General features: G+C 42.3%; 1 protein-coding gene and 3 long non-coding RNA genes across 5 annotated transcripts; all 4 read left to right on the top strand.

The window, feature by feature from the left end:
• The first annotated feature begins 1,586 nt into the window (after positions 1-1,586).
• On the top strand, positions 1,587-9,226 carry LOC116220689 (ribonuclease inhibitor-like). Its single transcript, XM_031568635.2, has 4 exons — positions 1,587-1,606; positions 4,032-4,205; positions 4,498-4,544; positions 8,393-9,226. Exons 1-4 carry the CDS (start codon positions 1,587-1,589, stop codon positions 8,455-8,457), a joined length of 306 nt encoding a protein of 101 aa, XP_031424495.1. The 3' UTR covers positions 8,458-9,226.
• A 15,902-nt stretch (positions 9,227-25,128) lies between these two features.
• LOC122132966 lies at positions 25,129-28,835 on the top strand. The gene is made up of 4 exons (XR_006152464.1): positions 25,129-27,753; positions 27,902-28,050; positions 28,489-28,581; positions 28,676-28,835. It is a non-coding gene; the product is annotated as an uncharacterized LOC122132966 (long non-coding RNA).
• A 103-nt stretch (positions 28,836-28,938) lies between these two features.
• On the top strand, positions 28,939-31,985 carry LOC116220724. 2 transcript variants are annotated; one of them, XR_004163817.2, is made up of 4 exons: positions 28,939-29,576; positions 29,696-29,851; positions 30,166-30,280; positions 31,080-31,985. It is a non-coding gene; the product is annotated as an uncharacterized LOC116220724 (long non-coding RNA). The 2 variants fall into 2 exon arrangements; XR_006152449.1 differs by having other exon boundaries at positions 29,696-30,280.
• A 21,553-nt stretch (positions 31,986-53,538) lies between these two features.
• Positions 53,539-141,733, top strand: LOC116220820. The gene is made up of 2 exons (XR_004163898.2): positions 53,539-53,754; positions 140,857-141,733. It is a non-coding gene; the product is annotated as an uncharacterized LOC116220820 (long non-coding RNA).
• Positions 141,734-144,179: the final 2,446 nt, after the last annotated feature.

Raw genomic sequence — 144,179 nt, 5'->3', positions numbered from 1 at the left:
ACACAGGGGGGCGGCCACAGGCGGGACTACACACGCACTGGACACTTCCTTGAAAAAATAAGGCTTTGGCAACAGAGGTTTAAAATCAGAAAAATCAACAGCAGAGATAATGGGAATCAGAAAACCCTGCCTGAATTGTAGCTTCTACAATTTGCATTAAGAATCGAATTGTTTTACAACTTCCACTCATAGACAAGGCCTTGCGGGTGCAGTTACATCAAAACTATTTTCTGTCTTATTGAAAGAACTGGTGTATTCGTACATGTTTCTTTATCCAGTGCACTCTTTTGTCCTATCCTTCCTCCTGCTTTGTTTCCACTCATCATCCAGTGTCCTAACAGGCTGGTCTGTTAAAAAAAATGGCGTTTACATGACCACGTTTTGAGCACTATGAATAAAATAAAATAAATCACAAAATAAAGTGAATCAAGTGGTCTTTTACTAAATCTCACCTGGCCATTGAGATGCCAACTGGACATTGCACGCTTCCTCAAAACAGTTCAAGACAATGAGCATGAAACACGAACCATTTCATATTATACTTTTCTCAATTCATCCTCTAGAGTTAATATGCTTACAACGGCACATAACTATGCTCACCCACATTCAAACCACTTAAGCCATGTATGGCTAGTATTCGTATCGCCATGCTATGCATAGTCCTTTATCGCCACCTTTTGGCTGTGGGTCATAAAGATAATAGGACAGATATGTCGATGACTGAGGGCAGCAAGTCTATTACAGCCCGGATATCTCTTATGTCACCCTCTTTTGAAAGTTTTAAAAAGGTAAGTAAAAACGTCCAGCAAAATAAGTAAATGAAACGTCTTGTCTTGTTTAGCATAAGAACGTGTCTGAGACGGGGCACCACTTCACAAACGTTCAACACGTGCAAATGTTGCTCACTGTGACGATAGTCAGTGTCCACATGTAACGTTCAGTCAGCGTCTGTTTAACATAATATTCCTGTGGAATAGGCCGTTTTCAAAAATTGTTTATTTTCTTTTTCTGCAACTCAAGGCATCCTTTTCATCTGGAAAAAAGATCAACTCCTCAGGCAGAATAGGTCAAGCGCTTTTTTTGACAGCTGACCAATCATAACCGGAGAAAGGAGACCTGTCGTTCTCCATAATAACCACCAAAATTGGAGAAGATAGGGATCTTTCGTTAGTTTATCTGCGTTAACACGGTTTCAAACTCACATGTTGCGGAAGAGTTAACGTGGCTTCTTGAGACCCATTGATGTCATAAGCACCTGTGGTTTAACCTATAGCTCAGGTTTCGGTTGATTTCAGTTGCTGTGCCATCACGAAATCTCACAACTGCCACTATGAGGTCGCTTTTTGTGCTTTAGCCTATTTGTGTTTTATCTTTAATCTGGTGCGATCAAGGGTTGATTGTTTTCCTTACCCTTTGTTTTCCCTTGTTATTCCTACCTTTAGAAGTTGTTCTTCCTAGTTCCACTGACAAATACGTCCTTTATGAGGCTGGCAAAATCCAATTCGATTTTCCACTCAGTATGTCCTTATATTCTCATGAATGTTATCCCAGCATGCAGGGTCCGAGCTATAGGTAATGTTAGCGCGATGTGCCGCTGCAACAACAGGTGAGGTTTTCGTGGTGGCTGGGACATGGCTACCGTTAATCCCGTTACAGTCGTTTCAGCCGCGCCAAACTCTGGGTCTTTGTTAAATAGATGAATTTTTTCGGCAGCCTTGAAAATACCCCTCAGTTTAGTATTTTTTTTGAATTGGTCTTCAGACGTTGTTTTTCTTTTTAGTGCTCCACTATTTTGCACGATGCTGTCCCAAAAAAAAAAAAAAAAAACTTATGAACTTGGCCATATCTACCCTATCAGATGACTCATTTGTTTAACCTTTCTTATGTGCCATTGGGGTCAAGATTATTATTATTATATATATATATATTAAATAGGAATGCCGTGGTCTGAAAGACAAAAAGCAAAGCAGCAGCCAGCTTGAAATACCTGTGACAAGGATGTTCAGGTCAATCCTATGTGGGGGCAATGTCAGTCATGAGTCACTGTATGTTTGTTGCACAACTGTCAATGTTCTTACAATGGTGTTGCCCCATCATTCATTCCCTGTATTTTTTTCTGTTAAACGGGAAATGGAACATCCATTGAAAGACTTCTTGTGGATGGAGGACTCCTGTTTTACACCAGTAGTAGTCCTGACATGGACAGGACAGTCAGCACTGTTGAATTGGTCTGATGAAGGCATGTCTGCTACAGCTATTGTAGTTTCTGTAGTGGGCTGCTTAGGTAAACAGAACATAATGTTATATTCTGAGAGGTGGGGGAGTTTGTCCACCACTGAATCAGTTGAATAAAGACGACACGTTGCCTTTGCCCATGTACTGAATGAATAATGTGGCAATATGCAGAGTGAAATTTTCTGTAAGTCCACAATACACCATAATTACATATTCTACACTGGTCATACAGATGTTTTTGGCTTACAGTATAAAAAAAAGTCCAAGGAAATAAGAGAAACTGAGATCATTCCTTAGGAATAGTTGATAGGTCAATATGTAACTTCCAGCATAATTGTTGCATCACTGTACTCAAACTTAGACAATGAAAATCACATACCGGTACCTTGCCTTTTGCCACTACAAAGCAACATGCGCTCCTGAGGTACTGTTCCAAGACCATATGTAATGCCTATATTCGCACGCACGCACGCACGCTAGTTTTAATAGCAAAAAAAACACCTTTTATACCAGGTGGGCTAATTAATTCCCAACTGAAACATGCCATTGATTATCAAAAGCATGGGGGGATTTTACATAAACATCGAGCCTACATTGACAAAAAAAAAACATTGCATTTGCAATAAGGACAATAACAAATCCAGTCTTCTAGGATATAATATGTACAAGCTACCTCTGACAAAACCCAAATCAGTTTGTAGCTAGAAAGTGGGGGAAACCAAGACTCCATAGAACCATAGAAGCGCCCTTGGATGTGGGCATGCTTCTCGACAAGCTCCACAATGGCAAAATGGCAGCAGATGAAAAAGTTTGTTATCTTGATTTGATGTCTTTGAATTTTGATTAACGAATTAAAAAATTGTTTAAATAACAATGGTCATGGTTTAAATGGTTAGATTTTTTCTTTTCTTGCATTCAAATTAACAATGACTTCTGACAGAATATTGCACTTGTCTTTGTAATTCATAGAAAGGAGATGACCAACAGCCTGCTTTAAACTATTCAGGCACCATGGGATGTCAGCACACTTTCCCAAGTAGGTGGCTTTCCTGCAAGCTCCAAGATGGTGGATACAAATGTTTGTTCCATTCTTTTGGAAACTTTCATGGTTTATATATGTCTTTTTCTATAATCATTTGTCTTTAGTATGCAAATAGCCAATTACCACTAAAATGATTGTACGGATTCCCGTAATCTAAAGTACTGGAGACCAATACCTCCTCCAGCAAGCTTAGCAGGCTTCCCTTCAAAGTGCAAGATGCCAAGATGGCATTGGGTTAAAATGTTTGTTAACTATTCTTTGGAATTTTATGATTCAATTATGTAGTGTCTTATGGTGTGTTATGCGTATAAATGACCAATATGCTGACTCAGCAAGCATATTATAATATAGAACTTCTTTTAGGTCAGATTTAGGCCTTTAAGTAGCCTACATTGAATTGTGTTTGGGGAAAAATGCCAGCCAAACATGGATTACACTGTATACCACTTGTTTTCTGAAGCGTTTGAATGGATTGAGTGTAATGATTTCCCTATTTCTGATTAAAGAACCCACGAAAATGGCGAACACAGAGTTTTGTTCAGTTTGGGAGCATTGTTAAATTAGTTATTTGGAATCTGGCCTGCCTGAAAGCAGTTTCTAGTTAATGTCTTACCAATCATCCCCTCTTGTTTATGCCCGGCTGGTGACTGGCCAGGATGCAGGTCATTCAGCATGAACTTGAGCAGGCCCTGCACACACACACACATAGATATAGAGATAGTGTGGGAGAATGACAGCTCCTCTCCTCCTGCAGGTTGTCGTTCTGTGGTGTGACTGAGAAAGGCTGTGAGAATCTGGCTTCTGCCCTGAGTGCTAACCCCTCCTACCTGAGAGAGCTGGACGTGAGCTACAATCACCAAGGAGAGACAGGAGTCAGACTCCTGACTGAGAAAAAGGATGACCCAGACTGCAAACTGGAGACACTCAAGTGAGTAGTGCTGGATCAGAATGGTGGGAAGGAGGGAAGGAAAGAAAGAGAGACACAGAAAGAGTGAGAGAGGGAGAGAGAATTATGAATAGTGTAGTGAATAGTGAATAGTTTATCTTTGAATTGCTGTGTTTGACCATTACAGTCAATACACCAATATCTACTATCTTTAATAAAGGTAACTGCTGAAATGCACTTTTGAATTGAATCTACATAAACATTCAGATTATTACACACACACACACACACACACACACACACACACAAACACACACTATTTTTTCCCCTATAGTGTGGACAACAATGCAGAGTGCTGGATGAAGTCAGGACTCAGGAAATGTAAGTTATTAATCATCAGAATATATATACACAAATTTACTTTCCCTAATGTTGTACTATACATTACAACATATGGCATTTGGTCTGTGCTCTCTGAGTGCTCTTCTGGTAATCATCCTGTTCCTAACTGTGTGTAGAGACCGTCCCAAACCATCTAGCCTTATCCCTTCTATTAGGCCGCAACATGAACCACGAAAAGTCCTTTAGAAAACGAATCCCGCTCCACAGGCGCGCATCTACACAATCTTTAGCTCATAAAAAAGAACGAGTCGTGCTTAGCTACCAAAAAAAAGTTCGTCGCTGACTTTCCAGTCAATTTTTGGTGCGTCTATGTTTTATGCCGAACTAGTTTCTTCAGAGCGCACAAGGATCTTGGTCGCGAGTGCTGGCACTTTTCGACACGTGATCATGCTACACCAATAAGGTAGCTGCTTTTTGTCAACAGAGTTGCAAGATGGCGTCCACCATGCCTTCGTCGAGCAGTACGGAAGACGAAGAAAATACACCGGAATGTCTTAATAAATCAAAAAACTAACATTGTTTTATGCATATTACTTCAGTCAAGCACGAGGAGGTACATTATTTCACCACTACACGATGGAATACATACAGGACAAGCCTACAAACGTGGCTCGGGTTGGAGGGTGAGTCTCGACACATGGCTGAGAACTTCAAACACTGTGTTGATGTGGAGTTTGAAAATATACCCGAGGATGCTGGTTTCCATCACACATGCTACCGTAGATTTACGGACAAAAAATCCATCGCAGAGGTGGAAAGACGTCTCGCACGTGAGAGACAAGAAGCGACGGAAGACCACGAGGCCATTCCATCGACTTCTAGGGCCACGAGTCCAACAAAGAAACTGCGATCCAGGTCAGGGCTGCCAATCGCAGGCTCTGGCCCCGTTCTTCCTGCCCTGTGCATAATTTGCCAAAAAAGGAGAAGTTCATCAACCGAGCAGGCAAACGACAAAGGGATCCTCAGTCAAAGGCTGAAACATGAACAGCAGGTAAACACACACACACACACTGTGGTTGAGTGACTGAAAGGTACAATTATGTGTGAGAACTCATTGAGTTATCCTTTTTGTTTTGTTAAGGCCAATTGCAGAAAGCTGCAGAGTTGAAGGATGACCAAAGTATTCTTTTGCATATAAAAGACAAAGACTGTGTGGCTCTGGAGGTGCAGTACCACAAAGGCTGTTATAATCAGTACACCAGGTTTTTGACGAGGCCTGAAAAACCAGAGAAAGAACAGTAAGTTATTTATTATATTGCATTTCAAGGAGCTACTAACTTAACATTATATAAGTAAACATTCAATCTGCATTCTGTTGTATGTGCACACAATCACAACACTTATTCATTTCTTTCCTTCTCATTCATATGTGTTCTAGGAATGAGCCCACGTTTGATGTCGGCTATAAGATATTCTGTGAGAGGATCATTCGCCAAAGGCTGCTTGTCAACCAAGAGGTGCTGAGAATGGGCCAGCTGAGGAAGGCCCTCATTGAACTGGTGAAAGCAAATGAAGGTCTTGATGCTTCAAACTACAGGTAACTGCAATGCATTTTTCTCTCAAGTCTTATTATTTGTCATGTGCAAGTCCAGCTTTACACAACATTTGTGTGACAGGCCTGAGAAACTGTTTTTAAGTCTTGCTGTTTGCACAGACATGTACCAGTTGGCAACAAGGAGAATAGCTGATGTGTGTGTGTGTGTGTGTGTGTGTGCGCGTGTGTGCGTGTGGTGTGGTTAGTGATGTTGTGTGCCTTTCTTGGGCATCTTTGGTGTTAAATGTGCTGTATGGCAGATAGGTTCTAGCCTGTAATGTCTTGTACCACCTCCACCACTCTCTGCTTTTCATGATACTCCTGTGACTCTTAATTGTCACTGTTTTGTTGTGTTGCAGACAGGATATGTTGAAGAAGAGGCTGACTCGTGATTTCCCCCATCAGTATCAAAAACCTAGAACGGTCACGTAGAGCTGATGCAGGGTCACAACGCATACAAATCTTTGACCCGGATCAGAGGACCCCAACCCAATGGAAAAAGTTTCTCTCAGAAGGAACAAATAAGGAAGCACTTGCCGAATTCCTGTATGTTGCATGGAAAAATGCAGACCTTACAATAGTGGGCAAAAACCTCTGCTTGTACATCGCACATACAAATCAATGTCACTGTGTGACTGTTAAGGAGGGTGTACAGTCTGTTCGTGTTGTTGAAGACCTGTTGTTGTTTTTACATGCACAACATGCTGCACGGGAGCATAAAGCTGTCATTATAAGAGCTCTGACACTGATGTGGCAGTCATTGCTGTAAGTGTGCAGACAGATTTGCCATGCAGTTTATATGTTTTCACAGGGACTGGCAACAGGACACGTATCATTGACATTACCAAGGTGTCATCAGCAAACAAAATATAAGTGCTCCATCACCTGCTGAATGTGGTTGGCAAATAGAGGATGGGACCTTGCACCTGGATGACCAGAAATCCGGCCCCTGACAGTGTTTTGCATGTGATACACTGCGGCTGCAAAGGTGCCTGTGAGACAGGAAGATGTTCCTGTTTTTCTGCAGGACTGTGTTACACAGACTTATGTCGTTGCTGTAATTGTGCCAACACAAAAGAAACTGAGGAACTGGAAGATAACTCTCCTGACACTGACAGTGAGGACTGAGTGTCCTTAATCTGTTATTTCTTATTTAGTTTTGTACAGTTTTATATATCATATTTCATATTTTTCATAAAGATTGTTTTTATGGTTCATCAGTGTTGTTTTCATTTGTGGAAGAATTAATGAATGAATGAATGAATGAATGAATGAACGAACGAACAAATGGTCATTGGTATAAGTACAATTACTGCCTTTTATTGATACAAGGAAGGAGGTTTATTTGTCACATACATAGAAATACTAACGTAAAGCATGTAGTCATTGTGTGTTCAGGATACGGAATGCTTGAGGAAAGAAGCTCCTCCTCAGTCTCTCTGTTCTGGTCTTGTAGCAGCAGAGAGGTTTGCCTGACCTCAGTGTTTTGAAAAGTCCATGGTCAGGATGTTAGGAGTCCTTTACAATACGTTGGGCCCTGGTACGTAGTCTTCTCTTGTAGGTCTCCTGCAGAATAGGGAGAGGTGCTCTGATGATGCGGCACTGCAGTCACAGGCTGTACAGTTCCCATACCAAGTGATGATGCTGTCAGGACACACAGCTGATGGGTGCTGATGCTATGAACTTCCTCAGCTGACGTAGGAAGTACAGTCTTTGCCTTGATTTCTTTAGTGTGTGCTGGGTGTTCACAGTCCATGTTAGATCGTCAGTAAGGTGTATTCCCAGGTATGTCAAACTTGATCTAAATGACTTAACATAAGCATAACATTATCGTATATTTGCCTCATTGTTCTTATGGGACGCGGCTATGTATACAGCACTATTTAGAATCCATTTAGCCCACTTTTGAGGATGTTCGGGTGTTTTCCTCTTTATCGGTAACGTTGAATCTAACCACGGGAGCCGCCATCTTGCCATTCTGTTGACAAAAAGCAGCTACCTCATTGGTGTAGAACGATCACGTGTCGAAAAGTGCCAGCACTCGCGACCAAGATCCTTGTGCGCTCTGAAGAAACTAGTTCGGCATAAAACATAGACGCACCAAAAATTGACTGGAAAGTCAGCGACGAACTTTTTTTTGGTAGCTAAGCACGACCCGTTCTTTTTTATGAGCTAAAGATTGTGTAGATGCGCGCCTGTGGAGCGGGTTGAAACGAAAACAGTGTTCATGTTACGGCCTATATGTTGAAATGTTCAATATGCCTCCCTGTCCAACCTCTTTCCCCATCGGCAGATGCCTGTGAGCTCACACTGGACACCAACACCATGGACAAGCAGCTCTACTCGTCCGAAGGGTGAAGTTGTGGGTTTGAGGAATACGACTACCCGTCCCATTCAGGGAGGTTTGCGACGGTCGAGCATGTTCTGTCCACAGATGGTTTCTAAGGCCGCTGCTCCAGGGAAGCTGAGTGTCGTGGCTTCTGTGTTTATCTAGGCATGACTTACAAAGACATTGAAAGGCAAGGGGGAGGGGGACGCCTCGGACACAACGAGAAGCACTGGGCGCTGCGGAGCGACTTCGTCGCCTAGTTGATATTTTCGCCTATGACTGCTTACCACAATAATGACATGATCATGATTGAATCGCCTGGGTGCACCTCTACACGAGTAGGAGTATCTGGACTGGCCGACCAGCAAACTGTCCTTCTACAGTGTCTGCTCTGACACACTTATCCACCTGCACACATTTCATTGTAGATTCACAGAGCCCCTCTATACAGGAATCGGGTTTATCTACGATTTTCACAGTGATAATAGTGTGTCCCTGTGTGAGATTGAATAGGCCTCCTTAAAGTAACAAAGTTAGTATAAGACTGATTAAAGTATACTAGCTTTAAAATCAGAGAAATTTGTATTTTTTGTGTGTAAATCCAACTAGAATTACACACAAATACCACTATATGTTGCTAGCACAAACTATATCTTTGGTGGTGTTGGCACATCCAAAGTTTGTAAAAAATGTAACCAAACACTTGAGACGCAGAAGCGAAGTTAACAACGAATTGCCATCACTAGATATTCTTAGCAATAAAAAAGAATAGAGTATCATCAAAAAGTGAAACACAAAGGAAACATTTGGGTGAGAATCACCATCCATCTAAAAGATAAGTAAAAAGCATTTGGTGCAGAAATGTTTTCAGCCAAAATATTTCCTAGCAACTATGCAGCCCATACTGTAACAGCTAGTACTTTAATCTCATCTTGGTTACATCAGGGACCGAATCACGATTCACCACTGAAAAAGAACTAAGCAGGTAAACGGAGTTTTTTTTTCCCCATACCCTCAATTACACTTGAGGAGTAATAAGACTGTTTAGCCATACATTATAGTACACATCTACAGCGCGTTATTCTTATTATTTCAATTATATTTTCCTTCTCCTAGACAACATCTCAGTTGAAAGTGTGATTTCACAAAGCCGAAAATCAAACAATCTGATAAAATACGTACCCAGCAGAGGGCTACGGGTTAAGGAGCCTCCGAGTTAATCATCTTTACGCAGTTTGACAGAATGAAGAATATGGACAACTTCTGTATGAAGTCTGTATGTTGCCCTGAAGGGAAATGGGCATGAGCGCCGTGTGGTTGTGGTTTTTTTTCTGTGTGCATGTCAGCCAGCGCTGAACTCTGCTCCTGCCACGCCCCCTTCGACTTCAACTCACGCAACTCTGTCTCATTCACAATCACCGCAGTACTAATCACGCACACCTGTCACCTCTTTACTTAAACCCTTCACTCCGTGTCTGACTTCGCATCATCATAAGATGGCTTTCACTCAAGCGTATTCTCTAAGTCAACAGCACACTGTAACCTTAGAAAAGAAAATGAGGAAACCAAGTTTCAAGAATTAAACCTGCCCTCTGCTCAGTGTTTTTTAAAGACAAATCTGCTTGCCATTATGAAAATTCAGCCTACAGACCTACATTGAAAGTGCACAACACCACAGTTTACAAAGCATAGGCTAGTAAAAAATAAAATCTGCACAGATTTAGAACATCCACAGTATTTTTAATGAATCAAATGTCCACTTTCTGAACTGTCAAAGGGAAGAAATTCTTAAAGTAAATACTGACAGTAGGCCTACGGGTTCCAAGTGAAAATATAGGGCGGACCTACAGAGTAGTATAGTAGGCCTATAGTAGCATAGTTTAAATATGCTGTTTGAATGTTGTTTAAGTGATAGTCGCGGTAAAGGTGCGCATTTAACGTACATGTAGCCAAACTTGCTTTGTTAATAAACAGATGTTACTCAGTCACACATCACGCTGAAACTTCAATTAACTGCCCGAACATATTTCGGTCAGGGGTTTGTGTTTTATAACACGATCATTCCAGTTATCACAGTCCCCCTTTTTCATTACGTTAGTAGGCAAGCAATACTAACAGGTTAGCTAACCAACTTTAACCTTAGCTAACTGGATGTCTGTGTTGGTCTTGCCTGTGAATGCTTCATGAAATTTGACGCAGAGTCCCTGGACAACGATAGTATTTTCACCGCGGGGAGCCATAAGATGCACTGCACTGTTATGTTCTTCCCACTTTCAGCTTCGAGGACAAAATAGTGTCGATATTTTTACAACCAGAGAAAGCATTTTTTGAACTCGAGGTCATAGACTTGTAGTTTTCTCTGTTGTCTTCTCGTGACGTGTTGTAAAGTGCGCATGTGGATGGTAGTATAATGTTCTGCATTTTTAAATCTATTTGTAATCCTGTTAATAATCCCATTTTTGCTAAAAGTATCTGTAATCTAATGACGTCTTTATTTTGTAACTGTACCGGAATACAGTTACCCTTTTTTGTATCCTAATTACATAACGCCTTTCCATGTATTCCGTTACTCCCCAAGCCTGGTTAAGCATCGTTACGCAGTTCGACAGAATGAAGAATATGAACAACTTCTGTATGAAAACACCTGTCAAAATTGACAACACTTTGAGTCAAATACCCTACATGTTGCCAGTACAAACTATATCTTTGGTGGTGTTGGCACGTCCAAAGTTTGTAAGAAATTTAAACAACAAATTGCCATCACTAGATATTCCCAGCAATAATAAAGTATCATCAAAAAGTGAAAAATAAAGGAAACATTTGGGTAAGAATCATCATCATCAAGACGTAGGTTAATTGATACGTCATTTCCTGTTTGTTATAATTGCTGGAACCTGCCTATTACTCGATTACTTGTCTGCCTCGCGATTTGATACCGTCTTTTTAAATACTCTGCTGGATTATCATTTAAATTTCCGACTCTCGTTCTTGATCAACACATTCATCATCAGGATTTGATACCGTTTTCAAAATCTTCTAAAAAAAACTCTGCTGGATTAAACCTCCAACTCTGGTTCTTGATCAACGCATTCATCATCCGAAACTACTCAACTGGACTATCATTTAAACCTCCAACTCTCATTCTCGATAAAGGTAAAAAAAACAAACACTCTTGTCAAAACCTTTAGCGTTGGAAGGACCGCCTACAATAACTACAACTGCCAACTGAACTCACAAGTAAGCCGAAGGCGCTGTCGTTCTTTTAAACAGAAGGCAGAAGAAGAATTGTATGTTTATGCTTCTTCCTGTGAGCTCGGAGTTTGTACAAGCCATCCCTACATGAACACAACCTGTCCTAATTCTGACTCTGACCAGCTAGCATTTCAGCGAGCCTACGCAAGCCTAGCAAGCCAACACCAGCTAAAGCTTAACGTTTGACTACTTCACCACGACATCGTAGGTAACAAAAATCCATAAATTCAACGGATGCGAATGCCTCCCATCCCCGGCCCTCCACACAGCCTCCACTCTCGACGACATCTCCCGCTTGACTCATCAACCTCCCCCTGGTCATTGGCAGCTCCATGGTCAGAGATGTCTACATCCCCCCCCCCCCTTCACCAGGCGGTCCCTGCAAGGTTCACTGCTTCCCTGGAGCCAGGGTCCGTGAGTAGTAAATGTCATTTACTAAATATCCAATATGATTGATGATGTCCAATATGATTGATGTACACTGTATTATTTGATTTGAATTTGACCCTTGTCATTTTTGACTGAAATATAACTTACATAGGTTCTCTGCCTTCCCTGTCACCATCTGATGGTTCACAGACACAGTTAAGGATTGATTAGTCTTGGCAGGGGGTGAAAGGTGTCGGAAACAATTTGGTTAAACACATGAGTACCCACAGCACACAAACCCCATTGATGTAGGGGTCTGTAGGTGATCAGACCATTTGGGCCAATCTAAAGGTGCCAGCATGCTTCTGCAACTGCGGCTGCGGCTTTTCACACAGTTGTGTCGACGGATGTACTCGTTTCAATTCATGGTTCCTAAAGGGTTGCGTGTGTTGCAAAGCATGTCACCGCCAGAATGGTGTTGGCAGCAAGTTAACTCCACTTCACGTTAATGTAAGCTTTTGTATATGAGCGGACCGGGCTCCATTCTATCAAACCACCCTGTCAATTCCCCCCTACGACAGCGTTTCTCAAAGTGAACAATGAACAGGAGATTTTCCCGTAACAATCATATACCCCCATTGCACTAAACAACCACACTCAAACAAAGAAATATTGTATTGTTAGCCTATTAAGTATTGTATTAATAAGCCTGATGTCGGCGTATTAATTGCAGCGGGACAATGGAAAAAAACGTTGTTTTCAGGCACCTGCTATCGTGAATTATACAGTAAATAAATTGCAAAATGAAACAAAAACGCATCACAGTTTAAGTTTTATTAGTATTGATTGATTCACATCGATATGAATGGATGACATGACTAACAAGTGGTGGAAAATGAATATGAAAGTATTTGTTCGGTGAATTAGCGCGTTCTCTCCAGACAGTCGCAGTCAAGTGTTTTTTTTTGTTTTTTTTTTTAATATAGGTGTGAGACATGAATTGATGCGAGTAGTCACAGGCACAATTGAACCTGGATGGCCTGATAACGACCTCATGAACTGACCATGACGATCAGGCATGTGAATAAAAAATCCAACTGTTTCAATACTTATTTGGTGTTTTATTAAGTTAAGTTTTAAGTTGCAAAATAAGTAATAAAAGAAGAAAAGTACAAGTAATGTGCAAAAGAAGAAAAGGGCAAGGTGCAAAATAAGTGAAAAAACAAATAATGTGCAAAATAAGTAACAGTGCAAAAGTACAAGAACAGTACAGTACAAGAACAGTGCAAAATACAAACCAACTATTAATAATAAAATACAATGTGCAAAATACAAATTAACTATTAATAACAAAAAACTATTTGTAAAGTGCCTAAGTCTTCTACGCCCTGCATCATAACCATAATGTTCAACACCTTGACCATCCCAGTACGCCGCATCTCTGGCAACGCTGACCTCGCCAGGTCCCCCACAGTCTGGCCAAATCTGGCATATTCATCTGGCGCCGTCATGCTCTCGATTGATAACACAGCCCGTCTGCGCTCCTCCAAATCCAATATCCTTTCACGGTTGAAGATGTCATCCTGCTCCCCCTTTCTTTTCCTGAGCGGGACAGAGGAGATGGTGGCATCATGGAGGCTGGAGGGGTGGACGGGGTGAACGAAGCCGGTAAACTGGGCCGGGGCGAAGCTGAAGAGCTTGAGAGAGCTGCACCCACAGCCCCTGTCTCCAGGCCGACTTTTCTGTGCATCGAACTGTAAAGTTTTTAAACTAAAGTGCTTAAGTGCGCTTTTTTTGTATCCTAATTACTAGGGATGCACCGATACTGGTATCGGTATCGGTGCCGATACTTCGTTAAAATACTCGTACTCGTTTTTGAATTGCCGATACCAAGCACCGATACCACTCATCAGTATTTCACTGCATCAAACTGGCCGGGCTATGCTGACACAAAATGTGATTTATTGTCCTACCACTCTCTGCCAGACTAGTAAGTAGCTTTTTTGCCGTCTTGTGTTGCATTTGCTTGATGTTTGACTGTGTTAGGAAAGTTTGTCATAGTGTCAAAGTATTTCAGTATACAGGTTTCGCTAAATTTAGCTGCTAGCATCTCGTTAGCGATTAGCAATTCCGTTGTGCTGCCTTAACGGCGATTTGGGCTCATTTTAAGATAAATGACGACGACAGGAGTAAGGCACAGTGTAGGCAGTTGCTCTGTTATCAATATGAAAATTGCATCTGCATTTACATTTAGTCATTTAGCAGATGCTTTTGTCCAAAGCGACGTACAAGGGAGAGAAGTCAAGCTTAAGAGCAATAAAAACCTGTGCTCTCTGAAGCTTTTGGCTTACTAGCTGCGTTCATTTTGGTCTTTTAGCGATTGCATAACATCTACAATGCAGTCTCATTCACCAGTTTATCCTGTATTCCGTTTTGCAAAATGTTGAAGCATACAACGACAATTTCTATCTGCAGTGTGGCTCCCTCACTCTGATTACACTGCTACCGCGAGCACAAAGAGGCTGTTCAGAAACCGAGAAATATTTACCTTATGGTCGTAGTTAGAGGACGTCTCCCGATGTTTGATGAACGGGTCCAACCACGACAGAAACGTTAGGATGGCAGGCATCTTCTTCCCTCCTGCATCGCCACTTCTGCTTTTAAAAGTCCTCTTGGCCCTCACGAACTTGTCCCGCAACCTCCTCCATCGCGTTGCGCAGTCTTTAGGGTCCAGCTCTACCGCTGCAGATATTGATCGCCACGAATTTGCCGTCATTCGCGCATCTTTATAGTCTTTTATCGATGTGTTGAAGAGGTGAGGATATTTGCGTACCTCTTCAGCAATGCGCTCTTCGGTGTTGGTGATCTCCATCTTCTTAAGTTTTTTTTGTGGATTTTAAACATGGCGGTATTGTGATATAGGGAATGAAACAGGAAACGCGAGGTACAGAAATGTGAGATTCCGGAAATTATGTCGTTTGGAAATGATGTCGTAGCGGACCAATCACGGCCAAGGGGTATCCGTCGCTGTACAGCACGGCATGACGGATCGACAGGAATTTCAACGGTGCACGGGAGAGCTCTCCGAGGGCCCCGGAGACGACAGAGAGGGCGTTCCAGGGCGTTCCATCTATGTGTAGGCCCTTCCCATGTGTCCGTAAACCTGAAGTACGGAGTACCATATAACAGCCCTAAGATCTGCACTGCTACGGTGTCGAGGGGCGGAAAGGAAAGTACTTTGTTTAACACAAGCAATTTGATTAAACATCTGAAGACGCACCATAGTGCTAAGGACACAGAGTTCACTGATGCTAGTGGCGCATAACCGAAGCAACCAATCTTAACTGACGTCTTGCAAAAGAAAAAAACGCGCACGCACACACAGAGAGAGAGAGGTAGAGAGAAAGACTGTGCCACATAGGTTAAGTGATTGTTTGTGTACTTGAGTAGGAGATTCTTCTGATCCTTTTGTAACTGAAATGTGCTCTTGTGCTAATCCAGTAATAGTTCTGTTCACTTTTTGTTAAGCAGACTGTGTTGTTAACTATGCAGCAAATTGAATTGCCTTTATCTGGTTATATTTGCATTTTGTCTAATGTGGTGATATTGTCTGTTTGAAGGCTTTTTTTGTGTGTTAAAACCAGAAAGCTCTGTTTATTTTTGGCTTGGGATAGCCTTCTGTTCATTTTGTACTATAGGCTTGACATAATCTGCAGAGGATAAAATAAAATCTGCCTCCAAATTAATTGCACTTTCATGGAGACCAAATCTAAGAAGTATCGGTATCGGTACTCGGTATCGGCAAGTACACAAATAAAAATACTCGTATCGGTTTGTAAAAAAGTGGTATCGGTGCATCCCTACTAATTACATAACGCCTTTCCATGTACTACAAAGTCCCTATTTATTTAATTATATCCCGAAGTTGCCTGCCAGTTCCAGGGTGTCAGCCCGTCTTCCCAGGCCGATTTTAGTGCACCTTTCTGGGCATGGAAGTGTGAGTCAACCCGTGAGTGGATTGTGAGTGGATGTGATGAAATCCTAGAATTACTGTTTAAAAATAGAAAAAAAGCATCTGGGTCCCTAAGTTCTTCCCAGAGAGTTAACTTGCCGACATTAATGTTATTTTTCCATTTTTCAAAAAAAGAAATCCCTCTTCAGCACATGTGATGACAAGGTTAAGGCTGTGAACAGTGTGTATGCAAATGTATTAAATTGATAGGAGCGTCACAAAAAACAACAGAAATCATTAGCCTGAGTTCCACACAACCCTCTTGAGCATTACCTCACATAATATTATGATATTATTACATTTCAATGGGTGGAAAAAAATATGCTAGACTCAAGTTGACTTATTCTGGGAATGTCAACACATCAGCTGAGGTTTCCAGGATGAACCAGGGCTGACTGCATTACCTGATCTGACCACACAATTGATACACTCAGTTACATGCCGTCTCTTTGACCCAGGCTGACCTTTCACATCAGACAGGCAGTATCTAGTGTCTAATAGATTGTACAATAATGGAAAAAAAAATCTTAAAATAAGGACCTAAAATACAGTTGGAACAGTGTTTTTATTCCTGAAAATTAAACAAATAAGCAGGACCGTGATCTGAACACTCAGGTGTCTGCAACAATGCCCCCCACACTCTGAATGCTTAAAACGAGTTGAAAAGTCTGGAAATATTATAAGAAGATGATTACAGCAAATTACTTGTATTAGCATCAAAAGACTTTACTAATATAATTGTATTTTAAAAGTACAGGGACAATATTTGCTAGCCGTCGAGCCATTCACAACTTGCACCCTCTCTGTTAAAAGAGTTTTTGTTGACTCCATAGTCAAACAGAATTTCCTCATTCTCAATTAAAGTCCTGTTTGCGACGAAATGGATAACATCCTTTTCTTCTCCATCCATTTCCACAGCAAAATGCATGGGCTTAATGTTGGACTTCTTTTTTGAGTGATTGATCAGCCTGCCAACAGGGTGGCAATGACAAGTCTCTGAGTGGGCATCAATGCACATTGACTGTCCTTTGCTGTTCTTGAAAAAGAAGATATACCCACTCTCCTTTTCGTTGGTGAATTTCCTCGCTGTCATTCTTACTAACCACAGGTCCATGGTAATCACAGATAACCTCACCAGCCTTAAATATTCGGGTCGTAACGATCCCTCTGCCCCCTCCTGTAACTTCCCTAATGTGAAGTCCTTTCCACTGCTGCGTTTTCACCATTGTCTGGATCTGTTTGCTGTCCATATACAGTCATCAGATCCAGATGGTTCCCAGTTCTGGATAGCTTCAATGCCTATGTTGGCAGTCATCCCTGCTTTCTTACCCATGCGTCGACCCGATCTTTTGTTGGCATACGCCGACTGAATTGTTCTGTCAAAATAAATAACAAGTTTTGTTAGTCATGAATACAATAATTGAAATCTTTGATTTGTGCAATCAGTCTTACTTGAAAGTAATGTTACAAATACAAAAATAAATATAGCTGCAGGCAGCAATGGCGGGTTCCTCCTCAACATTCCAATCATTACAAAATAGACATGACACTGACATGTATTTCATACATGTACACAACATTGGACAGATAATTGGATCAATGGCTGATTTGAAGTCATTTTTTTTAATTATTCACAAATTGTCACTGTCGAGAAATATCCATGCTGCCGACATTATGGGTTCTTGAGACTTGTTTTGTTCCCCATGAGCAATAAGGCAGGGGTACCAACTTTTAGACATTTTGGACTGACAGGGTTAAAATGCCACCCTTTTGAAAGTGACAACTTTGAAGCGTGTTCTGTCAGGCCACCTGTGCTCTGGTCAGGCCCTTCATGCAGAGATCCATTCTTTAAAAGCTTTGATTACAACAATAACTTTATGAAAGTGAGGATACATTTCATTAAAGGACGTGTGTAGGTTATGTACTACTACTGCTTGCTCTGCCCACACACTTTCCCCATCCATGCTGTTTCCCTCTTTCCCAGTACAGGTCACGCCAAGGCATAAATGCGGCGGCCGCATGAGGATTAGAAGTAGCCCAAAAAAACATACTCCCACACAGTAACACTGTTTTAAAAATTCCCCAAAACTGGTTAAAAATCCATGGTTATAGGAACTCTCCCTGAATTGACATCTCTCTAGTCTCAGTCATACACAACTGACAAGAGGCATGCAGGGAACTGGACCAAGGTAGAGCTAATGTTCAGCTGTTTGCAAGTGTACCTTGTGATGGTACAGCAGCTTGACAATACTTTATCATGGTCAGACTCTCTGATCCCATTTAACTACACAACATGCACAATCAGGGTGATCAACAGTATTATTAACATGAAAGCTTGTCTCGGGGGATCATGCATCTCACTACAAGGTATCAACATCAGTGAGGATCTGAGCTGGACCACCATATTGGTGTGGTTACAAGGACAGTGAAACAGAGGCTCTTTTTTCAGCGGCGACTGTGGAAATTTGGACTGCACTATAACATGGACTGCACTATATTGACCAATTTTTACCGGTGCACTATTGAGAGCATACTGACTGGTGGCATTACAACATGGTTTGGCAACAGCACTGCCCAGGACAGGAAGACACTACAAAGAGTGGTCAAATCTGCACAGCGTATTACAAGGACTGCATTACCATCCATTCAGGACCTTTACAGCCAGCGGTGCAGGAGAAAGGCCAAGTGGATCAGTTCTGACCCTAGTCATCCCTGCCACAGTCTTTTCTCCCTCCTGCCTTCTGGAAGGCGATACAAGAGCATAAGGTCCTGTACCAGCAGATACAGGGATAGTTTTTTCCCCACATGCCATAAGGATGCTGAACTGTCCTTGAAATATCTGTTTGCACTACAATTTTTCTTATTTTTTCTACCCTTTTTTTCCATTCTTTAGTATTTAATTTTTGTATTCTCTAAGTTGAACAGACATTGAGCACAAAGAATTTCATTACTTATAAATGCTGTTTATGAGTATATGATAATAAACTTGAACTTGAAACTTTTATCAGAGCATTAAATTGTCTGTGCTTCGCTTGCTGTTAGGTTGTCGACTGTCTCACTCATTAGCGTCCCAAAAAGCCTTCAAAATAAAGCCACGTAATAATTCTGAATACAATTATATAATTCAAAATTAAGACATTGCGTGAAAAAAAATTATACATTATTATAATGCAATTGCTACAATTGCATTCAGGCCTATAGATATAGTTATACATATTGTATACAATATGGCGAGGTAGCTGACTTAACCATTCCTGAATGTGCTTTTAATCAACACCAAGTTTGCGTGCTATAGATCTGTTGCTGGTGGTGAGTGCTTTCTGCACAGGTTTCTGTTTGATTGCTAAAGTGTAAGAATGTTATGGTATGCTGCGTCAGATTTGTACACACAGTAGAGAGACGCGCGGCATACATTTTACATTGGGCTTTTGTTTGACTTCCTTGTCTATTCTGTGTTTGGCTGCACTGCAGCTACAATTCACTGAATCTCTCTTACCAATTAAACGTTGCCCTTGAATGAACGCCACCCTTGAATAAACGCTGTACCACAAATGAGCATTGTGTAATAAACACTGCAGCGTTTAATCAAAGGAATATGGTATATGACAGCAATACTGTTTAATGTAACTGGCCTTTCTAACTGTACAAGTGGCCCCAGCTTGCCCCTTATGGTCTAGGTGCATTGCAAATAAAGACAAGAGCCTTTTCATTTGGCCCAGTGGCAGACTGTCTGAGGTTGTCGAATGTCACCGCTCATGGAATGCTTCTTGTCCAATAAAAGTAAACCTACTTGATTGGAACAAATTGTTTTGCATACTATTATATTCTAATTATAAACAAACATAAAGAAAAATTGTATATGTACAAAGTTGCTTCCTAATTGCATTCAGTCTTATTTTCATAGCTATTGTGGTGTCAAAGTAGAATAACTACATATGTGTCTTACATAAGTACTGAATTTTAAATCAATTGGAGTCAGTGTAGTTACATGTGGTGATATGTCCATGTCATTGTTGTGTTGGAAATGTATGTGAATGCTGGGTGGTTGACTATTTGTTATTGTATGATCTGTGTGAGATGTAAGCAAGGTAAATATTCTGTGAGGTGCTAAGATAGACAGCAGTTTTAGAATAAACAAATACTTCATTAGCAATGAACAAAATATACAAGTTAAGACAAATGTAAGTGTAAAATGAACATGAGTAAAATAAGAACGTATGTTTAAAAATAGGTGGTTTTTAACCTTTTGTAATTTTTTTTACAATAAGCAAAGAATTTACTAGAAATGAACAAAAATACAAGTTAAAGACAAATGTATAAGTAAAATGAAGATAAGTAAAAGAACGTATGTTGAAGAATAAGTGTTTTTACACATTGTAAGTTTTACATTGAAAACACATTTAAAGCGAGAGTAAAATGAATGTGTTTGACAAAAGTAAGAAGGCAAAATATTTACATCATGTGTAGGGGTTGTGCAATTGAGGGGTGCTGTTAGAAACATGTACAAGGCAAAAATCAAATAAAAACATTTACAATTATAACAATTATGAAGATTATTAAGATAACAACTTTGACACAATAGGATTATCAAATGTTAAGGGTATGTTTATGACAAGTGTTGTATGTGAAGATGTATGTTTTGGTGAGTGTAATGTAATACGTTGTCAGAACTATGTGGTGTGTTGATTTACACGTCACTGGTAGAAGGTGTTTCATCCAAAAAAGTCAAGAGGGTCTCATCAGCGATGTCTGTATCTTCTTGAACAGATGCAAAAGCTGTGCAGGGGTGTAGTGTAGAAACAGCATCATCTTTGACACGCACAGTTACTAAGCCTATGGACAGGAAATGTGCAGTGACTGTGATTGGGTCTGTGTCCAGGTAGATGTGCTTCGGTGCGGTGTTTAGGACGACTGTATGATCCATCTTCAATTCTCTTGTAGTGGTGTCATTTATCTCCAATGTGAGGGTAACATTCCATTGGTGGCGGAGCTTTGGTGTAATATAATGTTGGTTACATGTAGGGCACATGTGGAAAGGTGCACCAGGAGGACAGTTGGGAAGAGGGTGCCTTTTGGGACAGGTGATGGGTTGATGTAGTCATGGCTCCAATGATGAGTCCAGTGACTTCTTCTGAGTTGTCTGTTACTGGTGCAGCTACACCATGTCTGGGGGGTCGATTGATGGTCTCTGCTGTGGTGGATGGTGATGTGCTGACAGTGATGGTGTTGTTATAGTCCTTAACAGTGACAGGTGAGAGGGTGTACCAGCTGTTTATACTGAGGTCCATGTAGTTAGCAGGATACTGGCAGTGCTGTCGGCGACGGAGTAGGTAGACCTCTGTATTTCCCGGCATTCGTGTTGAAGCCAACGGGTGGTGTTTTCTCGGATGTCTTGAATTTTGACTTTGATGGCTCGTGTGGCTCAGCTCACTAAAAAGAGCCGGCTCTTTTGGCTCCCGAACGGCTCTGTACATGTTTTAACTATGAATTTGACTATGATAGGTGTGAAAACAATTTGAATTAAATTATGAAATGAAATCATACTCGACCTTAACCACATATCTTTAAAAATGCATTGATTTGTCATGGCTCTCTTCCGAGTTTTGACTACTCGTCTGACTGTGTGAGTTGGCTCGGCCCTCCATCATGCAGGATTGACAGGAACAAGGAGGCCTTAAAGCCTACAAGTGTGTGTGTTTTTTTTTTTTTTGTTCTTTGAATTAGTCAATAATTTTAAAATTCATTATTTCATAATCATTTAGTTTTTATAGGCTGTATTAATCTATTAAAAATAGTCTGTTCTTCAGATATGCGAGCCAGCTCCCGACGTTCACCTTCAAGAGCCGGCTCTTAGAGTCGGATCGTTCGCGAACGACCCATCACTACTAGAAATTAGCCAAGCATGCATATTTTAAATATTCACAATAAATCTACTTTTCATCTTACATTCAACTTTTTTTCAGATTTGTGTACTAAACATTCTCAAGAGTCTTCATATGAACTTGTGATTGTATCAGAGTATCAGTTTTGCACCGGCGAATGTGTAAAGCATTATTTTAGCGTTATTTCAATCATTTTTGAAGATATGAAGTTGCCTTAGCACATGGTAACATGTTGTAGTGTTTTCCACGTGACATACCAAGTTTGGTCTTTATCTCAAAGATTTGCTGAGATTTGACCCAACTTCCTGTTTGGTTTCTTTGTTGCTGATTTTGATTGGCTGTACTGGACAAACGTAGCCTGGATACCAGACCGAACTTAGCCCCGCCCACACATTTTTTTGGTTGGGAAGTTCGGTCTGGCATTACTCCATTGAGGAGAAATTATCTGCGGACAGACATTGCCGTACCAATCAAATTGTCAAGGCGGGCTTTATACGATGATTGACAGATGATCAACAGTAACGTAACCAACCACGTCATAAAAAGGCGCTTGGTTTGAATTCGTTTACAACAAACATGGCTGCCGCTGGAGAGCTGAAATGTATAGATTCGAGTCCATTTAGACATTGACAGTGCATTCATTTTGAAAGAGGAACAAAGAAACGCGATCAAGGCATTTGTCAATCGAAAAGATGTTTTTGCCTTCCTTCCTACGGGATCCGGTAAAAGTTTAATTTATCAGCTGGCCCTGGTCACATACTACATTGTTCTGATTGGTTGTAGGTAACCAATTGAGCGAAGAGGCATTTTTTTTCTCCTGGTTCGGTTGAAACACGCCCCATAATCACAGCCCAATGGAGCGATATCAGACTCATATTCTGACTAGAATTATGAGTATGACATCGTCAGGCTAGGACAAACGGTTTTGAAAAGCAAATCTGTTGAAGAATTGAGTGAGGGTTGCACTGACGATGATGTGTGCCAATCCTGGGGAAGATTGGAAAAAAATTGAAGGAGGAGTAGCGAAAAAACGTGTTTCCTCAATCTTTATTGTACAGAAAAATCCAATATGGCGGCCGTTATAGGTTCTATAGGCTTTTTTGTTCCTCATGAGAAATAAGGCACATGTAATGAATTTCAGAATTTTGGGACTTATGGCCTGCAAATGGCATCACTTTGAAAATTGACATATTGGGGCGTGGCCTGTAGCGCCACCTTTTGTCTCACATGGCCCATGTTTGGTATGGTAGTTACTAATGGTCTGCAGTTTCAACATGCCAAATTTCACAACTTTTTACCATTGTGGTCTAGGGGCTGCCATTGACTCCCATGGAACCAGCATTGAATTAATAATACCACCAATAACAATAGGGTTTCCTCCTACCGGAGGAACCCTAATAATAAATACTCACCACGGGTATGGTTTACACGCATTTGAAATTGCGCAGCCCCCCAGTGTGTGTAGAGCTTCCGCTGCTTGTCGAGAGACATCCCTGCGCTCATTCACTTCCGGCTGTTTCCCACTCAGTGTAACAGGGTGGTTTTCCAAGAGGGTATTGAATGCCTCATGGAACCTGACCTTTTAATTTTCCTCTGGGAGCTTGCGCAAATGCATCAATGGCTGTTTCGAGGAAAGAACAGCACAATGGTCACCATGGCTGGAAGACTGTTCGGACTGATGAATATTCCTTTCTCCAGACAGCTCACGACTGGCCCCTTCTCCAGAAGGCCTAGCACTACATAAAAATAATGAGATTATAAGAAAAACGAATGTGTTCGATATAGATAATGGTGTGCTTGACTATGTTGGCCTTGTCTTGACAAATATAAAATATGCTCACCTTGACATCTGACCCATCTTGGTCAATAAATCAGCGGCCATCACAACTGCCCCACGATTTTTCATGCGGTAATGTTTTACCGCTGTGCTGCCAGAATGGGCACAGGTAGTCAGACACCAATGCCTTCTGAGGCTCATCCAAGAAGCGGTTAGCTTCCGTCTCAAATATTCTCCGCACAGTCTGGCTGTTCACATGGGGGAGGTTGTGCTTGTCATGCAGGCGGTCCAGGTCAGAGGTTGGGTTGTTGATTTTCTTCCCCGTGGAGGAGACAAAGAAAAATTAATCAGCATCCTTGTCATTCCGTTCATCCCGCTTGCGTTTCCCTTTGGCAACAAGGTGCTGTGGTCGCACTCTTGTGTAGTATTTTTCGAACCACTCCTCCTCCTGCCTCGACAAGGCAATTCCGACCACAAACTGTGCTGCCGTCTTGTGGTCCTTTACAAAAATGATTGCATGTTCTGTTTCTTGTCTCCACCCAAGCCATTCGCCGACCTGTAGAAAATGAGGATATGCCATTGATTAGTAAATGTAATGGCTAAACTGTCGAGGGAAATCTATCAATAGAGGACAGTAACACTCACCTTGATGTTCTCCACCACACATGGCCTTTGGAAGTGCTTCAGTATGACGATTGCCTCCAGATAGTAGAGCACAAATATGCACTGAGAAGCCGCCAGCGGAGGAGTAGATGTGTCATCAAGTTGATCCATGATTTTCAAAAATCCTCTCAGCTTTCTCAAAAATAGCCCAGCAGTCATGAGGTCTAAGAACATGTTTATCCATGAACATGGCATGCCTCTTGGATACAATTTCTTTGCTCACTTGCTTAGAGAGGATACTCTGCACAGAGCCAATGTAATCCACAAAATCACTGCACTCATTATAGAGCGCCTTGTCATCCTTTTTCAAATTGGTCAATGCAATGTTGTAATCCAAGAATCTGTAAGGAGGAAGGAGATGGATTAGGTGGATTAGACATTTGGATCAGGTGATCAAGGACCCAACCATTATGGGGGGAGGAGTCCAAGAGTCTTAAAAGGGCACCATCCCCTTTTGCCACGGTGAGGAGGGGGAGAATTCACCTTCTCACATTGCCTCGGACTGTTTTCTTGTGTAGTTTAAGAGCTTCTCTCAGTCCCTGACAAACTTCAAGGATGGTTCGACAGGGTCGGCATAATAGAGGTACCGAGAAACACTCTCAACCTCCTGTTTGTACTTCGTATTTAGCAAATTGACCCGGAGGCATTCAGCAAAACCCTTGAGCAGTGGATGATCTAGAGAATGCTTTCCCAGAATCCCCTTTTCGTTCGCTTTCTTCAATGAGGTTCTGGCCTTGTAAGCTTTTTCTCTATTACATTGAAAGAGTTCACCGCTGCTGGCAGATTCCACGTCAGATGACTCTGCCTCTCCGGATGGCTCACCAGTTTCTGCGACCAACCCTGAATTGCCATTGGGCAAAGGTGTAGGCTCTCCGGTCACAAACAAGTGATGACGTCTCAGCTCCCCAATCATACCTTCGAGTGGATTTGAAGATGAGATAATGCGGCTAAGCACTGAATAGCTAAAAGCCCGTCCAGTCTTCAGGAGGTCTAACACACCATTCTTGGCCTTTTCAAGCACCTCTTGTCTGTCTGATTCTGGCTTATCCTTCATGCATGATCTGCGCAGGTGACAGCTTAGCGATTCTTGGGTCTTCATACAAACTGGACAGAGGAGATGGTGTCTGTTTGATTTCCTGGAAAAAGAAAATAATAAGTCATTACAACAAAAGTTGTAACACATGGTAATACATGGGCATAGGTAGGTAGGTGATGATAGATATACATAGACAAATTACTTTAGAAATTAAGTTTGTTTTAGGTCATGATTAGCTTTTTTTAGTTTAACTCTACAGCCTATAAAAATTCCAAACATGTATTTTTGAAAATGAGTGAGTAGGTGGATGGAGATGGCCCATTGATGGCCATGCTGGCAGTTGAGGGCTGTTCATGATGATAAAAGAAAACTGCATTCCTTACATCAACAATGTGGGCACTTTAAGAACAGACAGTTGCTCTTTGTCCATGAATTTAGAGTCTATGACCAGGAGTCTTTTACGGAATGGATTACTAACGACAATGACGAGATAGAAAACGTGTGTAGGTAATACTCGCCCACCGTTCTTTAGCTATATGAAAACAGCCTGTAGCTACAATGGCAAAGGTTACAGGAAATTGCATTACATCTACAATTCTACATCTCTTTACCACCATTTATCCCATTTGCAATATGTTGAAAGCATACTCCAACTGAACTCTCCCACTCTGATTACACTGCTAGCGTACTAGCTCAACACACAGAGGCTTTATATTTACCTTGTCGTAGTGTGAGGAACCGGACTAACCCCAACAGTGCCCTCAAAATAAACAAACAAAAACATTCAGGCCGTACCGCCCGGAACTCAAGTGCGTGGCACCCTGGGCACCTGCTCGGCCGATTAGGCCCAAGTACCGGCACCAGGCCCAGGCACTAAGCCCGAAGCTATGTCCCTTTTTGGCCACGGTGAGGAGGGGGAGAATTCACCTTCTCACACTTAGTTTGACGACGTTGCATGGTGTTTCTGTACGCCCAACCACGATAGGATACATAAAAAGGAGACCTTTTTGCCCCCAGCATCGCCACTTCTGCTTTGCATCCCTTTTTTCTCGCGGACATATTTGTCCCGTAATTTCCTCCACATTTTTAAACACCCGTCGACCGGCAAACCCACGTTGGAGGAGATCTCCCTCCATGAATTGGAGGCCATCTGAGCGTCCTTATAGCTCGCCAACGACGGGTTGTATAAGTGCTCATACTTACGGACTTCTTCAGACAAAAGCTCTTCAATAGTATTCATCGGTAAATAAATCGGTCGACGCACGCAAGGGGTGAAAAAGCTTGGAAGGGGCTTGCAAGGTGCTCTTGCGCTTGCGTGTCCCTGCGTTTCTCTGAACGCGTAACCATGAATCAAGCTTTAACTGTAGCTGGGGGACTAAATACATTTTCTCTGCATACTCCATCACTTTTTAACTCTGTCTTGAAGCAATTAGACTACTTTTTAAAGGTATGGCCACGCTTAGTAGCGGTAGAAGAAAACCACCTTGCTGGTTAATAGCACGCCTCTTCTTACGCACACCGATTATCTTATCGTCTATAAACTTGATTACAGTCTTTTTTTTCCAATATTTTTTATATTGAGCTTCTTTTAGGGGTATAGTACCACAGAGAATGTTCAATGCCACTTCACAATTATGTCGTTACCGGACCAATCACAGCCAAGGGGGCTGTTAGAAAATTCAGGAGGTCGGTGTCCGTCCAGCTCTCGGAGGGGCGTTCCACCTCGGGGAAGGTGTTGCCAAGGCGTGGACTTGTGTCCGTCTCTGTGAAAACGGAGAAGTATAAATTACGCATTACAGATCCTACATCATGGTCTCGTGTGCTTTGGGTACTCATGTGTTTTAACAAAGGGCTTTCCGACACTTCTCTCACCCCCTGCCAAGCCAAGACTAATCAATCCTTAAATGTGTCTGTGAATCGTCAGCTGGGGACAGGGTAGGAAGAGAGAGATTCTAGTTAAGTTATATGTCAATCAAAATGACACGGGTCATAATTCAATCAAATAATACAGTGCACATCAAGCATGTTGGACATCATCAATCAAATTGGACATGAAGCAAATTTCATATACTACTAACACGGCAGAATCCAGAAAAAAAACCAAGAGGAGCGAGACAAACTTCCTGCCCAATGTTCCACTGGGTCAGGATGCATCCGCATTGGAAAACAACAGAAAGTTGCTTGAAAATGAAATGAAGAAGAGGACCAAATGCAGCACTTGTGAATCACCCGATGAACCAGACCTTCTCAATGAGACGCAAGGAAATTGTAGAAGAGCAGCCTCCGGTGAAATGCATGTTTGAACGCTGGCCAGCGCTTTTCAGAAAACAGCAGGTATATTAATAAATATATTACATTTCGGTAAAATAAAACATACAGATCACATAAGCATAAGCATGTTGTCTCTCAAAATATTGTGGTCATCTCAATGTATTACAAAACAAATAATGGCTGTGTTTTGTTTTGTGTTCTCCTCTTAAAGGTTTTTGCAGGGTTAACTAGGGTGGCAAGTAAACAAGACTTTTTTGAGTCCGTGGACCGTCACATCTCTCGATTCCTTGATCTTGAAATCCAAAGAAGGGTGTTATTGGCAGGACACTTGCAGAGCTCCTTACTCAAGCTGAAATGAACGTAAGCAATTCTATGAATGATGAAAGTCTTTACTTTTTATGATGGCGTTCCAGTTCCCTCTTTATCAGAAGTCTTTCTGAAGAAACTTTTCCGTTAAGGTTTGTTGTGTTTTCTATAGTTTTGTCATCAACCAATTCCAAACATGAACTTTTAAACTATTGAAATCATGTTAATTAGTTGTTGTGCTGTGTAATATGTTTCCTCTTTGGAAAACAAATGGCCAAATGGCAAAGACAAGCAAGCTAAACAAGACAGTAAAACCCCAACTATTTAGCACATCAAATAACTTTTAGACCTTTTATTTTTAAATGTTTTTTTTGGGGATTTTTTTTAAAAAAATTTTTATATAACAAAGCTATATATTATCACTGCCCATGTTTTTTCCCCTAATAATTGTTTTCAGTTTCTTTTCTTGATTGGTTTTCCCCTCATTTGCAGACCCATGATGTCTTGGCGAGGCGGACAGCTGTCCTACGTTGTCTTGTAGTTTCTCTTGGGGATGAGGGCAGTGATTTCTTCAAAGTTTGTTTTGTAAGTATTACATAAAATCATATAAGGTTTTTACACCGTTAAGTCATGAAGGCCTTTTCAACAGCAAGGATAAACTTATATTTATAACCTGCAGGATTCAGATGCCATCACAGATTTCATCCAGATTCCTAATGGGATATTAACTGTTTTACCTAAACACAGCCCACAACCAAGTCCAAATGCCCTGCACCTTGAGCCATCCAGCATTGGTATAATACTGGAAGGTAACATCGTTATGGATGACCTTGAAAACCATGCTCAAGCTTTTTGCTTGACTTTTGGACTAATATATAACCTTCATTTGGACTAATATATAACCTTTATTTGGACTATCTCAGAACAATTAAAAACACCTTTGACTTTATTCAGAGGGTCATGCTGAATCTGGGAGTAGGTAACCTTAGCCCAAAACTTCAGAGCTTGAAAAATGCCCTTTTGCAGTAAATCCTCTTCAGTCCAAGTCCAAAAATGAAGTCAGACATTCTTGAAAGTTTGGTATCCCAGAATATCAAATATGAAGCTTATCCGTCCAGTGCTGAATTTGATGCAGTAGCTGAAGCACTTTTGAAGAAACACCCATGTATAAAGGAGCAAGGTTCTGTTTCTGGCTTTTATGGGTGGAAAATAAGCTTGAAATATAAAATGGCAAACTACCGCACAAAGCTGCGCAATAACGGATGCTCCGAATGTGAACGCTGAATGTGAATTCCTTCAAGCGTAAACAAGGTGATCTACGCACATCCCCAAATCAAGTGAAGAAAGCTAGAAGAGCAGAGTTGAACTTTTGTCCAGATTATCCAACAGGGCAATCCCAAGAGAGCCTTGACGAAGAAAGGTTGGCACGTTTGTCTGAAGTGAGAAAGAGCAACAACCATCAGGTGGTTAAGGAGAAAATGGAAAAGACATTTGCTTACAGGCGGCATGAGGTGATTGAAGAAGAGCCTTTCTTTGCTGAGTTCAAAAGAAGGTGGCCAGCTCTTTTCTCTGAGCATGAGGTCAGTCATAACTACGTTTTTTTTTTTAAAGTTTTTTTATTTCATTGGTCCAATAATTTGATTCTTGTTTTCAATTACCTGTATCGTGTTTTTATACTATGTTTGTTAAATGTCTGTAGGTGGAAGCAGAGTTTACTCGCATCACCACTGTCCCACAGATATCTAAATTCATGCAACAGCTGGATCATCACTCTACACAGCTGATGACAATCTTCAAAAGGAAAGGAGGAGCAGCAGGACATAAAATACGAAATATAATGGCAGACTTGGATACGGTATTTTTAATTTTATTAATTTTTGATGATGAAGATGAACCAGCTGGTCACCATAGCACATTCCACCATACCAAAAAAGTACCTAAAGTTGCCATTTTTCTTTTAAATGCATTGTAAAAATTATTAGCCTGACCCTGACTACTGCCTGTCTACTGAAAGCACTAATGGTTTACCTCAATGAGGACCCTGTGAATCTCATAAGAGAGTACATGGTAAGTATTTTGGCCTTTGGTTTCTACTGTACTTTGTCTTCAGAAACGAAAAATGTGATGTATGTATGTTGTAACCGAAGATTTAATTGTTCTGTTTTTGAGGATGTTGAAGACAACCAGGAGGCTATGAACCAGACAGTCTTTTAAATCTTTGCCATAAAGATGGAAGGTGCAGAGTCTGCAGATGGCCTGGCAGATGTTGGAATAATCATTTAAGGTGTGGAAGTGCTCCATGATCTTGATAACATTGCAAATGCACTCGCCATTTTGTTTGGCCTCATGTACTCACTGGACTTAAGCTATCCGACAAACCTGAAGTACACATTTGAGGTTCTGCAAAAACTTGTGATTGAACTAGATGGCAACAAATGCTCAACAAAGGCCCAAGTGCCAAAGAACAAACTATTTGAAGGAACATTTTAGACAAGTGTGCTCCTGAGCAGCACACAGGGAACTTGGAGGACAGATTCCATCCCAAATCATCTGGCAGAAAACTGATTTTTGTATCTGCATGTTGAACTGTTATTGAAGAGTGGATCAGATGCACTAAATGTTTTACAGAGTTTAAAATGTATGTCAGTGGCAGAAGGGGAGATCAACAGTGTGAAATGGAGAGGTGAATATTGAGTTGTAGAAAGGAGGATGAGGGAAACAAATTAGCAACATTTTGGTCACAGCACCATAAACACGATTTCTAAGACTCGTGTTTTTTTTTTTTTTCTGTGTGTATTAATTTTAGAAAACTCTTTTTTTTTTACCCCTATAATGCTGAAGTGGCAGGGAGGATAATATTATTTTTAAGTATTTTTACTTAACATTTGTTCACCCTATTTATGTTGTAGGTGTAGTCCCACCATAGACTACATTACCCAGAGTTCCCTTATCACCTTAATTCCTTATCTACATTTCAGTGACCCAGCATTGGTCGCAGCAAGGTGATAAAAAAGGTGATGCATTTTGCCCTTTAAAACAGCGGCAAACCCGAATTTCTTTCTCTCTCGTGTTGGTTTTTGCAGCAATGAACTCCATTCACAAAGAGATACCCGACTCTACAGAAGAATCTTCATCAGGACAAAGGACGACGCAACAACGACACGTATAGAACTTCTGATCAAAGTTCCAATCTACTTGAAATCGTTTAGTTGCAACCTGAGTTTTACATCGATAGTATAGTATCGATTCTATACTGCAGTTTATTGAATAAGAGAAGGCGACCGGATCCCTCATTTATTCACGTTGACGAAAATAACTTTCATTCCCTTCGAGACTCATCAGACGACCACCAGGCCGTCCCGAGTTTCAGCTGACGAGCTGAGAAGGCCACCGGCAACTTCCACGAACCTGCGTTCCACGATGCTCATCAGAAGCCCGCAGAAAACATTGTTTGTCGCCATGCAAGAGCGATCCAAGTAAGGCTAATATCTGGGCAGAACTTAGTTTTATATGTGTGTTTTAATCTATGTGAGAAGTGGTGTTACTTTATTTCATTAAGATCTAAATGCAATCTGAAATTCACAGTCTACACGGTCCTTGACCGCTGATAATATTGCTTTGTTCTTTTGCTATTGTTAGATAGGTTGTGCATTTATTTATTTTATTTTTATTTTTTCTCTCTTTTTTTCTCTTTACATCACCATCTGAACATATACGTCCACATCGCAATTTCAGTGTTGTTAAATATCTTGTATCGAGTTAAGGCCTAGCTTGGATTTAGTCCTTAAGGCAAGAATCCTTTGTTTAGGCATTCATTACATTCTGTGGACCTCCCCCAACTAAATTGGCGCCTAAGAACACAGAGTTCAGGTCTCGGACCCACAGCCGCATCCGGTGACCATCCATCGCCTGTGCGCTTGCGCATAGCCTCCCTCTCACTTCCCCCATCTCTCCATTGAGCGCAAGCGCGTTTATTTGCAACTGCGCATACCCACACACGCACACACCCACGCACGCACCCACGCACGCAACCACACACACACACACACACACAGGCACCCCCCCACACACACACACAAACACACACACAGAGACGAGGAAGCTAACGCATCCTCCTCTGCATTTCTGAAACAGACTACCTCACTACCCAACTTCCCAATTCCACTTTGTGCCTTGTTCAATTGTTTTACTCCAGTGTTTATGTGATTATACCTGATTTAATATTAGCCATTAATTACTGTTTGTTACTTTTAATTAATTGTTTATTTTAGACTTAAACAATTGTCTTGCCTGTTATTGTTCCAATATTAACTGAAAGCCATTTTCCGCCAACCAAGTACTCGGATTGCCTTCACTTGTCTAGTTGTTTTCATGAAGTGTTATAGACTTGTAATGAGATTGTAATAAGTTAGTATTGTAATACCATACTAAGACTCAGTGTTGTGCACGTTCACACCTCTCATGAACTAGTTCAAAGTTCAGTTCATACAAGTAAACATGAATCGTTCACGTTCATAGTTCACCATTTACATTCTGAACTAGTTCATAGTTCAGTTCATTTTCATTTTTTTTTTCAGGAGGACATAATTTGCACAGAAAGGTGAGATTTTTACTGTCGGAAACTTTATCAGACAGTGTGTCAAAATCCCGCACATAATAATAAGGTGGATCGGATGTACTCGCTGAGTCTGCGTCTCTGTTTTCGCTTTCACTTGCCATTTTTTATATTGAGACCGAGAGCTGTTGCCTTGGAATACGTTGCTTGTTTGGTATACATATGTGCGATGATTCATGGGTAATGTAGGGCGAAGTTGAGTTAGTTGGTTTAGGTATCGCAGACATACATTAATACACAGCCCTGTAGTACCATTTAAATAATGAATTATACAGGGAACTAAAGGTAATAATTTAACCTCTTCAGCAATGACATGCTACTGGCTTAATCTCAGATCAACAAGGGCATGTACACTAAATGAAAGACCGCTCAAAAGTTAGCATAGGTAAACCCTGTAACACTCGTATTTGTACATTAGCAGCTTATGCTAAGCGAGTTCACAAACAGTACATCATGCTAGATCAATTAACTCGTAACAATTATGAGAAAGCTAAACTATAACAAACACATAATGACAAGGTAGGCTACAAAGTCAAACTCACGTATACATGGACGCACACAACTTCAACAAAGTGCAACGTTCAATTATGTGAAAATATGCCCGAAGTTAACTGCTACTCCATCTAAATATGTCGTGAAGCAATATCAACACATTGCACCGTGAGAAGTGGAGTCACATGACCAACGCAATTACCAAATATGGTCATTTACCGAAACATGGTCTGTCTGGGCAATAATCAAATAACAAATAATTAGGTACTGAGCAACGACACGGTACAAGCATTCGATTTAGACAGCTTCTTTCCTCAGTAGAAGGAAAACATTACGCAATGTTTTAGCTAGACCTTAGTGGACCTCAGATAATATGAACGTGTTCACCGTTGAACTTCATTATTTGTCATGATGTTGCGTTCAGTTCATCGTTCTCATTAAAATGAACGTGTTCAATGAACGCGTTCTTTTGAACGCGTTCATGCACAACACTGCTAAGACTGTAGCATAGTGGTACATTTTATGAGACTGATTTAATTAAACTAATGTAACAAGCACGGTTTCACCTACAATGTACATGGATCATCTAAAAGAAAAATCTGTATGGTTTGTACAGTGTTCAGTAATTGTAAGGGGGAAAAAGTAGGTCCTGTAAGAGATTTTTGTTTTCATTGGGGAAAGTTGAGCATTAAGGGAAACATTTGAATGTTTAAAAATGGTTGATTTGATATGCAGGAGTGATTTTAAGGTGTTACTCACGTTTGTAGTACTAGCCATGTTACCATTGGTGTTTTCATGTCAAACAAGTTCAAAGTTAAGTTGGAATTACAAGGAGTTGTTCAGTTGGTGTTAGTAAATGCAGTTGAGATAGAATTACATTAGTTGGGTCAGTGTAATGAATGTCTGTTTAGTTAGATGGACACTGCCTGATCAATTAAGGCTAACTTGACCAGATAATATTGAAATGACTTAATACAGTCTTGTTGGTTTCACATAAGTTAGTTATTTCCTCTGTAATAATAGTATTAAATTAGTTTGAACTCAAGTTATGTGGACATTGTTGACATAACTATATTAAGTACATTGAACAACTTATTTTTTTGCAGTAGGTGTGTGCAGGCATGTTAAAACAGCAAATTAAGGTACTTGATTGGACAGTTCATTGTGTTACATTATGTACTACTTTCAGCCACAATGTTATTCTTACTGAAATTGACTGCCAGTTACAGATTTTGACTATATTGACTAACTTTTACCTGTATCCAAATTTGGTTGCATGTTTTAGGCCATCTAAATTACCTTGCTAAGTTTAAGTAAAAACCTGATTACCGATTGTAATTAGTTGTATCAGTCTTCTGGAAATGGAGCAGCACAGAGTAGTTTTGAGATGCTTTTTTTTTTTTTTGGAGGGTTGAGTCTAATCATGTTTCAGTTGCTTGTGTTTGTGGAACACACTACCACTGAATTGTTAAATTTTGTGATGCAGAAAAGTAGAAAAGTTGTTGAAGTAGGTGGATTTCTATTTCTTTTGTTTTTATTTTTAGATAATGGAAAGTGTACTTTCACGTCATAGATTAAGCCAGAATGGCCAGTTATGTTACAAAATGACTGTGTGAATGTTTTGTTTGTAAAATTGTATGTGCTTCCACAAATTCTGATGTTAGGCTGAGGTGCTCAAAATGTTACTTTGAGAATAAAAAGTATGACTGATTATTCTCTGTTGTAATTACTTAATGCAATCGGTTTCCTTAATTCCTCTAAGTAAACAGGACTCTTTAGTGGAGTCACATTAACTTGGGTTGTATACAGTGCCTTGCATAAGTATTCACCCCCTTGGATGTTTTACCCTTTTATTGCTTTTATAAATCAATCATGGTCAATAAAAGTTGGCTTTTTTTACCAAAAAAAAATCACAAAAAAGCCCTCTTTAATGTCAAAGTGAAAACAGATTTCTACACAGTAATGTCAATTAAATAAAAATATGTAATGATAAATAAGTGATTGCAGAGGTATTCACCCCCTTTAAAGTGACTGACCTAATTCAACAGAGGTCCAGCCAATTGGTGCTAGTAGTCTCACAATTAGTGAAATGGGGATCAGTGTGCAGTAAATATGTCTCAAGTGATTGTAGTATAACATCCCCTGTGTCTGGAAGGTCCATTCACTGGTCAGTAATCAGTATTCCTGGCTACCGTTACACCATGAAGACAAAAGAACACTCCGAGCAACTCAGAGAAAAGGTTATTGAAAAGTATGTCAGGGGAAGGATACAAAAAAATGTCCAAGGCACTAAACATCCCCTGGAATTCTGTTAAATCCATCATCAAGAAATGGAAGGAATATGGCACATGTGTAAATCTGCCTAGAGCAGGCCGTCCTCACAATCTGAGTGACCGTGCAAGAAGAAGAAGGCTTTATGGAAGAGAGCCACTGTTAACTTATCAAATTTAACAGTGTAGTGCACGTTTGCAGCGTGTAGTTCTTAATCAGTCACGACTAAAGTTAGTAAGGATTATAACAAAACGCCAATGATGCAGAAGCTAAAACATGATCCTGCAAATTATGCTTAACAATTATAAAGCATCACGAAAAAAGGAGGTACGAAAACCCATTGATCAAATAGCAGCGAAAATAAGCCTTCTGAACACAACGCAGATAGATAGATAGAAGTAATGAGGGGGGGACGTCATTGTATTGTACATTCTATTTCTGGTTTATTTGTTTTCATGTAGTAGGAAAATAAAAAAGGAAATAAATACCCATAGACTTTCCTGGGGTAGTCCAAATGAAAATCTACAGTTGCTCATTAGCTAGCAGGTGAGAATCAACTTACATGTCCATATCTATGTAGCTGAGTTTGTAAATACTCAGTTAGTTTCTGCTTTACTTCGGCAGTCTAAATGAAAATATATAGATATTATGTTATGCAAGTGAAAATCAGCTTCATGTGGTTGGAATTCTGGGGTAAACCTAAGGTTTATGAATGCACTACATGAAGAAGACAATGTGAATATTAGCATGTCTTAAATTAGAAAGTTTAGACACTTATCTCGACTACTTCTTGTGAGAATATGTAGCTATTCAAATGAAACAAGGAGAAGTTTTCCTTACCAATTGTTGGAATATGCATTTGAAATCTCAGCAATGATAAAATTGATCAACTAAATAATGTATAGACATGGTAAAACATTTGTCTATGTATTGTTTAACATATGGTAAATTGTGATTCTTTCGTTATTTTACTTTACATTGTAGTGAGGGTGAGAGTGATTCTCAGTTTTATGAAGCTTTCTGCCTATTAGTGCAGGCTAAACTGGCATTGTCATTTTTCAGCCAAGCATGTATGCTTTACATGTGCTTACTTTGTCCTTGGTTTTTAAGTAAGCTATTACAAATTGTTACTACCGTCGTTGCAACCATTTTTCCTCAAGCTAAAATAGTTTATTTCCGACTGCGCATGCCAATGCTCCAAATCCACATCTTATTCATCTAGTTTTCTTTAACTTATTTACAGGGACATGCATTCTTGGCACCACTGTGCAAGTTGCATCAACTGAAACAGTAACCTATGCAGAGCTAAATTAACATGCGTCTCTGTGCCTTTCTAAACGTTCAATTTTGATTGTCTGTATGGACGTCTGCTGTGGGGACGCCCTAAAGTAGCAGCTTTACAAATGTAAATGTCCTCTCAGCCTGTGACATGGTGATTTATCTCTGCATATTCATTTAAAAAAGTGGTCTGTACAACATAACTGTATCTATACCTTCTAAAATTATGTGATCACTCACTGAAACATGAACATAGGGTGCCTGTGTGACGTTCATCCCCATATTCCCATGTACCCCTTTTTATAATCGCTGTATGGAACTGATCATAATTTAAAGCAGTGGTCATACCCATAGCCAGTGGACAGGTGAGGTCTCTTGGTAGTCAATGGCTTGATGTTTTTGAAGAACTAAACATAGCACAAAAAGTAAGGACATTTGTGTTTGGTAGATTATTTCTTTGTTGTAACAATGCTTCTTGGCAATAAATCTTATACCGTTGGAAAGCCTGTTTATTTCCCTCCCTAAACAAATAGAAAGAAAAAGAAGAAAGAATCACAGTTTGTTTGATAGCTAGCATGCTACAAACGGAGGGCTATAGCAAATCATGAACACTGCAACGCAGTGGCTAGTAGTAGTAAAAACGTATGTATTAACATGAAACAGTTTACATACCGATGCCACAGCATGGAGTTGCGACCAAGAAACCCAGCGTGCTCCTATCCTTAGCACCAGTACTGCCAGTGACGGCAACTTGTGTGCCACAACCTAACAGAGCACCCCTATATCTCCCGGAAGAAATGACGTGCCCATTTACCCCAAGCCGTGCCCACGGGTGGGCACAATTAATGGGAGCCTAATGAGCAAACATGCTCACATGTATTTGCATTGCTTGTGGCAACAGTGGTTAAGAAAAGTATTTTTTTACCAGGCCAGCCTGGCAGGGAGGCAAAGTGATAAGTTGGATCTCAGCAAGAGAGGGAGAAAGAAGTGCACTGTAAAGAGAACAAGGCATGTGTAAATACTGCATGGTCACCAGTCCTTTGTCACCAATACAGCAAGTTGTCTCTAAGCTACTGCACCTGCAAGTCTGAATACTTTGGCAGTATGAGTGGAAGTTATGCATGAAAAAGCTGGTTTACCGATCCCACCGGGCAAGTTATCATAGGCTCCCTTTATAATTCTGCACTATTTAACAGTTTCTCCTGTGTGTGTGTGTGTTCGTGTGAGAGTGAGAGTGAGAGTGATTTGTGAGTATGTAGAGGCCATGCTGAGGAGCATCTGATGCTTTGCAGTTGGTGATTTGGACCAGCTGTTTGGATTCAGTCAGATCCTCTCAGTCCCTGACACTGCACCGGTCTCGTCTAGTTTTAAGGTCCTGCTCAAGCTCATGCTGAATGACCTGCATCCTGCGCATCCTGGCCAGTCACCACCCGGGCCTAAAACAAGAGAGGATAATTGGTAAGACATTAACTAGCAACCGTTCTCACGTCAGATTCCAAAGAACTAATTTAGCAGTGCTCCCCAACTGAACCAATGGTCATGTTTACTGAAAATTACTTTTGCACATCTGGACAGACAGGTGTTTCTAGTGTCCCCTTCCTCCAGTTCCCCTGACCTACACATAACGAGAGGAACAAATCATCCTGACTCATCTGACACCATTCTCAGAGACTTTGCCTGACAGCAGACCAGCTAAACACTTATTTAACATATTATTTCTGGCCTGTCTCTGCCAGCACACGACACTGGGAGTCCTCATCCTCTGCAGGTGACACACGCCAAGCTCACCTCTCCGTGCAGGTAGTTCGCCTCTGACAAATCAGAAGACACGTAGGAAGAGTTTACTAAGAATGAACTGACAAAACGCACTAATATAACGAGCTAGTTTGAGAAGACGTGAGAAATGTTACTTGCCCGTAGTTGACCGCACTCTCCCAGCGTAGATCAAACGTGGTTTGGACACGGTCAAGACAGACCTCAATAACCACATTAACAGTGAATAGTTTAGCCTACTGGACTGGATGCGTTCTACAGTCGCTGAAAGTTCATACCGTGCACGCAAACCTTCGTGTATTAGCTACTGGCAAGGTCGCTGGCCTGTGCTAGGCATAGCCCGCTCTTCCATCACCGTCACCGAAAGTCACCGTATTGTCGACAGTGTTCTGTTTAGATTGTGCACCAGCTGCCTTTTTTATTGAGCTGTTCCACGGCAGACAAATGCAGTAGCGCAAATTTCTTTGGTGAGTCCAGCATGACTAAAGTTCCACTGATCCTGTCCTACGCGCGGCGTATGTTGAGATTTGATTGGCTATTACCACATTTGCTTGACAACAGTTGCTACTGCAGAAAATGCTGTCAATTTTGACGCTGTATTCGATTGACGTGTCTGTACTATTACGTTCCAGGACTATATAAACCGTGCGCACACATGGGAGCTGTTCATTCAGGCCACAGTCGATGGATGGAGCGCAACGTTGCCGTCATCTCGGAAACATTTGGTGAACTCTTGCTAATTGGATATGGCAGCGAGGAGGATAATTATTGCAGCAAGAGTAGGCACCCTCTCCATTGTCGAGCAGCGGGAGTAAGCTCCATGCGAGTGATGACCGTTACTGCTTTGGAATGGCACTATAAAGTAACTAACCGGATGCGCCCTGTGAAACTGCATGAATATGCGTAACCAGGAGCTTCCTTAGCCATCTGCCTGGTAAGTACTTCAAAACACGTGGGCTTACTGGGCTCACACGTTCACTTGAGACGTTGTCTAGAAGAGGGAAAGACCTTTACGAATTAAGAATTACGCTCTACATATGTCTATTGCCATTTCAGCTTAACTGGAGCTATTGAATCTAGCTCAGTTCATCCACATATTCTCTTTCAAAAGTGAAAAGAAATTTGAAAGGCTACTTGATACAGCCTAGATGAGATTAAAATACTCCTTGTTAAAGTATGACCTGCACTACTACCAGGACATGTTTGTGTTGACGCTCCAAAACTCGATGCTCGTTTGGTGTTGTAAATATAATTGTGAAAGTTGTTGCTGGCTGGTTAGTTTTTATTATGCAATATCTCGGTTTCAGTTAGTCATGGACATATCTGACTTTAAATAAATTCTATAGCATATTTTTTCACCCAGCATTCTGTTTTTCTAGGTGGATAATGATACTCACATGTTGTGTTTGTACACTTTAACAATATACATATTTCATAAGACACTGAAATAAAAGTTGACGCTGACTTGATTGCGTCTCTTTCAGTCATCCACATAACATTGTTCATGCGCTACTTGCCCTGTACCCTGTCATGTCAATGAGCAGCTCAATATTACATATAAAATGGATCATAATACAACATAAAGTAGTTCCTTCGATATAACTGAAAGTAGTTCCAATTTCTTTCACGAACATTACATTTTATCCTTTCCTGCATTGATATGAATTACTTTCAAAAGAAAAGTCTATGAAAATCTTCCATGGCAAGTAGAAGCCACTGTTATGGCATAAACATCTTAATATAAGTGGTGAACACTTCAAACACAAAACACACACACAATCTGCATGGAACAATAACCCACCGTTTGACATTGTATTCATGGACTGCTTCAATTCTGCAAGCCGGTTTGTGGCAGGATGGTAAGGTACAGCAGTGGGATGCTTGATGCCATTTTTCCAGATGAAAGATTGGAATTCCTCGGATGTAAATGTAGTCCCATTATCACTGACCAGTCGTTCAGGTGATCCTGTTCTTGCAAACAGAGTGTAGTGAACTTGATGTGGGTTGATGTGGCATTTTTCACTATGAAGACCTCTGGCCATATTAAATGCACATCAATCACGACAAGGAACTCTTGATTCAGAAAAGGCGTTGCATAGTCCAAATGGACTCTTTACCATGTAGTGGTTAGCCACACCTAGTTGTGGACGGGAGTTAGTGGAGGTTGCTTTTGTGTCAGTTGACATCTAGAGGATGACTTTTCTAAATCCTCTATCTGGTGATCAATGCCTGCCCACCATATGTAGCTTCTAGCAAGTCTCTTCATCTTCACGACACCCATGTGCCCCTCATGAAGTGCTTCTAGTACTTAAGAGTGCAGCTTGGGTGGAACTACAACCCCTATGGCCGACATGATGCACCCATGGCACACAGATAGTTGCTCACGACGACTGAAGTACTCAGGCAAGCCCACTGTGTTTTTAGCAGCCCACTCCTTTCCCGTTAGCTCCAAAAGTTCTCCATCTGGGACAGGTGGAACATCTCAGCCAGATCTGCAGATGTAGAATGGTCCTCTGGCTCACATGACAGCCGTGAGAGTCTATCAGCATTTCCATGCTGTATTGTTCCCTTGTACTCTGTCATGTAGTCGTGTGCGCTTAAGAATAATGCTTATCTCTGTAAGCGTTCTGCAGTCATAGCTGGGATAGATTTTCTTGGGTTTAAAATGGCCCCTAGGGGTTGGTGATCTGTAATTAATGTGAAATGTTTGCCGTTTAACTACTGAATAATTTCGTTACACCCAAACAACGCTCAGCCCCTCTCTATGAATTTATGGCAAGGCATCACAAGCCAAGCAAAGAGGTAAGTATGGATTGTAGTGTGTCAACTTGTCTTGAATGCCAGGTCACAGCTTTAGGTCCACTTCCAGGTCATCTTTGCTTGCAGCAGGTTGTTCAATAGATAAAGCAGAGTTGTTATATTTTGTCAGGAATTTGTGGTAGTATTTGACCAAGCCCAGGAATGAGCGAAGCTGGGTAACATTGTAGGCCTTCGGTTATTTCAGGACAGTGTCAATGTTGCCTCGGCATTTGTGGATGCCCTCTCTGTCTATTCTGTGCCCACAGCACTCTATGGAGTTATTTGTCTTTATTTACTATTAGTCCACACTCTGCTAGTCTAGTTAGTACTGCTTCAACATAAGCTAGATGGGAGCGGGCGGACACAACACTAAAAACTAGCCTATTACACTGAAAAGGGCCTTGATTGACTGTGGGTATTGATTGTCAGATACTTTTTGGATGTGACATCCATTTCCTTTTGTAAATATTCTTGGGCCAATTTCTGAGTGCATCGTACAAGCCCGTGCCAAACTGGCAAGTCTCCTAACCTCGACCATGTAGTTTAATATCGACTTGTTATTTAGGTGATTTCGATTATGAAATCTGAATCTCCCCACAATGACAAGTGGTTTTGGGTTATATCATTGAACAATCTCTGGGCCGGTTTTTGTTGTGCTGTTAGACTGTGTAGCAGATTGTACATTTTTTCGACCATTACTCTTAGCAACACTGCAACTTTCCAGTCGTTTTCAGTGTGGTTAGCTGAGCACTACTGCTCTAGTCATTCTATGTAAGTGTCCCATTCCTCCACACAAAAGGTTCCATATGCCCAACCGTACCAGTCATGTATTTTCTGAGTCATTCCTTCACTTTTGTCTATCCACGGTACCACCGTTCCTTTCCTCCCACAGTACCACCATTCCTTTAGGCGTGCCAGAATGACCAAAGATCCTGTTTTTACATACAACATGTATTGATATTTGATTAGCTATTACCACTAATGCTTCATGATGTTTGGCTAGGCGAGTGTTCTTAGTTTTGTCTTTCAGTAGGATTGTTGCCCAGCCTATGCTGTAGTAACCCCTCTTCTGAAACTCATCTCACTCTGCCTGCCCTAGACATCTGTTTCACACTGGGTTAACTCCAATCCCATTAAACCCATTTCTCTCACTTACTTAATAGACTCTACAAAACTCCGACCTGCTCGCTCAATATCCTTCCCTCTCAACTTGTGTTTTGGACTCTGTAGGTCCCTGTATTCTCCTTATTATTAACAACTCTCTGTTCTCAGGCAGTGTTGTCATCGAGTTCACTAAACCGAGTCAGAGTCATCAATAAACTATTAGATGGATTAATCAGGAATAAAGAAAATGTGCTCTTTATTAAATACAAGTCACTGAAGTATCTGTTTGCCATTAATATGTGGTGATGTGTTGGTATACACGGTATTGTCTCATGCTATATCTCGTTTGAAAAATATGTCAGTGTACCAGAGAAAGATGGCTTCTCACTGAGAGTACCTTATATACCGATATATCTGTTGAAGCCATTTCTGTGGAAATAATAGTTTTGTAATAATTGTAGATAGAGAATTTAAGATTGAATGATATTTATGAGAACTAAGAAGAAATTGTGTTGCATGTGTAATGTAGAAATGTAAATATTGATAGTTGACCAGTGACGCTAAGAAAAACGTAATTTGATTGGATTGGACAAACACCAGATTGGATTTGATTGTTTGATTCGATATGAAAGAACAAGAAACACCACGAAACAGTCAGAAGCTTTTGGACCTTGGAGCAACACAGTCCTTTTACCTACACTAATGCCAGTTAACTTGTTAGAAAAGTATTATCCTGAATTTGTATGCTGTATTATTTAAATCATTTTTAAGTAAACTTTCAAACGAAGAATTTCGGATCACAGACTTTTGTTTCTGAACTTTGGTGTCGAGTAAAGAACTTTGAGGTCCTAAGCTAATGGGCTAAGCTAGGCTGCACCCATAATATCCATAGACATATACAGTGCCCTCCGCAATTATTGGCACCCCTAGTGAATATGAGCAAAACAGGCTTATAAAAAAATATGTCTTTGCTGTTTATCCTCTTGGTCTTTCACTCAAATTATTCACAAAAATCTTACCTTTTCATTGAAGTAAAACTATTGAAAGAAAAAAAAAACTGTTGACATTAAATAAATATTTTTCCCCAAAACATGTGTGCCACAATTATTGGCACCCCTTAATTTAATGTTTTGTGCAGCCTCCCTTTGCCAAGATAACAGCTCTGAGTCTTCTCCTATAATGCGTGATAAGGTTGGTGAACAGATGGCACAGGATCTGAGACCATTCCTACATGCAGTATCTCTCCAGATCCTTCAGATTCTGAGGTCAACGTTTGTAGACTCGGCTTCAGCTCATCCCACAGATTTTCTATGGGGTTTAGGTCGGGGGACTGTGATGGCCATGGCAAAACCTTTTTTATTCTGCGGTCAGTGAACCATTTTTGTGTTGATCTTGAGGTGTGCTTCGGATCATTGACCTGCTGGAAGGTCCAACCACAGCCCATTTTAAGCTTACTGGAGGGGGCTGTTAGGTTTTCATTTAATATCTGCTGGTTTTTGATGGAGTCCATGATACCATGTATCCTAACAAGATGTCCAGGGCCTTTGGAAGAAAAACAGCCCCACAACATCAAAGATCCGCCACCATACTTCACATTGGGTATGGGGGTCTTTTCTGTATGGCTATGTTTCTGTCTACGCCAAAACCACCTTTGATGTTTGTTGCCAAAAAGCTTTATTTTGGTCTCATCTGACCATATAACTCGGCCCCATTGAAAGTCTGACTTACATTTGGCAAACTGTAGGCGCGTTAGTTTGTAGTTGATTGACAGCAGAGGCTTTTTTCTGGCAACCCTCCAAAACAACTTGTGGTGATGTAGCGGAGCTGCGTCAATTACCGGCATGCGTCAATTATAGGACACATTCGGCGTTGTCATGTTTACATTCACTCTCGTGATCAACTTCGGGTGACTATGGCAAGAAACGTAAGCTCCCACAAAAATAGGGCATTTAAGCTTTACTTGTGAAAAAAATTAACTCTGTAGATCTAATTTAAGCTTGTGAAATAGTGTTGTACTTTTGCGTGTACATTATAGTGTGGAACACTTAGCGGCGCGACGAATATTTTATTTGGTCTTAAAGTTGTACTGTCAGATTTATTCTCTCCAGATGAAGTTTGACTGTGATTTTAAACTGTCATTTCAAATGCTAAAAACAGCTAGCATGATGTAATGTAAGTACGGATGCTTACAGAGATCCGATTACTCTGGTCGTTTAGACCTATGTCAATATGAAAGGCACTTGTTGAGAAATTGGGCGGGAGAATAACGCGATTTGGTGAGGAAGGTCGCCTTCCGTAGTTGCGTTTACAGTTTAACTTAAACAAAGTTGAATTAGATTAAAATGTTGTATTTCCACGAACAAAAGTACAATTACAATACCGTTATAATAAATGTCTTCATTTTTAATACATAACATACATAATCATGCCATGTTTGTTTTGTGCATGTTTAAGTGAATAGACTGCACCTACAACTGAATCAGGTCAAAGAAAGCCCACAAATAACCCAAATTAAACAAAAATAACACTAGTTAGATTAACATTTGCTTGTCAAAACATATTGTGACAAAGTCATTTGTACAGAAATTAGACTGGTATATGTCAAAGGAGGAGGAAAGCATATTATTATCTCGAAAACCAACGCGGTAAGTGGAACAAAGTGGGAGTGTCCTATAATTGACGCAGGCAAAAACGTACTCATGTAACGTGTCACCCTAAACAGTAATAGACATTTTTAGAAATACGTTTTCTTGCGGTGTTAAACGAGTCTTACAAGTTAAAAAGGACAAATATCTCTCTCGAAAACCGTAAGTTTGGCTAACCTTATACATAACGTTAATCTATAAATAGACTTAGCATATCGATTTTTCAACAAACTGTCCGATAACTGACGCATCTACATCTGTTCAACTGTGTGCCTCTCCCAGAGGCCTGGAGAACTTCTGTTGTGGGAACTGGATATTGATAGAGTTAATTTCAAAACACTGTTCATGACTTAAGAATATATGAATCAAGTGCCTTGTATTAATAATTACCTTGTATGAATCATGTGCTTATGTAAGCAGGAACATGGCTTTTCTGTGTTTCTGTGTGTGTGTAACTTAGATTATTAGGTGCTGACGCCACTTAGTCTGCATATGTGTAAGACATACACGCGTAAGTGAGGGAACCTCTTGTCTATGTTTGGGTGAGCTCAGAGGTGATAAGAAGGGTCTCAGAGTGTTTGCATCTCAGAAAGTGCAGTTGGGATGACACAAAGGGACTTTTTAGTCGAGCGTGGCTATTCTTGCTGACTTTAGAAAGATGTATGGCGTCAGAGTTAGATAAAGAGTTAGATCAATTAGATAAATCTTTCTAAAACGTTTTTTGGGTGTTGTGAAAAGGAATGGCAACATTACAAAGTGATTAATGCTTTACTGTCCCAACTTTTTTTTTAAATATGTTACAAGAATCAAAATTGAATTAAGTGTTTGTTTTGAAAAAACAATAAAATTCATGAGGTAAAACATCAAGTAATGTGCTGTTGTATTGTTTTCAATGTAATAAAGGTCAATGAGGATTTACAAATCTCTATTACTTTTTCTGATTTGGGGTTGTACATCGAATCACAGAAAACAATCAAGATTGACCTCGCAAACTGCGTTATTTGATGGACCACCTCAAAAGTACATGTTTAGAGTTGTTCCAGCCAAATTGGCACCTTAGCATAGATGAACTTTAAACAATGTATGAAAGGGAAACCAATTAGGTGGGGTTTCAAATTGTGGGTGATGGCAACATTGGATTCAGGTGTGACAGCACCCATGTTGCCCACTGGGTGGTGCTGTTTCAGTGTGTTGTTCAAGGAGATGATTTCATTTTTTTCTTAGTTTTTTTTTTACATTGGCTGTTGTAATTCACTGAAGGAGAACTTAGTCTTTAGATTGGTGGTTAAATAAAGATTTTGAAGAATTTTGTTTGAGATGTTGTTAAACTTCTAGAAGCTCTGATAAGCTACACTTGCAGCGCTTCATCATCATTGGTTATGCTGCCTTAACACCCTCAAGAGTGTTGTTCAGGAGAACAGGCCCTAGCACATTTTATTATTCTGATTATCTGAATGAGTTAAACTTTCCCTCCCATTGGAAACATCTTATATTTGTTAAATATTTATTCAAAAGACATTATGACACTAAATCCTCAAAGTACTTTTTTTTAACAAAGTAGGTGGCCTGAGGTTTCAGTTATGTTATTTAAAGAAATATGGTAGATGAAATAAATGAAGTAATTCTTTTAAACCTGATCAGAAACTCATGGGCAGCTTGTTACTTGATTTATAGGCTTTTGCAGAAATTTCAAGTTGAAAAAAATGACAAAAATGCTTTTTATTACCCTAATTTTTGCAGAAAAGTCAACCTCATTCTAAATAGTTGTTTGTAAACTCATGTAATAAGTATTATCGTAGAACATCTACCTTGGAGAGAAGTATCCTAATTATTCCTAATGTACTGAATCAACATAATAGAAGTTATGTTAGTCATTTTAATTGAACTAAAAATGTGATGACACAATGAAAATCATTCAAAATAATTGAGTGAAGGAGAGGTACTACTAATGACCCTTTTCTATCTCCCTCTCTGATGTTGAGCATTTCTTGACTTCCTTGAAGATAAGCCTACATGAAATATTGGCTCAAGAGGTTTTAATAATGAGAGGGTATATTTATCTATGTATCTGTCTTCTTTATTTGGCGTATTTTATTTGCCTCTATTTGCTTTTTTACAGTTATGACTTCAAAGGCCTCAAACGTCTCATTTTTCTGAACATGTTGTTTTTTTGTGCATTCTGTGTCCCGTAGATGGCAGTGTTCTCTAACTGATCATAGTACGAAAGCCTGTACCTTGTGTCAAACACATGTTTTGATTGATTGCGTTATTTTTTCTGATAAGCTTGACAAATGAAAGATAAATAATGGTTAAATATGAACTGTTGTGGCAGTCTACAGATAGCACTGAGAGACGGAAATACCAGACACAGACCATCTATTGATAACTGTGCGCCTCACACCCACATCGTGAACATATTCTCCTGACTCTCTTTCTGTAGTATCTGCAATACCGCTGGCCTACACGGCAAGTCACGTTGTTTTGGCTTGGTTTCTCCCTATCTCTAAGGGAGTGCCTTGACTTGAGGGACCCCCCACACACCCGAACACAGATAAGATCAGTGTACATAGAAAGCCAGCACTAGCCCTTGCAAGACTCGTGTAACTTCTTTATCTATTCACACCGCCATGAATCAGCTATTCAAACAGATGCGAAACAGGGAATGCCGCCAGCAAGTCGATCATTAACTTGGACTGTCTGTGTCATTGTCTTCGGGGCTCTGGAGTGATCTTTGTAATGCCATTCCTGCCGATTAATTCACTTTACTGGATGTGTTTGTGTAATGTTTCATAACAATTTGGTCAGCCTTTGGTAAGGCAATATGAAGAGTAAAAGTAATGATCTCTGAAGAAATGGCGAACATTTTAGGATTTTATTTGACAGTCTCCATACATAGTTATAGTTGCCTATATGATACATTGTAAAAATTAAATACAGATTTAATTTGGAATACAACAAGTAACGATCGCACAGAAAACAGTTTGCATCACTGCCACTAGATGGAGACACAATTACACAGTTTACACAATTGCAGGCTGCTCTGTAGGACATAATATATATCTAATATAATAACGGCATTAGAGTAATCACGTATCGTTCACAGATCTTAGGTTTGAAACAACAGACTTAAAATAGATTAAATGGTTTTTCAAGATATATTATTTCTGCAAAATGCATAATATTGTGAGTCTTAAATGAGAGCTGTTTTAAAAAGAACCAGCCTAATAAATGATTTATGCAATAATGATACAATTAAACTACACAATTTTGTATACATTCACAATCAGTGTTGTACCTTAATTTATATAGCATAGACTGTTCATTAAATGCATTCACTGAAGATTCCCATTTTAAACTTTGTGAGGAGTCGGTCAGTTTTTTGTGGTTAATGAGATATTTTACTGCATTAATTGTAGGCGTAATACCCACTTGTGTCTGTTAATATAGGCTGAGGGGCTATGCTTTATTCCATGTGTGCTAGAGGCGGCTTCCTCACAGCATGGAGGGGAGTCAGGATACCGCAGCCAGGGAAGGCTAAGGTGCTGTCCAAGAGCCTGAGTGGTGAGTTGGGAGTCTGTCCCGAGTGCGTAAGACCAAGGACCAGGACCAGCTGGCTGACAGGTGGGCCCAGAAAGGGGAACTCCCTCTGCCAAGACGCTCCCCACCTCCCCACCTCCCCCCGCCCACACATACACACTTGGAGAAATGCAGGTACAAGATGAACTTGGGGTAGTTTATTAAAGGAAATCGCACCATGTCACACACGATCAAAAGGCCAAGCGAAGAGAGGGGGAAAGGTTGCCACTCAAAGATTTGGTGTGGAGTCAGGCTGCGCGCAGTCCTTTGTGTGGCACAGCGGGAGGTGGGGGAATAAGATCATCCATGCAGAACCGAGCAGCTGGGGCAGAGTCTCCACACAGGAGGACGAACACAGAGAGATGGGCAGGAAAAAAAAGCATACTCCAGAATTGACATCCTGGCTGTGCCACGCGCTATTAATATGCAGATGAGCCACAAATTCCATCCGTTGCACATAATCCGGACTCACTATAGGCAGTGATGAGTCTTGAGGCACCACTCTGGTTTAGACTTCCGAATAGAGTGATACTGAGGAAACTGCCAGATATGGCAGGCTTTAGCTTCCTTCTTGTGCCATATCCTCTTAGATTATAGGGTGGCGGTACTTGCTATAACTATGGCTCATCTAGGTTAGAAAGCCACAATGTGAACGTATGACTTGTCTTCAATTGTTTTTGGCATGTGGCACATATTTGCCATTGTTCTCTAGCGACAGAGCACATGCCCATCTGTTGACTGGCAGACCAAACAGGCTCTGTCATGGCAGGTGGACATCATGCCGGACATTTACACTGTGATGTTATCATGTTATGTGACCATGGATTCATTTATGAAATCCAAAAAAGCAGTCTTTTGAGAAGTTACAGATGTTTAATCCATTCCTGAATCATGAAGTGTCTGCTGTCTTTAATACAGGGTCGTGACCCCAGGAAGTCTGGTTACACATGTGATGCATTGTTCATGTTCAAAATATAAGGTAAACATTTTTTTGGTTTGGTTCCTCATTTAGACTTCATATTTCCAAACTAAACATTCTTTCTTTAGGGTTTAGATCAATATTACTTAAACGTGTTTTATAATGATGTAGCAAATTGCGTATTATATTATTCTTTTTCTTCTTCTTCCTCCCAACCTACCTTGGTAAGACACACGGGTCTAGTAGTCTATTAGGACAGTCAGTAAAGGTGTCAACCCTAAATGTTACACAAGGTCACTGTGATCCTAAAAAAGGATAGTCTGTAAAAGAACATATCTGGCCGCCCCATCATCAGTTGCTCTATTTGACAGACATCCCTGGTCACTGTGGCACACTGTGTACTTTTAACTTATCTCTCTCACACACACACACACACACACACACACACATACACACACATATGTTTGTGACTTGTTCAGCGAAACATCTTTACCTTGAAAGCACACTATTCAGACTATTCAAATAATTTATTGATTTTCTGTGGCCATACGAAAGTATCCATATCTGTATGAATGCCATGTAATGTTTATGAGCAAGTCATTACATTAGACATATATTTAGAAATAACACACACTTAACAACACTTTTAGTCCAATGATGGTAAAGGATGATAGAGCACTGTCTATGATTGTCAAATGAACGAATAGTACTCCGTATGCAACTCATCGTCTGTGGCTGGAGCCGATTACAAATGCAAAACGGAATAATTAGATGCCGTTTGTCTGGCCCATTAAATGTGGCTCTCAGCTGGCATGAGAGGGCCACTAGGGGACTTGTTGATACATGGTTATTACCTCCTGTGGCTTATCTGTCTGGTCCTGTCCCTGCCATGGAAATGTTAATATGATAAGGATTAATTGAAACGGCCCTATTACGTGTGAAGTAGGCCTGAGTGTTCACTGGCTACTGTGTGCGCAGCATGTTTAAGGATCATTTGCTAAAACAGCACGGCTTAGCCACTTGTTTACAGAGATTTCCTATCAGTGCCATACCTGAGAGCCAGCTGTTAATGTATGGAGCTCAAGTCACATAGGCGTGTTTATGAGCCCTGAGGCGGATTTTCCACCCCATTCGAATACTCTGAGAATATCCTTTGGTTTGGTGCAGGTTTATGGTGGGAGGTTTCCCATTCGAAAGCTATACAGAATTATACAATAGATAACCAAATTTAAAAGAGAGAAACTGATGGTTTAGCTAAATCCACCCAGGCTGCTGATAACCCCACAGACGTAGTCAGGGATTTATATGATGTTTGTGAAATAGCTGTCTTTGCAGAACAAACAGACAGATTGTCTTTGTCAAAGACAAAGAGAAGAAACTGTAGAGACTTTTACTACATTTGTCGTCTGAATTGATCCTTTCCTCCTCCTGCTACTGAATTGTCGAGTGAGAGCACCAAAGGGAGAGAAATGTTTGCCTTGACAAATTGATGATGGTCATATAGTAATCTCTAAGTCTTTTAATTGCTGAGTAATCGCTAATGGTCACATTCTAGCTATTTGCTGTGTGCAATATCTTTAGCCAACCAAATACTTTAATCAGATTTATATCAAACATTCGCCAGTTAAAACATGACGTTTACAACAGCATGCCATAAAGCTGTGTAGGCTAATCAATAGGGCCATATGATTTAATGTCAACTCTTCACCATCACGCTCAACCGGGAGGTGGGCACTTTCTGCAGGAAAGTCAATTGTTTGGTGTCTGATTATATGTGTGTGGCTTTGTGTGTCTGTGTTGCAGATGACTGGACTGTGTGGGTCTAGTTTCTTGTTTGTATTTTCCACATGAGATGCATCATTAACAGAAATCATTAGCATGTAGATGTTTGTTTGTACGACATGTACTGGAGTATTACTGTTGAACAAGAGGCAGTACAGGTTTCATCTTCAGCATGGATAAGTTGTATATGGAATTTAACATGTCATTGGGTGGAATTCATTTAAATGAATGAAACATAGGCCTCTGTGATCATTTCATTGAAGTGAATATTTGTGTAAGGTATCACCAGGACATGATTTACACTCAAATGTTGTTATGTCACTTAAAAAGAGCAAGTTAGTCGATTTTTCTTGGACTCTGGCAAAAACATCTCTCTTTAAACGCTGCATCAGTCGCATCAGTTTTTTTTCTCAGCAGTTTCTCGTTACATTGAGCTACATATTGGAAGAGTCTTATGTCACCGGCGGGGTGTTTGTACTTTAGAAGCATTTCCATACACATGGCTAATACCTGCACGTTTAGAAGATGTCCCAGCCCTTACGAAATAGCCCTGACGTGGAGCAGTCTTTTTCTGCCTGCACATGTGTGATTTAGTGTGCATGCTTGCTTCTGTCCTGGTCATCGGTGAGAGTGCTGCTGCCGTGCTGATAAACCCCCCTGGCCCATGTTTGTATGTGCCTCAGGCCACACCACAGCCAGGGTCAAGGTCACAGGATCACCAGGCCCTCCATATGCATCCTGATCGCTTCTGTTTGGCAAGGCAACGGGAAGTCTAATCTATTCTTCTATTCTTATTCTGTTTTTTTTTTTATTTATTTTTTTACGTATATTATGTCATCCCACATATCTTTATCAATTCTAAAACGCCATATAACACCATTTGTAACCACCATATAACATACGTTTCTGAATTATTATGCCCTGTTGGAAAATGAGTAACTATTAATTCACAAAATAAAATTATGTTTTGTCATACATGAATGAGGTAGAGCAGAGCAGCAGAGCAGCATATTTGGCCCATATGAGCAGAGGTGGTGGTCCTCTCTCTCTCTCTCTCTCTCTCTCTCTCTCTCTTTGTCTCTCTCTCTCTCTCGTCTCTGTGTGTGAGCGGCGCATCTCTCCCGCTATGCTGGTCAATATTGGCTGCAGGGGTTAAAGCTGATGGTGCATGCAGCAAGGCACTGGAGGTCAACCTTGGCCTTATTGTTTGGCTGCTCCTCCTCCTCCTCCTCCTCTTCCTCCTCCCCCTCCTCCTCCTGCTGCCTCTGCAGTGCATTGAGCTGCAGGCTCGTCGGCTGCTGATGAATGATAGCCGTGCAATCGAGCCAGGCCAGTGGTCCCTCTGACGGACTGATTGACTCGTGCGTGACCTTGTGTACGCTTCTGTTCTTACCATGGGTTTTCGTTTTGAAGCTTTTGTTGTACATTGTCTTTTTCCCTCTGTCAGTTATGACGTGGTGTCAACAGAGAAGTGCATGAGTGATCATAATATTCAGTGTCTGTAGTGAAGCATAAGTTGTGTGGTGTATCATAATGTCATCCACACAGGGGTTGGCATCAAACAAGCTAGGAATCATATTTTCCACTGCTTGACACACACTTGCTGCACACACATATAAAACCTAGGGTCAGATGAAAGATGCTTCCAAAGGAAATAGTTGTAGTAAGTGTGGACCTTATTAGGTGTTGATATTTGTTTTATCTGCTTATCACTGCTATGCTCTCGCAGACCAACCTCAGACATAAATCCTGAAAATACCATAAGTGTCCAGAGTGGATTGCTATTGATCTCATTTACAATCAATCAGTGGCTTGGAGTGGGGATGAAAACAATAAATAGAAAAAAAAATGAAAAGCACCAAGGATAATGGAGACCTGGTAACACAGCAGTGGTGCAGCAGAAAATTGTGTGTGAGAGTGAGCAAGCCACCATTTTGCCCAGGACAGCTCGTCTTGGTCCCCATGGAATGTATACATCCATAGGGGCTTGTCACACAGTGGCTGACTATGGATTTTAACAGCACTCCATAATAAATAAATAAAAATGAATTATTATTAAAACAATAAACATAGCGCACTCAATCGGTTCCGTGTTTCCATCAGAAATGTTTTTTTTTTTCATGTTCCAGTCCTCTGTTCATCAGAGCTGATTCAGTAGAATAACTCTTTACAGTTTAAAACATTAATATGTGTGTACTCTCATATATACTGCATGTGAGCATTAATATGTGTGTACTCACATGTATATGGGAGCATTTTTGCATTTGTTTTGTTTGGATTGTGTGTGTGTGGGTGTGCTGGTGCAGAAGAGGTGGCCAAACTGAGGCCATGCTCTTGTGATCAATCACAGGGAGGGCTAATTGATCGGCAGCTCTGGGTGGCTGTGTGGAGGAGAGCAGAGGAGAGAGCCTGGCCTGGTCATCTGCATGGGAAGCGTCCTGAGGAAGGCAGCTCAGTACAGGGACCTCTGCAGCCTAAAGCCCCCCAACCTGTCGGCCTACCAGGTAGGAGCTTTGTCTCTCTCTTTCTCTGCTCTGGCTTTCAAAGCTCCCTTAGAGATGGGAGGTCTTGATGCTGTAAGATAATACAGTCTTTCCTAGGATGACATATGTTTTTATATATGTGTGTGTGTATATACAACCACTCTCTCGTACGTGTATTCAGCCGGAGGAGCCTTTGCCAATGATGCACAGAACACTGGCTCAGCGGCATGACTTGGCTGTTTGAATTCATGTGTTGTAATCAAATAATCATGTAGCTAACATATGGTGATGCCGTGAGAGAGAGAGAGGTGGGGAGAGAATGTGTCAGAGAGGACGAAGGAGGGAGGGAGGGAGGGAGGGAGGGAGGGGAGAGGAAAATAGAGGAGAGGCAGGCTCAGTCTCTGCAGATCAATGAAGGCCCTGCTGTCTGTGCTCAGAGGCAGACTCACTGCAGCACACAGTGCAGCGCTGGGCTCCAGTCAATGCCATGGTCGATGCCGCTCACTATTGTGAGCCCTGAATGAGAGAGATTGTGTGGAATCATTACGAAGTCATACACTGGTAAATATGCAGTTGGCATCGGCTCTATGCCCAACTGAAGAAATATAGCACTATGCAAAATGGTAGCGGCATTTAAAAATGCACTGCATAGACACTTCTGAATAATGAAACATATTTTTTGTAGTCCGTGTTGCAGTGTGTTTGCTGGTGATAAATAGGAGGCAATTGATCTAATTTTGTCTTCATTAAGTATAGAAGGGATGTTACGGAAATTGAATTTAAGTGATATTTATAGCTCTAATTCTGGATGTAAAATTAAATAAATCTTTAAAGCAGCTTAATGAGAGAGATTTCTGGCAATCCACCCCACATCCAGCCAGAGGAAGAGCACCAGCACCTTATGATAAAGTTGCATGATAACTGATAACGCATCATATATTTAGACCTATAGCAGTAGCATTTTGTTTCATTCAAATATTAAATGCGATTGAATTAGTAAAATTCTGTTCAGCGTTTCAGTGTTTTTTATTTTTTGTATTTTCATTAATTCAATTCAAATGAAATCTGTACAAGCAGACATTACAATAGAAGTAGAGCATATAAGTTACCATGCAGGGGTGTGATGGCCTGGGTGACTGGGCACATATACGGGGCATTATGTTGTTGTATATGATTTATGATTGATTTCAGTGGTTTTGTAAAAAGAGATCCTACACACACCGGATCTGGATCATAAACACACTCGCCAGGTGCTGAGGGTCAGGAGAAGTTAAATACACACAGAAATGACTTTAACAATCACAATTCAAGGAAATATTAGTTTTATTCCTTTTTTTGTTGTTGTCATTGTTGCTCTAGAGTTTATTCCAAGGTGGGAAAACATTATCAATCAATCCAATCATTTTGGAGCCCCATAACCTTTTAATTTGGATGCTCACATTGAAGATATTATTTTATATACAAAATACAATATTGTGGTGATTGTAAAAAATAAACTATACATGTAGAATATAAAATCATTTAATGCAAAACAAACACAGTACTGTTTTGTACCACTTAGAATGTTTTTAAAACGTTTAATATTGAGGTATTGAGTGTGTGGCTATAATGGTCTCCTACTGTAAGTGTAGTAAACCCGTGGGTTTTCAATAGTGGCTTTCTGGACAGATGGTGATCTGACATAGCCTCTAAGCCAGTTAGTTTCTGCTGTATTGGTGTCCATCTGAATTTCCATCACTCCATTTCCGTAACCTTTTTTTTCTGTGTGCCAATGCAGTGTGACAATGCAAAATCTTCTGAAGGATGGAATATTGATATTTTTCAGTTTGGGAATTAATAATTTGTCTCTGCTTCTACATAGTGAATATACATTGAATTTAACAAATATCGTATCACAAATTTAACTTTTTAAATGTAATTCAATTTTGTTTGTAGATTCATTATATGTGTAGGCTTTTGTGTATGTAAAAAAAACTGTTCAATTTGATCTTCAAGAATATATTGCTAGATATAATAAATGCTTCAGAATTTGTTTTATTCGGTTTAAAGTAAATATAAAAGATAAAGTTCAAGGTTAAGTTTATAGCTTTGACACTGATGTTTTGATAACTTATAAAGCTATTATGACATCAGTTAAGATTCATTAATAGGGGAACTGATCTGAATAATTTCATTTGCCTATTAATGTATTGTTGTATGTGTGTGGGAGTGGACTTATTAAGGAAATTATCTGCAACTTTGGGCTTTAGGGCTTGTCCCCTCTTTACGGCTTACCCTTTTTTGGGGGGCGGATTGTATTGGAATAAATCAGGGAGACAATAAAAGAATGCTTTGATTTCATGGGTCTATGCAGCCTGCATGTGTCTCATTGTATGTGCACGTGTCGGGGTGGGGAGTCATGACAGGGCCTCTCTCCTCTGACCAGCATGACAAATGCACTTGTCACTGCACACACTCTCATTGTACAAAGTTTTGGAGCTTTAAAAAAACACTTTGTGACTTTAAAAAAGTGTGGGTGCTTTACTGTATAATGATAGCTGAAGTGGCTATTTGGTTGATGGAGGCAAGAAAAGAACTTTGGACTTGGGCTTTTGTTGCAGCCCTAAGTTTTCTGTCAAATACGCCCAATTGTGTTCCAGGATGCCATTTGAATAGAGTATTGTGAGTTCCTGCAGTCCTCTCAACAAGAGCTCTTGCTGTAAATACGGCAATTTGACTCCAGCTGGTTGAAAGTAGCTTTGACAGCAGCTAAATAGCATTGCACCACAAAGAGGAATCAATACAGGGTTCTTGTTCATGGCAGGCTGTTCCTCTGTGTCCCTCGGATTTATACACAAAAACACCTGGTTTATCTTTACGAGAAGTCTTGAGACGGTATTATTGTTATACAGCGTGCATTTGTTTAGTGCTTTCATAGATAGATTTATATCTCATTGTTCAGTCAACGATTCTTCATTTTTGCAGTAGGAGACAAATGTGCTCATTTGGAATCATTATGAGAAGCTGATGAGTTCATCCTTAATTTGGTGGGGAAAACGACCATGACTAGACCTGGGTGTGCCATTGCTGACATCACCTTTTGGATCTTGTACATTTATGGACTTCAAAGGATTTTTCAACATCAAATTAAAACGAACATTTTCTTTCATGCATCCTTTGTGGTTACTTCAGACAATAGCTCAAAGAAATACTATATGAAGAACATTTTCCTCAGGTTCAGGTTTATGCTGAATTAAAGAATTGATTTTTTTTTATACTTATAATATATAAAGCAGGAAAGAGAAGGTTTTGGGGCCAAGAGCGAACAAAGAACCAATCACCATCATTCTTTTTTATTTTATGGCATGAGAGAGTAAAAATCATGGCATTCTGCTTTTGTTGATGGGGGGAGATCAGTGGAACAATAATACTATGGTTGCAAGTTATTAAACGAATAAAGAGACAGAGAGTGGGAAAAATATTGATTTCTTTCTCCTGAGAATCCCAAAGGCTTTGGACTGGCTATCAGGCAAGGGGCCGGTCCACACTGAGGGGGTTTAAAGTGAAAGGATAATGACCACAGCAGTTAAATTGTCACTTAAACTATATTTTTGTTTCAGGCCATCACACACTGACCAGTGATAAAGCAGAAAGAGTTCAGTCTATACCTTATATAATTTGTTTCTCTCCATTTTACACCTTTTTTTACTATCTTTGATTGATCCGATAGAGATAGGTACACTGTATATCATATGGAATGAAATGAAAAGACACATAAGGAATACTACAGGAAATCTGAATGAGATGTTAAGAAAAGATTGAATTGAAATTGAAAGACAATTTTTCTAAATGTATGAAATGCCTTTGAGCGTGTACTCACACAACAACTGACCATCAGATAAGAAATAAAAGCTAGATAGAAGAAATGTACAACCCAGAACCCGTTGACTTAGAAGGAAGCAGTTGGTTGTTCTAAGCCGTGCCCTCCCTCCTCTGAGTGAGAGATAAAGATGCAGCCATTTAGAGTACATTAATCTTCGTCTTCGTCAATTAGATGGGCCACTAATCACTTTCATTAATTGGTGAACATCTTAGTCCACATTTCCCTGAGCAAATTATTTTAGCTGTACTGCAACTCACACGATTCTTAATGTGCTGCGTGTGCATGGATCCAAATATCTTAATTAGACGTTTTAATTAAATTAATTCCCCTTTAAAATGTAGTTCATTACTATATCCCCAAGGAGTTAATCTACAGTATAGTGTAATGAAGAGCAAGGCATTTCCCATAACTTATTTGGACACAGAAGATTATTATACCAGTAAACCATTGCCTTGACTAGTATTTAGATTTGATCCCTTTAAATTAGGAAACACTGAAGGTATAATCCCTACAAAATTAAGATTTAGCCCATTTGAAAGAGAGACTTTTATATATCAGAAAGTAATTGTCAGAAAAAAGAGTTGCTAATTGGATGTGCTGCGTGTTAGAATTTCCAAAGTGCAGTATTTCTGATAAAATAATTAAATAAGCTTTTTGCTTAGTTACACACTAAGTTAATATGTTTGTTATGTGTGAAATAGTGGGCATGAATTGTTTATGTATATTCCATCGTGTGTGTGTGTGTGTGTGTGTGTGTGTGTGTGTGTGTGTGTGTGTGTGTGTGTGTGAGTTAATTTGTATTCTTACTTTGTGTGCTTATGTTACATTCTGAATCACATTCAAGATTTCATCTTAACTTGTTCAAGGTCATTGAACGTGCAATATATACATATCCATAATTGAGGTTTGAAGCTTGAAGCTGTCACGTCTTGTTGTTTGGGTGCCAGGCCAGTGCAGTGATTGGTCATGTGTGCATAGACTGTTGTGCAGAGCAAGATGACTTTGCTGGATATTCCTGATCTAGTATGTCTTTGAAGACAGGGTGCCAGCTTCATTCATCTTGATATTAGCAGAGCACCAAAAGAAGGGGGGGGGCTCTGTCCATCTGCTCCCCTATAGATGGCCCTGAAGCAGGGATGGGGTCGACTGCCCTAACGGACAAAGGTCACTGTGACCCCCTGACCTCATGACCGCTCTTTGCGATGCTCCAAATGCTGCCGAGGGTGGACATCTGGGCCCAGCCTGCCACACTTGGACTGTTGGTAATGGCCATCACGGTTGCTAGCACGTAAAAATGATCAATGTGCTAATCTCTTCAGGACTGCTGATATGGGTGGGTTCAGCAGGGCTGAGGGGTTTACTGGTCTTGCGTTAGAGGTGTTTGTTTTGAAATAATAATGTTGAGAATGTTTCAACAGTAAAGTGGAGATTTTAGAAGTCATATTGCACCTCTGATTTACTTTACCCATATTAAAATAATAAAGATATGAAAATGATGAGAGATGAACTGCAGATTTTGTCCTTTCTCTGCTATATTGTTAGGAATGAACTCTGAGTTTATGCAAAGGACAGTCAGGTTCTGAGTGCGTTGTGCATCAGGCTCCTGCTCCTCACCCATGCTACTGATTCATAAACAGGCCTCATGTTCCTAAAGCCACCCCCATACCTTGACAAAAGGGGAAATTCCTCCATGGATTAAATTTCCATTCTGGGATATTTGTTGGTGCAGAAAATCTGTTTTGAAACATTTCTTAATGACAACCTTTAACATTAATCATCTGGATTCCAAACATACAGTAGGCTTAATTTATGCATGATTATTACGACACCATATATAACACATTTCAAACAGTGCTCTGAAAACATTGACTTCTAGGCTGCCCAAGTGTCATTCTTTGCGTTGTACTGCACAGCATTATGACCCTTTGTCCCGCATCCCGCATATTGAGATAAGGTGCCACATTTTCATTGGTCATCCGTTTTTTTATTGTCAGAAAGAAGGACAAATGGCTGCCCGCCCGGCACATGAGCTACTTCTGCCAGTGTGGCACACTTTCTACTCTATTCAATAGCGCTACGTCAAAAGCAGCAACCTGGCTCATACAAATTCAACATAGCCAAGCTTTTCTAAAAGCCTGGCTTTCATCCAATGGATGAGCAGTGAAGGTGGTCATCAAGAGGCTGTGACAGCCGTCAATCAAACTGTGCAGATGTGGGGTCGGTGAACTCCTCTGCTACGTCACAAAAAACTAATTAACACAAACTTTGCAGATAAGGTAAAGGCCACCAGGCGACATCATGGCTCATCATATCTTTCATATAGCAAAAGCTGTAGCCTGTATCTTGTATGTCCTAACTGGTGTGCTGTGGATTCAACTAGAGGACAAAGTATAGGGGTTTACAAACCGAAAGGCAGAATACAAATGTTTCTTCTGCAGTTAGATAGACATCATATCAAAGCTTTAGATTTACTCTCAGCATTGGTCCCACACAAACGTACTACTTGTCCCACATTTGATCTGTTTGCATCACTGAAATACAAACTCATGAACACCGGATCTTTTGTTATTATTTCAAAATGATCAAACAATCAACACAAAAAAATTTATTTCAATTTTTTAATTGGGCATTTATTGAACAATCAAGCCATTTGAGCTGCTCAGTAATAATCTTGTGAATGCGGCTAAGCACAATTGCCAGACACATCACGCAGATACCCAAGTGTTTACATTTCATTTGCTCATACGGCTCTTGTTCTGACCTTCTGCAGCTTCTGAATTTTTACATTAACACTTTATATATGTAGAAAATGACTTCAACTGGATGATAATTGTGACAAACCTTGTGTAATTATGACTGTTACACATTCCCTTTACCAAATACATTTTTTAGTAATATTTTTTTGACATGATTGTCATTGTCATATCTCAGCAGTGAAGTGAATATTGACCCAAAGTTAATTATTCTCTTAATGGGACAGCCCGGCCCAGGGCAATGAACCCTGTATGTGTAATTATTTAGTCTTCAGTCTGCATACTGCTTCAGCACACTTTATAGGTATAGGAGTCACTGTGTGCAGCACCTGTTGTCAGACCTTCTCTTGGATGTGGCAACATATTTAAATGTTCTAGCCCGAGCTTGCACATTTAAACTTGTCTGCCATAGGATGTCCGCACGCGGTTAGAGCAGACCTCCTCAGGTGCTCCCCGGCACGCTGGAGCTTATTAGTCACGCTCTGCAGAGCCCTAGGAGAGAGGCTTGGCTCATAGCCAGGGGCAGCCTCCAAGCACCTGGTTTTATCTGTCATAATGAACCTCCATATTGAATAATGACAAGACAGAAGCACCTTTTCAATCCGCCGTGTCAATTAGGCAACCGGGAGGCTCAAGGGGCCATCCGCTTTGTTGCCACCCACACCTTGTTGAGTGGGAGGATGAGGAGAACACTCTGGGCTTCCTCTGCAGGGCCATTGGAAAATGTCATGGTGACTTCATCTCAAGCAAAGTGGCCTGATATTAAGTGTCAACACTATTCCATTCTAGACGGTAGTAATGTGAATGGAGGACGCACGTACAGTGCTCCACGTCTCGTTGGTGCCTCTGTTTGTGAAAAACAAGTCATGATAAAAAAATGTCTAACCTTGAAAAAGTGCCTGAGTGGTTGGTGTTTGTGTTGAATGCATCTCCATGGAAAAAGCTTAGCTTGTTTACTGCGCTCACACATCTGAAGGGGACACTCTTGTATCTCCCAGAGACTGAGGTGAGGTCATCTTACCTACAGCTTTTTTGGGTCGGACTGTTTTCACCTTCCTCAAAGTCCATGACCCTTGACCCAGACTCCGAGACAACCAGCTTTTTAGACGACGGAGACAGATTCATGTAAGGGTATAGCCGCCCCAGTTATCCAAGGACGGAGTGAGATGAAAAGGATCAAACCACGGAGAGAGAGAAAAGTAAAAGCACTAATGGAGCCCTTCAGATGAGACACATGTGTGAAGCACAAGAGCTTGTTGAAATTACTTAAAAGGCAGTGCCTTGTTAAAAAATGCGTTCATATGCGGCGGCTTCTTGTTAATGGACATGCTCCACTCTCTCACACCTCTTTGAAGCTGCCAAAGAGTAGAAGTACTTTCTTAATCCGTCCATGACTGAACGTTTGGTATGTGCGAGCTACCGATGCACTTTCCTGGACCAATATGCATTTCAAATGTCTGAAATATGTATTTTTTGATTTCATCAGGATCAGTAAAGCTCTAGTATGTAAGGTTTGCAGAACAAACAGGGGCTATTGTAGGAGCTCCTTCTTTATTGTGACCTCTCTTCTTTTAAAAAGAAAATGCTGCACATTGAAGTCTGAATGGAATATTGGCCACACCATCTGCAGAAAAAGTCCCCAATCTTAAAAACCTGTTTTTGATAATATTTCAAAACGTTCAAAACATTGCCAACTCAGATAATTGCACGACACATTTGCAGTGCCCACACTTCTCTGTTAAAACAAACCTGATGCACAAAGTGTGGCCATGATTATTTTTGAACACCATTGGCACCACACCACTCCCCTTAATATTTGTATGAAAATCTCATAATTGTGTGGATACAGTATGAACGAGGACCGAGCCATTGGGTCTGCCATACACACACACGAAATGAGCTTCTAACCAGCCTGAGCCAATGACATGATGAGCCTCAAGCAGGTTAAGTGAAATATTTTGCATGTCTCTTTTCTAACAGGCAAAAACAAGTTTTGTTTTGGTTGTTATTGTTATTGTTTTGAGTTTTGTGCCCAGCCCTCTATTCTGAGTATCAGCCCTCAGTGAGCCCTCAGTGCGTCTGTGCAGCATATCTCAAAGCCCAAGATCTTGAGTTGGAATGTCTAATGGTTATCAATAAAGGCTGCCATCCATTTCATGTTGTACATTTTGCTTTCCAGCGTTATTCCTCAATCAGACTGTAATGCAACATCACCTAATGGGCAGGATGAAGTTGTGAGGGGAGACTAAAATGATTGAATACACTCCTCCGGGCTGTTTTAACACAGGATCCTTTAATGCAGGCCAAATGAGATTTAGGGTGTATTTTTAACTGAAATTAAATTGCACAGGCGCCACCTCAGTCTACCTCAGACGGTTGGCCAGGATACTGATCCCCCTCCGCCGGGCTGCAGAGAGAGGCCGAAGGAATTCAAGCAGCTCTTCATTGTGAGAGGGAGAAAGAGAGGAGAGAAGGGGGGAGTCACTGTCACAACATATACACAATTCATTGTTTTCCTTTAGATTAAATTGATCATTTTTAAATGATTATTCATGTAAAACACATTAGACATTTTGTGGTCAAGGTCTCCGTGCATCTGTACCATTTTTGTGTTGGCAAAAGCTTAAGAGTGATGTCTGCTCCAGAAACTATTAATTGGTTGTTTGTGCTCAAAGTCATGATTTTGAAATGTAAAGGAAGGTGAGAAGAAAGATATTTTTTTTTCTCTTTCTTGTTAGGTGGAAAGCGCAGCATGCATATTTAATGTGGTTCAGCAGAAGGGTAAATCATTATGGAGAAGATGTCTTTCATGTCAGTGGGTTTTGATTTGACCAGTCCCAGTAGACCGGTCCACCCAAAGAGCCTTGTTCACCTAGTCAGGCCGCCTTTGAACATTAAAGGGTTCAGCCCTATCAATTATGCATTCTGGTCAAAATGCATTGAAATACATGAGTGCATCAAGTACAAATATACCTGAAATTAGGAGATAATGTGCAAAAATGTTAGTCTCTTGGGTAGAGTACTATTACTGGCATCATCAGTCACTGAAACCATGACAAATACTATTAACATACACTTTCCCTCCTTGAAAATCTGAATTGTGTATGTCGTGTCATCTTCCTTCCTTGATGTTTAAATACAGGAGTGAAGAATCAAGGATCCTACGTGAACCACTGGTGAAGTTTGTTCTGCTCTCCCTAGCTTATGTGTGCTGTGGTATTGGCATCTCTTTGTTGTGCAAGCTGATTAGGCTCATTCCACACAAGCGCACACACACACACACACACACACACACACACACACACACACACACACACACACACACACACACTGCTCTCTCTGGCCTTATTCTTGTCCCACTCACTCTTCCGCTCAAGGGACCTTTCTGTGGCAGCACGGCACACGCCAGCTCACTAATTAGGCCCTTCCAGGCGGGAGCAGCAGCAGTGTGTGTCTGTCCACACAAGGGGGTGGTCTGGAGCCACGGCTCTGCGCAGACCCGTGTCACCCCTCTCCCCTCTCCCCTCTCCCCTCTCCCCCCACCCACACCCAGCCCAACACTCCAAGGCAGCTCAGGTCAGAGCCAGGTCTGCTCTGCAATCAACTGCTGTCTTGGAAAGCCTTGTAGTTTACAGTAGTTTACTTAAACTAAGGTCAGCATCTATTGCCCTCACACACACACACACACACACACACACACACAGCAACTGCACACCCCTCCCACCTTAGGGGCAGATGCTGAGTTGCTTTCTGAGAAAGTGACGCATTCTCTTGCCTCTTCACTGCTTTGATCTGTTTTGTCAAGAAGGACTGACGTGAATTTATATATATATTTATATATATATATATTTCTTTTTTCCTTCTTTTTTTTCCTCTTTCTTTTCTTTAATAATCCAGAAGTGAAAAGGGATTAACCAAACTTCCGTTGAGGCTTTTGTGAGGGCATATGCTCTCTTATTGTCCCCCCTCGTGCTGGATGGGCTAGTGGCTAATGAACGGAGATTAAGACACAGCGATTTAGCGCCCAGGCGGACGCCAGCCATTATGGCCCATTGTGCGGAAGCAGCACGAGCCGAGGGCCGTGGCCCCCAAAGAAAAGATTAACTGCTTGTCTATGTTAAAGCCAGGGCCCCTCCCCATTCAACAGTTGCTATTGACTCTGACATGATTTACAGAAGTGCAGCTGCCAATAACTTCCATTGTGTCCAGCCAAGGATTAGAGGCCTCACAGCGGTGGCTTGACCCACGACCACTTTGTAACATTGTTTATGAAATGGGCCCAAGGAACGTCCAGGCTCTGTTTATTATGTTGGGGAAGATGTGGAGAGGTGACAGCTCACCATGGATACCATGGTCTAGGTCACGACTGCCAAAGTTATGTTCTTGTGTGAATCCTAGTAAGAATGTTTACACTGTATTTTCAGTAAGTTATTGTCACAGAAAAGCACGTCCTTTCAATTTAATAACCTAGGTGTGTGTGTCAGGTTTTTTCTGCATTAGTGGGTCAAGTGTATATATACCCAGTTGTGTCGTGAGAGAGAGTGAGAGAAAGGACCTCCAGTCACCGCGGCTCCACAGTGGAAAGGTCAAATAGAAACCAGGTGCATGCTGAGGCGAGGCTTTCAGAGTGACAGAGCGTACAAGGAAGTGTTGTGTCCTAACTGTGCTTTTATATGAGCCACCCCCAGCAGCACAGCCTTCCCTGAGGCAGTGTTTGTCCACAACTTCACTCACTACACGCTTTCACCTGTATGTACACAACCATACACGTCCGTTACACTTTACCATTAGACACTGAAAGGGTTTGTTTGAATATGGCTCATGCATAGAATTGTAGCAATAAACAACAAATAGATTTCTAGGACCATCCCTAAAGGATCACCTGGGAAAAATTCCTCTTTGTCACCTCTGAACATGCTTGGTGCATCCAAGGTCCCCCCCCCCCCCACCCCACCCCCAAGTATATTAATCCATTATACTCCCCACCCATCATGGAATTAGGTCTGGGCTATCAGGAGATAGCTGCTTCGCTCTTTCTAAAAGGGGCAACATGCAGGTCAAGCATTTAGTAATAAGCTGCAGCCGTCCTAGTGACATGTTACCAAGGTCTCACTGTCCATTTTGGTGCTGGGACTTGTAGCCATAAACCAATGACAGTCAAGCTGAATGAAATATGTCCTCGCCCTGGACAGAGGTTCCATCTGGCCATTCTTCTCTCAGGCCACCACAGCAGCATCATTACTCTTTGGAGTTTTTTTAAACCATGATTTAATGAGGACAGCTTAGGGTAATGTTAAGTCACCTCTTCCATAAATATTCAGACGATTGAATGATACATAACTATTCTTTGCTATATGTTTAAAAAAAATCTAATGTATAGATATTAAAATGAAAGGCTGTTGAATTAAACATATTAAAGGTACTCTTTCAACTGTCGCGTTCATCGAACAACTGAGAGGGTGGAGGCATCTGCCCAGCATATATTTGAAGTGTACATATCATGTGTCTTGGCTGTGTGAATAGGACAGTATAGGAACATAGTATTTTCTACTTCATATCATAACCAGGGTATGCTGGCATACTAGCTACAGTAGGGTAGACTCTCTCAATAGTCTGAATTCAGAGGACAGGGGAAATTTCTTAGCACAGCCTTTACTATCATTTAGGTGGGTCTGAGATTGCTGATGCACCGTATGTTTCTGGCTGGGGGATGATGGATGGTATTTGCTGATGCCCAGCCTTAAGTGATTGGGGAAGATTGAAGACACACAATTCACTTAAGCTAGCTCACCACTGCATCAAGCAATCAGTGCAATGGGCAAGCGTATGCACTTTGAGTCAAACTGCTCGTGTCCCCTCGTGGGCACCAACGGCAGCAGACGGTACACAGGCACAGACACGTATCAGATGACATCACTGGAGATTCACCCATTTGTGTGGAAATCTCTCAGATCTGTCATTTTTTGAAGCATGATTTAAAGATACAGTCTGGGATATGGTTTCAGTTTCACTAAAGGTTGTTGACAAAATGACACCCCTCCCTCCCATGCTCGAGAAGCACCATGTTGATTGGCTTGGATTGTTTATGGCCCGGTCCGAGCCACTATGTATGTTTTCCGTGTACAGAGCCAGGGCTGTGTTCGAACACTAGAGGGTTTTTTGGCACAGATACTGCACCGACAGCTAAAGGGACCATGAAGAGCATTTGCTGAATTTGACAAAAAGCAGTCCTTCCAGGATCCTGCTAGGGTTTGTTGTGATTGTTGCTGCCAAAAGTGACTGAATTTGCTGCGTGAATTCTCAAAAAATGTGGTGATTTTGAGGTTGTTTTTTTTTCACCTTTAATTTCTAGGTTGCAGTTGGGATAACACAAATGTCTGTGGTTGAAGGGTTTTAATAAGTGTGTGTGTTTACATCACCCTTGTTACAGCATAACTAACTCTCTACTTTTAAGCACAACGGAATTTACTGAGTAATAACTAGGGTTAAGGTTACACATGTTTGTAAGTTTCATCTTACTGTAAATAGCCAGCTGTTTCTTTATTTTAATTAGCCAGCTGTTTTTTTATTTTTATTTAGGCAGCTGGTAGATAACCACTTAACATTGCAAATAGCCTACTGTACTAGCTAGCTAGTCAGCTAGCTAACGTAAGCCTGTGCAGTAACGTTAGTAGGCTATTGTTATAAGGACCACATGTTGATGTTTTGATGTCTTATCATGTCTGTCTTATTTTAGAAGCTAAGCCATTCACTCCCTTGCCTGTATAATATCTCCCTTGCCTGTATAATATTTTACTATTTTCTTCTTGATTGTGAGTGCCAGGTTTGTGAGGTGACATTTTGATGGCCATTTTGCAATATAAAAGGAAGACATGTTTAGGTTACATTGTAATATGAAGATAACTGAATTGACGACAAGCATCATCTATTCAAAACAAATAATGCAAACATTTTTTGAAAAAATAAATATGTCTACATTTTCCACCAATCAATGGCCAATATAAGGAGTAGGGATCACTCTCTCTCCTGCCCCAACCCCCCCCTGGGCTAGGCCAGGGACAACCTCCATGGTCAACCCCCCCCCCCCCCCCTTCTGTGAAACTGGTCCCCTCCACTGGGTTCTGCTGGGCTGCGTCCAGCCAGCTCAGGGCTAAATGAATGCATGGCTGAAAGAGGAGAACCTGCGAGCCTGTGAAGAGGGGTGACATCAAGCCACTGCTAATCTAATTGCAGGCTTTACCCATCTAATGCAGGCCTCTCTCCGCCAACGGCACGGGGAGAGTGGAGATGCTGGCTTTGATGAATAGGGCCGGCCGAATGAAGTATCCAGTGATATATTGAATAAAAGCAAATATGCTTACATTATTGATGCTGCTGTTCTGAGGCGAGTGTTGTAGACAGTGCTGCATTTTGTGTGTGTGTGTGTGTGTGTGTGTGTGTGTGTGTGTGTGTGTGTGTGTGTGTGTGTGTGTGTGTATTTGGGAGACGGCACTGAGGTGTGGAATTGTTTCAAATCATCAGACTCGGCTCAATACTTCTCAGTGCATAGAGAGTGCATGTTTTCTGTTAGGCGCTCACAATGACATTAGCAATGAATATTCGTTGAGCCATTAGACTCCCACAGCGTGCTGTGAGGTGGAGGCCGTGGTGATGACTCCTTCACGTGGCCTCTACATCTCTACTTCCTCTGTGCTTGGCAAGGTTAGGGGGAACGTTTATTTCCCGTGATTATCTCTCTCGTTACCTATCAACAAACCAAATCTATCAACAAACCAATGCCTTTTATTATTAATCTTTAGCATTTCAGAGATATGAGATGCCAGATGAGTGGCAGACTGGTCAGATGAGTGTTAAAAGAAAGCAGCCATTTGGAGGTTTTTTGCACTGAATTGCATGCTTTGCCTGCATGCAGATGTCTAATGTTGCATCACCTAATTCTCCCCATCACTGTCTCCTCTGGGTTTGGTTGTATGCCCCAATAGCTGGTAGCACATGACATTCAGTATGGCCAGCCACCAAGACTGCTTAAATATTTTTTCAAATGAATGAATGAACCAACTGCCACTCTAAAACTCACTTGGACTGCTCTGCTCTGAGGTTATTCTAGAAATGTAGAAACTAAAGTCACATTTAACTACACAATGGACACAATGGACACTGTACTGTACTGGTTGTATGGAATTATACCATTGATGTAAAATACACAAATAGCAAAAATGGCTGCCAAAAATACTTTTCTTCTTTGTGTTTCAAGAAGATTGTGTGTTTAGATAATCAATTTTAAAACTAAATTTCGAAAGGGTTGACCTGTGAAAAAACCAGAGACAAATGCAATTTTTTCAACATTAAGCAGTGAAGTATTTAATCTTTAGAGTAGTACTACTGATCCTCTCTGCTGGTGAAGCACAGAGGCGTCCCATATCTTTGGCAGACCTGCTTCCAGAAGGTGCCTGACTGGAATGGGCCATTAGACCTGGAGCTGATCCCTGTGTATGTGGCTGCAGCATCTGGTGAGAGGGGCAGCGGCTGACCCTCCTAGCTTTGGGTCAGAAGGTCAGTAGGCCTCATTTATTATTCACAAGTGCACCATGACCCCTCTGGAGCGAGGTGGGGGTGGAGGGTGGGGTGGGGGGTGTGTGCAGGCTGCAGGCCAGGTCTTTAGCCCTGATGTGTTTAGGAAAAGGAAGCACAGGCAGAGGCCAGCCTCCCCTCCTTTGTTCTGTGTGCGGCCCCCTCCCACCGCACTCGTGGCTGCACGCGCACACTCCCTAAGCGTTTAGCACAGGCGCTGTCCACAATGGTCAGAGGGAATGCTTTGAGGTGCGGTCTTTGTGTCATTCTCCAGTTCAGCTCCATATGGACACATTGTCCTCAAAGGCACACTGCTGTTTCAAGTGTGTGTGTGTGTGTGTGTGTGTGTGTGTGTGTGTGTGTGTGTGTGTGTGTGTGTGTGTGTGTGTGTGTGTGTGTGTGTGTGTGTGTGTGTGTGTGTGTGTGTGTGTGTGTGTGTGTGTGTGTGTGTGTGTGTTAACACTCCTGTGTAAAATATCTTTTATCAAAACAAAAGAATGACCAGCACATTTCTTAGGATGAACACTGGTTACAGCTATAACATATCACATGACAAAGTCTTTGAATGTACTGATATTAGAGCTAAATAAAGACTATAAAGAACATATTCATCAAAGAATATATTAGCAGATACAATTACAAGTACAATAACACTGGAATTCATATTTTTAAAGCTGAACTACATAATTGTGAAATCCTAGTGATGTCTGATTTGAGTTTGATTAATGTGTTGGATAAGAGTTTGAATGTGAGCTGAATTTCAGTGCACCTGTAAAGGACCTTGTGAGCTTTTCCATATGGTGGTCACCTCTATGCTTTGTTGCACTGGACTGAAGTGTGGACAGACAGACAGACAGACAGACAGACAGACAGACAGAGAGGCTGGTATTGATCAACAGTGTACAGTATATGTCTGGGTTCCATTCGGTTTCCATGACAAATAGCACTGTGGCATGAAATTCATGAATGCAGGACAGGGAGCCGCTGTCTGCAGCAGTAATGAAGGTGTGTGTGTGTGTGTGTGTGTCTGTGTGTCTGTGTGTCTGTGTGTCTGTATGTATGTGTTTGTGTCTGTCTCTATGCATCTGCATGGTTGGATCTGCATGGTTTGTACATCTCCATGGTGTGTGTGTGTGTGTGTGTGTGTGTGTGTGTGTGTGTGTGTGTGTGTGTGTGTGTGTGTGTGTGTGTGTGTGTGTGTGTGTGTGTGTGTGTGTGTGTGTGTGTGTGTGTGTGTGTGTGTGTGTGTGTGTGTGTGTGTTTATAAATGTGTGATGGCATATGCATGAACATCGATTGAAACACTTGACAGCATTGCATACTGATGTATATCTCAGATAAAAATAGTTTCATCACAGGGATTGAGCGGTAGGGAGAGGGTTGCTAGATTTATGAATTCACATTGAAAATTCTGTTCTTAATACTAAGGCCTCATTTTGTTACAGAGTACACATAACTTGGGTGACCATTACACCAAACTGATGGATACATTTTCTTCCTATTTCAGCCACAGATTGATTGGTTGAATACCTACATTAGGCCCAATGACCATGTTATTGAAAATATTGACATAACGTGATTTGTTTGGCCTCTCTTGTTATCTTGTCAGCAAATGCTTCTCTTGCCTTTTGCATCACCAAACCAGCTTCAGTATGAATTAGGCCTGTGGACAGATGTTTTTCTTGATGACTTGTTGTTGTGGCTTATTCAGCATAGGTAATTCTGAACACGAGGCCCAATGAATCACTTTGCTGTTGCTTTGCAGTATAGACACTGTGGGACATTTTCATTGATCTTTTGATCTGGCCTTGTTGCTACAGGCAAACAGAGTCATATGTTGAATTGTGTGTTTTGCTTTTCTCTCTGGGTGTATCCATTATTGTTTGGGGATTTTGTTTTGCTGGTTAATTTCACTGCGTGAACTCAGTGGACAAAAGCAAGCAAAAATGGCTGTGGTGTCAGGTAACATTTAATGAGTAGTTTTTTGTGGGTATTAGTGTTTTCACAGTGGGACGTGCTGAAACAAAGAGGATGAGTGAGAAGATTTTCTGATTTTCCCCTGAATTTCCCCTGATAGGCTGTTCCTGTTGACTACTGCCTGTTATTGTATTTACTGTGGGTTTGGATTTGAGATTTAGATTTGGTGAGTTCAAAACATGTTAGGAAATGTTAGGACTATAAGAATTACTATTTACTCTAAGAGAGGTGCAAATAAGAACTGCACTGTCTTAGGCTCGTGGGACCAACCTCAATAGCAGGGAATCAACTGAGAACATTGGTGCAAACTACATACTATTGATTACTGGCACGTATTTGACACTTATTCTTCTTCACCATAATGGCATAACGGCATTGAACGAACGAAAATGTTCCACCTGAGGCCAGTGACACTTTTAATTCAGTGTTTGCAGTGAAAACCGTTTGTCAATGGACATTTTAGGGAGGCTTCTGCACAAGTGGTCAGGTAACAAAAAAGGTGGTAATTTCCAAAGGAAATGACATATTTTTTTAGCGGCTATAATGAAAAGACCATTGGACTTAATGATGGAGATGTTTTCTGTTATCTATGACGACATCTCTTTGACACTTGTGGTGTCTAGGAAACCTCACCATTTTTAAACTGAATTAATTGTTTTCTCCTGGCCCAAAGTGTTGATGTATGCCTGAAGTGAGTTTCCATCAGAAAACAACTTTTAAAAAGTCAAAGGGAGAGGGATTGGAACCCTAGGGATCCATGCTGTGGAGCTGGACCAGCGCTGAGAGGTGCTGTGGAGCTGGACCAGCGCTGAGGTTCTGTGGAGCTGGACCAGCGCTGGGCTGAGAGGTGAGAGGTGCTGTGGAGCTGGACCAGTGCTGAGCTGAGAGGTGCTGAAGAGCTGGACCAGCGCTGGGCTGAGAGGTGCTGGCAGGCCGCTGAGCCCCAGCTGTGCTGCCTGATGCTCTGTGATTGTTCAGGGCTTGCACTCGGCCTACTGCCCCTCGCCTGCATTCACTCAGCGGACTGCCTTTTACAGAAGCAGAAGAGGGGTGGGGGCCGGCGGATCGCTCAGCTATACCATCACCAGCAGCTGCCAGGGGACCTTGGAGAAGATAAATGGAATCTGTGTGAGGTAAATTAGTGTGAACCAGTCAATCTGGGTGTCACTTAGTGGGGCACATCCATGGCTAACTTGGTTGGTGGTGTCCACCTTCTGGGACCACGAAGACCTTGACGACATGCTGCAAGATCAGAGTGAGTTACAGCGGCACACGTTCAGAAGTGATGGAGCCTCACAGCATGGATGTTGCAGAAAAACGTCCCCACGCTCCCCGACCATATTTTACAGCACCATGGTTTTGTGCTTCTGGTCATTTTTTCTAGAAACAGGTCTCCACGATATAGGGTTTTTTTTACCACACTAAATCTGAAGAGTAATCCTTGTAATCAGATGGGTTTAAGTGAATGATTTGTTGGACTTGTTTTATATGTACAGCACATAACCATTTCTTCTGTGATGTTCCTTACGTGATCTTGTACCTGATTTAAAACCTAAATAGACAAAGGTAAGCAGGAAAGCCCTTCAAAGTTCCACCCTGAGAATGAACTTGCTGCTTGCCAGGCCCTAACGTGAGGCACTCAGTGTTGAGTATTATCAGGGGCAGCTGCTCCCTCCGGATGCAAGGATCAACAGGAAATTGTGGGAGGATGGAGAGAAGGAGATGGGAAGAGAGCGAGAGAGAGAGAGAGAAAGGGATGCTGAATTTATTTTTAGGAGCAAATATTTTACAAGGCTTTTTTGTCTAGTGATCCTTCCCAGCAGCTGTCAGCCTGGTCAAGCGTGACAGTGGCTCAGCCTTGGCTCAGCGCCAGGGAGCAGGAGGAAGTGTGTGACGGATGCGCCTTTGAGGACTCTGACAGCACAGGTGAGAGTCATTTAAAGATAGCCGCAAAACTTATTGTGACAAATGTGACGAGGCTGCCGCGGCAGTGGGCAGAGCAAGAGGGGAATTGACACCGGCGTGGTGGCAAGGAGCAAGGAGTCGCACAGGAGTACTGGCGGAGCGGCCTTGGTACCGTGTCAGATCCACTGATGAAGGCTGCCACCTTGGCATTATACATTGATGTGGGTGAATATACAGGCTAATAAGTCCTAGCCTGAGGGCGGAAATAAATAGTTTATTATTAACAGATGGAGTTCACTGCAGGATTGGAGGGTTTGGTTCTTGCACCATTACATTTAATGTGTCTCCTATATTCAGCTAATCACATGCCTGATCGCTAGCTGACGAGTTGAATCAAGTCTTTTACAGTAGAAGAACACCATTGCTTTACTTAGGCTCTCGAAACAGAAACAATGTCGCAGTGCCGTGCAGAATTCCATGATAGAGAGATTTTTTGTTTAAATTCAATTTAAAGACATTCTTAATGAATTATGTTTTTTTTTCACCCTTGCTGTTGTTTTTCTTTCCTTTACTGTGTGTAAACTGTCTTTGGGTTACAAGTGATTAAAGTAATGTACATGTTTGACCGTACTCTCGCCTTCAAACACAGACCAGGGAGGCATGTTCAAAATAGCCCTTAATCCCAGACAATGAATGGGTAGCTGCAGTTGTCGCCTGTGTTGAGTCTGCTTTGACCATGGGAATGAGTTTGATCTGTAAAGGGCATTGTGTCTGCAAACTCCATAGAGCCGACTGCAGCACTCTGCCCAGTCAAACACTCAGCCTTGATTTTATTGACTTCCTGCCCTGCATCAGGATTCCGAGCACATATTTCATATTTCTCAGAGAAGCTAATCTCCGATAGCTGCCCTTAAAACCACATCTGGAGCATTACATGCCTTCTAAATGGCTTCACCTCTCCAGGGCAAGTCCACTGGGAGGCTTGGGGCCAGTGGCCCCTCCCCACCACAAGCACATAGCCCTGCCTCCAAGCTGCTGCTAAATTGAGACTTAACAAGATTGTTTCAAGGTATTTCTGTATAGGGTCTCCGTGAGTATGAGGCTGCTCTGCTGGATCTCATGTCTGTTTTGCCTGTGCACTATAGTTTTCTGTCCCACAAATCATGTGCATGGTTGGAGAAAGCAATGGTGAAGTGCATACACGAGGAGGTAGATGCATTCTCCTGTCACTGTTGGAACACTCATCAATGAGCTCATGTGGTCCCGCTATCAGCACTACTATAAATATGCATTAGCCTAAACATACATTAGCCTAAACAGTGGCGTGACTTATGTGTGCTCCACTCAGTCTGGAGGGATCTCTGCCGTGTGCCTGTAACAATGAACCCCGTGCCTCCAAGGCAGCTGTAGCGCAGAGGCTCACCTTAGTGCAGAGAGCCCCCCTGTAGAGCACCCCCTGTGAGCCCCCCCTGTGAGCCCCCCCTGTGAGCCTCTGCAGGGCTCCCGCGCTCAGCTGAGAATGGCCTGGTCTTGTGACTCCTGTAAGGGGGACCTTTCATCCCCTAACCTACATGTAATGTTTACAACCCTCTTTAGCCATTCCAGCCTTATGCAATATTAATAGACTGTTTATGTCTGTTTTGCTGGAACATGACTGAAGTGTGATGATTCTTGCTCACAATTACAGTGTAATGAGACAGTACTATGTAAAGATATAATGGCTAGATAAAAAAACAAACAATCAATTTAAGAAAAAATTAAAACAAAATCCAGCTAGAATTAACATGGTCAAAAAGGTTTTTAGTATCTATAGTATATTTTAGATTTTTTACACCATATATGTTTCACCCTTCACCATATACTCTTAAATCTCTCATCTCTTTCTTGTGAGAAAGCACTCTTCTCTTCTTGCCTGTGATCCTTCCTGTCTGTGACCTGTCAGCTTAGTTAAGAGATGTCCAAATACTGTGACAGGGAGCAGCTGTGTGTGTGTGTGTGTGCGTGCGTGTGCGTGCGTGTGTGTGCGTGTGTGTGCGTGTGCGTGTGTGTGTGTGTGTGTGTGTGCGTGTGTGTGTGTGTGTGTGTGTGTGTGTGTGTGTGTGTGCGCGTGCGTGTGTGTGTGCGTGCGTGTGTGTGTGTGTGTGTGTGTGTGTTTGCATGTGTGTGTGACAGAGAGAGGGGCCTACATTTCCACCATACAGCAGCACCAATTCCCCCTGGTCACCACTGAGCACAGTCAGGGCCCAGCCTGCACAAATCACTGCCCCACCTCTTTGTGCCTCCACCCTGTCAAAGGAACATGGGACACACATGTACACATACATGCACGCACACACACACACACAAGTAAACACACACACAAGCAAACACACTCACACACACACACACACACACACACGCAGCCTTGATCTTAACCCTCCGTGGCTCCACTTGCATATTTACAATATTTCTCTCAGTCTCTCTCTCCCTCCCCCCTTTCTCGTTGTCTTTCTCTCTGCTGGTCAGCAGAGGCAAATGCGCGCCTTCTAATGGTATGTTGGTGTTAGCGGAAATTAACATGCTTGATTTACGACACTACAATATAATGGCAGCATGCTGTGAGTGCATCTCCGCTCTTCTGGCTGTTGCACTGTAAATATCAGGCCGCATGGATCTCCTGCATTGAAGTGGCAGCGGTTAGCCTCTGGAGGCCCTTGTAGCCGCAGCAAACCCCTCCACCCCCCCTACCCCCCACCTGCCGAGAATTTTTGGCCCAGTTGCCATGGAGACATCGTATTTCTCCAAGAATTGCTCCTATTGATCCACAGACAAGCGTGAACGGCCAAGCAAGTGTGAGAGAGAAAAAAAAGGTGTGGGTTGCTGAGGGAGGGAGGGGGGTCTGGGGGAGATTGGAACAGAAAAAAAGAGAAGTGGATGGAGAGGGTCTCAGCTTTTCCCCAAGACTATCAAATAAACAACAATCCGGCATTATTACTTGCAAATGATGAGCAGCACTCTTAGCCGTAAATGTAGAGGCAGACACACAAGAAAAAGGAATCCATACGTTCCTACCTCTCCAGTCTGCCGTGGTCTTCCAGGGGGCCAGGACTGGGGAGAAACGTGTTAGTCACTTGTCATGTCAGATCTGTGGCACTTGTCCTGACACTGCTGTCATCCCTCGGCTGCCTCCTCTGCCGTTTAGGGACACGCAACAAGAAGTCCTTTCCATGAATTATTTATCTCTTGTGTGGGAGCAGGAAAAATGTCCTGATAACACATTCAGGTCTTCTCAGAACCCACACAAGTGTGTTGACATAGGAGGGCCTGACAGGCCTGCGAAAGATTACAAAATAAGTATGCACATATTCAACCATATTCATCTTTTCTCGGGCGCTGTTGAATGGGTATTGCATATTCCAGTTATGGAGTTTTTTTTCATGATAGCTTGCACTGACTGACTCAAAGACACAAGACGGAACAGTTTGCTGATTGGACTGGACGCCTGTCCATCCAGCATGAAAGCAGCAAAACTTTATGTATCCACTCCGTCTTTCTTTGTCTTTTAAGAGGATGTCAAGATATAGTGTGTCCGAATCATTAAAGCCCAGGCAGAACAGCAGGTTGGTTGTGGTTTCATCAAATATTTAGGGCGCGCTGGCAGGGTCATTGATTTGTGACACAGGAGAGCCCTCAATCAAATGCTTTTGTGACAGCCTTGATTGGCTCTCATTAGTGTTATCAGGTCAACATGCTTATTTAAACACACCAGTTACATTATGCATCTCAGTATGAGATGATTTTTTTCCACATTGTGGTAATTTTGCTGTAGTATGTTATTGATCAAGTGGGTCTGTTGAGCCACACTGACTATATCTTGTGACTGTTGTATGGCCACTACTAACTTAATACAAATAATTGGCCTCACAAAATTCGGCATCTCAGGGTTTTAGGAAACCAATTAGCTGTATTAAAGAAGTAAGGTTACAGTTTGTTTGTTTGTATGTAATCTTTCTGTCTTAACTTCTGGTTGAAATTACAGTAATTAGTTATCCGTCTTTGTCACATCCATGTCACATCCATGACCTTCTTTTATACTAAAACGTACTTCTGCCATTATCTTTTTATAAAAATTATGTAAGGTTTTATTGATCTGAGTCTAGTCTGAAAGAGCGAGAGAGAGTGAAGGAGTGGTAGAGAGCAAGCAGAAGTCTTTCCTTTGTACCCTCTTCAAAGTGCAGCCTGTGGAGCCTCAAAGGGATTATTTGATATCCATGGCTATTTTATTCCTGATAAAGCCAGAAGGAAATCTATCGCTCGCAGCTGGTGGCTCCTGTAAAATATCATCACTCAAAGTGCGGAGTATCAGTGGAAATGCTGAGGGTTTGTCATTGCCACTCACAGATCCAGTGGCCTTCCAGTCGGACCACAGGGAGCCTCTTCTTCTCTCCCCCCGTCTCAGTGGTTGTCCTCCTGCTGCCGTTTTCTGCACTGGGCTGCTAATGGAGGCTAGTTTAGCGGAGCAGGTAAATCAATGGCCTGATATTCAGTGTTCCTCCTGTGGTTTTACTTAGAGGTGACCAGCGGCAAAGATCCTCTGTGCAAATAACACAGTGGAGGTGTTGGCAGGGAAGACCGTAGTTAAGCAATAAGGTACGAGAGGCAGTACTGTATCGTCAATAATGTACTGTTCAAGGGTGTTGTTAGGCCCGACGCGAAGCGGAGGGCCGGCAAACCCTTGCACAGTACATTATTGACGATACAGTACTGCCTCGAGTACCTTATTGCTTTTATAATACGGTTGCCAGCAACATTATAAATAGTAACTAAATAGTAAGCTGCCTTTCAGCACGAAATAGTTGTAATAGCCACCAAACGTTGTGTATCGCATTTCAGTAGCCTAGACTCTAGAGAAAATAGTCCCCGAATGTGTGGCTGTTGCTATGCAACAGACAAACAGCATTGGGAACGTCGCGTTTGTTAGCCTGTACTCTCCTGAGCAAGCTAAAGTGGTAATAGCTAGCGAGCTGTTTACGGTCACAACCTACAGAAAGTTCAAAATGCCCGGGATATGTTGTGATGATGGATGAGACAACAGTCGCCAGAGAAAACCTAGATATACAATTGATACAATCGTGAATAATTGCTGTGTCTTATTAGAGCTAAACTCCCCTGAGCGAGCTAGAGTGCTAATAACTAGCGAGCTGTTTAGCCCTTTGGGATTTGGCTACAACTCGTTAGCCCATATTGGCACTCTTGATTGCTCAAGAACGGTTAGCTTTGATAAGATCCAGGATACATGTCCTGTGATCTCATACATATTGTTTTTGTCTCCAAATGCCATATCTTGGTGTCGTTCACCCATCCTGCAACTGCATATTGAAAGGCATCTCTACTCTTGAAATCTCCAGTTTATGGGGATGGAATATGTACAAGATAAATGTAAATGTCGGGAAAAGAAAGTTGGGGCAGATGCTTTGCAAAAACACAGAGGAATTGCTAATCGCTAACGGCTAGTAGCATGCTAACCTTTGATAGGTGGCTAATACACCTCGCAAATCCTCTTAGACATATTTTTCAGTTACAATAATGGTACAGTGTCTATTTCTCGGTAACTTTCTAAAAATCTAAGCAAAAAGAAGTAAAACTTAAAACTTTTAGGTAGAAATACGATGATCTACGGAGATTTGGTCCGCCATTTTTTTTCGAACTAAGGTAGTATATTTTGAGTGCGCACTGATATGGAACGCTCAGGTAAATGTAAACAGCTGTACAGTACATTATGGCTCAATACAGTACACCCCGTGACCTCCTTTCAACCAATCAGAATGCTTGATTTCATCTACCCGTATTATAATGGAGAATGGAGAACGTATTGCTCTGTAGAGTGGTGCTGTATTGTCCTACTGTACAAAGAGTGTGTGAAAGGAGTACGAATGTGCTATGCCTAGTGGAAATTGCATGCATTCATGGATGGAAATAACAGAAATACAGTTTAGAGAATCATTGTAACTCCATGACAAAGAAAGCTGCATGTCCTGCCTTTTAATCTGGTCTGCTACCGCAAGAATATCAGGAGTTATGTCATGTAGAACATCAACTCACATCAACATTTCACATATACAGCTACAATACAATACAGTGAAATACAGCAGCATAATGGGATATCTGTATAGTATGTCATGTGTTAAGATGTGATGACACACATCTGACTGCTGCATCCGAGGATGGTGCTTTGTCAGAGAGGAGTGTGCAGTGATGTACAGTGTTCCGACCCTGTAGGTGGCAGTAGCACTTAATCCTACTGAATCATATCCCCTCAGTGGCGGCGGCAGAGCACACACAACTGGCTGAGTGCCTCGTGCCCTTTAGATGGGATGTTTTAGAAAAGAATAAATATTAACTATCAGAGAGTCTGCAGTGTGGCTTCTCTGATATCCCTTCAAGAGAAAGAATACACCTCACCAACATTCAGAAACCGCTAATGAAGGCACCAGTGTGCTGTTGCCTTTGAGCTTTCATGAGAATTTCACCTCGTCGAGGTATGAGCCCGTGTGCAATCAGCCTCTGCGTCTGCTGTGTTTGACTGCCTGCTCTCTTTGTTTGTGTTTGTGTATGGCTGGTGTGTGTTTGTGATATTAGAAGAATAGGTATTAGCTCTCTGGAGAGCTTGGAGATAACCTCAGTGTTTGGTAGTGTGAGAGCCGGACCCTCTGACCTCCTGCCGACCCCCTCGGGGCGCTGTCTTCACCCTGGCCGGCCCAGTGAAGTACCTGGACGGCTCTCGGATCCACTGAATTGGAGTACCTGTGTGGTGTGAATAGAGTGAATCACATCATGTGTTGAGATGCATAAAATAGCCATCCAGCCAAGTACCCATCTTTACATTCTATATTTGTACATGCCAGTACCTTATAGAAATGATAACTCTATTACCACATGGCAACCTCTCTGTACTACGCTATACTGACTCTAACCTTCCTACAAAGTTTACGCAAATCATTGACCACAAGTAAGTAGACAAACCTTACCTACTGTGTATGCCTTGCCTTTGCACAAACAACTTTACTTCAAACAGAGCTGAGTGGAATGTAATTAAATGAAGAAAGTACACTGAGTTAAGTGTTTCTGATAAAGCAGCAGCATTAATTATTAATGCCTATTATGCTACATGATTGGAACACATGAAAGGCTTTCGTCAAGCTCTCACCAAACCCCAAGCTTCCTGGTGTAGTTTACTGGGAGGTTAATATTTCATAAAGGTTAGCAGATTATACCCCAAACTCCACAGAGAACCACCAGATTATGTACTCCGGCCTGTGATTTATTTTGAACACTTTTTCCCTCATTAGGCTTGGGTAATACACAGCTGTACTAGTCTATAGGTAGTGTTTATTTTAGCATTCTATGCATTTCTAATATAAGGGGGTCTTTATTGCTCTCTCTCTGTGTACATCAGCTATGTTGGGTTTTAAAAAGCAGCTTGATAGTTGAAGAGCACTTTTTATGTGTTAAGACCACCGCCCAGGGCCTTCCTGTTTCCTCATATGTGTGGGTCGACTCCGGCAGCCAGCCCATTAGCATGCAGTCAGCATGGTCCAGGCCGGTGCACGCTGCCAGGAGAAATCCCAGGAAAGCCCTCGCAGGCATCAAACATGGAGAAACACACAGCAGCAGCACACAACCCTGGCCCCAGCGTCCCAAGCCAAGACAGTAGAGTAATCTCTGAGATTCAGTCAGAAGGAGAGAAACCTCCATCCTTGCCTCCAACCTCAAGCCTTGTTTTCAACATCTCTCGCCCCACAGCTGGAGCTCAGGGATTACAGAAGACTAAGTGACTCCTCCATATGTAGTTATTTATTTATTTATTTATTTATTAAATTCTTTGTTTGTGGCAAGATCTTCCTGGCTTTGCATTCGCAGCCCTGGACTTCCCCCCTCTCCAGCTCCCCTGTTTTGTGTCTCCACCTCAAGGTTGCAGGCTCTCCATTTGAACACAGTGTGTTTCAAGTCGGTCCAGTTGCTTTAAAAAAACAGTGCACTCTGCCTGAATGAGCTGGTAACCTTGACACAAAATCAATATCAGGCAAACTCTTTGAAGAATCACAAATGTAATAAGTGCTGGTGCTCTCAGCCCCAGCTCCTTGCCTCCTCTGCCCAGTGGAGAGGTGCTCAGTGGGATACACACAGAGATGCAATGTGATTTATCTGCCTCTCCCCTCCTCTCTCTCCGCTAGCGTTTTTTTCCGTTGTTGTTGTTGTTGGTGGTGGTGGGTCATGCCACCACCAGAAGCTATTGTTCTGCTGGAACACAAACTCCAGGGTAACAGCACTCTGAACTGATAATATGTTTGTCGAAAGCTCAGAATGAATAGATAAGCAAATAAATCACCGGCTGTTGTCATGTCTGCATTAGCTACTAATTGTTCATTTGTATTGGGAGGCAGAGAGTAATACGAGTAGCATGATGGGTCTGGCAGTTTTGTTGTGTTGCACATTCTGGACAATAATGTAGATAAAGGAAAGGCACCGAGTCAGCACCTCACACAGGGGCTCCAGGGGCAATTAATGTTTATTTACACATGATAAACGGACAGCAGCACAACCTCTGAGGATCCCTCAGCAGCAAGAGATAAATCTGGAAATTCCTGGCTGGGTTTCACGCAGCTCAGTAGGTTTGACACACACACACACACACACACACACACACACACACACACACACATACACACTCAGTCACAAACCAAGGAGCACTAACGGTCAGTGTTATGGCATGGCTAAATTAATTAAGCCATTGCAATATGTGGTGTCATGTTTTATGCCACAATTTGTCACATGGCTATCTAATCCGGTTAGTAACACAGACAATGCATCACTAGAAGTAGTGGAGAAAATGAAAACCGAACAAGTATGTTATTTATGTGTTTGTTTCCGTGTTCCAAAGGCTCTGAGGTAAACTTGAAGAACATGTTTGTTATGTTATATGAGAAAGAAGTATACAATTATTAGGGTGGTTTTGGGGTAATCCCGCTGACAGACAAACAAACCAATAAACCAACAAACGGTAATGAAAACCGAACCTCCTTGGCGGAGGTAATTTCAAACTATGCATTTGGTTCTCCTCTTCCCTGCATTAGCCTGATTGTGTGTTCAGTGTGTGTTTTTAGTGTCTTGAACATCATCTGCGGGTGTTGTACTCCAGACCCACAGGTTTCAGGCTTTGGGGACATTCAGGGTTGTACTCCAGCGCCACAGGTTTCAGGCTTTGGGGACATTCAGGGACACTCATCTGCAGGTGTTGTACGCCAGCGCCACAGGTTTCAGGCTTTGGGGACATTCAGGGTTGTACTCCAGCACCACAGGTTTCAGGCTTTGGGGACATTCAGGGTTGTACTCCAGCACCACAGGTTTCAGGCTTTGGGGACATTCAGGGTTGTACTCCAGCACCACAGGTTTCAGGCTTTGGGGACATTCAGGGACACTCATCTGCAGGTGTTGTACGCCAGCGCCACAGGTTTCAGGCTTGGGGGACATTCAGGGACACTCACCTGCAGTCTGCAGATATTGAAATACCTCAGCTTGCTGTGAGCGCTGCTGGGCTCAAATTTTGCACTATATTTAACAGTGCACAAATCTTTTGAATATGGGTTTGATATTCAATCAAGCCACATTCCATGTATTGTATTACAAATGGTAGAACAGAATACAATCTGCCGTCCTACCCTGTGATGGGGGCCCTCTGCTGCAGAGAAGGTCAGGAGAGGAATGAGACCATTGTCAGTGTGCTCGCTCCGTCTCCCTCAGATTCTTTGTCTCTTTCCAGACACATGCACACACACACACTCTATCTATGTGTTTGATGCGGTAGAGCTGTGTGGCCAAGTCTGAACATCACTTGCTTGTTTTTTTTCACTGTTTTGTTTTGTTTTCCCAGATGGTGTGGATTTTCCTTAAGCTTTCCCCTTAGATCTTGGATCATTGGTATGCACAGCATTGTCAGGCGGGAAAGCGAACTGTGTAGTCTTTTCATGTGCTCACTCTGGTGACTTACTCTCACAGAGCTCCCAAACTCCAAGCACTCCTCTGGAACTTGTGGAAAAGCTTGTCATTAGCATGTTGCTTGGTTTCGAAAGTTGCAAGCCTTTTAACATTCTTGTTAATCCTCCACCTTCATTAGTATCAGCCTCCGGGCAAGTTTGTGAGTTAGCACTGACACGAGGTTCAGCGGCTCAGAATGCTTGGCATTGCTGCAGACCTTGTCTTCTACTCACTCTGCAGACGTCATTGTGAATGTCTTTCTAAACAGGAGTATTGGAGTTCTGAGGCTCTGTGTGCTCTTCCGGTTCTGGCTGGGCTGTGTACTGTGGGAAGGCCTGCTCACGGAGCCTGGTCATCATGCAATGGGCGCTCTCACAGGCAAGGCTATCGTCTGAGCAAACACAAACCCGAGCGCTTCCGGTAACCACGCCTGACATGATCCCTGTTGGAACACAGCCTGGGCTGATCAATAGCTCCGTTTTTAAATATCTCAGGGCTAGAATCTGATATTCTGCGCATGGCTCTGCATAAACAGATCAATGCCCCCGTCCCATTGATCTCCATCGGCGTTCTGCTTTCAAATACAATTAAACGCTCTTTCTTGCGCCATCAGGAACGCAGAGGAAGCAGCCAACAATTGACCGGTATTTACCGTCCTAACAGCCGTGAGAACAGGCCAAGGGGAGGTCCTGGAGGACACGCCGACGGCTCGCCAGCAGATGACTGGGCTGATCTGGAGGCCTGGGGGAAGTTCACACTCTAACCCCGCCGTAGGTGGATGTTGTTGTGTCTGGGCTGCTGGCTTGTGGGAACGTCTGTAAAGTTTTAGTGTGTCTCCACCAGGCACATGGCTTTGTAGGTGCATTGTGATATTTGGATTGTGTACAGCAAGCTCCAAGGTCTTTATGTACTTCCTTAAGGCACATTCCACAATTAATAACCAATTACTCTTTGATCCATACTGGTCAGGGATGACTTGAGGAAATCGCTAGATGCATTTTTGGGCGATATCTACATTATTCTACCGGTGAAATCATTTTCTACTGGCTGTGCTCTGTTCTTCTCTCCTCCCCTTTCAGTATTTATTTATATTCTATTTTATTACCTCTCTCTCTTTTTATGCTTTCCTGCCTCCTCCTATTGATTTCCACTTATAGGTTTTCATCCCTTTCACTCCAATTTCACTGAAGCAATCACACTAGAAAACCCTGTACTACTTTCCCCTCCTCCCTTCCTCTCTCTCTCTCTCCCTCTCTCTCTCTCTCTCTCTCTCTCTATCTCTCTCTCTCTCTCTCTCTCTCTCTGTCTTTCACCCCACCTCCCAACCCCTCCTCCATCTCTGTCTTTCTGCCATGTTCTGCTACCCCTTGGGTCTTCTTCCCTGTGTTTCTTCTCTGCCCTCTTTTCAGTTGCGATGTGTAATTTCACATCAGAAGGGAAACACCTTTTGTGGAGTGTCTGGTGTTAACACTCCGGTCTCGCTGCTCATAGGCAGATGGACCTGGACACTGTCAGGCAACACAAATGTAAGGGCACAGAGACCCTTCATGGGTACACACACATACACACACACTCAAACACATGCAAACATACACACACAAACAATATATGTATTGTTTACATTACACACACAAACACACACATATGTATTGACTCATTTGAATTACAGTTATCATATAGACTATTTATACAATTTATCTAGGTAAAGTTGATTTTTTAAATAATTAATAACTAAATAATTTCTATGACACTGACTATATAAGTATGTTCTAAAAGTTCTAAACAAGCGTGTAGTAGCATGAACAGCTGTCTGTTCTAAAACAAAACAAAAATCTGTCCTATAGCTATTGGTAATTTGCCAAAAAGTACCAATTACCAAAGAAATGTAAGAATCATTCAGTAGTTTCAGGATCAGAAAAAGTGAAGACCTTGCTCTATTATCAAACTGATGAATGATGTCAAATTGATGTCATTCACCACTGTTGAGAAGTAAATGAGTGCTTTTGCAGACTGCCGGGTCCCTTTCAGTCAGATCCTCTGGATGTTCCTTAAATGGGTGTGAGCATTGGGATTGAAAGCTATTAACATGACAACAGGATGGTTTATTTAGCTGGCCTCCACAAACCTTAGTTTTGAGACTTAGTTTTTCTAGGCATAAGAATGTAAACATGCCTCTCTCTCTCTCTCTCTCTCTCTCTCTCTCTCTCTCTCTCTCTCTCTCTCTCTCTCTCTCTCTCTCTCTCTCTCTCTCTCTCTCTCTCTCTCTCTCTCGCGCGCGCGCGCGTGCACACGCTCTCTCTCTCTCTCTCTCTCTCTCTCTCTCTCTCTCTCTCTTGTTTATTCCCATATGTCCATCCCCCTGTTTCCATGGCCATTAGCAGCTTGATTTAAACAGCGGTGCTTTCCGAAATGTGGTTCAATCTGTTCTTGACATCGCAGGGCCTTGATTCACCTAACACCATACTAACATTTCTGTGTTTTAACCACAGTTTACTGGTCAGTAGAGCAGAGGTATTATTTTGGCCCCAGTTCCCCCAGCGTCCTTGGTATTACCCACCATTTTTCCCTGACTTGACCATTATCCCATGTGATGGCTCTGACATGTTGATCATATACGTGAGCGAGAAGTATTGATTTCCCTCAACAGAAACACTGTCCAATTTTCCTGGGGCAGTAATTTTAGACACAACAAAATAAGGGGGTAATTTTGTCCAAGATGGAGGGGGGAGAGTCCAAGGCAGCGATAAGGCTATGGGGGAAAATAACACAAAAAAAACTTTTTTGAAAGGGCTGTGATGATGATGATGATAGGTTCTTCCACACAAAAGTGTGACAGACAGACAGATTGGTGTAATACATTTGACAGTCTGACAGGCAATGCAGCTCCAGCTTTAGAAGGACAAAAAACTGTGCAATTTAGATAGTTTACTGGGCATTGTCACAGCACAACAGCAATCTGTAAAGGTTTTAAGGGGTTTAATGTCACTCACTGGCGGGTCTTTCCCATCTCCTGTCTGAACCTCATGGCTTCTTGTTTATCTCCATGAGGGGGAAGGAGTTTCAGGAGGCTTTCCTATACTTCACTCTTATGCCCAGTCCCAGTAAAACCTAGGGTTTAAATGTAAAGTTAATTGGTACACAGGTCAGAAACAAAATGCGATTAACGTTATTAGCAAGCAGTCATCATGTCAAGTCATTTTCAGAATGCATCCCTTTTGGCACACCTATTTCTCACCTGTCATCTCTGTGATCCGTTAAGCCACTGATGAACACAGGACATTTAAACAATCTGAGGCGTGATGGTGTCCTAATGCCTACTGGGGGGAGGGGGATGGGGAAGGAAGGGGGATAGATGGGAAGAATCCCTCCTTCTCTTTCCTCCTCCCACCTTCATCTGACTCTCCTCCCTTGTTTAGTTCCCCGTCTGTGGTCCAGCCCTCTTAAGCCCGCCGGTCTGTGCTGTGGGGGGAGAGAGTGTCCGAGTGCCCCGGCCGGGGGCAGACTCAGAGGGCAGCGCTCAGAATCAAAGGCTGGACCTGGACCAGGGCGCAGGGCTGGGGGGCAGCGTGAGGAGGTCATGACCTTGACTATTGATCCAGCCTCTATAATTTCCATGGCTTGCCGGGGCCCCTCTCCCAACCTGCTGGAGTACATTAGGCTAGAAATCCATAACACAGCCATGTTCATCCAAGCACAGGAAGAAACTGAATTAAATGTTAAAAAACAATCTGGGCCTGCAGTTGGAGACGATTCATCATGATTCCTGGGTGTCAGGCAGGTGGGATGGCCAGGGAGGCCTTAGCCAATGATGCAGGAGCACTGGATACAGATGGACCCAGTCTGCCTCATCTGTCAGGTACTGGGCAGCGCTGGGCTTCTCAGCACTGACACAAAATTCAGCCAAGGTCAGCTAGTTCCAAAATTACTTTGGAGTCATTGTCTCAAGATCAGGGGCAAGCCGATCGAAAGAGTATGACTTCTAATGCAATGCTGCTCTACATGTCTCTTTGTATCCCTCAGCTGAATGGAATTCAAAAACATTTTTTTTCATCACTTGCTGTTAAAAATTTTAAGTTAAGAAATATGACATAAAAGCCTATCACAAAACAAGGTACTCAGGTAACAGAAAGTTGTCTGAAGTACATACAATATACACAGTTGGAAACTTCTCCTTGAGGCCACTGACTTTGTAGGATAGCATGAAACAATAACAATTCAAATATAGCAATGGTTATTATTGTTATTATTATTAATAATAATAATAATAATAATAACAATTATAACAATAATGATAACAATAATTGAAAACTATGTTTTTCCATTCAATTCAAAAGCAATAGTAGGTGTATTGATAACATCAAGTCCACAGCAGCTACAGAGATGTATACGTTCAATACGATGTTACTTGATTAGCTGCATAACTGCCATGGCACTTAATGGATTCTATCAGTGTGCTGTTTGGACTGGGGGAACTGCATGTTTACTGAGGAGGTAGCTGAAACTGGGCACATGTTGGCATCACCAACACTTCGTGCTTAGTAATGGAGAGGGAGATGTGCAGTTTATGAATGTTGGACTTCTTCACCCATTGCTTTCATTGGTGATTGACCTTAAGTTCCCATGTTCTTTTGAGTTCCCAGTGCAGTACAATATACTACACATCAATTCTGAAGGAATAAACTAAATACACGTTTCTGGCACAATGTTCGTTTTAAATCAGATGCTAACTTAACTGCATTACAATATGCTAATTACAGAAACAAATGTTATTGACAGAAATTCTGAATTAGATAATTGTGGTCATAATGGTTCGAACTTTCAAAATCCCCAACCTTTACGTTTTCCCCTGACTAGATTCTAAAGGTATTTTTGAACAGAGCTCATTTGCCTTGTCGCCACTTGACTATTAGCAAGATTCATGGAATAATCTGCACTCACCCTGCAGGTGCTGAACAGCAGACCATCTGATTTCCTCTTGGGTGATGGCTATGTCACAAGAAGACCTCATCATGTTTGAAATGTGCAGTGTGACATTAAAGTTCCTCATGATTAATGATCTGAAATCAATAGGAGGATGCTGCTGTCGCCTGCCCTTGGACCGTGAGGCCTGGCTCATCAGTATTCCTTGCAGGCTGAGTATAGAAACAACCAGAGCCCCCTTCAGAAGTTGTCTCTGATGAAGACGTGCCAAAATAATCCCCCCTCCCCCCCTAACTTAGCCTGAGAAGGTTTCTTATCAGCTGCACTCTCCCAAAATCATTCCGACACCATCACTGGGGACCCCATGCAGAGTATCCAGTTAGTTCTGCCTTAAAAAAAGAAAGCATATCCAGGCAAGGGTGTCTCACTTTTTGGGCTCCCATCTGACATGTAATCCACACTGCCATTAGAGCCATGAGAGGTGGATGGCAGAGAGGAAAGCACTTAGAGGCCTCGGACACCTGTCAACGCCACGGCAGGCCAGTCGGATCAGCTGCCATGAGCTGGTTGCAGTGTCATTCCACAGTTACTGAAATGGAAAGTTTTGTTTGTGTAACTGTCCGTGTGTGTATATGTGTGTGAGCATGTAGTCTGTGTTTGTGCGGACAATGTGTATCTAGACAACAGCCCTCTCTCAGCTCTCTCCTAAAATTGGGCTGATTTTCCAACCATTCTGAAGTGACTGCAATTAAGTGATTCAGGATGGGGGCCAAGGGCCTTTGTGGGGGGAAATTATTTTTCTCTCCCATGTGAAGAGGACACTAGAAATCATCTCCAGCAATTTTAGTAATGGGTTTGTGACAGCTGCTCGTATTCTCATGTAATGATGACAAATGGCACCTTAAAAAGACATTGAAGTAAGAGAGTGAAAAAGACTTGCATTAATTGCTTGTGGAGTATTTTCCGGGTTGATTGTGGGTAATCAGCTTTTATTGGACTTGTTAGCTTGGCCTAACTTTAGCCATTATGCCACTCACAGAAGAGCTCTTGAACTCTCTCAATCCATTTCCTCATACAAGGCAATAATGAGTTTCTAGGTAAAACCGCCACTCAATCGGTCCAAGGATAAGGAATGTCAGTCTGGTAGGGACCATGGCAAAATGTATGATATGTCAGGATATGTGACATTGTCAATAGCAGTGGTACTGTCTGTACTGTATTCCCCACACTCTGGGGATGTAGAACAGTTGGTGATGCTTTATAATAAGGTGAGTTTATAAACGATTTACAAGGCATTACAAAATGGTTAATTTGACATTTACCAGCCTGTACAAGACATTGATAGCATTAGTAGATTACTTACAAAGAGTTTATAAGACACTTGCTTTATTCACACATACCACACATGCTTATTAATGTAAAGCCCATAGTCACTAAAGATGTAAATGTAGTTAATTATTTAGAAAGATAATGATAAACAGTGTACAACACAGTAAGATGATTAACTAATGCAGTCATTATTTGTATTATTATTTTTTTTCAGTTCATTTTTATTTTGCAGCCCTCCAATCTAAAGTGAGTAGTATTTATTCTATATTTAAATTGATAAAGGATTAAGGTCAAGCGTTTAGCAGACGCTTTTGTCCAAAGCGACTAAGGCATCCTGCTTTAGCTGGGAATCAAACCCAGGTCTAGAGCTTGGAGGGCAGTAATGCTATTCACTTTACCACCAGTGCCATATGTTTCAATTATGACATTTTACACATATATCCTTTTCAAGTGATGGAAGTTAGACAGTTACTTCAAACATTGTTTTCAAAACAACATAAAGGGCAAAACTTTTGGTACAGCTGCAAAATACTATTTATTGTAGAAGTATGTCTTAGCTGTACTCTGTTGAGAATACAGCAATATCCATGCCAGACATTTAGTCTGTGAGAAAACAACCTTTGATCAGACATTTGTACTGGAACATGGCGGCCCAGAGCACTGGTCCTAGCCTGGCTCGGTATCTGACTGACACCATGTTTACAGTATCTCAGAATAATTCTCATGTCAGACGCTGGGAGAAAAAATGCAAACTTAAGGGCATGGATGTGAAATCAATGAAGCTCTAACTTTTTCACACAACAGGGCAGAGACATATGTCGTTGACAAAATCAATGTAGCTAAATGGACAAAACTTGTCTCCTTGTCCAAGGGATGGATTTGAATGGTGTTAGAGGTGCCTTGGCAATCCCACTGGCCGCGAGGTGTTACTTTTTATATTCTCCTATACTGGCATGTCTTTCCATTGTTAAATATTCATATCGCACAGACGACTGCACTCTGTATCCACTTGTAGCTGTTGACAGTAAAGTCTGCCTTCTCAGTCCTTCCTGTTAGACAGGCTTGTTCTAACAAGGTTACATATACCTGCTGTCAATCAATTTATGATACTTAGCATTCAGCCTTGGCTTTTCTTAGTGCAGCCTCACACCAAAAGTGCGTAAATTCTACGTGTGAGAGGATGAGGTCTGTCTTCGCTGTCAACAGGAAATCCATATGTTATGGATGGGATTTAAAGCTTTGTCCATTATTAATGTGCCCCCACTTGCAGAACATACCCAGTGTGGTGAGTGGAATACTGTATTTTGATAAATGATGAAATTTCCTGTAAATCTAGCCATGTTTCTTTGTGTTTAAATCCCCCTGGATGTGTTTCAATTAGTCCGTTAATGGCAGGGAGCAGGCGGGAGGAGGGGAGTCCATGAGCAGGCCAAGAAGGCCCAGGGGTCTTTTTACTTACTGAGGGAAGAGAGGAGAGACGAAGACCACTTTTTCCTAATTTAAATGTTGCAGGACTGGGATGGGTGACCCTCGCAACTGGTGTTAATGGATTTCTCTAATGCCTTTCCCCCCTCGCTCTCTCTCTCCCGCCCTCCCTCTGCTCACACGCTCGCACACTGTTCCCAGAGCTTATTAGGAAGCACAGGGACTCACTAAGAGTTCTAGCCTCATCCATACTATTGGTCCAGAATCTTTCTACCAAAGTAAGCTGACTGAATCAATGTGTGCTTTGTATTTTGTTGGCCTACTTGCACATCACATTTAAAGCCACACTCACAAACTGTAAAAGATGTGAAACATCTAATCCAATGCCTGTGTTACATACACGCAACCAAACCAAACATGCAGCCAAGATCTCTGTCTCCGGCTCCGGCTCTGTTTCATGTTATTATATTGTTGTCCAAGCAATGATTTGGTTCCTTCTTGACGCCCAATCTCGCTTCATGTGCTGTAGTCCATAGAGAATGAATACACCCAGAATTTAGTGTCTTATAGCTGTATATGACTTTAGTGTAATATTGCTGTATATGACTTTAGCATTAGAGTGATTGCATGAAAACGTGTCAGGCTAATGAAGTAAAAAAAAATAAAAAATCTGAAATACAATGACTTCATTTAAAAAACGTCATGTCTTTGCAACCAAAGACAATGCTTTGGTGTCCTTTTTGGAGTTGGGATATTATATATCTTCATGGTGTTTCCTGGAAAAAAACTACCAGAAATCAGAGCCATCTCCAGAGGCTGCTCATTTAGATGAAATAAGGATTGATAGTGCTGATGTCATGGGGTTGTCTGTGACGTGCAAAGCGATATATAATGGGTGTGAATGAGATATCATGTTTATTGTCTTGAGTACTGGCAAACTTGATAAACAGTGAGTGGAGAGGGCTTTATTGTCGAGCTATGTGAACAGAATAATGTGATGCGTTGATCTTTTTATGTCTGCATTCACCACATATCCCGCTGAAAGTGATTGTTACCCTGAGCATCTTGGAGGAATCCCTCAAGATTACCTTTAGTCTTATTTAATGCTCAGCCAGAGGTTCAGAACTGCTGCTGCTTTTTTTCCTGGCCAGAATTATTCTCTGAATAACAATGGGATCTCTTGTCAGCCATGACAAAAGTGGGGGTGTGTTCCAGCTCCTTTGGGCAGCTAATAACTATATTTTCATTCAGTTCAGCAGGTGATTAATTTTTGTTTTAAATGCAGTCCAATATGGAACAATATAGAAAAAAATGATATGGAATGGAGGTTCAGGCATCATCCTTTTCCAGGGGGCTTCATATCCCCATCTGTCAGAGTGAGGAGTCGATGTGAAGAAAGACCAATGGGCCAGAAAAGAGAAAGGGCAGTGACCAGCTGGGCAAGGAGTCGCTGGTTGACAGATTACACTCCAGCAAAATAGACTGCTTTTCATCCTTGTAAATATGTGACAAATGATGGCGCAAAAAGTATTGATTCTAATCTCATTGAGAGCACGGTCCACACACTGAAACCTGCCACCGAGAGTGGAGATGAGTGCAGAAAGAAAAGACCTCGGACATACACACACACACACGCACACACACACACACACTGCTTTTAGAACAAACACCCTCAGTGTACGTATTTGTTAAAGAGTATGGAATCAGCTCTGTGATTCTCATCGAACTGTATTTAAAGTATGGAATCAGCTGTGTGATTCTCATCGAACTGTATTTAAAAACAGATCCTGCTTCCATGCTGTCACTTTGATTGGTGTGATTGCACCGCATAAATTTACAAGGGCTTTTCTTGGGTGGCTTTGACCATAATGGCAGCGGACAACCCAACACAATTCTTTTCGCTGGTGGTATCTGCTGAAGTATTGTTCAGCTCTGAAAGCAGGCCGTGGCTTTGTAATGAGAGTGACAGCCACAGCAAAGACGCTACCAGGGCTACAGATGTAACGAGAGTTAAAGGCTCCTTTCACAAAACAGGTGTTGCCGACCAAAATGGCTGCCATGGTTCTGCCTTTTAGTCCTACAATAGAGGACGTTGGGGTCCGCCACAACCTTGGCCCCAATGGGGCCCATGTGTCGACTGCTCTCTCTGCTTCGGGATGTGCACCATCTGTGGCCTGGATGTGGTGCAGGATCCTCCAGAAAGGTCCCTGGCCCCCAGCTCATCTTCAGGTCATCTTTAGAGTGAGGCTCATCTTTAGAGTGAGGCGCTGCCGCAGCCGTAGCTCTGGCTTCAGATCACTGCAGTTTACTCCCATGTGCTCAGTAGGGGGCCAGCTGAGGCCCCGGGGCCCCTCTGCTGTTTGACTCACCCACTCGCCCCTATTATTTTTCTCCATCTGACTATGAGGCACCAGCTGGCCCCAGAGAGGTCAGGCCTCATAGTGCTGCCTTGACCCAACCGCCTCATTAACACACGGAGGCTGTTGGGCAACACTGCAATTAGAGTTGTTTGTCCACAGTCACGTCCAAACCGGCAGATTAGCCTATTCAAGCAGAGGTCGGGGGGTCGGCCATGGGCGCTCTGCCAGTGTCACATCCAGAAAGAAAAAAATTGCAACGGCACACGGCAATCATGTGGGCCCCACGCTGAGTGTGTGAGGAGTAAGGTGTGTAATTTACCAGGCAGCCCACCCACCCAGTCACACTGGCAGAACAGGTAGCGGTCACTTTGAGTCTTTTAGCTGTATTACACATGCACTCTTGGTTCCCTGTCATTCTCTGGACATGTTTATCTTGACATCAAATGATTATAGGTATTTCTCAGTAAGACATTATGCAAACCATACAATCATTTATTGTGATCTTTAATCCCGTAAAATAAATCTGATGACGCTCAGGTTTGTTTTTCTCCAGTCGTGCTGTTATTTCTAGTTCCTAATTCAATTACTGTGACTCATCCATAGTGATATAATAAGTATTAGATTATGATGTTGCAGAGTTGCTCTAACTCTTTTATGTGTGACTGCGCATGAATTTTCTCACACAGTAAATCCAATTACAACGCTGAAGCCCCATCTAACAAGATGCGAAGCCTAGCTGTAGGTATTCTTGTACACTATATGTTGAGCGTGACGTTGTATACAGTGAGTGTTACATTCGGATTTTTGAAAAATTACTTCTGATATGACTTACATGTAAGATTCAAGACATCATTTGACTACAATACATTTTCAGAACCGTTCATTATCGCATCACTGCAGTTTTTGTCACACTGAGTTGTATTCCTTCTATGGCATAGCATTAAACACAAACTGTTATATCATATACACTGCCATACTATACTGGCACATGTAACCTGCATGGTTTACAGCATTTTATGTGAATGTACCTCAGATCTGTGTGATTCAAACACACTTGCGTCTTTCATACGCTCTGTGAATGAATATCAGCGGTTACCTCTTCAATCTCTTTCCACATACTGAGGAAAACATATTACTGTAAGTACAAGTGGATCAAGACTAAAATAATTTCAAAAGGGTAAATGCTATTGACCTTGCGCTTGGAATGGTGTCCAGCATATAAGATTCAGTGCAGTTCCCCCGTCTCTCAGTGGCTTAGGGTCCTGTGGTGGTGGGGGAGGGGTGCAAACTTTATGAATACAGATCAGGTGGTTGACCTTTACCAGAAGAAAAGCGACATTGTACAAAATCACAGCCCTGTCTTCCAACCCCAAGGGCAGCACAACAAGATGCAGTGATTCCTACAAAAAAGTTTTAATTGCACTTTTCAGGGAGTTCAAAGAGGCTATTCCTTTGGCCCATGATGTTCTTGACAATGGCATTTATTTTTTCAGACGAAAAGTTTCAATCTATAGACACATTTTGCCATATCCATTGCTGCAACCGCAAAAAATGTCCACCTGTCTGAGTGGCTTTTTATTGCTTTATTGTATCTCACTCTTACTCCTCCACCTCATTACTTTGTAAGTAGCCCAAAGCACTAGCACCATGCTAAATACCCTGTGTCACATTCACATTTATAATTGAATATTACAGTGACAGCTCAGTATTGACTGCAGAAGGAGAAATGGCAAAATGCCAAATCAGAGGAAGGATCTTCTTGTTATACTCTTGTGATTTACTGTCAAGCTCAGAGGAATTTTTGGGGAGTGATAACTAGCTTAGCTTTTCGATAGGCCCAGTGCCTGTCTGATGTTAGCCAATCAAATGGTTACTTAATAAGTATTTAAAGGGAGCACTGAATCAAGAGGTGGAAGTGTTGGTCTGTTTTGTCATTTTATCAGCTGCCATTAAAATCCCATAGCACTCGTAACCCTGGAATTAATGATAAAAGTAATCATTAATTCACTTGTTTCTCAAGATGTGGCTGTAGTTTCAACTCACACACACACACACACACACACACACACACACACACAAATACATACACTGATACATGCTGGGACAAATAATAGGTGCCACGATTTCTTCTTCATGGTGTCAATGTAAAGTGTTTAACTGTAGGGATTAGATCAGACTGAGAGTCATGTTTATCCCCCATGACATTCCCTTATAGTACAGAGATGTTCCATTAATATATCTAAAATCCCTGTAAAGATATTCCTCTATTTTGGCTGGTTAGGAGAAAGGGGAGTGATGGATAGATTACACATTATCTTCATAGTATGACCCCCCCCCCCCATCAAGAGGGAATAGTGGTAGTAATAGAGCGCAATAGTGGTTGGAGAAGAAAAACGAATAGCATGCTGTGGATTCCATAAGGACAAGACTTAAAAATATCGAAGTGCATACTTAGTATTGTCTACCTAAGCTGGAGAAACCTTTTTACCTCCCCGCTGTGGGAACTCCAGTAATCTTCTCTTTAGCTGTCTGCTTGCTTTAAACTTCCTGTTTGATTTATTTGATAAACATCAATTAGAAAAGCTCAGCGAGGAGGAATGCTCACATTTGTACCTGTGCTTTGGTGTGTGATTGCCTGATGTGTGGAAAAAGGTATTAAACACTTTGAGATCCTTCCCAAAGGTGTGGATTCTGAGGGCACTTAAGAGCTACTCGACGATAATCCAGCTGCTCCGTCTGGAATGTTGATGTCAATGCTGCAGTTTGATGGTAAATTCAAGTGTGTGTGTGTGAGGACATCCACATCTGAGCACTTGCAGGTAGATGGTCTTATGTCAACACGGATATATTACATCAGGACTTTCTTACACAGTAATATGAATGTTATTACATGTATATTGTGCTGTTTGCATGTAGCTTCTCAGCTGTGATGGTGTTGACACATAATGTGAGGTATCTACCAGTCAAGCTTCACTCATCACCTTTAGGTCACAGATAAATTCATTGCATACGTGGTCATGAACTGACCTACAAGTGCCTATCAATTTAGAACATTAAAATAGCTACCTTAGCAACAAATCATATTGGCTGTACTTTAGATTATGAAAAGCATTTCCCTGTAGGGGAACCCAATTCTCCAGTGGTATATTGGACTGAAGAATGGTGCAGTGAAGATGACATGTCAATCTACATGTCATTATCATCACCACTATGACACATTTCATGGAATGCAGCAGTGGTGCTGCTGAGTGTGGGGACTTCAGAGCCTGCACTCAGGCTATAAAGATGGAGAGGCCATAGAGACCACTCAGGCCATAAGAGCACCTTACACACCCCACGGACAAAAGAGCAGTGGAGTGATATTATGTGTTTACTGAGGCCAGAGATGTCTACAGTCTTACCTTTGCTATCATGGGAATCTAACAATACCATCAATGGCCACGGCATTCATGCTCTGTCCCTTGACTACAGAGGACATTCTGGCAAATCGATCGGGCTCTGTTGCCATGCCTTTAGTGATGCGTGAGTCTGGATTAACACATGAATGTCAAGGGAAATGTGGCCTATATATGTACTGAGTTACATACTCGAAGAACAGCCCTCGTTTTGTCTCACAGTACTTTAGGGCTGTGTTTGTTGTGTGTGTGTGTGTGTGTGTGTGTGTGTGTGTGTGTGTGTGTGTGTGTGTGTGTGTGTGTGTGTGTGTGTGTGTGTGTGTGTGTATATCTGGTATGTGTGTCTGTGTGTGTATATCTGGTATGTGTGTCTGTTCCTATGTCTATGTGTAAATAGGTCTACTTCTGACTGGGTTTTATAACAGTAAAGGTTTATCTTACTGAGAAAGGCACGAGCTTGACCTCAGCCTTTGTAAAAACCAGTCTCTGTAGTAATGGCCGGAGATGGAGATCGTAGCCTTGCATGGGATCCTGGAGGCCAGCAGGAGCGGCGAGGAAAAGGCATGACAGGCCCACTTTTCGTTTGTGCCCAATAACATGCGCCATTGCCCCTGTGTCAGTGTAAAATGGCCCACAGAAGATTTCATGAAATTGTCGCGCCACGTCATTGATAGACATGTTCATCCGTCACAGGGGCAGTCAAGGGCACTGGGGGTGCCCACAGTCCATTTGCCCCATGACTCCACCAGTCAAGGAGACAAGCAGTATTACGGACACATTAGAAAGCAGGTCCGCACTGGTTGCAATCAAGGTGGGGATTTTTCCCTCAATAAAAACTACTGTTAACACAACAGAGACACAGTCAATAGTGAATCAAATTCCTACATCTTACTGTATAGAAATTCCAGTAATTATACAGGTTTCTTTATTTCAAAAAATTTGAAGTACTTTGAAACATTGAAGGATAGCTCAGGCAGATGGCCTATCAGGGACCTGTCAGAAATATTAATTTTTGCAAAATATGATACTACCTCATTGTTGCCATTGTGACAAATATGAATGAATTTCTTCACCAACACTAAGGAATTATATTGCATTATATTATATACCAACCAGATATTCGATAAAATTCACAATCATGGCCCATTCGGTAATAGTATCTTATGATAAACTGGTAGTGTGTCCTATCCATTCAAATACATATAGTCTAGTGGACATCAGGTAAACATTGTCTATTTTGCTAGTTCATTTCCCCACTGTTGGTAACTTGCTATGTAAGGGATAATGTATAGTCCGCTAGTCAGTACCGGAAAATAAACCAAATAGGATGGGCAGGACCCGGCCGACTATACATTATCCCGCTTACATTACTTGCCAAAACAATACAAAATACTCGTCCAGAATATCTATTTTTAAATGATTTTGTTTGTGTTTTGTGTCTTCTGAAAAAAATAGTTCTTCACGCAAATAGAACTTTAAAGATTTAGGTGTTGCTTAGCAACATATGACTTGCCTGAATTTCCGTTATGAAAAGTGAACTGAGTACTTTTATGTCATTAGATGAAAGATGTGAATTAGAAGCACAAAACTCCTTCATAATGGCAGCGGTCATTTAATTTTTGCAGCAGTCAATATAAAGAAATATCAGATCTCCAAACATTGGGATAGCCCATTTAATTTAATGGAACTTTTTGCACCATTCTGAGGATCCCTATGATAAACATACAAATATATATTGCCACCTCAAAAGATCAGTCTCCTATGGCTGATTTTATCATAGCCACATTTACATGGAGCCTCTAATGACCGCTTATGAAGAGAACTATTCACCACGCCATGCCAACATGCCACCTCCTGTCCCCAATGACTGAGGATCAATCACACAAAACTGCTTTAGTTTCACCCTAAAAGCACAAAAACTGGGCAGAGTCCAATGGTTGTGGTGGTGAGGGATTATATTTATCTCATGTTTTCTGCTTGTAAATAGTTATGATGATAATGAGAGTCTACCTTCTCACTACCGAATGAAATATTGAAGGTGTCAAAGATCTGTCTTGTTCTGTGTCCATGTGCACTGCATGTGTGTGCTTGAGTGGGTGGGCGTGGGCACCTGTGGGTGAGAACAGACAGCATAGCCGTGCCGAGGTGATTCAGCGTCCTAAAGATCTACTCTTGCTCTGACTGAAGGTGTCTGAGTGCAGTCAGGGGTTTGGACAGGAGCACACTAGATCCTTCAAGGGTCAGCTCCTATTGCTCCGTCACACGGGGACACTGTAAAACACTTTCCCTCCTCTCTAAAAAAACACACACCAGGGGATTCCAACTATGGGAGCACATGCAATCTTCTAAGCCTCCCTTGCAATCATCAGACCCTCTATCAGTGCTCCCATTTGTCAGCAGGAGCCACAGCCAACACAAAGCACTTGAAGGAGAGAGAAGAAGAATGAATAGCAGTAGCGATGGGTTGTCCCCACTTTCAGGGGATCAAACTGGCGAAGACGTAGTAAGAGCGCTGAAATTCTTGGCACGGTAATTGTTCAAGCTTTTAAGAGAACACAAGTACGACCACATTCAAACTGAAACTCTTACCAACAGGAGATGCCATTATGTCATACTGATTCTCTGACGGCAAGCTTTTTGCAATACAACCTTGCTGCACTGATATTGAGCCGTTTGTAACAAATCATTGAACATATTAGCTTTTTTAGTTTCTGGCAGGAAAATCAGATGCCAGACTACCTCCTGGCACATGGGATTTGCTTTCAGAAGTACTGTCATTACTACACAGCAATGCAGAGCCTGGTGACAGAATGGGACTGTATCCAGTCTTGAGTTTAAGTTGGGGATACAAGAACCACTGAACAGCCTTTAAAGGCTCTTGCCATAACACATCAGTCAGCGTTACCTAGCTTTCACCAGTGACTTGTTGTTATGCTATGGTCACCAACTGGCGGACTCCGTTCAGATCCAGACAGCGAGAGGCTTCCATCCAGACCGCAAAGCCTTTTGATATAAAGAGAGAAAAAAACGATAGGCCTATTCTTTATTTTGTCATTAAAGGGACTTTTTTTTTTATCATTCACAACGAGGCCAGCTCAATAGAACTGTCTGGATCATATGACTACGGGTTGCCAACTCAGCACACCTAGCCATTGACCTCCATTCATTTCAGCTTTTGACATCAAATAACTTTACTTCTGAAGCGTTTCCCTCGGGATTAATAAAGTATCCATCTATCTATCTATCTATCTATCTTCTTTCCCTTTACGTATATGACCATTGTTATTTTCTAGAGCGAACACAACACTGTATGACCGGCTTCATAACCTTGTAACTCATAGCATAATAAACGTTTTCCTCCAACTCCGACAATCAGTCGCATAGAAGAAAAGTGAACATATTGTTTGGATAAGAAGCTCTTGGGTAATCTGAGGAACCTGTTCAGCAATCAGTGATGTTTTGTTGGATTGTGTTTGGCGCTATGTTAAAATTTACAGAGAGTACCGTGTTTCTCTGTTGCTTTACGTGACTAAACTGGGTCTTTCGTTTTAATTTGACTCATGGCATTAATTTCCAATTAAAAGCATGCTGCGTTTGAGTCTCATAACAGCTTTCGAGTTCTAATTCTGCAAGACCACACAAACCCCTTCCTCTGCCCTTCAACTCAAAATTCAACTTCCCTTCCCACAGCCATCATTGGTGACATCCAGGGAACGATACTGATCCCTAAACTTCGGCTTTGCCACTGTTATGAAATTAAAACACTATTCAAAAAATATCTCAATACAGTCTGCAATGGTCCAAGTAGCCTAATTTAGGCAGTAGCCCACCATTAAGGTTCACAACAAGCAACGAGTTTTCATTGGGAATACAGTGGATTTTAGGACAACATAAACAGATGTGTACATAGAAAAGGAGAGCATTGATTCTGTGTCTGAAACACTTCTAGATGGAAAAAAGAAAGACATGAAGTGAGAGAAAACATTCGAAAAATCACCAGATTAAACAACAGCCGCAAGAAGGGCTGAAATATTAGCACAGGATGTACAGTCACAGCTTGATGCACCTTGCGTAGCTTTAGCATCTGATGGATCAACTGATATCAGTGACATCAGACCAGATTTTGGTGTACGTCAGATTTTATCATGCAGAGAGGAAAGATTTCTATGAGGGCATCTTTGGTGTGTGTTTTAAACGCTGGGACACCTGAGGGGAAGACATGTACCTGGCCATAAGAGACATGTTAACACAGAGAGGGATCAGCCTGAACACGGTTGTGTCCATCACCACAGACGGAGCTCCTTCCATGACAGGAAAACAAAAAGGAGCAGTGACTCCAACGAGTGGGGACAACCCAGACCTCTCCTCCCGTCAGTGCATCATCCAGCAGTCTGCTCTGGGCTCCACTCTTTCAGAAGTGTCTGCAGAGGTTGTGACTACAGTGATTAAACTGTCTCAGGGCATCCTCATCTCATCAGCATCGCCCGTTTCGAGAATTCCTGACAGAAGTTCATGCAAAATTCCAATGAGCTACTATTGCATTCAGGGACGTGCGGTCATCTTGAAAAGTAAAAAAAAAATATTTCTCCTCAAAAGTATTTCTCTACTAATCTGTGGTATAGGTGTAATTTCTGCATGATTCCAATAATTTCGAGCATTTTTATAATCAAAATCGGTAAATTCGCTGAATTTGCGCATGTCCTAGATAGACGGGAGAAAACAAGGGACATGCGGTCAGGTGAGGCACTGTCGGCAGGGAAAACGCATGCCTAAGGAATGTTGTGTTGAAACCGGATATCGTCACTTTAATCCGGTCTCTGGTTGGATAAAACTTTTCAACAGAAATGGACAAGGACCTTTGATTTATTCTTTAGGAACCATGTCGATGCCTGACTTTTAATGTTGTGTGACGTTGTTGAAGTTCAAGTTCAACATTAATAGCGATTGAATTACCCTTGTGTCGTGTAATCGCTAGCGGTAAATAAACGTTAATAACTTGAATGACTGATTAAGGATATATGTTACACATCACAAACACACGTAATCGATGGGTTTTGGGGGAAATGAGGTAATTGGTTAGCTTAAATTGCAGTATCTTAGGCGAGCTAATTGACCTGGCTAGCTATAGCGGAATTAACAGTGCTAGCTTTGTGTTTGGTCATATAGCTTCGTAAAAGTTCGGTTAACAAGTCACTTGTGTGTTTAGTTGTATGACTTCGTAAAAGTTCGGTTAACAAGTCAATTGAGCATTAAGCCACCTGACTATAATGGGTCTATTCATATCAGTGTAAGAACTGTAATACCCATAATGCTTTGCGGGTAATGGGATATATACTAGAAAGCAAGGAAAAGGAGTTATTCGTTGTTGCTGGAGTTTGAGTAAAGTCTTCTCAGTTCGAACTCGTGTGTCCGTGATTCTTTATACGTCTACTACACCAAGAACCTATTCCCGGAGAGATCAAGGTTTACATCAGCATGCTGACGTTATACTTATTAGCAGCGAGGCTAGCTAGCTACTATGTGTTCCAATGGATTGTTGGTCTAAGCGTTAGCTTCAGTTAAGACCTGCAATACTCTGCAACATTCGTGTACCACATGAACAACTAACCGAGTCAATGTAGACATATAAAAAGTTGTGTAGATAGCTTTATTCACATAAGCCGTATAACTTCACAAAAATAATAATAATTTAAAGAAAACCGATCGTTTGCATGTCAGGCGATCAACACAACTTCTCAACTAAAAAGTAAAGGTCCTAATCAAACGGAGTAAAGTGACGACTTCCGGTTTCAACACGCATTCTTTAGGAAATGCATTTTCCTCGCCGACAGGCACCATGTATTGTCAATGGGAGATAGTGAGGCAGTGCCTCACCTAGGATTGCGCAATCGCTCCAAACTGGGTTTTGCGCATGCGTGCGCATGCGTAGAACCTTTGAGCTGAGCTCAAAACGCATTGAAAAATCATGTAGGTGAGGCACACAGTACCTCTGCCTCAATGAAGGGGGCGTGCGAGGGCGCACCTGTGGGGGTTATGCTGGGGAACGTTGTTCTTCTTCTACACTTCTACTTGACGGCGAAAATGGAAGATTTTATTGCTAAGCTGAAGCAGCTCTCAAAACTGGACTTTCAGTCCAAACGTGAAATGTTCAATGATGGGAGACCAATGCTGGAGCTTACTGCTTTCCCTGTCATCTCTTCTCAACGTGTGACAATGTCTGGAATGTAAATGAGACCGAAGAAGTTTGCCTGTCAGCAGTAGGTCCACTATGCAAAATTACCATCACAATTTGTAAACTTTTAGATAGATAGATGCAGTGAATGTCGACAACTTCGACATGTAACGTGTATTTTCTATGATTACTATGTATTGTGTTGGTTGTAAAGCAGTTTTGTCAATCGGCAGAACGTTGATTGTATTTTTCACTTGACTACGAGGTTCATTATATATGGGCCATTCTACCGAATTGGTGCAAAGTCAGGTTGGAAATATTTTGAAAATTTGTATGTTTTATTCCCAAAACTTTGTCCCTATATATATTGTACCATATCTAAAGTACACATATCTAGTAAATGAACCATCAATTTTTATATTGTATTTTCAGAATGTGTTGGAATGTTTTTCCTCTCCCAAAAATTGTCACTACCGAAACATAGTAATAAACTATAGTAAAAACGTATTATTATTAACCTGTTCAGATTGTGTTTCCTTCCCTTCTCTGAAGAGTATTTTTACAAATATTTCTTGAAGGTTTTGACAATGAAATCAATAAAAATGTAATTTTTACCAAATTTCAAAGTTCAATTTATGCAATTCATCAAACTCTAAGTGCAATATTTCTTTGTAAAATGCAAAATAATGATCATATTGATTCCAGAGTTGATGATTGATGAAATTGAACATACATTAAACCAATCAGTATCATAACATTTTAGTTGATAACTCGATATACTTTATTTTTTACAAAACATCCAGTGTTTCGGTAGTGACAGCACTGTTTCGGTAGTGACAGCACTGTTTCGGTAGTGGCCACAGTATTTTGTTAGCAAGTTTGTAGCATATTTCCTCAACCTTATTGCTTAATCTTAACTCATATCATGCTTTAGGTTGGGAATATTGTTTCACTGGGTCATCCCTCACTCTTTGTCAGTATTCTCTCAGCCTCTCTGCTCCACTTTTTCCTTTTGGCATTTTGGTGTCTTATGATTCTTTCTCTCCTGAACAATTTCAGATAGAAATCAGCATTATCTACATCTTTACCATTTAGTCCACATAACACACTTATTTCAAAATTATGGGATTGAACTACTTACCATTTCATTTTGTCACTACCGAAACGATCATGTCACTACCGAAACGATCATGTCACTACCGAAACTTTACCATATGTTTTGGTAGTAACTGTTTCGGTAGTGACTGTTTCGGTAGTGACAATTCTAGCTAAATTTGAGCATAAATAAATAATTCTAGCAAGCACATGGCTAGCAAACACATATTTGAAGAGGTGTACACACAAACAAACATAATACTTTGCATAAAACCCCAAAAAGTTTACTTAATTGAAGAAAAAAAGGTGTTCAGTAGTGACAATTCTTAAGGTTACACACTGATTTTCAGACTTCGGAACACATTTATATCAAAAGTATGGGATCTAGCTACTTACCATTCAGCCATGAGGGACAGGGATGCAGTATCACTGCCTGGTTATAAATGCAGGGGTGTGGCTAAAAAACAGGCTCAGCCAATGGACTAAAACTCCTGTGTTTCGGTAGTGACATGAAAACTATGGACATGATTTTTTGAGTATAGTTTTTTTTTTTTTTTAATTAAACCCACAATAAATCTAAATCTTCCAAGTTCTGTTTAAACTTATTCATAAAGATCTTTGAAATTAGATCATTGAAAAAAATTTAAAAAAAATGTAAAAAGTGTTATTTACAGACATTGAAATTTAGATGCCAGGGTTGTGGACAGCTACTTCCCAATAGAAAGTACCCTATAAATGATGATTTTGTATATATTTAGCTTATCCCTATCTCATTTAATGTCTTGGGTTTAAATAGACCAGAACATATTCTTAGTAAATATCTATGTATGAATACTTAATTGTTTTGTAAATAGTTTTTCTTGTAGTGGGACCACACTTTGCACCAATTCGGTAGAATGGCCCATATACACACTGTGATTAGCTATAGTTCGCTGGGAACTTCCCATTCCTCACGTTCCGTTGGCTAGCGTTAGCTAGCTAACCGTGCTGCCATACTGAACCTGATGTATTTTATCATTTTATTTTACTTGTGCAGATGCTGCGTATGCCAACTGCTGTTTGTGTATGATACAGGTATGTTGCTCAAATAGCGAAATGTGTGTGTAATATGTGCATGGTTGGTCGAATTGTTTGTGCACTGGTTTACTTTTATTTGATTAATGTGTTGTATAAAATGAGACCGAAGAAGTGGTGAAACCATTACAGATGATCCAGAACGCGGCGGCGCGCCTGGTGTTCAACCAACCGAAAAGGGCACACGTCACCCCGCTACTCATTGAGCTCCACTGGCTGCCGGTAGCTGCTCGCATTAAGTTCAAGTCACTTATGCTTGCCTACAGAGTGCTTGCTGGTTTTGCTCCCACCTACCTAAATGCTCTTGTAAGGGCAAATGTCACACCCAGGACGCTGCGCTCATCTAGTGAGCGTCGTTTGGCACTGTCGTCCGTGCAAGCACGGCAATCCAAACTATTCTCATTTGTAGTCCCACGTTGGTGGAACGAACTGCCTAGTACTACCAGAGCAGGGGCGTCCCTCTCTACCTTCAAAAAGCTTTTGAAGACCCAACTCTTCAGAGAGCACCTCTCTTCCTAACTGGCACCTTGACTAGCGCTTAACTTGCACTTCAGCAGTTACATTCCTGCACTTCTTTTTCCTTTCTAGGTCGTTTTTCTAATTCTTATGTAAAGTAGTGTTTATTGTTACACCATGTTCTTTATTGCTCTTAGCTTGACTGTTCTCTCCATTGTACGTCGCTTTGGACAAAAGCGTCTGCTAAATGACTAAATGTAAATGTAAATGTCCATGCTTGACGGTGGGGATGGTGTCATATTCAGCATTCTTCCCCCTCCAAACGCGGCAAGTCGAGTTGATGCCAAAGAGCTTGATTTTGGTCTCATCTGACATCCTGTCTCCCAATCCTCCTTAGAATAATTTAAGTGTTCATTGGCAAACTTCAGACGACCCTGTACATGTGCTTCCTTGAGCAGGGGGACCTTGCGAGTGCTGCAGTACTTCAAACCATTACGGCGTAGTGTGTTGCCAATGGTTTTCTTGGTGACTGTGGTCCCAGCTGCCTTGAGATCATTCACAAGCTCCCCCTGTGTAGTTCTGGGGTTGTTCTGCACCTTTCGGATGATCACCGATACCGCACGAGGGGATATCTTGCATGGAGCCCCAGACCTAGAGCGTTTGACAGTCGTTTGGTGTTGCTTCCATTAACGAATAATCGCACCAATAGTTGTCTGTTTCTCACCAAGCTGCTTGCCGATGGTTTTGTAACCCATTCCAGCCTTGTGCAGGTCTACAATCTTATCTCTGACGTCCTTGGTCAACTATTTGGTCTTGCCCATGGTGGTGAGGTTGAAGGTGTGAAGTATGATTCTTTGAACAGGTTTCTTTTATACACGTCACCAGTTGAGATCAGGTGTACCTGTACCAGATGAGGACTAATCTGTGTGCTTCTTGGGCGCATAACTGGTCATTGGGAGCCAGAATTCTTGCTGTTTGCTTGGGGGTTCAAATACTTATTTTCTGCATCAAATACAAATAAAGTCATAAATGTTATAAAATGCAGTTTTCTGGATTTGTTTGTTGATATTCTATTTCTCACTGTTAAAATACACCTACCATTACAATTATAGATCACACATTTCTTTCCAAGTGGCCAAACTTGCGAAATCGGCAGGGGTTCAAATACTTATTTTCCCCACTGTACATGTCTATGGTCACAACCGTCTCCGGTTGTGTGTTTAGCCGTATAGCTTAGGTTAACAAGTCACTTGTTGTGAGTTTCGTATGACTGTAAAATTACGGTTAACAAGTCAGTTGTCACAGTCACAATAAAAAAAAAAAAACGATCGTTTAAAAGTCCTGGTATTAGACAATAACTTGTATGTATACATGTCTATGTTTTAAACAACTAGAGACCGAAATTACGTAATCACTTCCGGTTTCTGTGCCTCATCAGCCACGAACATCACCGCACGTCACTGGCTGCATTGTAACATTAGGTGACTGAGCAAAGGCAGGGGACTAGCATGACAGAAGAATCATAAGGCCAGACAGTTTGTTTGAAAAAAAAACTAAAATGGACATTATGGCTCTCCATATGACATGACATCATATTTAAATAACTTCAACTTAAAATTACTGGGTAAGAACAACAGGTGACGTGCACATGAATTTTGAAGGGCAGTTGCCCCCCTGGAAAAAGGGGCAACACGTTAATTTTTGTCACTGCGGCTGCCACGCCCCCATCCCCTGGACCCATATTTTGCCTATATCATTTGAAACTCTTACTAACCGCTGCCGCCACGCCCCCGTCCCCTGGACGCTTATTCCGCGATTATTTTATCTAGGCCTTAATACTATTTAAAAAATATATATATTTCCTTCGGAGGGGCAACTTCAGTCGAGGAGGGCAAACGGGCAGTTGCCCGAGCAACCTTAGCCCCCTCCTGTGCACGTCCCTGAAGAACAACTCTGTATGTGATTGGGTATCAGCTGTCTAGTATTTCCAGAGGAAGTTAGACATTTTCAAAGTGGATCTTCAAGAGGACTGTACACATTTTCCAGCGATGAAACAAATTCAGGGTGAGAGAGATGTTTCCCCTCGCGTTGAGTTCATACAAAAACTGATTGGAAACGCCAGCGATCGCTTTGACAGCTTCAGCCTTGGACAGCAGCCAGTTCTTGTCCTGTCTGATGAGAAATCACATTTTCACTGGAGGCTTAACAAGTGGGCAGATACTGGATCTGGCATTGAGAGTTTGTGTTGTTTGTGACCCTGCCACCTTCTGGCTACAGACTGTACCTGAGATTGGTTTCCTTGGTCTTACCAAAGTGGCAGTACACACCTTGACCCCGTTTGGCTTCACATACAGACATTCCTCCCAAGGGTCAAACTGCTAGCAGGATGGGCTAAAGCCAATTTCTCCCACTGAATTAGGGAAGTAGAGACATAACATATGAACATATAAATGTGATTTGAGTCACGTGATTTATTTTCTAAGAAGTTTGTGGTTTTGGCCTAAAAGAACACTTTATTTAGTTTTCCTTTGAGGAGGTTATAGTTTATAAATATTATATGTATTTACAATGCAAATTTAGAGATGAAGGATTTATTGCACTTTCTTTTTCATTCATCATATGTTTGTCCAACATAGCTGCTGTATTTTTGAATGAATGAATGAATTTGTATCTTCAAGAAAAAAGCAACCTGGAGGACAGATGAGAGAAGTGTTCAAAATCAGATACATTTTGTTAAGGTTTAGTTATGTCATGCCAAAAACATGTTACTGCAAAACTGAGAACATTTAGACTTTGTTCAATAAACATTTGAACTAAACTGATTTCGGAGGGAAAAGCATGAGCCTGTGTTTGGAGGTATCTAATTGTCTGGACCTCAGCAGGGTAGGCGGTGTTGACTTACTGGACCTCTTGCCATTTGACTTGAATACCCCTATGTTATGCTGTTGTTAGTGTTTGCCAGGCAAGTCTTTTGGATTTGAGTTGGTTAGCTCACTAGTTTTAAACCAAAACATAAATATCTCGTTAATATTTTTCTTTTCTTTTGGAATTGTTGAATGTGTCCTTTTCATGTATATCATTACTTTTGACTGGATTTCTCAGTAATTATTTCAGCATCTTTGCATTCACTGCATTGCTAGATGTTCTAAGCCATCGGTTCCCAAACTGGGGTAATTCAATGCCTAAAAAACCTTCCAGTCAGCCACTCTTTCACGTGTCTGGCTAAGCAGTAAATAGATCAGATAGTCCTCCAGAAAAGGACGTCCTGCACTGTCTGTACCCCATGCACTACAGCGCCTTTCAATTCATTTGTCACTGCAGTGCTGTTGAAACTTGTATGTCAAGAGAATTCATGGTGGGCTGTCACCTGCAGCCACTGAAGCTCTGGGAATCCTAAGCGCTGAGGCAAGTCTGCTAGGTGCGGGCTGCTATGTTCTCAGCTTTCCAGCTGGATGGACACCTCTGCTCTCTGATGCGGAGGACTGTGGTCATTGCACAAGCCCACACCTGTCCTTCTTCCTTCGACTCAAAGCTGTCTGAGCACTGTAGGCAGGAGAGTGCTGACGCCACTCTTCAGACTGCATGTGACAGAATGGTTTTAGGAACACTGTCATCATCTCATCTCATTTCTTCAGTCTTACATCAATACTATGCAGCATATAAAAACTTAATTCCTAAAAACATAGCTTACTTAATATTTTGTAGTATTTAAGTATTGTATAGTTCCAAGGCTATGTCCTGAAGATCCATGCCTTTAGACTCACACAAGATATTTTATCCACCAATATTTTAAAATTGTAAATGTAGTTAAAGAAACCATAAAATGGGTAGTTTTGTGGTATTCTGTCAAATAGTGTGTCATAGGTTGAAGTGAGTGAAGAAAAAATGATGTTTGTGTAATGTGTTGAGATGAATCCCCATCCTCTAAAAAGCCCTTCCTTGAAAGCCCAAACCTACCATTTCATTTCCAAACTATACCCTAACACCTATGCTTGTAAATTGTCATGGCACCTGATAATCATTCACATACAAAGTATAGAGCATTAAGTATAATATATACACGTAAACGGGATCTCTGTATAGTCAATTCAAAGAGTGAATCATATTATCACCGTAGAGTATCTCCGAAAGATGGTATTTTGGTATCCATTAAGGGATTGTGGGGCTTGGGTCATGCTGACACTATTGTCCAGCTTCATTTAGGCCCAGTGACACTGAGGTGAAGGTGACGCTGGCCGCCTGCCTGTTCCACTCCTATTAGAAAGGAAGGAGTTTTTTTTCGGGAGGAGGGGTTTGCAATCATCCTTTTGTGGTTCTCCGTCCTCTGTGGGTGCTTCTTCGTGTTCTTCCTCCATCACACCCCATAGAAGGAGGACATTCACTAACCTCCCCTGAGCTACTAGCGTAAGGTCGCTGCAGAGGTCAATGGCATTCAAAGCCAGGAGCAACGACCTCCCAGCCCCCCCTCAGTAAAAGCATGGGGCCATGTTCCTGCCTTCCATCTGAATTGGGGGGGGACACTGCATCCAGGAGATAACAGCTCCCTGCACCCCCCTCAACACCCTCCCTCAGTGACCCCTGCCCCTCTCCCCCAGGCTGCCGATGGCCGGCTCTGGTTAGGTGGTCAGCTGCAGTGCTCCGCCCTCCAGCCAGCCGCACACACACACAGGGGAGAGCAGAGACCTCCGCTGAACCCATTCTGCAGATAACCTTTTCCAGCTGCCAAATCGGAATGATTTTCAATCAGGGCCCTACACAAGCCGAAAATCCCATGTCCAAGATATATCGCCACCCCCAATAGACAGGCGCTGTTTGCTCGATTCCTTCTTTGATAATTTCTCTCTTTTTTATTTATTTTTCAATTTTTTATATAACTCCCTCACAGTTATTTTGACATTTGCACATTCCCGGTTTGCTGTACACCTTTAGCTTCCCCTGATTGCTCTCCCTCTGTGTTGGCTGAGAGTTAAACTGGTGTCATCTGTGGCTGTTGTTTACCCCATGTCATGTTTACCCTTCAAAGCCAGGCAGTGCATAGACAGAGTAGAGCCACCAGTGCTGATAATCTACTCAAGTCAATTTACATGCATAGTGAGGATGTCAGTCTGTTTAAATATTCTTTACTCTTCTATTTCCTCTGACTGTGAGTGTGTGTGTATGTGTGTGTGTGTGAGGTGTGTGTGTGTGAGGTGTGTGTGTGTGTGTGTGTGTGAGGAGTGTGTGTGTGTGTGTGTGTGTGTGTGTGTGTGTGCGTGTGTGTGTGCACAGTTGCCTCACCCATCAGCCATCCATCACATTATTGACTTGGTTTGGAAGACACCCTGCTGCTCTATCATGTGCCTGCGTGCACCCCCACACACACACACACACACCCACACACACACACCCACACACGCACGCACACACACACACACCAAAACATTTATTTTTGTTTGGAATTGGACCCCTTCATGTTGCAACTTTATGTGTAATGCTTTTAAAACCAAATGGTAATCAGCCACCGTGGCTTTCTCCATCAACAATGACCACCCGGTCAGACAGGCTGCGTTAGCTGCAATGGTGTGTGTGTGTGTGTGTGTGTGTGTGTGTGTGTGTGTGTGTGTGTGTGTGTGTGTGTGTGTGTGTGTGTGTGGATAGTGGATGTGTGTGTGTGTGGATAGTGGATGTATGTGTGTGTGTGTGTGTGTGTGTGTGGATAGTGGATGTGGAGGTCTCAGTGGCTAGAAATATGGAACCACTGTCACTCCTCACTACATGTCCTCCGTCCATCAGATGAGCAAGGTCAAGGACTCTGTGTGTGTGTGTGTGTGTGTGTGTGTGTGTGTGTGTGTGTGTGTGTGTGTGTGTGTGTGTGTGTGTGTGTGTGTGTGTGTGTGTGTGTGTGTGTTTGCCTCCTGGTCAAGGCAGTGTCAGCTGGGTGTGAGGGGGCACAATCAGCTATCATCCGCCCCATTCTCAAAGCCACAACCTCGCAAGACATCTGCAAATCGCAGGAGCTAATTGGCAGCAATTGAAAGGCAGCTGATGGCTTGCTCCACATTCAGGAGGAGATGTAAGTCTCAGCGTTTCCATTTAGAGCTTCTGCTCACTCAGTTATAGAAATCGCTATCAGGGTTTTGAGTCTTTGTGTGTGTGTGTGTGTGTGTGTCAAAAAAAAGGCAAATGTGTGACCAATTCCACTCTTCAGCCTGAAAATCCATCAATATCAGAAGAAAATAAAGCCAAAATCACAGTGAGAAAAACTGTCATTGCACACCAGGCCACCAAATTTCAACCACTTATTTATTTTTATGGCAATTTCATGTGCAATTTCATATATTCATATTCATACACATAGAGTATTTGCTGACAGACATGCAGTATTTAATGACCTCAGCGATACTTGTACTTGTACATAATGCAGAGGTTGTGAATAAACATGATGGTACAATGATTTTGCGCATGACCTACTCACTCACTTATTCAGCTGTTTTCCACTCTACTGATTCCACACAGGTTGCACCGGGCTGTGCAGGCTGTGCTTTGTAAAGTGCACAGAACACACCCCATATCAGTATTAGATTGATGTCAGTTTTAACTGTGTTCTTGAGCACCCTAAACCATTATCTAACATATAGCACAGGGCAATCGAGTTTACTGGAACTCAATCATCGTTCCTCACAGTCATGACCGCGCCCTAATCTAATGAAGGGCTCTCACTGCAGAGCCAGATTGGGCTTTTGGGGGGTTTGGGGGCTCTGATGGAGCCTCAGTGCAGGTACTTGGCCTTTCGAGCACAGACAGTCAGACTAGGCAAGATGACTGGGGTGCATTTGTGGTTGCTTCAAGTGGTATCTGACTTTGGCACTCTGAGTGCCATTAAAGTCTCCATTTTTTTGTAATAGTTTTTCTGTACGCTGAAGATTCGATGTATAGCATTTCAATTAGCCAAACAGGTACCGCTCTCATAAAGGTTTTTATAAATAAGATTGATGCGTGGGACATGAAATCGCCAGCTCACGTGAGCGGAGGACCTCCCGACCTGCTGTAATTTATAGGCAGGGACAGTGTGGGGAGACTGTCAGGGAAATATATTTACACGTTCCATTGTGTTAATGCAGGACAAAACCGCTGCAAGCTGACAGTGGGCAATTCCATTAGAGAGATTGTGAGAGGGGAGATGAACTGTGTATTGACAGTGCAACCTGGCTTAATGAATTGCTTTGCCCAGGCATCAGCCTTTCTTTGTCTGCTGATGTTTTTGCTACCTTAGATTCTTTTTCTGCCTCATCACAAACACCCATGCTTTATGTGGAAAGCAGCTGCAGGACTCTAAGAGCCGTCACTAATATATGGTTCTGGGTTGGAGGCTTCCTAATTTTTAGGAGACATTTATTAACAGTCTTTGTTCTACTGTAAGGGCAGCCAACATGTTAGCAGTGATGGAAACCACCAGCCTGGAAGGTTGGCACGTGTCAGAACATTATGGGACAGTAGAATACATTAGAGTGGTAAATATTGCAGAAAAATACAATTAATCTTAAATGATTAAGTGGCTTGCAATTTAACCAGGAAGTGTATTAGTCAGTTGTAAGATATAACACCATGGCACACCAGGAGTTATATGAATGGTTAATGAATGAACAGTATTAATATAATAAACAGTACACTTAAATGATTTAAAACCCAAATGGATACGTACTACTGTAAATAATAACAACTGAATAACCAGGTTGGATGCCAATTAGACCAAAGACACTTGAATACTCAAATAAACCTGAATGCATGAGGTTCATAGATCCAAACCTAAGGTGAATGAGTGAGAGAAACAGAGTGATAGAGGAGAAGAGCTGTGAAAGAGAAGATCCCCAAGCCCAAAGATAGTATAAGAGAAGAAGAACAGTGAGATTAGGAATAAGAGTGAATGTTACAAAATGTCTGGTTTTATACCTCAACACCCATTCTATGCATTTTCCAATACCATGATGCCACTCTATGGCCCTGATGCGTTAAGACAATATCCTGGCCCTAAAGACCACTTGATTGGTCATCTGGAGGTACAGAGAGGGATGTGCCAGCAGGGCAATCTGTATACAGATTTTTGATGACACCCTGGCCAAATGACACAAATATATGCAGGTATATTAGACTGTGTGGACACTCTGACTGTGTTTCAGAGTGAAGCCAGTTTCAGACTGCTGCTCGCAGTGCAAGGATCAATTTAAGACCAAACATAGATTACGTTCATATAAACATAGTTGTGTTGTAACATTCTGGGATTCCCCTGCACCTAGGTCATCATGAGTGGAGGTTGGGAACACAGAGGGTGAAAGGAATGTGGTTAACAATTGATGGTGTAGCTAAGCACACCAGAGGTGGACACTGCTGTTACTGTAAATAAGACAAGTATTTTGTTTTGAGAAGATCAAAGAATTCCTCTGATATACTGCTTCTTTGGCCATCCGCTCTGACACTGAAGATCAGGGTGTACATTTGTCAAATTTCAGAGTGAGTTTTGCTTTACTCAGCCAACACAATAACTAAAATCAATTCTCTTAATGTAACATGTACATATGTAGATATATATATAAATATAGATAGATAGAGAGAGATATATAGAGAGAGTAGATGCATATACAGTATATATATATTCTGTACAGGATATAGATATAGATAGATAGATAGGTGTTCTTTACCTTGATATGGAAATAGAACTAAGCCATACAGTGTTAACTCATTTTGAGAGCATTGATTGATTGATGTTGTCTGAGTGAGGAGATCCATGTTTGTTTACACTCACCACCGCTACATGCCGTATTGTATGTAACACACTACAGAAGATGGGCAGATGAATGCAGTGGAATTTGGAGAACAATGCCTGACCTTTGGAGAGTCAATGTCACAGAGCCTGTTGTGTGGGAAACCCCTGCAGTTCCAGCCGGAGCAGAGGGCTCTCTGTGGGGAGGGGACTTGGCCCTGCAGGACGCTGCCAAAAGGCCATGCAGTATCGATGAAGCGGAGAGGTGCAGCTCTTTGGCTTGCTTCGTACAGTGTGTGTAAAAAAAAAACCAAGGCACATTCAATTCCATCTTTTTTTTTTCTCACATGCAGTGGTGTAAACAAACTGAAAGTGGAGAAAGAGGTCACAGATGACCTCCTCACAACCACAGCGTTGTCTGTGAGGGCTCTCTGAAGCTGCAGATTGAGGTAGCTCCCCGGCGCACCTCCGGGGGAGGAGAGGCACCGGTGGCGGTGTCAGGTCAGAGACCCCTCTGTGATGCTCCTGCTGCCGAGGCCTCTGAGGGATGAGCACCCGGAAGCCCTCCATTGTGCCACGTCTTTTTGATCTTGCCATTTGCTCTTGTTTAAAAGTACATTGATTCAGTGCACACGGAACCCTTTTGAAACGGTGGCGGTATTGACCCTGCTCCTCTCGCCTAGCCGCGATAGCCCGTTGGCTGGGCGCTCTTCCCACTGGGGCACTGCGAGGGTTCTTTTATGTCCCCCAGCAGTGGGCTCGACCTTTGCCATGACTTGCGCAAGTCCTCTGTGCTCCACTCCAGCAATCTATAAGTCTACAGAAAGACCACTGTCCTTTTGTGCGACTATACTTCTTTCACACCTCACAAAAGGCACAAAAGGGGGTTTTTCCTTCCATTTCCAACCAAAACTAATTGATTTCTGTAACCCAGGTTATTTTATCATGTCATTAGCCAGGTCTAGCAGAGCTGCATCTACTCTTGGCTTTCTGTTGCGTGGCCATATGGAGAATCTTATTCATGCAATCAATACACCGGAGCATTCTCCTCCTTGGTCAAGGTTGCTGGTATCAGCTGTCAAGTAGAGAAGGTACTCATTAGCAGTACAACACCATACACTCCGGATGTCTCCCACTAGGAGTGACGTGGTGTGAGTCCGCTCATCGATGATCATCCAGGGTAGAGTCCTCCAATGGTTTGGCATCATTTCTATTGATTGCCATACACAGTTATAATCTCCACGACCAAGCATCGGGGGGTGGGAAAGACCTCCTAGAGCTGCACTCGACGACTAAGTAAAGGTCTGGCGGGGGGTTTTAATTGCTGGCCCTAAAACACTCCAGATTGTATCACCAGGAGCCTCCTGGAATGGTAGTGCAGACAGCACAGGAGTGGATTAATGGAAGCGGATAAGGGCTGAAGGTGAACAATGTGCCTGTCATGGAAAAACAGCCTCAGACTGCGGCACCGCTCTGCTTCCCTCTCCCGTCTCCCTCTGTCCCTGGCAGACAGGATCCAGCTCATCTCTGCCTATCGGGCTGGGATTGTGTCGCACCAATCTTTTGATCTGCCAGGCACATATCATTGCAGTCCTTGAACTGAATTGATCTTTGTTAATTACCTTTGAGGAGAAAAGCAGCAGAATTATGAGAGGCTTGTCAGGAGAGCTGCCTCGTATTTCACGTGCAATGACCTTAGCAGCCACCATGGCAGTATGGGGAGGACAAGCCATGTGTCATGTGTGTCATACATCAGGCTGGAGAGGTTATCCACATGCATTCGATTGTCTGTTTTGATTTGAGCCCTTATGTTTGGAGGTCCAGTTCATATTGTCTGTTTTGATTTGACCCCTTATGCTTGGAGGTCCAGTTCATATCTTTCAGTCTCACCAGTGCTTGCTGACCATCCTTGGGTTAAGGCTTGGGCAGTGAGATCCAGCCCTGCTTTGTCTTTCTACTGTAGTTTGATGGAGACATTAGTGGGGCCGTTCATCACTTAAAACATCTTCCCTGTCTGTCCCTCATGCTTTCAGGTGAACATCTTAGGTAACACAGAATTTAGCTGAAACATGTGGGTTTTCCAACCTAGGTGCTGTAAAGTGTATACGCCATGATTATTGATTATGCTTAAATCTCATGCTACATAAATTTGATTCCAGCTAGAACTTTTCAGACATCCGTCTCATTTATGATACTGTCTGAGCGCACACTTCCACAGCAGGGCAAAATATCTTTCATAGTGTGTATGTCTGTGTGTTCATGTGTATGGGATTTAATGTCGGCGTATATATTTTAGGAAGCTAATGTTTATATACAAACAGTAGCCCACTTTCGTCTTTTGGATTTAAGTGTGATGTCTTAGACGTAACTGCGAGCTGTGGACTATGAATGTGATATATATATAATGTGATATACGTATGTGAAATATATTATCTATGGAGAACATATTCCTACTGAAAAAAAACACTGGTGTAAAACATGCTTTAGGCTAGGCTGTTAATTTGCTGCCCATTTTACACCATCCACTGGGACCAGGGACCTGCATATTTAAATGAAAGGACCTGGACATGGATGTTTGTTCAGCAAGCATTTCAGCATCAGAGCCTCCAATTTGATAATTATTATTGATTTGCTCACCGGCTGTCAATCAGGAGCTGGCTGGAGAGATCTTCTCTGATGGACAGAAAGAGGATTGGACAGTCACCATCCAACAAGGAAGCCTCATCTGGAGAATGAACTCAGATGAGATAGTGCAGGTGGATAAGGGTAATTGATGATTGTTTCAACGAAGGGATGGGAAAAAAGGAACCAGAGAGGGGGAGGGGAACGGAGAAGAGGAGACTGTGGGAGGGGAGGGAGGAGGGGGGGAAGGGTCACAGATAAAATGAGGGAGAAAATATTCCTCTATGGGAATGTCATCTTTTTGGTCTTGCAGGGGTATATGTTTTCTGTCAGGGAGCAGTCCAGAAAAACAAATATTCAGGACCTTTACTATAAAATGGCACTATGCTTCTTGCATTGATTTCCTTATGAAAAGCGAGACAACCCATCTTTCAAATGTGACAATTTAACCTGTTTATTACACAGTTTCAATGCATGGAAGAGAGAACTACAAATGATGTGTTACTCTTTTAGTGTAATAAATCTGACTCTATGGCTTCAATACAGGACAATTACTTTCCTGACTGGTACTTGTATATGGCATTATGAGTGCCAAGGGTCAATGATTTTCCAGACACTGGGAAACTGTAGCTACAGTATATTCTAATTTGATATGAAATAAGAGATTGGCTACCAGATATGCTACCTAGAACTAGAATATAGAAAAGATATAGTCTAGTTCTGTCTAGTTCAACATTTGATATCTTTTGGTGTGCTTCTCCAAGGATTGTGTCAGTGAAGAGATTAGTGTAAAAATAAGATGGTTGAGTGTACGTGAAAGAAATAGTCACATTAAGTCTCACTGTCAAAAGTTTCGTAGACAAAGATTGCAGTGCACAAGTCCATTTGGTGCTAATGGAGCTCCATTCTTTCTGGTCACAATCCAATTAAAGCAGGAGATCTGGCCCTGATAAACACTATCAATCTAAACAGCTTGGACAGTCCTCTCATTTCTCAATATATATATATATATATATATCCCTTCCCACAGGAGAACAGGACCCTGATCAAACTCCTGGCTGGGCGTTTCAGTCTACTGAAGACACTCAATCCCTCTACGTTTGGAAGCTATTTGAACCTACATTCATTGTGGTAGCGGCAGAAAGATGTTTCTTTAAAAAAAGATATTGAAATGTATTGCCATGAGATGAACAGGAGTGTAGTTACTATGATCACACAGCAGTGGGAATGATGTACAGTTTGGGGATCTCAAGCTTTGAGTCTTTAGATATTACCGTACATTTGTTTTCTTGACCAGGGCATGCTGTTCAGTGCTGGCCTGTCACCAGTGTAAACTCTGGTACAAACATGCAATGCCTTCTACATGAAGGTTTATGCTGGGACCAGTTTAAACGTGCTGGTCAAGATGGGTACAACTGACCACATTGCTGTAAAAGCTCTATCGCTATTGGCTATGAATAACAGACAGACCTTTTAGAAAGCCATTTTAAAGGAAATACACATGTTTTAGTTATCATTTTTACATTTGCACAATTGCAAATCGCACAACAAGTGATGGAGGGTGCTGTTTATTTTGTATGCCTCGAATAAGCACGACCTGTGGTTGCTAACATGTTCACAATCCAAAATAAACTCATCAGTAGTATGTAGTAGTATGTGCTGTTTTTCTTTCTTTCTTTTGGCAATTGTGCAAATGTGAAAATGAGACTGAAGACATAGCTACAGCAAGCAGTAAGACTTCAGCACAGTTCCAACACCATGTATGAAAAGGGATCACATAATAACTGAATTTGTTTGTGTGAAGCTAGTATTGCTCTTGAAGCTGTGATTCCTAACAAATGTTTCACAGAGGATGATCATTGTTCTGATACTGAGATTCCAATTTGACCGAGAGCTCGACCATGAATAGTAGTTCTTCCTTTCTAATCTATTTTCCTGAACTTCTCTGTTAACATGGTGTTTCTTGTAAGCTTTCAGGGCATTCTACACGACAAAGCTCTGTTATGGGTCTTGAGGTTCGCTCTCATCGTGTACAAGGTTACAACATAGTTGCTTCATAATTGGTTTGAACCCTGTTGTAATGGTATGCTTGATATTGTGAAATTCACTCTCACCCATCAAAAGCCTTGTAACCCAGCGACAGGCCGGAAGGCACTTTAATTAAAGTGCAAGTGTGGTTGATGAATGACACTGCACACGCAGGCAAAAATCCTATCATATTATTAAATATTATGCTTTGGAAACACAGATGACTCACTTTTTATTTGGGAACTATAAAATGTAATTCTCACACAGAGACTCTTGGCATTTGATTTTGTAGGGGAAAGTAAAAGGTGTCCCAATAAATGCCAACAGTCATTTCTGCTCCCCTGTTATCTGTGTGCACTGCAGCTCTCAAGGCAAAACATAAATAAATAAATAAAATGGAATATAAGCTAATTTCTTCCTGCCGACATGGCAGATGTATTCATTTTTCATAAAACTGTTACAGTACATCTTTGCATTTCCCCCCCCCCATAACAATACATCTTCGTACAAAGAATCACTGATCTCCGACACAGAGGAATGCATCAGAGGGGTTTGGCATGTGTTAATAACCGGAGCTGCGGCATCAGGTCGCCAGGCAGGCTGACGGTGTCTTGTTGTGGAATGGATGTGGCTTGCCAAGGGTAGTGTGGAGATAGAGGATGATTTCTGATCAGCCCTGCCTGTCTGTGCAGTGAAGGGAAGAGAAGTGTCCGTATAATCCAGTATGTGTTTGGCCAGGCGCTGACTCCTCCCGTCTCCTGCACATTATTTACGGCCTGCTTCTGGCTGTCAGCCACACATCAGACACCTCAAGGTGTCCATGCCACCGGAAAGATCCCCCCTCCCCTCTTGTGTGTGTGCAGGAGAGACATGCGACCTGACTTTCCTGGAGAGTAAAATATGGACATTTATATTTGGCCTCCGTGCTTTGAGCCTGTCGCCTGTTTTAATAGAAATCCTTGGGTGACGATAAAAAATGCCCAAGTGGTGGCAGCAGTGGAAAGGTGGTGTGAGTACAACAACTCCAACCTTACTCCATATACACACATATTACTGTCGTTCCCATGCTTTCATAAATGCAGACACACACTGAAAAATATCCACAGGGCTCTCTCTGCCATGTGTACACATGTGAATGTAGGTACCTGATCCAGCTGTAGTTCTTCTTTAGAACTCATGAAAGACAGGATCATTTCATTTGATCCTCAGAGGAGTGGTGGGAGAGAGAAACAGAGAGAGAGAGAAAGAGAGAGAGAGAGAAAAAGAGAAAGGAATGCCTGGAGCCTACTACTTGCACTCTGCCTCATAGCTCCCAGGGCTGCCAGTGAGGTGCAGAGTTCCTGAGGTCCGAACAGGGATTTGTTACAGAAAAATAGACCCGGGCAAACAAATAAAGCCTACAAATTCTTGCTCCTGGCTATTTCCGGAAGAGGGGCTTACAATGGACTGCAAGAAAAGAAGGGAAACGGAGAAGAAAGAGGAGAAGCTAAAGACAGCAGCGTGAGACAGAGCCTCGCTGTCTGCCAGACATCAATAATCAATTCATCATTAATGTCACAGAGAGGCCCATTGCACTGAAACAGTCTCTGCTGTTCTACAAAAAAACGTTTCATACCACATAAGTATTTTCCCTCTTCTAAATCTTCCCCCTTGTTCCCCATTATTAACCAATTACCTTTGGTAATACTCTATTATGGTGCTATTTCCCTGGATCATGTGTAGCCCTTCAATATGCATCTCTTCTTTACACTTAGGATCAGTGAAGAGCTCTTGAGAAATGGCTTGAATGCGGTGGTCGGCACGCTGGATGGGCTCCTCAGGAGCAGTGCAGTGTCGTGTGGAGGAGAGAGCCCTGCCACAGATGATTGGAGAGGATTATTTAGAAAATGGAGCCACTCATAGAAATCCTATCCTTTAGTGTCCCTGGCTTCAGTCTGAGCAGGGGTGCTGGCCTTGAGACCAGATTAAATCAATTATCAATTATCCAATTAAACCCTTCCCCGAGTCCTCTGGGAAACAAGTGGTGGGCTAGAACGGTTTCGCCTGGCAAGGCTCCTGAGTTGCCACCTTCTCTGGCCGCCAGGCTTCTGGGGTCTGGGTGCACACATGCCTGTTTCACTGCTCATTGGTCACCATCAAATGTTGCATACCCATGTGCCAAGTCATGAGAATTCATAGAAATGCAAAAGATTTGTTTCTTTTTGATGAACGATGTTTTGGTTCTGCTTTTTCAAGACCAACCCAAATCTGTTCTTTCTATTCACTCATGTTCCTTTCCAACCAAAACATGTTCAGATGTAAATCACTTCCTGTGGCTGGCCGGTTCTTAATCATAATACCTCTGTGATTATTGATTTTTGATTATGGCCTGGATCCGTTTTTGTAACGGCAGTTTCTGTGGACTCTAATCTGACGTGGGGATAGTGTCTTTGTGATGCATATTGATCAGTGTGACTGTTCTTGCTCTTCCTTTTCTTTGCACTGCTGATTGGTCTCCATTGTCTGCTCATGAACAGACACACGTACACACACGTACACACACACACACACACACATACATACACACACACACACGCACACATACACACACACACACACACGCACACACGCACACACGCACATACACACACACACACAGGTCAGGTCACGTCACAGCCTCCATCAGGCCAGTGGCAGAGTTCATGAATACGGTTTCCTGGGAGAAGAGAGTGATGGAACAAAAGGGACGGCTGACAGACTCTCCTGTATGATGTTTATAGACCTAGGTCTGACATACCAGCTCCTCTCGTCTTAGTACATAGTACAAGATGCAAACTTGGCTGGTGTTGGCATGGTAGCATGTCAGCTGCCAGTGATCAAGAATCTGTAAGCTTAAAATGCTGCATCTATTTTGATGCTGATGTTGACCAGGGAACATTTTGTGCAAAGCTGTTTTAAAAAACATTATTAATCAAATGTATACACATAAATGTGTTCATATCACATTGTAATGTTTGACATACTGTATGTTCACACCTATTACTCAATGGCCATAATCATACTCCTAAATACTCATTGACCTCAAGCAGTAAGTCAGAGACGCATTTATGAAAGCTTCCGCATAATAAGGCTTTAGAACTTCATCATACGTCTCATGTATTCACTTAAAGATGCAGTCTTCAATTTGGTTTCAGTTTCGCGAAAGGTTGCTGATATTCGAGCTCAACAGCCAATCAAATTACACCCCTCCTTTCTGTGCCCCTGAAGCACTGTGTTGATTGGCTGGGATTGTTTATGGCTTGGTCTGAGCCACTTTGTTTGTTTCCTTTGTACCAAGCCAGAACTGTGTATGAACCTATGAACCTACCATGGTATGTGAACCTACCATGAACCTGAATCTATTTTTTTTAGCTCAAATACTGAACAGACTTATAGAGGACCGTGAGGAGCAATTTGCTGAATTTGACAAAAAGTGTATCGAGCTCCACCTTTAATTATGAATTACAGCCCAATTGTATACCTTTATACAAATTTGTATTGTTCAAAACTATTTTTTTGTAACATGGACTCAGAGCATAGCATCTCATGTCATTCCTGCAACATCATGTGGCCTGCAGCTCATCTCATTAGTCGCTGAAGTAATGCTGTGACACAGGTATGTCTCTTGCCTTTGCTCTGCTAAGCACTTTTCTTGTAATCGAGTTGTTGTGGCCCCACTGAAGGCACTCGGCTCTCTAAAGAGATAACTGGCCACATGAAGTGGGATTTGGGCCCAGGGTTTTGTTGGTGTCCTCCTGTGGCCAATCCAACAAGCAGGCCACATACAGTAGGGCCAGGGAGTGGAGAGGAAACCGAGGGGATTATCCCATTAAGCCAAACATGTCTCAAGAGGATTAACTTTAACTACCAACATGAGCGCTTTGCTCTGCTAGCCATGTCTTCCGTTTCCTGGAGAGAGACAGAGGGAGAGAGTGAAGGAGAGAGACAGAGGGAGAGAGACAGAGGAAGAGAGTGAAGGAGAAAGACAGAGGGAGAGAGTGAAGGAGAGAGACAGAGGGAGAGAGAGGGAGAGAGTGAAGGAGAGAGGATGTTATATGATGCATGGTCTTTCTAGCTAAGAGATTGCAGGTTCACCTATTAACAAGGTGTCACACTTAACAAAGTGCTCTTTAATTTTCTCTTTCACTCCCTCTCTCTCTATCTTTTTCACGTATGTACTTTTTGGGCTAGGGCATATCAATGCATGTCCGCATTTTAAACCAGACAGCACATAAGACACATGGAGTTGAGTCGTTAGACGCTTATTCCAATGTCTAATGGCTTGTTTGTTCCACAAATGTTTCCCATCTCCTGCTTCATCTGTTGGCATCAAGCAGAGGCAGCACATTCCTCCTCCATGCTGGGGAGGAGTTGCATTTGGAATGCCCAAGAGTGAGCCCGCGCTATATATTCAGCTCAACCTGCCCCCTGAAGTTGTTTAAACTTTAAAGCGTGGCTCTTGTGTGAAGATCTGAGTTAGCAGATAATGAAAAACAATGAGTTTTTTTCCCCTCCGTGTCTACCCCTTCCTCCTATTTTTTTTCCCACTCTCCGTTTAATAGACAGCACATTCTGGCCATCTCAGAGGCGTCTGATGCTGGTATTAATGAAATTGCCCGAGGCTGTACATATCAAAAGGAATCATTTTGACACCTGAAGCCTTCGTGCATTATTTGTGTGGTGCTCAAGGATTACACTCCTCTCTCCCATGCATGGCACGGAGTTGGAGAGTACATCTCTATGTTGTCCTGCTCTCCTGTGGCGCCACCCCCCACCCCCACCACCACCACCACCCTCGCCTAGCTGAGTGTGCAGCGTAGGCCAAAGGCTTAACATTTCAAATGGCACTCCTCCTCCACCTCCTCCACCTCCTCCACCTCCTCCTCCTTCTCCACTTCCTCCTCGCCTCTGTTGGAACTGCTGACTTTGCGGGGCCTTTGAGTTGTCTGAGGAGCAGGGGTGTAACGCGACCCAGCTAAGCGCCTGAGGCTACCAGCTCGGCCTAACTGACAGTCTGTACACCCGGGAGCCTCTGAAAACACAGCCCCTGCCACCTGGCCAAAGCCCACTTCCTTTACGCAGTGACGTAGTCCATAACCACTCATCACTTTTTTTTTTAATACTAAACAAAATTTCAAATCCCACTGGACTTCTGTCCCTGGCTGCCCTGTCTCATTCCTTACCCCCCTTATCCCACCCCCCATTCCTGCAGCAGCATCTAAGTGTGAGTCTGTCATTTTGATACTTTATTCTATAATCCAGGCTTTTCTCTATGCAATGTTTCTGCTTAATCATCCAGTGAAAGCAAGATTGTTATTTTCTGTGCCTTCGCATTTTTTTCTCCAGAAAACTGTATGTACCAAATGCCTGCGTGTGTTTGTTCACATGTGCTTGACGGTATGTAGTGGTGTGTATATGTCTTTCTGTAGGCGTTTGTTTTCTTTCACATGTGGCACAAACACGTCTATTTATGTGGGTGTGTGTGCGCATGTCTGTCTCTGTGTGTGTGTGTGTGTCTGTGTGTGTAAAAGAGCGAGAGTGAGAAAAGGCTGTTGGCGTAGTCTTAAGGTATTGATCTAGGCCTTAATGTGCAGCTCCTGCTGTGAGAGCTCGACGAGGCTAGAGGGAGCTCCTGCTCCAGTGGACAGACCCCCCTCCACACACACACACACACACACACACACACACACACACGCTACCTCAGTCCCTGTGAGCACACAGCCTGGCCAGCACTAATCACACTGTATTCACACTTCAGCATGCAAGCTGGCTCTGCCCACCCACCAGCCTGCCTCCCCTCCTGCTCTCCTGCTCTCCTGCTCTCCTGCTCTCCTGCTACAGAGCCCGCAGCCTCGCAAGTTTCGCAAATGAGCCATTTGCCTCACGTTAACTCACGGTCTTCCTTCCTATTTGTCACCAGTGGCAGGTTCATGTTAGTGAGCAGCAAACAGTAATAGCCTGTAAAATAAAGGTATGACAAAGGTGAGTTTAACCAGTGCGCTTGTCGATAGGCCATGTTGGCAGTGGGCTGCTGTGTTGTTTTAAGTGCGCTCAGGGATGCATTAGACCTCTGACACGGTGCCATTGTTTTCCTCTCCCTTTCTCTCTCCCTCTCTCCCTCCCTCCTTTCTTCTTTGCACACAATAGGATGCGTGAAGCTGCAGGGGCAGGGCCTTTTTCATCCAGCGATGGTCACCACGGAGATGACGGTGGGTCCCGAGGGGCTGAGGGGAGGGCCGGGGTGCTGCGAGGAGAGGGGGGGGGGTTCGATGGTCAGCAGAGGCCAGGAGGGGAACAATGGACCTGACACGGCAGCGGCAGTCACCAACTGGCCAACTGACCAGTGCTCGGTGTCATCCTGTCAGTCGTGCTGACCGCCAGGCCCATGGAGGCTGCCGCTAAGACGGATCGCAGGTGGCCCCAGTCTGCCCACATTGATCTGGGAAAACAAAAGAATGGCGGCCACCAAACAGAAAATGTAGAAACACACGGAGGTTGCAGGATGTTTTTCTACATCCGTCCTTTGTTCTTATTTTTCAGCGATTTTACATTTACCGACTCAAAAAAAATGAGTGGGAAAAAAACTGCATGTATTTCCAATCTAAATCTTGGATCGCAACCAAGTTCTCACCATCCCACATTTAATGAGAAAATACTCTGTGAATGAACATTTACAATGTCGTCATGTTTTATACTTGGAGTGAAATACTCTGTGAATGAACATTTAGAATGTCATCATGTTTTATACTCGGAGTGCTTTGATATTTCATATATTTTTTATAATTTGAGAAAATGTCTGGAGGCTGTTGATTTTCCCTGTACACAAAAGCTCAGAGCAGTCTGGCTCGCTTTTAACATTTGTGTGCTGATTTCGGTGTGCTTTCTTTGTGAGTCGCTCTGTGCCTGCCTGGGTTGTGTTGGTATTGTGCTGACTGCAGGTCCAAACAACTAACCCAGACAGGAAGAAAGGCGGGGGGGGGAAGCCTGAGCGCTTGATGGAGAATGTGTGCTGAAAGGTAGATTTCTGAATTATGTTCTTTAAATGGCGGTGGGCTGGGGGAGAGCAGTATTGATCTCCAAACTGCCTCAGCTGGGTCTTACACCGCAGTGTGTCTGGAACGGCTGCTGGGAGGCCACTAGCACAATGTATGTGTGCGTGTGTGTGTGTGTGTCTGTGTGTGTATACTGTATACATGTGAGCGTGTGTGTGTGTGTGTGTGTTTGATGGTTGTTTGTGTGTGCGTGTTTGTGTTTGATGGCTTGTTTGTCATTTTCCAACCTCACAAGCGTGCATGTAAATTGATAGGGAATCAAAGTTGGATTGTACGGCCAATCAACATAAGCCCAGCTGTGTGGGGCTGACAGGTTTTTTTGTGAGTGTGTGTATGTGTGAGTGTGTGTATGTGTGAGTGTGTGTGTGCGTGTGTGTGTGTGTGTGCGTGTGCATGTGCGTGTGCGTGTGTGTGCATACACTGAAGATGTTTACAGAAAAAAAGAAACAAAAGGTGCTTAATAACAATAATAATATAATAGCTAAATATAATAGCTAAAGCATGAAAATAAACACATAATTACTATAATTAGCATGAAAAATATTTGCATGTAACATAGAGACAAAAACTAAACAACCGCATTTCATGGACTATCCTGAATCCTTCTAGCACAGTGCTCCTTTCCCTGCTGTAGCGACCCACCACTGGTGTTTGTCCACTGGAGCTGTTTCCCTCTGGTCAAATGTGACTTGATTGGGAGACAGGGATTCAGATGTGCACAGCCCCGCTAATCCATGGCACAGACACATCCGTCATCATGCAGATTCAATTTCTCCTCTTCCTCCTCTTCCTCCTGCCTCCTCCTCATGTGCTGCACCCGCTCACCCTGTCCTGCCTGCCATATCCCCACGATATGGGAGCTCAAGAAATCAAAGCACATTTTATTGCCATTTAACTGATATAGATACCTATCATTATAAAAGTGACAAGCATTTTTCCACCCGTTTAGGAAAATGGTATCATTACTGGAATGCTCTGTGCTTGATCTTCATCTCTGAGCCCCTCCCCTGATGATGGATGGGGGACGCTGATTTCTTTAAGGCTATTATATGGCAGGAAGAGACGCTGCCGTGCTCCCAGGCAACGGGGAAAATCAATATACGGGGGGTCAATTACAATATTTAGAACACGTGATTTCCAGACCAAAATAAACGTTTGGGATCAAAAGACACATTCTCTAAAGTCTCAAAGTGCATGGGCTTTCACGATGAAGAAAAGGTTACCTAGGCGATGACAAATGTTTTGGTCACTTTCTCACTGGTTACAACTCTGAACACATTTGATGTGTTTATCCTATGTGTATATGTGTCTAAATATCAGTAACATTTGATGTGTTTATCCTATGTGTACATGGATTAAATATCAGTAACATTTGATGTGTTTATTCTATGTGTATATTTGTCTAAATATCAGTAACATTTTTGCGCAGTGTGCTTGAATACCACAGAAATGCTAAATAAATAAATGACCACAGCCTTCTTGCCTCTTTCCATTTAGACTTATTAGACTGCACATATCTGATTTAACATCAGTATAAAGTTCATCATCTCAAAAAAGGCTTTTAAAAATTACTTTACAACATGGCAAAAACTAAAACGTATTTTTTGCTGAGTAATGTCAGTTCTTCCCAAATGGATGAAGTGAATCGTCAGGGGAAAGACAAACGAGGCCATAATGAAAGAACATGAGGGATTGCATTTCCGCCTCAGAATACAGCTTTTAAACTTTTAGCTGATTCAAACTCTTTTTTTTCCTCCCTCTCATTGTAAAAGTAAAGCAGATTTGATGGATTGTCTGAAGGATATGCAAGCCCGAGAAGAAAAGGGAGAACTTTCATAGCCTTAAGTGTCACAGCTTGTGATATACTGCAGTTGAATTTGACAGTAATCATTGCCAAACATAAGCTTGGCAGAGCCACCACTGGAAAACAAACAAGTGCCTCCTCTGTGCTGTGTTGCACAAAGACATGCACATCTATTTGGATGATACCAAGAACACATCATTCGTTACCTGATTTTAATGCATGTTAAATTAGATAGGTTTTTTTCCTAGAATTATTAAATTGGATATTTTTTTATGGTCAAGAGTTTTTGTAGCATGATCCATACATATCAGACCAAATTAACTAAAAGCTAAAGGATTGATATCAAAATCAAATGCCTGTAATGTAAAACAGTTGCTCCTAAGGTGATCCATTCTGCCTGGTGTTTGGTATGCAGACAGGGCTGTAAGCCTTCACAGGCACCGAGGTGACTGGGAGCTCCCCATGATGCAGCTTCAGGTTGCTGGTGACTAAAGAGTGGAATTAGCCGTTTGATACCTGAATCAGACACTTGATTTTTCTTGCCTCTTGATCTGTTTCCCGGATCAGCCACACACACACCGTAAAGGAAATGCTCCGTGACTAATATGTTTTATCAGGAGAGGGGAGTCCATCACGGGCTGCTGAGATCTGCCTGACACACAGAGTTTATGTTGGGCTAAATCTGTCCCTCCGAACATTCCAGTTAATTCGCTCTACCACCATAGAGATATTTACAGTTGCTTACCAAATTAATTAGGTCTTTAACACATCCAAGTGGTGCTCCTCATTTTTTAAGTATGATATGTTTTTGTTTTATATTAGTGATGCTTCTGTGGGCTGCTTGAAATCTTTGACCTGAAAATAATAAGTGTGTACGTGTGTGTTTAGCCAGGTCTGTGTGAGACTGTTCGGTCCATGTGCCCTCGTGTAAGGCACACACAAGGGCTGAGTGTCAAATCCAGAGCTGTTGCTTTGCCCTTTTGGTTCAGCTTATCTCCTCTCCCCCTCCCTGCCTTCTATCAGCCAATGGGGGGTGTGTTCATCCATATTTAGCTCTTCTGATTGTTTCAAGTGAAGGGGTTTAATGCAGTGTCATGAAAGTTTGATCAAAGCCCAGGCCCTGTGCAGGAGAGTGGAGGTTGAAGCACAGGCAACTTAATAGAGAGCCCCCTCCAGAGGCCTGGAGAATATTCATGCTGATCAGTCAGCCGCCGGAATATTTGCCTATGGATTTGAATGGAGGTGAGAAGGTTGTGTTTAAAGAGGAGTGGGGCACCAGTGGATTACCAGGCAGGGAAGAGTCCAAAAGTAAATATGACACCAGTCCTAATGTGAACCATTGAATGAGGGGGCCTACTGAAAGGTTACTGTTTGGCCCCTTCATATTAAATCATTGAAAACTCTGGGAGCCTGCTATACTCTTTCATTTATGGTGTTAGTTAGCAAGTTAGCGTGTTCAGACCAATCTGTCATTTGAATAAGAATTTGCCATTACATTTATGTTATGTTATATAATACAATACAATTATCAAGGTAATAAATACATGTCTGAAGCAGCTCAAAGGACTGTATAATTCTATAAAACATATCCACTAGTTTCACCAGATATAGCATTTATCAAAAGAACATAGGAAAAACAATGATTTCCTCTTTGTGTTTTTTCCTTATGTGAAGGCTGAATCACTGATTCTCCCCATGCAGCCATTTAGTCAGGTCTTTATTTATAGTCCTACATAATCTGATAATCTCTCATTAGCCCAAAGCTGATTATTTAATTTATCTTGGTAAACGTGACAACAAAGACTCGTTTTAATTAAGCAGATCAGCAATTAGGTGTTACTTTATTGGCCACTCTAAATGTCCTTTAACAAATCACTGCAGAGCTGGCTAGATTGGGATCAGCAGAGTGGCTGCTTCTGGTGCTGGCACTTTGAGTTACTGCTCCGCTCCCACTTACCTAAACAGCAGCAGGGAGAAATCTGGCTGCTGATTTTAATTGAGTATGTCTGCTGCTTGCGTGTGTATGTGTACATTTGTGTGTGCATGCATGCTCGTGTCAGTGTAAGTGTATGTATGTACGTATGTACGAGTGTGTGAATGTGTTTGTGTGTGTGTGTGTGTGTGTGTGTGTGTGTGTGTGTGTGTGTGTGTGTGTGTGTGTGTGTGTGTGTGTGTGTGTGTGTGTCAGTGAGGGACAGGAGGTTCTAAACAAGCATTCTCAACCACATCTGTTTACCATGCAGTGATGGTCCACAGCCCACAGCTTCCTTTTCCCCCTCTGACTGATCCCTGTGCTCATATTTCTGCTCACGTCCGCAGCCGCTGAAAAGAAACAAGATGTTTAGAGCTTTTTCGGCCTGTCAATAAGGCAGCGTCCTCCCCTGCTTGTTAAGATCCTGCGCCGGTGCCTCCCCTTCAGAGAGGCAAATGCATAATGTGTGAGGCTGTCTCCAAGTCCGTGGGGCCAGCAGCTCAGCCCTCTGTATGGGCCCACGGTGTTTGATCTGCCCCTTCCTCTCTGGGGGGAACCTCTGGGGGGGAACCCGTCCTGCCCATCCAGGGCATGCGCCACTTTGTTTGGTAATTAATTGCCAATTTTGGGGCCCCTTTCCATGCGCTGACCTCTGACCCTGTCCACGGGGAACCCCCCTCAGCGCTGCGGCGCAGGCTCTCCCCCGTCCTGGTGAAAGAGCTGTAGGAGGGGCCTCTCAATCTCACACTTATTGGTGTGAATTAGTCACACGCTCTCACACACACACACACACACACCCGCACGCAGTGTGAAAATGACTCTGAGACCATGTCAAAAAGGTTTCATGCTTGCCATAAAGAGGTCTTGTCTCAGTCAAGAGCCATCCAGGAGGGAGAAAAAAACGAAAAGCCTGAAGATCACAGGCTCTAAGGGATGGGACACATCTCTTTAAATAGACTTTACAATTAAAACCATTGGCAGGCCTCTCAATACTGGGTGTCTAAGAGTGTTTTAATAAAAACTGGGGAGTCAATAAATGGGGCCGTAAACAATCATTCTCAGTGCACGTGAAGCCAGCCAGAGGCAGGGGCTGGATATAAGACAGGCCGTGAGGCCGGCAGCCTCCTCATTAAGATGTATCCTATCAGTTGGGCCTGATTAGGGGAAAGCACTTTAATGATGTGGGGCCATGGCACGCAGGCAGCTCACTGAAAAGCCATCCCTCACTGGAAACGAGAGAGAGAGAGAGCCTCGCCCTGCCTGCCTGCCTGTGGGCTCTCTTTCTCACTCTCTATCTCTATCTCTTTCTCTCTGTCTCTCTGTCTCTCTGTCTCTCTCTCTCTCTCTCTCTCCCCCTCATTCCCGGTGTACAGATATGCCACCAAAGATATGCCACCAGAGGTGTGGTCAGTTCTAAAACAAACTAAATCCTCTATTTTAGTAGTAGAGTAGTTTTTACAAATGTTTTCTAATGAAACTTATACTGAATTGTGATGGTAAAAATGATTGGTCAGGTGGTTGCTTAGTGAGGGAAATGTAAGACAATCGATCCTTAAAAAAATAAAAAAATTTCTTCAAATATGTTACACTAAAAGTTCTACTGGAAATCAGCTATTTTGATACCAAATGTAGGTAAAACATTTTACTTGCAAAAATATTTGAATTGGATTGATACAGCACATTACTCTCCCAATCAGGTATAGTCGTTCTGTTTTTTTATTTCTAAAATATTTCTTCAATAATTACATTTTGTATTACTATAATGGTGGTAATAATTGAGGTTGATTAAGTTACACCATAGTTACTACTGATAGATTTGATAGATACGTCAAGTATCAGAAGCAGGGATACTAAATATTATCCCTTGATAAAACACTAGCAGAAAAAAAGAACTGGCTGTAAAATAAGGCATTAGGTTACTTCTTTCAGAAATATGTTATTTCAGATTAAGAAACCTTACACAATATTTTTATGATTTTTTTTTTTTTGACAAAAACATATTACAGTAAAAATTCAAGCTGATTTTGTATTAAATTGAAAATGACATAATAATCAAACATTTCTATTCTGATACTTCTGTGTCTCAAAGCATCTGTATTGCCAAAATGGTGGCTGTGTTTTTTTGGTTAGAACCTTTAAACTCTTTGAAATGTATGACGTAACACACAGGACAAAATAAGATCATGACGTTTTAGATGTACAAACATACATGTTTAGGCAGACGGCCATTTTGTTTGAATGTTGGTCCAAGCTCTGATTCAGCTGAGGTCAGTCTCTAGCCAGTGATGGGAGTGAGACGCTCTGTTCATGAGGCAGTGTGCAGAGCAGGGGCACTCTGTTTATTTGACCTTAAGCAATATGATTTCTATTGGCATCCTCCGGTGTACAACCTTTGCATATGATGTGATTTGGTGTGTCCAAGTCTGATTAGGTTAGCCTCAGAAAGCATTTTTCCCTCCTGAACTTTCACTGAACCCACAGTAGTGGCAGAGGAGCTTGGGATGTAAATCATCATGAAAATGGACAATTAAAAATATATTTTTTTTTTAAGCTTGGTCTTTGTTTTAATTCCGTTCAAACACAATTACTTCTTGTATTTATAGTCCCTTTGTGGCCAATGTATTCAATGCATTTGGATGGCAGTCAGAGTGTGCTGTTGAGGGTTTACAAGGGGGTTAACTAAATGGGCCGTTTGGATAGGATTCCCAAAATGACATCATGACTGTGGATCTCTTTGGGTTTAGGAAAGTCTGTTGATGTTTTGACAGAAAATTGGATTATGGAGGCTTTCCATCAAGGTTCTGTTTTCTGTGTTCCTCTGAATGACAGCACTGTCCTTTGCGTAGCTGTCATTCTGATTTAGGGAAATGTTAAGATGCAATGAGGTAAGCTATTCCTGGCCAAACTGATTCCCCATGAATGCACTGAATCAGTAATGTAGCCAATGCTCCTGTCCTCACCCATTGTGTTTCTACTGGGCCACCTGCATCCACTGCTTTATGCACATGTTACAGGACTACTCGACAATGAAACATCAGTGTCCCCTGCATTCAACAGTTCCAAAGAGGAGGAGTGGAGAGAACAGATGTGGTCATATGTCTGTGTGAAGCCAGAAGTGGCCTGGTTATTGATCACTGGAATGGGCCCAGCAGACCTGAGATAATATACATAAATTTGATGAGCTAATGACATTATCAATTATTTATTAGAATATTTCCAGAGAGCTCTTTCCAAAGGTTAAAGAGGTTCATTTGGTGGTTGTCTGAAACCTGTTGGTTCAATTATTAAAATGTGCTTAAACATACTTCAGTTCTGCCCTGGTTCTGAGGCCATATCGTCATCAAGCATACATCTCATGGAACGAGTGATCTCTTCTCAGACGGGCATGGACGCAGACACACACTCATGCACAGATGGACAAACACACCTTCAGGAATAGGACCCATTGATTCCTGCGGCTCTTAAAGGGGCTGACCTTTCAGCGAGGGCTTTGCATTTTGTGATAAATCAGAAATATGGGGCCATCTGTACTGGGGAGATTGGCAGCCAGAGCAGCTATCATATCTGGCGCGGCGCGGGTACCGGTGGGACAGGGCCGCCTCTGACCTTATGGCAGGAGAGGGGCCACTCAGAGCTGTAACGTGAGAGAGCACTGGGGGCAGGGCAGGTCGCGTATGTGAGCCGCTGTGGCGACTACAGGCCCCGTCTCAGCGGCTGCCAGTTACCACACCGGTCGATGGACACACGCTGGTCTGGAGTGGTGCCACTCGGGGGCTGAAACTAGATGCTGCAGGTTCAACAGGGCCCTTTTTTCGGTCCCCCCTCTGTCTCTGTCTCCCTCTCTCCCACTCTTTCTCTCTCTATCCATCCATATTTGAAAGCCTCAGACATCTGTGAGCAGTGGCCTGGCAGTATGGGGTCCTCTGATGTGTCACCGGGGCAGTGCTGTGCTGCTGCTGCTGGGTCTTGCCCCTATGGAAGCCTGGCTATTCATTTCCTCCTGGAGCTTTTCATTTGGGCCGCCCTGTGAGCAGACGGTAGACTGGATGCTGGTGAAAGTGTCTTTGAATTCTAGCATGGGTAACCATTTGGGGATGGGGGGTTTATGGAATGTAATAAAGAATGATTGCACAAACAATCATAAGTGCTGGAAGACAAGGGCCAGTAAACAAAAGGTGATCAAAATTCAAGCCAGGCTTGATTTATTCCCCTGGTTCCCCAAATTATGCCTGCAAAGACACTGCAGAAATAATGTGCATATTTACGGATGTGTCCTGCTGTTTCTCCTTGGCCTCCTTTATCAGCTTGAGACATGGGGATTACCAGGGCGATCTGTGTTGCTCTTTCAGAATCTGTTCTGCCACTCAGTATTGAAAGAGTGAAGTTTATAAGGCGTCCTTAGCAAGGTAATTTAATAGGACATCAATACATGCACTTAATTGCACAATGACTATTGACAATGCCTGTAAACAGCTCCACGTTGGCCAGCATCACCTAATGGAAATTGGATTGGCTGACTTGCCAGTATGAACTACTATGCCACCAGGCCTGTCCTGACAGGGGGGACTAAATCCTGTTGATTGGCTGATTGGCTTGGCTACATGGGCACAAAACACTAAGGTATTCTACTATTTGATGTGGTTGTCATTTTTTGTTGTTTGTCCTGAATGCAAAACCAATATACTGTGACTACACCAATAAGGCTCTTCTGTGGTTTGCAAATTGAATTTCTCTGTGTAGTAAATTCAATTATCATGGAAAATCTATGATAAAGTTGAATGTTCTGTTGCATAGATCAACTTAGATCAACTTAAATGGCATTATAGAAGCAGCTACTCAGTGAGATCCCCTAATATTCATTTATATTCATGCTTATATGAAAGCATATGAAATGTCCAACTATCAGTAGTCCGTGAACCACCATGTACAGTACATCTCCCTGAGAGTTCTCGTTTACACATATGTCTACCTATATCTAACTATATGTTCTAAAGTTAAGTTTTTAAATGTTTTCATGAAAGTCTCGTAAATAAATGCCTATGTAAGTTAAAGTTCCCCCTACCTCAGTGTTCCGCTGGTGTTTCAGCACTGGACAGCACCAGCTCCTCAGTCAGCCACGTCAGAATCTGCTCTGTCATGCAGATGACTAAGCGTAATGTTCTCCATGCGAGTATCATACCGCGTGACAAGAGTACACTTCCTAAATCACAGTAGTCAGCTATTGACTGTCCACAATCCATATTTGCCTTGAAACACTGATCTCTGCATTCAAGTGGAGCTGAAAACCCAATGGAGGCTCTTTGCTGTTGCAAGCCCATCTTAGTAATTACAGCATGGATTTTACCAACCACAAAGGGCAAAACACATGAGATCACACTAAACCAGTCAATAGCTCATCGATTTGTCTTCACATCATGCACCTGAGCAAGATATGGTAGGATAGCATGCATATGCTGCATATGGGGTTCGATGTCTGTATTTTTACCATGGTGACATATCAAGGTTTTAGCTCAGAAGAAAATGTCTCCACTGTTGGAACACAAACACCAATCAGCATTGTCCAGAGAGAGTGGTGGAGAAGAAGAACAGGAAGAAGTAGAAGAAGACGAGAAGGTGAGAGAGAGAGAGAGAGAGAGGGACAGAGAGCGAGAGAGAGTAAGAGTTGTCTCATGTTACAGAGATGTTATAGTGACTGTTTGGAAGTCCGAAACCTAATGACTGTGTGTTGGGCCAACCAGACACATGTTCGGTCTGAGTGTGGTGTAGTTGAGGGTGGCCAAATGCAACCACCAACCCCGTCTGACCATGTGACTACACACTAGGGGTGGTGGTGTACACATGTGTGGCATGAGTTTGACAATAGTAAATACAGATGACCTCTCGTCATACTCTCCTGCGAATATACTGTGCTGTCATGTACAGAACACACCCATTTCCGAGATAAGCTTATTCTGATCTGACCTGCCTGTCACTGAGGCTCAATACTCTCTATAATGTCTTCCACATATGGATCTATACCATGTATGGATCTGTAGTCAGTCTGTGAATCACAGCATTTGTAGAACCACAGAGGTATTTCACAGGTAAAGCATTAGCCTCGTCCCTCTCTTTGGTATCACTCTGGCTCTTCCCTTCCCGCCGTTTAAAGTGTCACTCAGAAATATGACGCCACGAGTGGTCAGGTGCAAAAGTTGTTGTGGTCTCTGGCCCGAAGCCCCTCTGGCCTGTTGTGTTGCACTAATGGTATAGAATCACAGCACTCGGCGGATGATTCTGCAACACGAGCCGGCCTCCCTCTGGGGATGGGTCTAAAACCATTACACTTGGTCCCACATGTGACCTGCACAGCTGTCAGAGAGCCCTGATTAATGGTCATTTTCAAGCCTTTCCCAGCATGCCCCACCTCAGGGGTGAGCAGCCGATGCATTAACGGCATACGCTCCGCCTGAGCCTCCGCCAGAGCAACACTCAGCGCCAGCTCCTCTCCTCCAGGTCAGCCTCTTACAGGTAGTTCAAGAACTTTCTTTGTCGACACGTTGGAGGGAATGTGCAATGGCAGGCAATGTGTCCTCCAGTATACCGAGGCAATGCTGATGTGGCGATGGCAAAAGATTATTCTTCGAGGCGGCTAATGGTGGCCTACAAAAACACAGTTTCACTACTTCATGTCCAGGGTTCGAATTTCAGCGAGGTTTTACTTCCACTGTTTTATAATTTGAGAGCCTTAAATCAGACCCAATCACACTGAGGACAGCTAAATTGTTAAGAGCCTGCTGTCCTATCAGTGTAGAATAGATAGTCTTCAGTAGTATTGACCATAAATCCTCCACTGACTGCCTCTACTGTACAGCCAATTATGCTCAGGGGCCTTTTTGCATTGTTGCCCGACCTTGACCGACATTGGCAGATTAACAGCGAGCATCAAGCAGCACCTCTCTGCTGAGCACATTCTCCCCAGAATGGTCTGCTTTCCAGACAGTTTCACAATTTTCACAGTCTGAAGAGCGCTTACTGGACAGCCCTGCCCCCATGTGCCGGCCAGCCTGTCTGTGGGAAACCTTGTCCAGGGCCCGTTTAGCTGTTAATAATGACTTGGTTGTTTTGTGTGTGTGTGTGTGTGTGTGTGTGTGTGTGTGTGTGTGTGTGTGTGTGTGTGTGTGTGTGTGTGTGTGTGTGTGTGTGTGTGTGTGTGTGTGTGTGTACAGTATGTGTTTAAGGAAGTGACACAACCAGAAGCATGAATGGGTATTTCCAAAGTCGTTTTTAGCCTTCATGAAACCATGCAATCCATCCAAGCCATGCAAGCTGGAAAAAAGCATTGTTCTCGGCTCCCAGTAGCTTTGATCACTACAGAAATCAATTGATGCTACTGGTATTATCAGAACCATCGTCAGATACATTATTCATGTCACGTTCTAAAATTGGCTTTTCTATTAGAATCTCATGCATTCACTATGATAGACTGGCCTGGGAGAGGCAGAGGAACTGTGTACGTCTAGGCCGGTGGAAACAGTGCAGGAGGGATTTAAGCTGCTGCGTGGAACCACAACAAGCAGAGTCTGGGGAGAAAAGACAAAGCAGGGTATGAGATAGTAGAGAATGAGGGGGTTGGCTGCAGTTATGATGTGGCTGCTTGAACTAAAGCCTTAAATTAAATTTCCGAGCAAGAACCTTCTCCCAGCATTCCAAGCAATGGAAGGGGGGATGAAAATCCCAGACTAAGCATGTGATCTTTCACCTTTCACCTACGTGCTGGCTAAACCAATGTGGAGATGTTAAAAAAAAATCAATGTCACCCAATCAATAGGGAACATTTCTTTCATCTCTAACTGCGTAATATGGTCAGTAAGGACCAGAATGCTGCCAACACAAAAGAGCAACTGCATATATATAAATATATTCTGAGGCTAAAATTAGATTTTCTCCATATATGTTTTTTTTTCCCGCTTTTAATCATAATTTGCTGTCCTCGTGTGTGTTCTGGACCAAATCTGCTTGAGAGAACAAAGCCAATCTGCTGTGTTGTCGAGCAACGGCCACTGTAAAGCTACGGCCAGAGAGCCTGTGGGAAACCCCAGGACATAATCCATACAGAATAAGAGTATGGAAATCAGAAAGGACGTCATTCTTCTTCCTCTGCCTCCCCGTGTCACCAGGCAGAGAAGTAAACATTTATTCTCCCTCAGTGGTTCAGAGGAAAGCAGAAAGTCAAATTTGTCATTTTTTTAAATCACTGGCATGCTTTTGTGTGTGTTGTATGTGCTGTAGGTTGTGTAGATCATATTCTGGTATGACTTTCATCATGTTCATGACAGACACACACTACATCAATGCAAAGAAATGGGGAAGCAACAGTAATCACAAGTAAACAAATTACTGCAGACTTACAAAGGTCACCTGTTTTTTTTATCTGTAAGGTTATATATCAATGCATCCATGCTAATAGTGATTGATAGTAACTTTAACCTTTACCAAATCTAAGACTTACTTCAGAGCTGTCTGACAATGAAGAATATAAGAGATGGTTCCATAAGGACCTCCTCAGAAGCCCACAGCCTCTCTCAAACCACTCGCTTTTTAAAACCAAGTGAAGGAAACAAATGTGTCTTAAAATTCAATTGAAAAGTGCTTCTATTTCCTGCGCTAATGTCATGCATCTTAATTAAGGAACCTGAAGGTCGGGTGCTGTTGGTTTGCTGGCGATCCTATCGCACCCAGGCCGCTTTAATGAAAGTCCTCCTGGGGCTCCTTCCTCTGGCCCGGCTCAGATATGCATCTGGCTGCGAGGCATGGAGGGGGCTACTCAAAATATTGAATTTCAGTTTCCTCTGGATTTATTCCGAAAGCCACATTAATTCGGGCCCGGAAAATGAAATAAGCTGTAATCCAATTCCCACTCATGCATTCCCATGCTTTTACTCTCTGAGCCAAGCTGAAAGGTCAGGTGCGTTTTATTGCCTTAATTAATGAAGGGGGAGAGGCATTGGAATTTTACTTTCTGAAATAAAAACAGCAAATAGAGAGAAATCCATAGTTTTAATGTCGCCCTGTTATTACTATTAATATAAATCACATTTGAAGACCCTTTGTAAATGAATATTCTTTCACAGAAAAGCCTGTTTTCCTACATTGTGGAAGGGATGAAATAGTACATAATAAAAGAATTATGAAATAATAAAAAATAAATGCTGTAAATGTATCAATCATTCATCTCGCAAAACACATATATATATGCACCAGCCATAGCACATGCTTGAAGTGCAAGCTTCGCTTCCAGAGGTCTGTCTTCGCTATTGTCAGGATTGCTTTGACCATCTCTGACACATGCCTAGGACTCATTTAGAAGTTATTTTCTGTGAGCGCGGGTCCAGCTGCTGCATAAAAAAAAACCCTGCTCTGCCTGGATCGATTCTGTGGCTGTGCGAGGCATTTAGACAGTTTGGATTCAGGCTCCACAGCCTCGCGCAGCCCCCCGCTTCAATGGGCTGGGCACAGCAGGCACAGAGAAGCGGCGGCTGGGCTCAGAGAGTGGGGGCACTGGAGCTACAAAGCCCTGGTGAGCCAGGCGGGGTGTTGGGGGGCCACAGGAGAGGGGGAGAGGGGGAGAGGGGAGACGGGCAGAGCCAAATAGGGGAGGTTTGCAGCCAAGGCCTCTGCTGGGCCACCCGGCCCCTGCACTTCATCATAAACTAGGGTTAGAACGTCACCAGGCCGCTGGCCTTCAGACTCATCTCAAGGTGATAGTCACCCCTGGCCTCTCCTCTGACTACCGGCCTTCTGTCCATCCATCTTAGGGCTGCCTGACATGGGCTTCTCTCCCCATTTTACAGCCAACCAACATTTCCCATTGATTTATTGATTGCTGTCTGCCTGTGGAAGGGGCCGGGTGCAGAGTCTATGTGCTCTCCCTGCCTCCCTGCATAGATTTTTTTCCCTCCCTCTCCTTTTTTTCCTTCCAATCCCAGCTGCGTTAGCAGTCTGAGCTGAAAACAGGAATTAGGCTGTGCGGGAGCCCAATTTGCCAGGAGAGATCAGCTTCTCCCTTTTCCCTCTCTTTCTGACTCTCTCTCTCTTTTTCTCTTTTTCTCCCTTTTTCTCTCCTCTCTCTCATTCTGTTTCTGCCCCCCCCATCCTCTTGTTAGTTTGTTTTTGTCTGTTTTCCAGCACCAGGATCCCCTTATTCTCACGCTGTCATGTCATGCATGTTTTGCCAACTCGTATTTTTTTAAGTACCCACATTCCTATTGAAGTGTATCTACAATCAGGTTCCTATACTGAGAGCATTAGCATTTAGGATTTATAATGCTAAAACGTAACTCACTTGGCCTAAATGGTCAGTGTCTGAGGTGGGAGCACAAGGCTTCTGGAGGCTTAAAGGAGGTAGAAGGGTGAAGTGAGTCCGTGAGAGCCGTGCTCTATCTTAATTACACAGTGGATTATTCAGTTGACCTCGGGGTGGAGTGTGATGTCATAGGGTTTTAGAGGGACTCTAATGAAGTAAACCTGAGGAAAAATAAGAGATGCACACATGACCCCCCCCCACACACACACACACACACACACACACACACACACACACACACAGTGCTCCACACTTCACAAAAAAAAAGTACACTGCCTACCTGTATCTGGGGAAATCTATTTTAAGGTTGCTTTTAAGGTAATATTCCCTTCCACTGGGTGGAACTTAATACTGTGTTTGGTAGCATCTCGGCTCCTGCCGCCGACACAGAATCCGGAAATGCGGCACAAAAGGGACCGGCACAGTTGTGGCTAATAACATTTAGCGCTTAGACAGGCAGGCTGCAGGCTAGAGCTGTGCTCTGCACCCCAACACCCCCTCTGACGCCAGCAGCAGCCTCTCGAGGAAGGTGTCTGCAGGGCCTGAAAATTGGATCACAAGGACAGCTCTGCTCCGGCCCCGACCACGCTGACGGCAGAGACTGATGGATCAATAGCTGGCGTGACACGCACAGGATTCATTGGAGATGATGCCCTTTTTCGAATGACACCCCTCGTATTACCGAGCTCACCACAGCTGGGGAGGCTCGTAATGTGGCTCATATCCCCACACATCAGGGCAGATGATTTAGCGGCAGGGCGGCCTGGGCGCTGATTGGGCTTCGGCAGGCATTGTCTCTCGTTCCTGCTGCCTCTCATTCCTGCGTGTTTGGAGACGGCCTGGAGGGGAGAAGCGGTTTCACTAGGGAGGTTTTTCTTCAGGGGATATTGAAATGTGATTGAATAATACAGTAGTCCATTTTTCTAACTGTTTAATGTCAAATTCAATTCAATTAAAAAATGGAAGAAAATACAAACAGAAAAGAAAACCATGTATTTTCAGGGCTCAGGGAGGGAAAAACACGGCAAAAGAAAGTTAATGTAAAGTTCAGGAGAGTAGAATATATATCATGCTGTTCTGGTGAGAGTAGGTGATATTAAACAATAGTAAATGCATACTAATTTAAATTGCTGTTTATTAACAAAATGTAGCCCTTAACCAAGGTTTACGTGTTATTCTTTATATATTCATCAAAAAACTCTTTCTAGCTGAACTGTGCTTGTCTCCTTATTTTCCATAGAGCTCAGCCTCTCCTGCACAAGCTGGCCACGCCATCTCTCAGGACTCAGCGCTGCTGAAGGTTCTACAGCCATCCTTAACCACCAGCTGTTTCCCTCTTATCCAAGATTGGTCTATTCGCTACCTTCCTGAGTAAGGTGTTTGACTTTCTGTGTTGATTTCTCCAACACAGTGTTGGATGATGTCTTTTCTATCAAGTGCTCCAGCTTTTTCAGGGTATGCCAGATTACCTCATGTGCACTAATGTGCTCAACCAGGTCTAATTCATTTTAGTCTGGATGTCTTTTTTTCCCAGCAGACCCTCACCTAATGGTCCCAACATGCTAAATCTAATATTCCCACACACACTTAAACTTTCACAAAGTCTAATCGCAATCTTCCCAAAAGTATGTGTTTTATGTTCTTTTGAACTTGGTTAGATGAGAGCAAAAAGTAATGATTCCACAGGAAAATGTATATATTACCTTTGATTTTGTCTGCTTTCTCGCAATATGGGATGGGTTTAGTGTGATAAAAATTGATTTTTAAGCTTTTTTGTGCATTAGCTTTTAGATTTGAGATTTTATTTGCTGGAGCCATTTTTGATCAATGAGCGAAACCCAGATTTAAAGCCCTGATGCAATAACAGCAACATGCTACCTCTCCCCTGAGCGATAGCAGCCTGTCTCAACTGAACAGTCAGTCCTCTCAGATCCTTTGTTTTAATCTCTCAATGGCATTCCACTGTAGAATTGTGTTTCTTATTTACTTTGCTTCATGAACCTTTACCTTATTGTTTTGTAATATAAAAGGCATTGGGTATAAAGTTTGATAGCACAGTGTCTGGAATTGCTGTGATTGCAGTTTTCGTTCATTTTGAACAAGACCACAAACCACCATAAATAAGCTGTTGGATAAAACCATTTTTTTTTTTACCTCTTTCTCTCTTTCTCTCTGTGGACCTCGACTAATACGGTTTTAATGTTTGTTATTTTATAACTCTGCTGATTAGATAAAAAAAGCAAACATATTGTGTATCAGTTTGCTTCTGAAGGAAATAAAGAACTAATACAAAGTGACTTTTCTTTTATTAAACTAAGCGTCCCTTTTACCACAAATGACACTTCTATTGTGTATTTGATGTAGCGTGGCCTGAATATATTCAATGTGGTTATAGCACTGGTTAGTGTGCTTAGCATGTAGCCTAGCTGGGATGGAGTGAGGCGTCCTGTACTTGACAATCAGTGTGAATCTCTGCAGTCACTTCTCCGCAGCTGGCCAGTGCACTCAGGCACCTTGAGCCTGGAGGCTGGCCATTTGTAGCAGAGACAGTATGGGGTAGACCATGAGTGAGTGAACATGTTTCCTCAAACGACTTACCAAAACCCATCAGTTCAACACCATTCAAAAGCAGGGCTGAAACTGCAACACAACCACTCTCTGTTCTCGGTTCCCCCTGGGGGATGTGAATGGCTGCCTCTCCCCAGGAAGGTAAGACAGAAGGGGTTCCTGACCTTCACCTTCCTCCTCAGTGACACCTGCACTCAGACAGATGCCTCCGGAGCGCCTGCTGGAATCACTGGTCCTGCTCGGCTTTAAACACACATCGCGTCTCAGAAACCTGCAGCCGCTGACAGAGCAGTGCTGTGGGCTCCGTACCCTCAGATGTGGAGCACAACATGGGCGTGATCACGACGGCGCACTCTGTCCATCAGCACTGTGACCTATACACAGAAATGGATGGAACTTTCCTATCTGTTATTGTTGCATAGCTATTATTCCCTGCCTAAAATGCACTTTTATAATGGATAGCCAACGAAATCACTCAAATGGTATAAAGAAGCTAGGTTGAGAAAACATTCTTTGTGACTTTCTTTCTATCCACACACAAAGGGGGAGGTAATAGGCAAGTGAAGCTTAGGTAAAATAGGTGAGCAACCTCTTGTAAGTATCTTGGCTCTTAGTGCTCTTGTGCCAACTTTGCCCCCATTTGGATTAAAAGAAGGAGCCAGGCAGATGAAAGGCTCCAAGATCCATTTTCCACTCATCCTTAGTCCACATATTGGTTTGTATTGTGTAAGGGGCTCCTTAATGTTGCAGACACACAGTATGCATTCTTTGAACAGAGAAGAGGTTTTAAGATAGAAGGCACGGATGTGAATGGAACACACACACACACACACACACACACACTTACATACAAATGTCCACATACACACACACACACAACACACTCTTTATTTCTCAGTACTTCCTTGTGGCTAGACTTTTGAGGCCTTGGAGGATTCAGAAGCAATGTCTTAAAAGCCTGGGGGTGGACTTCCGATAGGCCGCCCAGAGATGCAAGGTGAGCTAATGGCCCTTTGGAGGTTGCCAAAGATCATTCACCCCGTCTCCTCCTCCTCCTCCTCCATCCCTCAGAAGCATCCCCCCACCCCCCATCCACATGTTTCCCCTCCGCCCGCTCTACTCAGTCAATTATCGATGCCAAAGAAGAAAGCGAAGTCCTGAAAGGACCATGTTCAAGAGCACGGTAATTAATGCAATGGGGAAGGTTCTAATTCATAGGTGCTCACTGAAGAACAAACACGCAGTGTGGTATTAATCAGTGTAAAATGGAAACATTGGTGTTCCCTCCAATTTTTTTCCAGGGTTTTAGAATGATTTTGCTTTTCTTGACAGAGACATTCTGCCATTCAAGCCTACACATTACAAAGGGGGCAAGTGAGTGGGACATCACCCAAAGCACGGGGACATGAAAGGGACAAGAGTGTGAAGTGCAGACACTGAGTAAAGGGCTGAATATAAGGGTCTATTGATCTTAGATCCATTTTCAGGAAAGTTGGGTCTACACTTGCTGCATAGAGCCTTCTTCATGTATGTAATATCTGGCCGAAAGTAGTTTGAAATTACATTAAAATAAAATAAAATCAATAAAAACAAAACAAGACTATTAGTCTATAATGACTTACCTGTGTTGATGTTACATTTAACAAACAGCCAAATCCATTGATAGAGAAAGAGAGGAAGAGAGTGCCATGGTGCATTGCAGAAACATGAGACGGGGCCTGACAAAGAAAGGAGGAGACAGAGGGGAGAGTCTCTGGGTTTGTGGAGAAGAGAAGCCTATTAGGATGATGGGGATGGCGAGAGCAGGGGGCAGCTGGACGGCCAGGGGTCCTGCTGATCCTGGCTGATTGGATGACCTGTCCGGAGAGAGCCCATGGGACAGGCCTGGTGTTGCAAATAGGGGCCCTTCTGGCCTGGAGGTCAGCCAGCCGCCCCTCCCCCAGTCCAACCACCTCCACCACTTCACTCTCTCCCCCTTCTACATTTGCATCTTTT

This window comes from Clupea harengus, chromosome 6 (genome assembly GCF_900700415.2).
Source record: "Clupea harengus chromosome 6, Ch_v2.0.2, whole genome shotgun sequence".
NCBI classification, from domain to species: domain Eukaryota; kingdom Metazoa; phylum Chordata; class Actinopteri; order Clupeiformes; family Clupeidae; genus Clupea; species Clupea harengus.
The sequence above is the reverse complement of the archived record's forward strand: the minus strand, read 5'-3'. Positions and strand labels throughout refer to the sequence as shown.

Excerpts from the sequence above, each read along its gene's own strand:
- LOC116220689 (XM_031568635.2), top strand. The coding sequence starts at position 1,587 with ATGTGCCGCTGCAACAACAG. Across the intron at positions 4,206-4,497 it reads TGCAAACTGGAGACACTCAA|TGTGGACAACAATGCAGAGT; the intron begins GTGAGTAGTGCT and ends TTTCCCCTATAG. Across the intron at positions 4,545-8,392 it reads GAAGTCAGGACTCAGGAAAT|ATGCCTGTGAGCTCACACTG; the intron begins GTAAGTTATTAA and ends CCCCATCGGCAG.